The 113,457-nt window shown below is 37.8% G+C and overlaps 5 protein-coding genes across 7 annotated transcripts; 2 read left to right on the forward strand and 3 right to left on the reverse strand.

Annotated features, from left to right (window-relative positions):
* Positions 1 to 5,118: 5,118 nt before the first annotated feature.
* On the forward strand, positions 5,119 to 30,341 carry LOC145781338 (uncharacterized). Its single transcript, XM_082593115.1, has 3 exons — positions 5,119 to 5,198; positions 5,642 to 5,767; positions 28,405 to 30,341. Exons 1-3 carry the CDS (start codon positions 5,186 to 5,188, stop codon positions 28,587 to 28,589), a joined length of 324 nt encoding a protein of 107 aa, XP_082449241.1. The 5' UTR covers positions 5,119 to 5,185; the 3' UTR covers positions 28,590 to 30,341.
* Positions 30,342 to 37,042: 6,701 nt separating this feature from the next.
* On the forward strand, positions 37,043 to 71,083 carry LOC145781098 (uncharacterized). Of its 3 annotated transcripts, none has more exons than XM_082592851.1 (18): positions 37,043 to 37,265; positions 41,717 to 41,764; positions 44,952 to 45,098; positions 45,547 to 45,649; positions 55,060 to 55,187; positions 55,577 to 55,700; positions 57,843 to 57,996; positions 58,626 to 58,768; positions 60,834 to 60,988; positions 61,594 to 61,710; positions 61,918 to 62,071; positions 62,674 to 62,762; positions 63,127 to 63,225; positions 64,577 to 64,744; positions 66,062 to 67,252; positions 69,095 to 69,185; positions 70,009 to 70,097; positions 70,684 to 70,841. In XM_082592851.1, exons 1-18 carry the CDS (start codon positions 37,173 to 37,175, stop codon positions 70,738 to 70,740), a joined length of 3,150 nt encoding a protein of 1,049 aa, XP_082448977.1. In that variant the 5' UTR covers positions 37,043 to 37,172; the 3' UTR covers positions 70,741 to 70,841. The 3 variants fall into 3 exon arrangements, with proteins under 3 accessions (XP_082448977.1, XP_082448976.1, XP_082448978.1); XM_082592850.1 differs by lacking the exon at positions 70,684 to 70,841 and adding an exon at positions 70,891 to 71,083 and having other exon boundaries at positions 37,044 to 37,265; XM_082592852.1 differs by lacking the exons at positions 63,127 to 63,225; positions 70,684 to 70,841 and adding an exon at positions 70,891 to 71,083 and having other exon boundaries at positions 37,044 to 37,265.
* On the reverse strand, positions 46,597 to 48,444 carry LOC145781136 (general transcription factor II-I repeat domain-containing protein 2A-like). Its single transcript, XM_082592898.1, has 2 exons — positions 48,220 to 48,444; positions 46,597 to 48,117 (listed from the first exon to the last, which is right to left on the reverse strand). The coding sequence occupies exons 1-2, from the start codon at positions 48,427 to 48,429 to the stop codon at positions 46,642 to 46,644; spliced, it is 1,686 nt and encodes a 561-aa protein (XP_082449024.1). The 5' UTR covers positions 48,430 to 48,444; the 3' UTR covers positions 46,597 to 46,641.
* Positions 71,084 to 76,425: 5,342 nt separating the features above from the next.
* Positions 76,426 to 80,586, reverse strand: LOC145781337 (nucleolar protein 12-like). The gene is made up of 3 exons (XM_082593114.1): positions 80,315 to 80,586; positions 77,295 to 77,503; positions 76,426 to 76,845 (listed from the first exon to the last, which is right to left on the reverse strand). The coding sequence occupies exons 1-3, from the start codon at positions 80,522 to 80,524 to the stop codon at positions 76,677 to 76,679; spliced, it is 588 nt and encodes a 195-aa protein (XP_082449240.1). The 5' UTR covers positions 80,525 to 80,586; the 3' UTR covers positions 76,426 to 76,676.
* Positions 80,587 to 85,478: 4,892 nt separating this feature from the next.
* On the reverse strand, positions 85,479 to 103,171 carry LOC145781050 (uncharacterized). The gene is made up of 20 exons (XM_082592772.1): positions 102,972 to 103,171; positions 102,557 to 102,731; positions 100,946 to 101,018; positions 100,488 to 100,630; positions 99,888 to 99,993; positions 99,485 to 99,581; positions 98,747 to 98,872; positions 98,201 to 98,323; positions 97,518 to 97,640; positions 96,025 to 96,150; positions 94,740 to 94,865; positions 93,348 to 93,467; positions 92,021 to 92,211; positions 91,553 to 91,704; positions 90,704 to 90,836; positions 89,682 to 89,785; positions 89,510 to 89,543; positions 88,931 to 89,062; positions 87,596 to 87,722; positions 85,479 to 86,519 (listed from the first exon to the last, which is right to left on the reverse strand). The coding sequence occupies exons 1-20, from the start codon at positions 103,075 to 103,077 to the stop codon at positions 86,308 to 86,310; spliced, it is 2,529 nt and encodes an 842-aa protein (XP_082448898.1). The 5' UTR covers positions 103,078 to 103,171; the 3' UTR covers positions 85,479 to 86,307.
* Positions 103,172 to 113,457: the final 10,286 nt, after the last annotated feature.

Consider the following 113,457-nt stretch of genomic DNA (forward strand, 5'->3'; position numbering starts at 1 on the left):
ACAGCATTGAGACTGATTTATGCAATACAACTTACCACGATTCAAAAATAATGTGTTGTTATTTCAAAACAGTTAGTTATAGATAATTATTATCTTTACAGATGAATTGTACTTATGGAATAGGAAGAATATACATAAGTAATCTTTAAATCGCTAAGAATGAATGTGAAATTAAATTGTAGTTGTAGCAGGTAGAAAATATAAATCACTTAAAGTAATATGCTTCAGAAAACTAGGCTACTAGTATAAAATTTTATCATCTACAAAGTAAACCATGCGTGTGTTTAACAAAAATAACAGGGGTTGAAAATGTGAAAAAAAAATACTTGTGACCATAGTATAAACAAGACACTAATCCGTTTTATAAATGTAAGCGTGGGATCGATCACGGATCCAACAGCTCAACAATAAAACCTTCAGAACCGAATGGAGGTGAAACCCTAAGTAAACAGTGTTGTCATTTAAAAGTCTCATGAGACACATCCAAAGTGTTTTATGATTTTTAGATTAAGATTATAAAAACAATTTAAGAGTTTGCAAATCATAAGTGTGCTTTAAGTTGCTGGAAATACGCTTAAGGTTGCTGGGAGTAAGCTTATGGTTGCTGGAAATACTTCATCTTAAAAAGAAAAGAATAAATAAGCGGATGTATTATTCTTGAGAGAAATAAAAAAAAATTATTTCAACAAACTGTACACTAAAACTTTTTAAAACATTAACACAAAAAAAACAAAAAAAAAACAACAACACTATTTTAAGAAATTAAAAAATGTTAGTTCTGTAACTTACAAAACTGAAAAAAAATAATTTTAATAAATCATAAACTTTTCATTGCAAAAACCAACAACTAAAAAATACTTTTAACAAACTACAAACTTTTAAGTTCCATAATTTAAAACTGAAAACAAAATTATTTCAACAAACTGTAAACTAAAACTTTTTTTAAAACATTAGCACGAAAAAAAATAAGAAATTAAAAATGTTAGTTCTGCAACTTACAAAACTAAAAAAAAAATAATTTTAATAAATCATAAAGTTTTATTCTAATAAGATACACACGAAAAATTATTTTAAATAAAAAAATAGCTAAGTTTTGTTTTACAAACTAAAAAGTAGTTTTGACAAATCGTGAACTAAAAGTTTTATTCTAATAACATAAACACGAAAATTAATCACAAACTCAACTTTTATTAAACTGAAAAATAGTTTTAACAAATCACAAACTTTTAATTGCACAAACCAACAACCAAAAATATTTTTAACAAGCTACAAACTTTCAGTTTGTATGATTGATAAATTAAAAAAAAAACATTAACTAACGAGGTGCAAACTTTATGTTCCATAATTTACTACTAAAAATTAGTTTTAACAAACGTTTAAGTTCCATAATTTACAACTTAAAAAATATTTTTAACAAACTACAAACTTATAAGTTCCATAACTTACAAACTGAACATAAAAAAATAGTTTTAACAAATTATAATCTGAAAGTTTAACACATGAAAACATACACATGAAAAATTATGTTAAGTGACAAACTTAAGTTTTCCTTTACAAACTTAAAAAATATTTTCAACAAATTGCAATTTTATTTTTACAAGCTTAAAAAACTATTACAAAATATCACAAGTTTCTGTTGCATAATTTGTAACGTTAAAATCTGTGTTTGGAGATTTGTTTGTATGTTTTTATCAGCAGGTGTCATTACGTGTTGCAAAATTTGTAACGTTAAAATCTGTGTTTGGATATTTGTTTGTGTGTTTTTATCAGCAGGTGTCATATTCTGCTGGAGTTTGTATTTTTTTATGCTTGTCTTAAGGTAACAATTTGTGATGTAGATTGCGCTAGGTTTGTTGATTTTTTTTCCAGTCCTCAGATTGTAGAAGTATATGTTGCAACAATTTGTTCTATAGCTGTTCATTTGGGTGTTCTCGTTGTTTAAAAGAAATGTTGATTGTTTAGCTGGTATTAGCATCATCTAAAATAAAAATGTAAAATTTATTCCTGCATGATAAGCCTAAAGTTACGTTGTTTTGACCAAGCTATTACTGCAGGCTAGTTACATTTATCAAACCTTACCATAAAGTTTTAGCTGACGCCGCTGTTACAGCGAAACGAAGACCTGGTGAAATAAAGGTTTACTGAAACCAACATAAACCGAAAAGATGATAAAATGCAATATTTATTAGTGTTCAAGATGATTAAATGCAGTATTTATTAAGTTTTTTTGGTCAAGTCATGGGTTTTGCCTTAGAATGAACTAAAACCATTCCACTGATTAAAAGATTCATCAAAGTACAACGAAATGTTCAATCAACCTAAACATTCCAAACAACAGTGAAACCTCATATACCAATAAAATCACCAAAAGATCCCACCAATCAATGACAAGTTATGAAACTCGAAAGATCCACTCCCCATAAGAATGCAACACAGTATTCGGAAAGACCTGGAATCGAACCAATAGACCTATCCATCAGATTCAATAGTGAAAACTCCACTCCTGCAAGCAAACAGCTTCACGAAAAAACATGGCTGCAACCAAACCGATAAAAAATTAACAAAACATACAGACACATACAGAACATATACAAAACATATACATACAGACAGTTTGCTAACTTAAACGCGATCAGCTCCCACTACGTATGGTACGAGAAAAAAAAAACAAACATTTGTTTATGGCATTTAAATCGTGATGCTCTATATGCCTAGAACCAAAAGATCCCACCAATCAATGACAAGTTATGAAACTCGAAAGATCCACTCCCCATAAGAATGCAACACAGTATTCGGAAAGACCTGGAATCGAACCAATATACCTATCCATCAGATTCAATAGTGAAAACTCCACTCCTGCAAGCAAACAGCTTCACGAAAAAACATGGCTGCAACCAAACCTATAAAAAATTAACAAAACATACAGACACATACAGAACATATACAAAACATATAGGATACAGACAGTTTGCTAACTTAAACGCGATCAGCTCCCACTACGTATGGTACGAGAAAAAAAAACAAACATTTGTTTATGGCATTTAAATCGTGATGCTCTATATACCTAGAACCAAAAGATCCCACCAATCAATGACAAGTTATGAAACTCGAAAGATCCACTCCCCATAAGAATGCAACACAGTATTCGGAAAGACCTGGAATCGAACCAATAGACCTATCCATCAGATTTAATAGTGAAAACTCCACTCCTGCAAGCAAACAGCTTAGCGAAAAACATGGCTGCAACCAAACCGATAAAAAATTAACAAAACATACAGACACATACAGAACATATACAAAACAAATACATACAGACAGTTTGCTAACTTAAACGCGATCAGCTCCCACCTACGTATTGTACGAAAAGAAAAACAAACATTCGTTTATGGTATTTAAATCGTGTTGCTCTATATGCCTAGAACCAAAAGATCTGCAGTTTAAATCAGCAACACTACATTAGCTAATATTTTGTGAGGTTGATATTTTATGTTTGTTGAGCAAGAAATATAAATAACGTTAATAAACCTTTATGATCTTCAAGTATATGCTTTAGGTGTGTTTAGGACTTGTATTGGAATAATAATTATGACAGTACTTCGAAGCGAAGATGAAAAATAGTTAAAATTACATCATTTACAAGCTCTCACTCTCAATACTTTAGAAACCGTAAATAATTCTTCTGCCAGCCTTTGCTTACTGGACTTTAGACCTTACTGGGCTATTCTGAAGATATCATTATACAGGAAGCAGGTTGAGTTCGTGCATCCACAACAAAACTGCTTATGAGAGTTTTACGCCTAACCACCAACAGCTGTGAAGAACAAAACGGTTTCATTAATATCACTCTTAACAGATTCGAAAAATAAGAAAGGTACTCATTTCAAAAACAATTATTATTTATCATATTTAAAAAAAATACTTTCATAGAATGATGTCACGCGCCGAAATCAGATGGTGATACCCTGTCTGTGGTGATACCCGGGGATACCACTTCCGTCAATACCCTTGGGTCCACCTTTGGTGCTACTTCCGGTGATACCGATGGGGGGATGGAACCACATGATTAACTACTACTGTCAACAAGTGACACACGAATTCAATGCAGGATACACAAATTGGCGAGGGACAGATCACATGATATGCGCGCGCACTTCACAAAATAATAGTTTTATTGCAGCCTAATACTATTATTGTGCACTGATGTCCATTTCTGCAGTAAAATGTTGTGTGGTGTGCAATATGCCTTAGTAAACATCACGCGTTTTGCCCAAGACAAAGGGGGCCCGTAGTGAAAAGGAGGCCCGGAATGACTCTATGTACCCCCAATGAAAATTTCTCTCAGAGGCCCTGGATTCGAGGGCCCGATGGTTTTATTGGTACTGGGCCCAAGTTATCCTTTCCATGGCCCTGTGCATTGGTGGAGTGGTCAGTCCATTCAAATTTGTAATCGGTGCAAAAAATCCTGGTAAATATGCTATTATATTTTCAAGTCTTTACCAGATGAAATATTTATCAAAGATAATAATTCTCGAGATATGTTTATCCAATTAGATTCCGCATTATCACCACTTCTTTTGGCACTCGCATGTAAAAATTTTGCCAACCTCTGACTGATACCTTACTATCCCTTTGTTAGCTCATAGACACACAATGACAGCGCCTATATAGCTTAGTATTCTCCTTGCAGCCTACTTCGAACCATGTAAGACCATGTGTTCGATTTTTCCTGTTTGCATTTTTTGTTATCTTGTGCAAGTCAACATCAGAAGATCGACTTTCTAAACAACTTTTCACAAAGTTTTTCACAGTTGGTACAAAACTAAATAGGCTGCTCTGTAGAGTGTAATAGCCAGTAGCGCTGATAGGGACGTCCAAGGGGTACTTTTAGACCAGGGTTCGGTTTGATTTTAGGGGCCTGCAACCTCCCCAAGGGACCAGGAACTTGAAGTTGGGGCCCTAAGATCTCATTGGTACCGGCTCAAATTATCCTCTCAACGATCCTGGTAATAGTCTTATATTCCTCTTTACAATTAGTTGACTCTCAGTCCGAAAACAGTCTATGAAAATGACAACAACAATATTAAAAAAATATCCGATTCCTGTTTTATTCTTTAGCTGTTTCAGTAGAAAACGCTGAAAATTATATATAGTCCTGATCTGAACATTAGAACAAGAAAGAAACGAAATGCCAATTTATTGTAAGTAAACACATATTTTGGTTTACTTTTGATCATATTCAGTTAAAATATCACCAAGTTTTTAGCACTGCATTGGAAACGATTCTAATCTGCTTTGTGGAGACATATGAACTTCCGCATGAACATGTGAACTTCCACGTGAACTTCCGCATGTCCAGGGAATCGGACATCTATGCCTCAAACCCAGATACTGTAGTGACTGGCTTGATAGCATGAACAAACCCAGGCTACCTCAAAATATTTAACATAGACTACAAAAAAATTAAATGAGTTATAGCCTACAAACCTAATAATTTAAATTATATCATCATAATTCGGATGCATCTGACTTCCATGAAGATAGTTCTTTTGAACATCCCTTGAACATTTTCCACATTAGTGAGGAACATGGTCTTCGAATAATATTGCAATTATATAATTGCTACCACCGATATCTTTTGCAGTCGCCAAAAAAGGTGGTCCTCGTGTTTCCATTGACACAGCTTTTTACCAAATGAAAAAGTGTGCCATCCATACACAGGACTTGGCACAACGCTTGAGGGTGTATTGTACAAAGCTGGAGAACAACGGTAAGTAGAAGACACGTATATTTTCTTTGAATAGCTAAAGCCGGCACATTTGCAGCGCAACTAGATATTAAAAGTGCTCCGAACCATCCCCGATGTCCAATTAATAGCTCGCGTCTTGACAAGATATGAAATACAATTCCTAAAATTGGCTAAATGAGAGAATTAAATCTTTCGTCTTTTAGATCACAGTCTAATCATGTGCCACATACTATGCTCCTTCGTACGAACACGAATATTCGTCATTCGTAGGCTGCTTGTGTTTAAAGATTTTCTTCGGGAAGCCTTGTGCGACTATTTTAAAACACGAAGATTTTAATTTAACAAAATCTCTGACAAACAGTCAAAATTTCTCTCAAATAATTGCATTAATAAAAATATTGATTCAAGTGTTTTTGACATAAAAATTCTTCGTCTTCGTAAGTTTCGTTCTTGTAGCTGGAGCGCAATGGTTTGCTTAGGAATAAAAAACGTCATCTACGGTACTGTATTAACAAGTAACTATAACAATACACTTAAAAGAATAATTATTATTAGTACTCAATTGCTTACCCATGTAGGCTATGCTTTCCAGAGATGTACGTATACGCCGTAGACTTTTTGTTTACACTAACGCTTACGGCCACATTTTTTTGGGTAGTTGTCGCTTGAGGCTACGCCGTAAAGTTTTTGCGGTTTTTTAGCGTATAGCGTCAACGCATACTTTTTAATGTATTTTTTTCGCTACAACACGCCAATACCTTCCAACACTGCAGCTGAAACAATGTTTTCAATGGGCAAAGACATATTGCAACCATAACGCAGCAAAATGTCAGATGAACACTTTCAGATGCTTGTATTTCTTCGTGGAAATTCAAAATAAAACTTGTTTGTTTCGAGTGGTTTATACTGTGTGAATGTTTAGTAACTAGCAAACAAAATGAGTTTATGCTAGTGCATGCGGTAACGCTGACGCCACCAACTTTGACGCATACGGCGTATTGTTTTTCGAACGTTTGCGTTTACGCTGACGGCGTCAATATTTTTTGTATACGCGTACATCACTGATGCTTTCTAAAATCTTACTAAAACGCATTGCATAAATTTGCAGTTGTTTTGTAGCCAGCCTAGTAATCAAACAAGCTATAGTGGTCATATACCGAAAACGTCTTTCCGAAGAAATATATTTGTTGCAGGCTAGTAGCCTATTCTGGTTAGTGGTTAGTCTTACTCATAACTATGAGTTTCTAACTTCTGAATATTTCTCGAATTTTTACATCCACACGCAGGGAAAGCATTGGGCCATGCCCCCATCCATTAAAAATGTTGATTATTTTTTAGCGTTGTTATGATTGTATATTGTATAGTTATTGTTCAAGAATGGTCTTGGGTAGCAGCAGGGCCGTATTAACCGCTCCTTGGTATGTTTGGTTGGTATCTTTGTACCCCGGCAGCTGGGGGCACGGCTGTTTATGGGTTCAATCCATAGACTCCTTAAGTAAAGGACTGGAACCTCCCATGCTCGGGGTTTGTAACTTGAGTCTGAATGATTAACTTGAGTCCTGGCTAAAATGACTTCTAGAGAAGCTAAAAACACAATCTTGGATTCCATATTAGGGTTTTTGAGGATGGCGAGTTCAATAGTGTTACTTTCAACACCATCTGAGGTCATTTTCAAGGTCAAAATATTATATTTTAAAGTCAAATTACAGCATTTAGTCATATTTGCCCAATTTTGCGTCTAAATCGTAAGGCAAAACTGTTAAGAAGTCTGTGACAAAATATGCTATTACATAAACGTCATAACTTATGTATTTCTCAACATTATGGCTATTATCTAAAGGAGTCTATGATTACAATATAATACACAAATTGAAAATACATAACAAGATGACACCATAATAGACAGTATCTATCACTAGTTGGAAAGCTTTTCTTGCCTCCTGAGGCATCCCAAAGACTTTTCTTTGTCACTTACATTGAGGACAAAAGCTTTCAATAGAATGTTAGCTAAAGTAGTACAAGCAGCATTATTACGAGCTGAAGGTGCATCTACAAAGGATAACAACTCAGCAAAATGAAACCGGCAACGCATTTCAGTCTTGTCATGCAAACAGTGCTCTCATAAATGAAAACATGAAAGTCCCCAAAGCTATACGTCTAAAAATCCCTAGATTACATCAAAATTCCCTAAATCATTACATTCAGTTTCACGTTCTGAAACAAAAAACAAAAGTTAAGCGGTTTAAACAACAACACTAGCAAAAACCATTCTACATGACTTTGTTGTTAGTGGGCTAAGTCTCAAAGCAAAAAGCAGTATATATTTTAAATTTGCAGTGATGCTTAAAGGGATAGAATGAAGATTTGCCAATGCTTCCTTATCACAAGCTAAAAATGACATAAACTGTGTACAACTAACGACTTGTTCATCAGAGCCAATTTGACTAGCAAATTCGATTAGCTCATGTGCCTCAACATCTGTAACTGCCCAGTAAACATTGATTGTTGGGGCAACATTGGCAAAAAGTTGGCCACAACATTGGCAAGTTGCAGACGCCAACGTTGGCAAGATGTTTTATGCACCTGTTGGATGCATCTTGCCAGCGTTGGCGTCTGCATCTTGCCACCGTTGGCTTTTGCATCTTGCCAACATTGGATTATGCATCTTGCCAACGCTGGCTTCTGCATCTTGCCAACGTTGGCTTCTGCATCTTGCCAACGTTGGCAAAATGTTTTATGCACCATTTGGATGCATGTGGCCAGCGTTGGCGTCTGCATCTTGCCAACGTTGGCTTCTGCATCTTGCCAACGTTGGCTTCTGCATCTTGCCAACATTGGCTTCTGCATCTTGCCAACGTTGGCAAAATGTTTTATGCACCATTTGGATACATCTGGCCAGCGTTGGCGTCTGCATCTTGCCACCGATGGCGTCTGCATCTAGCCAACGTTGGCTTCTGTATCTTGCCAACGTTGGTAAAATGTTTTATGCACCATTTTGCTTCATCTGGCGCCTAAATTCTGGTTGACTTTTATGCACCATGACGCTGCTTCATCTGACCTATTGACTATTGTGATGCCCGCGCTTTGACCAAGGTTGGCCCTGCGAAGCAAGCTGGTGCATAAAACATCTGAACAGCATTGGCATCTACATTTGCCAAACGTCTCTGTACCTAAACCTCGCTCATCACCAAAAGTTTATTGTTGAACCTAGCTAATCCTTGGGCGAAAGAACAGCAGCAACACGGATTTATAAGCAACACTACTCCCTTTGTGACAAAGCAAAGTAACAGCCGAGCTTCGTATACTTTCACATTTATTAGAAACAAGCCACATCAAATCGTATTGATAGATGGAGATTCATTGCACATCAGCCGCTTTTTCTTGTGTATCTTTATCATTCTGAATTCCTGCGAATGAAACAAAAATATTTAATTGAAGAGGGCTGTTTGGCAACAGTGTAGGAGTTTGATCAGTTGTCGTCCAGGATAATACGAAGTTAATTGACAATCTGCAATATCAATGTAATATCCCTCTCTCGAACGTGCGTGACAAAAAACTTATCATTCGATTCTGCGCCACGCAGAGCGATAATCAAGTTCCAATACATTCTAATTGCGTGTACAGTAGTTATTCAACAACTAAAGCAACACATTCGCTGTTGTCTTTCAAACATATAACAAGCTCACCAAAAGTTAGTTTTTGCCGTTTTCGGCCACCTTGCCTGTCCTTCCAATTTCGAAATCACTCTGAAACTCTTCATCAATTTGCTGCACGGCAGCAGCTTTGTCGTGCGCCATCACCATGTCTAATCATGAAAGTAAAAAAAGAAGTGTTATCAGTATATAAATTCCGACATAGCCTACTAACCACCATGTTCGTTGTTCACATCAATGCGAGTACACCACTAAAACATTTTCATACATTACTCAATACTCTTCACAATTACATCATACATTAATAAAAAGAGCAAAATGGAATAATTATGACATAATCATTTAGTCGTAGTAGAAACATTTATCCGTACTCACCAAGAACAACCTTTTTCAGATTCTTTTTTAAACAATCAAACGAGTGCTTAGACTTCACGATGTTTTTTCTTTCTTTCTTTGTTCTCGACATGACTTGAACTGTGTTGTGTTCGATAATAATAGTTGGAATAAGTCCACTGATACAATCGCTTGCATTTTTGCCAACAACTTGACTTAAATTTTCCACCTGCAAAATGTAAATCGAATGTCATGACAGGGGTTTCATCCATCATATTAAAAAGCTTCAGCACTTGTTGCAGAAATTTTCGACTGTTACAAATGACAGCCAACGTTTAAAGTTTATTTTGGGATTCCAGTCGTCTGTTGTGTTGCGTATGTAGGTCGCATTGTAGGCTACTGCATGCTATGTTGTCGCAATGGGCGCAAAATAAAACATGTTATTATTATTATTATTCAGTTGACGGCAATGAAAGCTACATTTGTAAATACTCTACAACCATCACAGACGTATCCACACGACATAAAAATACAAACATATTCAAGCAGTCAGGCAAACACTGCCGGAGCAGCAAAATCAAAGATTGAGCAAAACCCTACACATGTTGTGGGACATCACAAGCTCTGCTACCTACTTTGCTGATATCTTCTTAGCACTCATCTAGGAGCACTGGCACTAAATTTGTCACGAGAATATTTCATATGAAAGTTTTCCATTGGTCATTGAGTTTTATAACTTTCTCTAAATTGAGTTTTATAACTTTCTTTAAATTGTGTAAACGTAGCTTAGTGACAAAAACGACTTTACACAATTATTTCAGGTTCAATGAATAAAAGACATTCACTTACCAGGTTTTCATAAACATTGTCGTAAGTCATTCCTATAGTTTCATTTTGATCATTTCTAAAACTTTTTTCGGCCGTAATATCTCAATTGAATTCGATTTTTTATATTTTCGATGCAAGAAGCGAAAAATCCTCTTAGCGCTGTTCACATAAGCATTGTGCTTTCGGCTCTCCACGTAATTGTGTATTGCGCAGAACCGCCATGCTGAACAGTCGAAGTGAATCGAGTGACGTCATAATCCCTTTAGCAAAGGATTAAGTCATGGCCTTTGTCTTCCTTCATCAAAAAAAACAAGTTCTTCTGCTAAATTGCATCTCCTCACGTTGATATAACACATCGCCGCATTCTAAAGCTTTGTTGCCTATTTCACTTCAACGCGTCATATTGCTCAGTCAAAGTTTAAGTAGTGACGTCATAATGGAGTTTTCACAGCAATTACTGTGCCTGCAGTAATTGTTCTATGCACCGCGGGAGGAGAAAAAACGATTCGCCGGATCGTTGAAAGTAAAAGTAGCGATCGTTTGGTGAAATCTCGCTTTAAGAAATTGAGGAGAGATTTCGACGCAACATGACTGCTCCTGAAGCTGGGAATTGCCCACCAGTAGCGGTGTCAGGGGAGTTCAGGGGGTACTTTTGAACTCGGGCCCTGGATAATTTTAGGTGCCCGTAACTTCTTCAAGGTGTCCGTAAAACCATAGGCATACGAAGCCGAGCAACGTTATCAAGTTTAACATATTGAAGATTATTTATTTACAAAAAACACAAAACTACGCAACAATTAAATATCGAACGTTTTCGACATCACAAGATGTCCTCTTCAGGAATAATATACATAACTTAACCATTGTATTTTATTCAGATGTAGTTAAGTTATGTATATTATTCCTGAAGAGGACATCTTGTGATGTCGAAAACGTTCGATATTTAATTGTTGCGTAGTTTTGTGTTTTTTGTAAATAAATAATCTTCAATATGTTAAACTTGATAACGTTGCTCGGCTTCGTATGCCTATGGTTCAACAAGACAAACTCTCTACCGAAGCTGTGTCCGTAAAAACAGACAAACTACCGCGTATATTTAGATGTAGTGCGTTATTCTTAAAACTGTTTAGAGGCTCAAAGATCTCATTGGTACCGGGCCCAACTTATCTTCTCACTGGCCTGGTCTGTAGCAAATGATGGTGTACATTTGCATAAATTGAAAGAAAACTTTAGAATAGTTATTCAATTGGCACAACGTTGGCAACATTTTAACCGATGTTTGCTCACACAAACATGTTTTTAAACAAAACGCATAAAAAAGGTTTGTAGGCTATTAGTGAGGTAGATAACCCTGAAAATACTTCATTTGGTGACACAATCATGAAAATTGGCACACATGTACTTTGGACCATGTAGATTTCAACAGTTTAATTAACCAAACGAAAATTCAAGATGGCGGCCTGTGACGTTAAAATTCAAAATGGCCGCCATGCAGGTCCTGGACTGGCTTAGGAAAGTTGCTTTATGAAAGGAATGTAGATGTGTCTCATTTCTTACTACCTTGAAAATGTTATTTTTAAGACAGTATGAATGATTTAAGATGGTATTCAACTAAAACAAGTGTGTAACGTACTATGGACAGAGAAAGGGTTTCACAAATTTGACAGTCAGGTGTGCAGAATAGTCTAAACTTTGATACTTCCACCCAAATTACTACTGAGTACGTAAATCATGTTCATGACAATGATTCACATGTAAATAATATCTATTCATGGTCACAAGGACAGGAACATAGTGAAGTGCATGGTAAATTTGCATTTTTACATTTACAGCTTTTGCATTCTTTTTTACAATTGCATCGTCTTAGTTCTTTACATGCTTCGGCTACGGGGTCTTTTCTTGTCCACATAATGTCCTATGTTCCCCCATCTCCAGATTTCCACCCCCAGTTACTTGAAGATGGCAATTCTGGACTCCTTTCAAGAGCTTGTCCCCAAATGTGTCCGGCCCGATATGCTGCCCGAAGTGCATGCAATTTCAGCGCATCTTCTGTTGATAGAATATTATTATATTGTTTATTTTTAAGTGTAAACAAAGTCATTTTTGCAGTGTCTACCTTATCATCAGTGCTACTTTTATCATCAAGATATACCGTGAATTTTTGAAGGATCGCAAAATCTTCTGCATTTATTTCCTCTGGACACTGACTGAGCTTCTGAAATGTTGGCGTCACATCTGGATACACTAACCACGTTGCAAAGAACGACTTCTTCCCCTTTCCTTTCATGCCTGAACAAGAGTCACAGCCACTAAAGGCATGAAAGAACAACAGCTGTTTGCATTTCTGTGGACCCAGGACAGAAAATATCTGATGAATAGGACTCCATCTTCTTTTGTTTCCTCTCCCGAAAGATATCCAAAGTTCGTGAAGTCCATCCTTGCTCAAGTTTTCAAACAAGCCAATTCCAATAACGACCACATCAATGTCATTAGCCAGGATGGCTGCTTTTTGTATAGTTTCATACTTGAGACCATGATGAAGATGAACAAACATTTTGGTATCGGCTTCGTCTTGGTTTGAGCTCAAATTGACTAAAGCGGGATTGTCATTATTAGTAACAGCTTTTTCATTCTTGGAAGCGTAAACGATATCATGCGGTGGCATGAATTTTTGGATGGAATTAGCTAAGAGCTAAGAATGGATAAAGTTCTTTTTTATTGTCTGTATTTTGCAAAAAGTTTGGCCAGTTCTTTGGGACTCTCCCATCTCGAGTAACTCTCCGCCTGCTACCATTACCCCTCTTTATACGAGCATGCGATTTGATGCTTCCGTCCTTGTAAGTGTCAAACACAACATCCGTTCGTTTGTGATTTCTGGCATATGGCTTAATTTTCTCCACAAAGTCCTTCTGAGCATATTCACCAAACGTATGATGTTTTGGTGTAGTAGAGTGTACTAAACATGCTCCATCTATCACCATCATGTCTACATCGTCCAGTAAAGCAGGTTGTGCAGGTACCACATTCTCTAGGCAACCCATTAAATCTGATTTCTGTGTTTAGTAAAGTTCACCTCCTGAACTTAAAGCTGTTGGGAATCGTTGGTTTTCATGGCTAAAAAATTCAGGCAGATCAACTTGTCGGATCTGGCATGAAATATAGAGCTTTGAAAAAAGGCTGCAGTCACCCTTCAATGTGCTGTGATTCCCTTTTCGTGTTGTCGTTTTTGAGTTAAACAGTGTGAATTTGTTCCGAGCAATTGGTGAGTAGAATTTGTCTAATTCTGATGTGAAGTTTTCCAACTGATTTTTACCTTTTGTATCATAGGCTTTTAGCATATCTGTTACCTTTTGCTCCATGACATTTTTCGTATTAAGAGTAAGCAGATCTGAAGTTGACTCCTCGAGCTAGGGGTTGTCCATCTCTTCAATGGTTCGGGTGAGAGAAATGACGTCTTTGAGAAATGCTTTCTGTGCTGATGGTATTGCTTCATGATGATTTAGGGATACTTTCTCTCGACTTTTAGAAACACATTCATATTCCTGTATAATTCTACAGACTTCAGGGCCTGCTACCGTCCATCGTAGCAAGGCTGATTCGTGTTCTGTGATTCCAATTATCCCTCCATCTCCTTTCATAATAGCATTATTCTGTTCATGGGCTTGGTCAATAGCAATCGCAGAATATTCTCTGTTGGTCTTCTGAATCACAAACTTGCTCTGTGCGCAGTCGACGTGTTGGCTTCTGGCTTGATTCGTGAAGCTCTTGTTCACGTTTCTCAATGTCTACTTTTTAGTTCAGCTGTGTTGTGAGGGTTGTGAAGAGTTTAAGTGGTTAATTTATGTTTAGCTATGTTTTATAAAGCCTTTGTTATGATAATCTTATTAAGTAAATAAAATATGTCAATTGTGCGTTGCTATTGGTCAAGGTTAACATTGTCGTTCCGGCAGCATCAGAAAGGAAATTTTGTGCGTTACTCTTGGCAGCTAACCAATAGTTACGCACAAAACTTCATTCCTGACGCCCGCGAAACATAATTATTTGTAATAATTGACAAACCAACAATCAGATTTTACTGCAAATACCATCGCTGTTTGCTCGAAAAATTTACTGTGGTGACTTTCGAGTTGGACCCCTACTTCTGTCTCTTTTTAAATTCACTGAATTTGAGGGTGAACAGTAACGAGGGATTTTGCTGAGGCTATCATTTTTTAAGTAACATATGACCACCCTTTTTTCGCTAAAAAGACTAAAAAACGTTTTTTCCCCCGTTTTTGTGAAGATTTTTAATGAAAGGTACAATCTGAAATCATAAACACTGGCTAAAAATGTCACAAAAAACATTTTCAAGATAGTAAGAGATGAAAAACACCTAAATTGCTCTCATAAAACAACTTTCCTACGTCAGTCCAGGACCGGATTGGCGGCCATTTTGAATTTTGACGTCACGGGCCGCCGCTTTGAATTTTCGTTTGGTTAATTAAACTTTTAAAATCTACATGGTCTAAGGTACATATGTGCCAATTTTCATGCTTGTGTCACCAAATGAAGTATTTTACGAGAAATCTAAAGTTATCTGCTTAACTATATTGATATTTTTAAAAATGGAAATAAGTGATACTGAAGTGAAGTGTTTGTCCTTTAAATTTAACGCTGGTCTTAAGTATCCATAGTAGGTTATATTTGTACTGTAGCGCTATCAGAAAATCAATAACAGCATTGAAAGCCTGTTGTTAAAGTTGCAGCAAATGATGGTAGGTCCTACCGGCCGCATTTGGATGATTTGAAAGAAAACAACGAAATTTTTGTGAATTGGCACAACGTTGGCAATGCTTCTGACCGACATTTGCCAATCACACAACTATGTTTTTTACTAAACCCATGACTAAACCACATAAAAAGAAGTTTGTGTTGGTATTTTTAAAAATGAAACAAATAAACATGAAATTAAATGTTTGATACCTTTTTGAACGCATAGTCAGAAATAATTATAATTGTTGGCATGCTGGCAATGTTGGATAAAATTGCCAACCATGTGCTAACACATCCAGCATATAGCCGACATTGCAATTGTTTATTTTGTGGAAACGTGTAGGCCAGTGGTTCCCAACCTTTTTTGGTGTCGGTGCCGAATTTCAAACTTCAGAGTACGTATGGAGCCGCATGAAAATACTCAAGTAATTATAACGAACATTTTAAAGCATGAAAGCATGTACCAACGAATAGCAACACTAACAAGAAAAATAACACAAATCAATTTAATGTCCAACTTGGCATTGGCTTTGAGCCAAGTTAGTCAAAGCGAGGCGCAATTGCAGAGGATGCAATATGCAGTAGCTGCTTGTGGTTGTCATCGGTCAATCGATTGCGATATTTATTTCTTATTCTGATCATTTTTTCTGAAAAGTGCTTCACATACGTAAGTTGATCCAAATACAGAGGCGTTTTTCTGGGCATTGGTTTTCAAGTTGGGATACTTTCCCTCTGGAACTCGACTCCAAAATTCAAGTAGGTCTTCACTTTGAAATAATTGTTTGAGCTCGATATCTGACTGCATGTCTATAGCAACTCTAATTAAAAATTATCAGGAGCAGTGGCCACATTAACTGCAATAGGATTTGCAAACATGTTGATCATTGACAAAAATAAATTCATTCCGTTAATGCGGTGGTTGAATTCATCAATCAAGTTACTGATAAGTCTGCTGTATGTTTTAAATGATCCATTGGTTCGATGGTCAGATATCGTTGGAAAATGTGTTATAACACCACCTACAAGCTGCGTTTTCCTTCAGATTTATTACTAACCTTGAACATATTTGTTTGCTTATTCCGTGCCGACTAAAGAGATTCCAACTTTCTTTTCCTTGATTCCCCTTGGTAGCAATTATATTTTGTAGAATGAGTTTTGTAGTGCCTCTCAATGTTAAAAGATTTTACACTACTTATCACCACAGGACATAGAAGGCAATGCGCTTTGTTGTTTGCCTCAATTTGAAAATACTTTTCTTCCCAAGCGCTTTGAAAGACCCGATTCTCCTGCTGAAGAGTCTTCTTCTTCAACAGATTGATCATGTTTGATCAGCTGTGATCTCCGTTATGAACTGCCTCCATTTTGTTCTGTCTTTTGTTTTTATTAGTGCTTCCGGCATGCTTTTTATTCCTGTAATTTGCTTGATATTGTCAAAATATTTCATTTTTTGTCGTCCTTTTGTTCGTTTGCCTTGCACCATCCCAGTCAACATTGAATTTTCCAACGAGTTGCTTCTTGCAATGTGTCCGAAATATTTCAATTTTCTAAGATTAATGTTGTTTATCAGACTCCATTTATCGTTTAATTGTTGGGAAACAAATTCATTCGTTTTTCTTTCCATCCAGCTGATACGTAATTGCCTTCTGAAGAGTCTTGCTGAAGAGTACTTGCTTTTTTTAAGGCTGATCTGACTTTTTAGCTGAAAATAACTAAAACTAAAGCGAATGGGTGATTATCCTATCACAGTTTTATAGCGGCAATAACTTACTGCTTTTCTCAGTCTGTTTTATAGGACCTACCAGAAATTTTACACGTTTTGAGGTGTGTTGAGCATCACACCATATCAACCTAATTATTTCACTTAATGGTTTATGATTCACAATAAGTAGACAATGGGCCATTCACAACAGTATAAAGTAGGCTACAAGGTGTAAGATGTAAAATGAAAAGTTCAATGACAGTGCAACCTCTACGACACAACGACTATGCAGTTTGTAAACAATTTTGACAAGTCAAAAAATAATCGCCCAAAATTATTACAAACAGATTTTTTATATTTTTGTGGGATTTTCAGGGGTCAATGAGAGCCGCAAGAAGGCTAGCTTGGAGCCGTGTGCGGCTCAAAGAGCCGCGGTTGGGAATCACTGGTATAGGCTAACGGAAACTTTAAACTGTTTCGGTATCAAGCACGTTATCGCGTTGGCGTTTTGTTGCTCCTACCATTTTCTAGATTTCTGCTCAGTTTGGCATAAACAAACTGAAATGAAATAACTTTGTTGGCAAACCGTTGGCTACCCTTCTGACCAACGCTGGTCTTAAATATTCATACTATATTTCTACGGTATCATAAAAACAATAGCAGCATTGATAGCCTATTATTAAAATGTAAAATTGTAGCAAAATGATGGTATACATTTGCATAACTTTAAAGAAAGCACCGAAATTGTTATGAATTGGCACAACGCTGGCAATGCTTCTGACCGAGATTGCCCAATCACACAGCTATGTTTTGAAGCAATTTCGGCTAACATAAAAAAAAGGTTTGTGTTAGTATTTTTAAAGAATAAATCAAATAAACCTGAAATAAAATCTTTGAGACCTTTTAGAACGCATATAATCAAAAGTATTGAAATTGTTGGCGTATTGTTGCCTTTGTTGGCAACATGTTGGACATAACTGCCAACATTGTGCCCTCACATCCAGCATATAGCCGACATTGCAATTGTTTATTTTGTGGAAACGTGTAGGCTAATGGAAACTTTAAACTGTTTCGGTATCAAGCACGTTATCGCGGTTGACGTTGTGTTGCTCCTACCTTTTTCTAGACCTCTGCTCAGTTTGGCATAAACAAACTGAAATGAAACTACTTTGTTGGCAAACTGTTGGCTACCCTTCTGACCAACGCTGGTATTAAGTATTCATAGTATACTTGTACGGTATCAGAAAATAATAACAGCATTGATAGCCTTCTATTAAAATGTAAAATTATAGCAAAATGATTTCATACATTTGCATAATTTAAAAGAAAACACAGAAATTGTTAAAAATTGGCACGACGTTGGCAATGCTTCTGACCGATGTTAGCCAATCACACAACTGTGTTTTGAAGCAATACCACATGAAAGAGGTTTGTGTTAGTATTTTTAAAGTTTAAAACAAATAAACCTGAAATAAAATGTTTGAGACCTTTTTGAACGCTTAGTAAGAAGTATTGAAATTGTTTGGCGTATTGTTGGCAAAATGTTGGACGAAATTGCCGACCTTATGCCAACATACCCAGCATATAGCCAACGCTGGTCCCAGCAATCAATGTTTGCTGGGTGAACTCTTCACAGTATTCTTCACAGCCCTTACCAACTTCTACAATTTAACTCGATCACTTAAACCCAATTTGTCAGCTGATAAGCCAGCTGACTTCATACCTTGTTGGGTGTGTAGCAGTGATGTACGCGCATACAAAAATATTGACGCCGTCAGCGTAAACGCAAACGTTTGAAAAACCATACGCCGTATGCATCAACGTAACTTGTAAAAAACGTTGGCGGCGTCTGCGCATACACTAGCGTAAACTCATTTTGTTTGCTAGGTGCCAAACATTCACACAGTATAAACCAATCGAAACAAACAAGTTTTATTTTGAATTTCCCCGAAGAAACACAAGCATCTGAAAGTGTTCATCTGACATTTTGCTGTGTTTTGGTTCCAAAATATCTTTGCCCATTGAAAACACTCTTTCAACTGCAGCGCTGGAAGGTATTTGCGTGTTGTAGCAAAAAAAATACATTAAAAAGTATGCGTTGACGCTATGCGCAAAAAAAACGCGAAAACTTTACGGCGTAGCCTCAAGCGCAAACTATCCAAAAAAATGTGGCCGTATGCGTTAGCGTAAACAAAAAGTCTACGCCGCAAGTATGCGTCGTAGAATTTGCGGCGTATACGTACATCTCTGGTGTGTAGCAAACCAACTAAACTTTCTCTCTTTAAACCGTTCCTGTGGTTAGTTTTAATGTCCTTCAAGCTGCTAAAAAGTCGTTCAACTGGGGCATTTGAACGGGCAACAAGACTTCAACAATCGGAAAAACTTCACTTTGTCAATCGCGGTGACCGGGCCTGCGTCAGTGATTCAAAGCCTCTACAATGCATTCTACAAGTATGCGAAACTGCCAGGATCAAGCTCTGCAAGAAACTTTTCCAGTCCGAGGATAAAGATTCAATCTATCAATCAATTTCGTGTTTCCTCTTTGCCAAATATGAACTCAAATATGGAAGAAAACTTCACAAAAGAGCTTCCATTTATTTTGTAAGCGAACAAGACAAAACTACTAAAATCCCCAAAAACCCCTTAAATCATCAAATTTCCTAAACTTATCCCTAAAAGTGGTCAAAAGTCCCGATTTAGGGACAAATTCCCATAAAATGAGACCACTGCATGCAAATTACAGCTGTATGATTTCAGTAAATTGTTACATCACAAAAGCTTGAAACCGCAATATTTTGCAAGGACATAATGAAATCACCAAAATATTTCCCAAAATAAATAAAAAAAACTTCAAAGAACTTAAGCTGTGTAGAGAAAATATCTTACACAATAGATGCAGTAGGTGCACAATATCGTATTTCGTCACAGACTTCTTTCAAACAGTTTTGCCTTACGATTTAGACACAAAAATGGGCAAAAATGACTAAATTCTGTAATTTGACTTTAAAACATAATATTTTGACCTTGAAAATGACCTCATATGGTGTTGAAAGTAACACTATTGAACTCGCCATCCTTAAAAACCCTAATATGGAATCCAAGATTGTGTTTCTAGCTTCTCTAGAAGTCATTTTAGCCAGGACTCAAGTTAATCATTCAGACTCAAGTTACAAACCCCGAGCATGGGAGGTTCCAGTCCTTTACTTAAGGAGTCCATGGTTCAAATATTTCAATTTGTTTAGTGTTTTTTTGGCCATTTAAAATGAAAAAAAAATTATAAATATTACTACAGAAGCACGATATTCAATAGCTTAAATCACGCAAGATCCTATTTACTGCTTCTAAAACGCCGATTAGTGAGCCCACATCTCTGTTTAGAGCCCCATGGGCTATTCATATTTAGTTGGTGCAGCGTTTTCGGCAATTTTAAATAAGCAATGTGACAGTACTGCTATAAAAACTCGACATTTTATGGTTTAGTTAGACTGTATCCATCGATTTTGTAATATTGATCCTCATTTGGAATGACTATTTTAAATCAGCGAAACTACGCTCTAGCTTTCTTGGAAAATGTCTTTCAACGGTGGATAGCATAAAAACTGGTCCAAACGTAAATGCTCATGAAACGATGAAGATGTTCAATAATGGCATCCAGAAGCGTTGACAGAGATTATCTAGCGTATACTTTTGCATTCGAGATGATTTTTTAATTCAAAAACTTTTTAGAATGGAGGTGATCTTGCATACGAAGGAAAGTCTATAATTACGTCGCCTATTTTTTGTAACTACCTTGTTAACCAGTTAAGTGCGTAATTAATTTTTCGAAACTCTTCTTACTGTGCGTATTTAATTTGATCACTCGCAGTATTTTTCGTCGCATTATTGCTTGCTAGGATATTGGGGAACCCCCATGACGCAGCACAATACGCTTTTGTTCAATTTCCTTTTGTGTCTATTGCTTTACCTTTTCATCGACTATTGCGGAGAAGTCTCGGCTGGACTATTGTTTTCTGATTTAATCGCATTACTCTCAAGTGATTATACCTTTCACCATTATGAAATTATTCAACTAGTTGTTTATTATGAAGAAAAATATACATCAGTTCACAGAACAGAATAATTTCTAAGCCTTTATAGGACACTAAACAAAGTAGCCTACACGTAAGTTTAGTTTGGAAATATTTAAACTGTATCATTTTCTGACGCTTGTTCTTACAGTAGCAGCAACACAAAACCATATTGTGTTGTTGACTATATGTTACAAAATATGTTTTCGAACACAACAAAATATTTCTGAAACTGCTTGCAACATTACATCACACTTACTTCTTCTTCGTTTGAACCTTCTTCGCCACTCCAAGGGTCGAGGGGCTCTGCCTTTTACCACCCTTGTGCAGTGGCGGCGACGCTGTCTAGATGTTTGGGCAGGTGTCGAGCAGCCATTCAATTGATTTGTCATCCAGTTCACGCGGTAGGCACTTTTACGTATTGCACTGCCCGAAGAGGTAACCGCAACCATGCGTATCGTATATGACATTACTGGTGTTTTAGTCACAACTTTTCTCATCAACTCCATTGTTTGCAGTCACTACGATTCTTCTTGCACTCAGTTCAGTTGAAGAAAAAATAGTATTAGCAGAGGGTGGGAATCGAACCCACGCAATCGAGATTACTACTCCTCTGCCCTAACCATTAGGCAACGTTGGTTGTGGCGATGGATTCAGTTAAATTTCTTTGTATCAAAATCTTTCGATAAAGACGACCAGTTAATCACGTGTTGAGTCATGTCACGCATGATAGCGCTACCAACATCAGCGATGTCGTATGTCACGCATGGTTGCGGTTACCTTTTCGGGCAGTGCAATACGTAAAAGTGCCTACCAGTTCACGCAGACCACGCACACCATTTGGCGCATGGTAGATGGCGCAATTACAAATGGTGTGGTCTACGGTTTGTTCCTCCTTGCCACACTCACAAATCGCGGATGGAGCCATCCCCCATTTGTGCATGTTGGAGCGGAATAGTCCGACGCCAGTACGCAGGCGGTTGAGCCGCACCCAGGCCTTCCTTGGCAAATGCATTCCGGTTGGGTGGTTGCTGGTGTCGGAGATGAAACTTTGGAGTCTTGAGGAGTTCTTCTTCCACTCCGAGCTCTATTGGTGGTCCGCCCAGGTAGCCGCACTGATGGATTGGTCTTCAGCGGTTTTCATCAGGAGTTGTGCGGCACGTACAAATGGGTGTCTCAATTTCAGTCGCTGAGGTTTCTCGTTCACAGACTCGTAGAGACTTGAGTAGAGCAAGTGGTTGGGGTTCGTAGCGCGACGAGAAAGAGACAGGATAGCTTCTTCGCGACGAAGCTCAGCTGGTTGGATGCCTGCAAGGACAGGGAGATTTTCCGATGGTGTAGGTCGCAGGCATCCTGTCACGATACGCAAGGCGTCGTTTATGGCAGTGTCGATTTGATGGCAGTGGGCACTATCTCTTCTCTGCATCCCTTTTAAAATCTTCGAACGTCTTATCTACACTAGAGTCGAACCAATTATAGACCCACTCTTGCCCCGGAACAAGCTGGTTTTCGACGTGGAAGATCTACTGTAGACCAAGTCACTCTCATGACTCAAGACATCGAAGACTGCTTTGAGGCAAAGAAGAAGGCTGGTGCTGTGTTCCTTGACCTCACAGCCGCATACGACACCGTATGGCACCAAGGCCTAACTTGCAAACTCCTCCGCCTGCTCCCGGACAGGCACATGGTCCGCATGATCATGGAGCTCGTTTACAACAGAAGCTTTACCCTCACCACCGGAAGTGGTAAACCAAGCAGGCTACGACGCCTTAAGAATGGCGTCCCTCAGGGATCTGTCCTGGCCCCCCTTCATACTTACTGAACGCGCATAATGTGGTTCGAATTTTATACATCGGAAGGAAGCCAGTTCAGAAAAAAAAAACACATTTAGGATGAAATCTTTTTATTCTTGCAATTGTGGTTATATTGTAGGTGAGTGCAGAAGCTACCTAATATTGTAATGGAGTGATTTAGGGATTAATGATTTCCGTCAGGCTGCAATCGGTTTTGTAGTGTAAACAATGCATCTATGTTTTTTCACACGTCATAATTGCGCCTTCCAGACAAAGCGAATAGAGGAAAGCGAAATTAAAAGTGCCATGAATAGCTGCCATCACAAAAACAACAATTGTCGTCTTACGCACAGCAAGAGCGACTGTCTCGGTCGACAATTGTCGTCTTACGCACTTAACAGGTTAAAGTGGGCTGTTTTGCATTCAACCCAGCGTCTTATTTTTTTTGTTTCATGACATACGCTGTGTCATTCTTTTCCCTAGATTTTGGTTTTTTGTATTTCAAGAATAAAGGAATTACATGTTTGAGAGACGGCTTTTTTCATTGCCAAATTATCCTCTGAAAACGGCCCTGTAGGCTATAGGCTAATCTTTTAGTTATTTTAGTTGAACTACATAACCCGTTACATTGTTATGTAGTCAAAATAGGAGTCCCAACAAATTGTAGATATTCTAAATTTAGGAACGAAGCTTTGTTTTGGAATTCTAAATTTAGTTTGATGTTTTTGATCCAAATTCACAACCGGTTTGAAAAACGTTTTAGGCACCCTTAGGCTACTAAAAAGTAGAGGCCCACAAGTAAATTTCGGATGAAGGGTAGGGGGCGAGATGGTGCTCACACGGCCTTGAAGAGTAGGCCTTTTTCGTTATATGTTTAGAGTGCGATAATTTTTGTTTAAAGTAACGTACGGTAATAAATTGCATTCGATATTTAAACTTTCTGAGAGAGGTTCAATTAATGCGTTAATTTGGGGACATTGCCTGTTAATCCAATTATTACAGTTTTTACTTATTCGTTTAAGCTTCCTATCATGCTTATCATAATTACATGTCTAATAATTCAATTTAAAAGCATAGTGACATAGGCTACGAAAAGAGCGTGAGAGTTTATATTTTATCATTAGATAGCCTCGGCTATTTTAAACCTTGGTCAGACTATAAAGTAGCACTAGGCTATCCTACTCCTGATAAAAAAAAATTAAATTACAGTAGCCTATATAAAATGCTACCCTTCCCCAGTAACAAAATTGTGCGTATGCCACTGAACGTACCCTCAACATGCCTAGTTTATTGGTTTGAGTTAGCCAACTACTACGTAAAACATTTTATGCGACTTCTAGAGTGTTATACCACTTTTTTTCAATACCAAGTCTATTCAAATGATTAAACTAGTTGCTGCACACTAACAAGTTATCGTCAATGCAAGCTGAGTATAGTAGGTCAATTTTACAAAGTATGACTAACTGGTAATTATTAGCAAATGAGTGTTATTTCAATTCGTTTTTGTTTCCATACGAAAAAAATTTTGAATGCCTTTCTTGGGAAAATCCTGCGTACGCCATTGTTTCCGTCGTAATATGTTTCACTAAAATAAACAGGGTATGAAATGCCATGGAAAATCTGCTAGCATATTTTTCTTGCTTGGACATCCAAAAGCTGTAATGAAAATAAGCATGTTTGGGTTTAACTTTTGCATGTAAAAATTTTTTGTGGAAATTACGGTTTGTCTTGACCGTTCCTGAAAATTCACGAAAAAAATGCCTTTTACAAAGATCTTTGAAAAATTATGACTTACAAAAAAGTCTTCGTACAAGCAAAACAATTTTTCACAAAAAACAAATTCTTACGAAGAAAAATATCTTACGAATATTCGCAAGGTTTGTTCGTTATGACGACCATAGTATATCAAATTGCCTAATCACGAATATTCGTATTCGTGCAAAGAGCGCAGTAATGCAGCCCCAGAATTTTCATTCAGCATTAGACCATAGGAACCGGCAGATTAAAATGTACTAAACGAGGTGTCAATTTCTACTCATGTGATATTTGATATGTGTTATTATCTGTAGCATATTCATAGTATAATTTGGCTAGAAAAATAACTTTTTTAAACCATTATTCATAGTCCTCCCCGATAGCTCAGTTGGTTAAATTCGTGACTTTGTGTACGAAGGAACCGCAAGACCAGGCGGCGCTGCTTCCACAATCTGGTTGTATGCTTGAGCAGTACACTCTCTATTATCGTCATATTGTGAAGGAAATAGAATCAGAAACTTCACTGTGTCGGCTGCATAGCCGAGTGGTGAGAGTACCCTGAGACGGCACTCGAAAGGGCGCCGGTTCGACACCGCTCAAGAGGTTGCAAATGTGTCTTTGGCAAGACAACTAATGTCATGCCTGAAGGTGGACACAAAGATTGGCTTCCTTGCCTTCCCATGCACATAATTTAAATCTTCAATCACCGGTGTAAGGTTAAGCCTGGATACAGATAATAACAACTCCGACAATCTCAGTGACTGGGTCTGCGTCAGTGGTACAAAACTTCTTCTTTAAAAACATGCAAGACTGTAAGGATGAAGCTTTCAAAGCAGTGTTTGCAGTCTAAAAATAAAAATTCTTAAAATTAACTTGAATTCTGCTGACCCGTTTATGCTTGTTGACTTGTTATGACGATGCAAAAATTTCTACAAACCGATAAATGGTCTAAATCAGTTGCAATTGTCAATGTTGCTACTTGTTACAGCAGTGGTTCTCAACCTTTCTGTCTTGGCGGACCCCTTTGTCGCCGTAGAAACGGCACCTTCAAAAAATGTATTTGAAATTTTGGTATATCGCGTCTTCTAATGCAGTGGTTCCCAACGCATGGGTCACGACCCAAAGTTGGGTCGCCTGATTATTTTTTTTGGGTCGCTTGTTTTTCAGGCATATTGTATCTTGGGCGAAAAAATAACAATAAAAAAAATTTAAAACATGAAGAGATCGATCACAAAACTGGAAAATATAAACACAAGTCATGAAGCGTTTCATGTCGAGACATCGGAAAGCTTTGTAACATGATCGTGGTGCAAGAAGTTTTAACAGTTTTCAAATTCAATATTGTTATTATTATTTTTATTAAATGTAAACCCCACAAAAATTTCAGTCTCAAACATAAATTAACTTGACAAAATTACGGTATATATATTGTAACGTGCACTATATGTCACGAACGCTATGTCGGACAAACCATGACAAAGTTTTCCACACGTTGGCACACACATAGTCTGGTGTGGTAAAACGCATCAAAGACAAAGCCCCAAGTGCTGTATGGACTTATTGCTTTCTCCACAGAGAGGCCTTTGCAGCAAATAAGCTGTCTCAAAAGCTGCACGAAGTGTTGAATGATGTGAAGTGTGTAAACTTCATCAAAACAAGTCCGCTAAATCGGCATTTGTTTTCGTCTTTGTGGATTCTGATTATTATCAAGCATTGCTGTTGCACACAGAAGTTCGATAGTTGTCACGAGGTCGTGTCCTGAAGCGAGTTTGTAATTTGCGAGAGGAGATTTCTATCTTTCTGAGGCAACAGAACTGTGTTTGCGTCCTTTAAAGACAAATAGGCTACCGCAAAGTTTCTGCAAACATCCACTTTTGGGCTTCTATGTACAAAGTGTATCCCATAGTTTCATAATTAGTGATTCAAAAACAGATTCCATTTGCAACAACTTGGCTTTGTGAAAGTGGATTTAGCGCCATGTGTCATGTGTGTATTGAAAACTGAACAGCGAAACCGGCTGGAAGTTAAAGCCGACATAAAGCTGGAAGTTAAAACTATGCCTAAGCAAAATAACGTCTCGATTTCAAAAACTCACTGACAGCAAGCCAGCACAACTATCTCATTAGTGATTTGATAAACATATTATTTTCGGAAAAAGTTACTGCTTTTGTAGTGCTGTTTGTTTGCAGCACAATCTTGTATGGCTTTTGAAATATTACGACAATTTGCTTGGGTCGCAAGATTTTACCGAACTGAATTTTTTTTTTATATGGGTCGCTTTAAAAACAAGTTGGGAACCACTGTTCTAATGAAATCAAATGTTTCATAAGTTCAAAATCAAAGCGACATCACTGAGAAAAATTTGCTGATCTCGTGACGAACTTATGACGACTGATGGCATTGACGAAGTTATTTTATCAGCTATATGTTGGCACACAGGATCAAAATCACTAATCTATACGCTAACTTCATGTTTTTCTATTAATTTTATAAAAAATTAATAAACTTTTTTGTGACCGTTAAAAAGAACTTCTCCCTTATTTCATTTGTAATCAATACCGGTATTTCGTTGTAGGCCTATTCACAGTCAGGATAAAACTGACTACTGATAGACTGCTGACTAACGTTTGTACTTCTAAGTTAAGGGGTTATCAACAATCCTCAGAAGAATTAAGTTGAACATAGCCAACATAGCCTCACAAGTAGATTCAACTTTATCAATTGAAATTTTTTGTCCTTTGAAATTTTCAAACTACCCATCAGTGCGTTGCGGCCTACAGTTTGAGAATCATTGTAATACACAACCAATTTAAACACAACCAATTTTTAAATTTAGTAATTTATCAATCATGCTGCATACTCGGAAACTTTTACGGACCCCTGAAATCGCTTCGCAAACCCCTTGGGGTTCGCTTACCCCGGTTGAGAATCGCTGTGTTACAGGAATATCTAAAGAAGGGGATACGAAGGCTCACAACGATTGCCTCATTCTCACCACACTAGAGGGCGGTAGGCTAGTAGCGGTTCTTCTGAAAATTGCAGAAAGTTTTATGGTGCACCTGGCACAGCCAGCTTCAGAAGACCGTTAGCAAATGTTATGTAGGCTAAAGCATATTTAAAGAATACTTCTTAGGAAGGACAGTTGAAAGGTTACTAGTAAGCTGTTTTGTTTTTTTTATTAATAAAGCCTTTGTAGTAGGCTAGGTGTGAAGCAAGTATACGGGTAGCTGAATTAACAAGTAATTATGAGCATTTAGTGAATCTCCATACCTGATGGTAATAGCGCAATGCAGGTTGTCAAAGCAAGGTTTATCAAATTACTATTGGTGCAATTGTCTTTTTTAGACAAACATATATTAATTACGATAAACAGAAGCCTTTCTACAGTATTGTTAAACGTGACAAAAGCCTTCGTATCTCCTCCCTGACTTAATTCTTATTGTCTATTGAAGCATTAATCTCAACTTCTCAAGTAGATTGAATTACTATTATCAGAGTAAGAGTAACCTTTACAGCCTCTTTCACCTTTTGCTGAATAGTCAAGTTAGGCCTACTCTACTCTCTGTGCAGATCTCTTACAATGTATAAGTTAAACATGTTTACTTCACAGTGTAGAATAGATTCAAACGATCTGTTATAGCCTGATGCTGTGGGTTCTTTTTGGCAATCAGCAATGCAGCATCAGGCTATAACAGAACGTTTGAATCTACACTGTGAAGTAAGCAATGATCATGCTGCTAAGCGAAACTCATTCAACTACTTAAACATGTTTGTTTAGAGTCAATTCCAGAGGATCCAAGAAAAAATCCAACCAGTGAGGCTTTCCAAAATCCGTTCTCCGACACTTCTGTCCTTTCGTTGCATTACAAAGTCGGAGGAGTAAATATGGGTCTGGTCAGGAAACATGTGGACGACATCAACAACCTCAATTCAAAGCAAGAAGTAGAGTTTTTCTTTTCTTAAACAAACTTTGACAGATCACGTTCTCCCGTAGACATTATAACATTTTTTAATCGTGTAATGTTTATTACAGTAGCTTGTACAGTAGAATTTGCCTATAACGGCTTCGTTTATAACGTCAATTCGCCTATTACGTCACATTTCGCTCGGTCCCGGCAGAATTCCTATCTTTTGCGTACATTGTAGTTCGGCTACAACAGCATCGCCTATAACGTCAATTCGCATATAACAGCACCCTTTATTGGTCCCCAGACGTCTTTTGTTCGTTTATAACGTCACTTTAAGACATCACCTTCACCACGAACGCTCAGTCGTAATCCAGTTAGCGCTGCTGCTGCTTGCAAAATGTCTTCCCTTTATTTTGCTACGTCGTTCGCAGCAGGGACTTTAATTAACTGAATTAACTTTTTTTTCCGCGTGAAAAACTATCACGTGTAAAAAGCAGCTCTACAGCAAAACAACTCAAAGCAACAGTCGTACGTGCAATGAACTTCTCTACGTGACAACTAACTTCTCTACTACTGAATGTAACCGAACTGTATTGCGCAAATTTCCTGTACCTTTCGCTGTAGGTTATTTTTTTTTAAACAATTCCTTTGTTTACTGTATTTTCTGCGTGACTTTTGTCAGTTTGGTGGTACACAGTAAACCTGACTGGATTATACACCTCTTTCTTTAATCAAGAGACAGTTTTGGAATAGTTTGCGGTAGTTCGTCTATAACGTCAATTCGGCTATAACGTCAGTTTTTTGCAATCCCCTAGAGGTGCCGTTATAGGCGAATTCTACTGTATAAAAGTGCATTTACGTAGTGTTTTTCAAATGCATACCTTTGTGTTTTTAGCTACAACTTTTTTTCTTTTTGCAAACAGAATACACCGAACACAATGGAGCTTACAAGTGTAATCAGAAAATTCATGATTTCATATTTGAACTGGGAATCAATGGGGGCACATTTGGGCTAGTTGTTTTTCTCAGGGGTGTTGCTTTGGGAGCGAAGTAACCTTGCAGTGCAATACTGCAGACAGACAAATTAACCACAAATTTCTGAAGGAGAATAACATTATTTTAACAATAAAAAAGGTTAATCTTCAATGTGCATATTAAATTCAAAATCCGTGCATAATCCGTGCATATTAAATTCAAACGTTTTTGACAAAACTTTAGCTCTCATCAGAACGACAATCCAATACAACTAATTTTAAACAAAAAACAAAAATTGCTGAAAATAATATTTTACACATTAATATTGTTTACAGTTTATCGTTGTTTTTGTTTGGATACAGGCTATTTTCGTTATGAAAACTTGCAGTTAAAACAAAAGGTTTGAATTTAAGTATGTGACCTACGTTGGTTTATTATATTGTTTGAATAATGTAATTCAATTTAATTAATTTGTTGTCAATCATGTCTGTGGCATTGTTTTCAGTATGTTCAAAATTCTCTGTTACGTTGGCTACAAACTAGCGGGTACTGGCTACGTCAGAGCAGCCTTGTCAATAAAGAAATGCGCTTGCGAAGGATTGGCAGTAAATTAGTAGCTGAATAGTACCCAGACTGCAAATAGGTGGACTTTTTTCCAACTTGTAAAAAAATACTTTGCAACTTGGAAATATTGGTTAGGTTTTAAAATGTTTAAAGATCAGACTGCTAATTCCTTTGCCTTCTAATGTTAGCATTACCTCTGTTGGTAAATTTCTGTGCCATATGCTCCTGTGTGTATTATTCAAATACTCATCTTCAATAAACGTACATTTGAAAATATATTATTGACTTTTTTTTCTTGAGGTATCGTCATCACAATCCACCAGTTAGTCTTTATCAAAACCCCGTTATCTCGGCGGTCAAATGCCGAACTCAAATCAAGGGGTGCTGGTTTGTCTCTCGGGGTGTGCTCTTTTGAACAACGTACTTCAGGACTGCTCTTTATTCAGTGGCACCTAGTGGATGGAATACTTCCTTGACAACAACACTTCAACAACTATCAGAAACTTCACTCTGTCAATCTCGGTAACCGGCGTCAAAATGTGCCAAAATCTCTACAAGTATGCGAAACTACCAGAAATAACCCATCAAGGTTTTGTCAATCCGAGGAAAAAGATTAAAAAAAACAAATTTTCTTCGGTGATGACAGTACTACGTCATTTCAACAGCGACACCTAGTGGATGGAATAACTTGCATACAACAGCATTTCAACAAACCAAAAAGTTCAAACTCTGTTTGCCTTGTTGATAGGGCTTGTGTCAGTGGTTTGAAGCTTTTCTACATGCATGCAAAGCTGTCGGGAGTATCAAGCTTGCAAAAAGGTTTTCTCAGTCCAAGCGTAACAATTTCCACGTGCTATCAAACCAAGCATGCACAAAAATGTCAGTCTAAACTGAAGGTATACCGTAGCTTAATATTCATAATATATTGAGGCAAGCGATTGAAACGCATAAAAGTAACTTTATTCATGGTGAAAATGAAGAAAAATATAGGTTTGATGGTCTGGGCCAGTAGGCTAGTAGCCTACTTATCAACCTTTAAAAACACGGTTTGCACTTTTTTGCTTTTCAAAAATTTTATTCGCACAAACCAACCAGAGTTAGTATACAGCAATTTGTTTTCCTTATTCGGAAGGGTTTGTTCATTAAAATTATGCGTCTTAGCCAATTTTAACGCCAATGGCAGATGTAACAAGTTGGTTTGAATTTAACTCTCATTTACTTCACTCCCTACTGCTCCAAGTAGGCCTAAGTAGCCTAGACCGAGGGCACTTTAACAAACGTTAGAGAGATTTTGTTAAATTAACAACAACGAAAATTGATGTGCATAAAAAGAATAACCAGTTTTTATTCAAGTAAGCCTATCGAAGCAGGCTAATATTAATGACTTGTTTTCTGCTAAATATTTCTGGAAATTTCAGACCAGTTGAGAAGGAGCGATCTTCCTGGCGTCAGCACTACCTCACTACTCACTATAGAACATCGAGCATTGTGTTTCGCTAACCATACCGGTGTAGCCTCTACACTAGCCATCAAGACTTTTCCAAAAACATGTGTTTCTCGGCAGTCGAGTGTAGCAGGAACTCAGCGATAGACACGTGTTTCGCCCATGAGAACTAGTGGTGCGGTAGGCTACTGATGAGCCCAGCCTCATAGGCGAAACACGTGTCTATCGCTGAGTTCCTGCTACACTCGACTGCCGAGAAACACAATTTCAGACCAGTTAGACACAACTTCTTGCTCCAAAGCTCCCGCCTTAGGTCATCAACAATGTCTTATGAAGAAGACAACTCCTTTTTCTCGTTTTGGTATCTAGCCTACTATTTAGCCTCCCAAGCAGTCCACTGAACCCATTCAGCCAACTAGGCTGAAATGCTTTATTGCCAATGCCAATTAGGCTTTAAAAATAGTTGGATTTTGCACAAAAAATTTATGTTCAGTATTTAAATCGCCAGATTTTCATTACATTAATCAACAGCTCTGACTCATGGTTCAACGTGTTTTTTAGTCTACGGTTAGAAAACGCTTGTTGACAAAATCACTTTTAACATAGGATCCAAAGGTTTCGTTGGGTACGGTACGTAGCCTACTGTTTGCAAACAGCGTTCAAAGTGCCCAGCTTTGATTCTCAAACCTATTCTGATGACTGATAAAATCAGCTTCAAAACTATCAAGCAGAATGTGCAATTGCTGGGAACTTTGTTCAGGTTTGATTTTTGAATCTTTATCCTCGGATTGACAAAGTCTTATTAATTAATAAGCTATTCCTGGTAGTTTCGCATAGACTAGAGACCTACTTGTAGAGATTTTTACGCAGGGCCAGTTGCCGAGATTGACAAAGTGAAGTTTCCCATTGTTGAAATGTTGTCAGGGAATTATTCCATTCTTTAGGTGCCGGTAAATAGAGAGTAGGCCTTAGAGATGCAGCGAACACAAAATTTTTATCCGCACACCGCACCGCAACTGAATCACCTATCCGCACACCGCAATTTATCTGGAACTTTGACACTGCACCGCACACCGCAAATTACAAAATTTTCAAAAAATGTTTTACGCGTTATTTTTTAGAAAGTCAATTGTGGCAAAAAGCACCCAGGGCATATAACTGGTACCGGTAACCTACCGGTACAGTTGTGCACTAACTAGGCTAACCAGATCATATTCTCTTACCAGCAATGCATCTAAGTTCTAAGACATCATGCTTTTTCAAATAGAATGTTCCTAGATCCAGTATCAGGACTTTTGAACAGTTTTTGTAAGCAATAATGCAATTTTAATGTCAGTGGCTGTATGAACTACACACAACACAGACAGACAAGATGTCAAGAGTAAAACTAATAACCTGAACTCACTAGGCTAACTGTTACAGTAACTAATGCGGTAGTTGCGCTAGGCCTATAGCCTGGTAACTGAGCTTATCAGCTAGGCTATTAACCAAACACACTCGTACAGCTTCCTCACAAGCCAGCCCCAAACACCCTGTCAACTGCAAGCCATTTGCACAGCTTTGAGCTTTCCAGCTTAGGGTTTCCCAAAAAACTGATTAGTGTTTCCAATTTAAATTTGAAGTTTCATAACTGATTTTCTTGAAAAGTTGAAAGTTTACGTTTACAAAAGTTTAATTTCTTGCAAGTTTACGCGGCAAGCGGCGCGGCTTTTTCATTTCAACTTTCCACGCGGCGCGGCACGCGGCGAAAAAGTCATAAGCGGCCGCGCACGCGGCGCGGCGCGGCTTGCATCACTAGTAGGCCTAGTGCTGAGTTGCGTTGCTCAAGCGCACACCCGGAGAGTCGAACCAGCGCCACGTGATCTTGAGTCCGGTGATTAACCATTTGGCTAACTGGGCAGACCGGCTGCCTTAATAGGCTCCTTCAGAGTCCATTCCATTTATGTAGGCTCGACATGACCTCTCAAAACTGTCTCAAAGTGGGTTAGCTTGTGACTTCGAAAATTATATAATATATTATATTATATATAATAAATTATATAATATACTATATAAAAAAAATATATTATATTATATAATAATATTACTATATAGTTATATATAAAGTAGGTTAGCTTGTGACTTCGAAAATTTTTCCAAGTTTGAAGTTTTTACTTCCACCGATGAAATTTTGATTATTTGCTTGAATTTATCAATTCCACATTTTTGTAGAGTGGTGTAGGCCAGGGCTTCTCAAACTTTTTTGTTATGCCACCCCATATTGAAAAATATAATTTTATGCGACCCCATTATGGGGACATCCACATTAATGACATTAAAACGGAGTTAGTTCTTTTGTCTCAATTTGTTTCGGTTCTTTTTGGCTTAGGGTACATTATAATTCTTCCGTTGTTACCACATGAATCTACGGAACCTAATCACTGATCCATAGTCAATTAATCTTGTAACTGCTTCAAACTTTAGTCTGGGTTCCTTCAAAAACTAGTTGCTAGGCTACTCTGAAATCATAATGCGAGCGGTAAGGTTACTTTTGGTCAGCACGTTACACTTGTGTAAACGTTACACTTGTTAAACGCCTTCTCCACAGTCACTCCCAAGGATATGGACCAGTCAGACCTCAACGCCTGTCATCAAGGCGCCCATTCCATCGATATGCTACACAGCTTGTGGATAAGGGCTTCAGATGCATGGAGACATGGGCCCAGGAATGGAACGAGCTGCCACACATCCCTCCCCAGTTCTCAGTTATACCAGCACTCTCCATCCCTTCTGGAGCAGACCTCTCAAGAAAGGCATAGGTCACATTGAACATGATCAGATGTGACGTTGGCTGCACTGGAGCTGGTCTGTTTGGGTGGGGGTTGCATAGTGCGCCGATCGGAATGGCCCGTTTCGGTGAGTCCGATTCGGTGAGTCCAATTCGGTGAGTCCGATTCCCTATTCGGTGATTTTTTGTTTTTTTAAAAAAATTATCGGGTACCTTAGCCTAATTGTCATTGCCGTTTTAGGGTTATGGGCCGGGAGTTAAGGTTAAGAGGTTAGGAACTCACCGAATCGGACTCACGGAATAGTAGCAGACCCTGCGCCGATGTGTGTCTGCGGAGCGGTAGAACAAACAATGCAACACATACTTCACGAATGCCCCATCTTACGACCCCCATGTGGAATCATTGGTATTCGACAACTGGACCCAACTACCGTATCATGGCTGCACGATGAGGCATTGCCAATCTAAGCTACTACAAGTCAAACGAGAGAGAGAGAGCACGTTACAGCAATGATGGGGTAACAACGAATCAATTGTTACGATTGGTTATATTTTATCGTTCGACATTTCACACCGACGGTTGCGGTCAATTTTGACATCATGGCAAGACTACAACCTACCGGCACTAGACTAAATTAAACTATTTCATTACGACCCCAAAATTTCAATACGCGACCCCATTTGGGGTCGCGACCCATAGTTTGAGAAGCCCTGGTGTAGGCTATTATTAAGCATTTCAAATAGCCTATGTCCAATGCTGCCACAGCAAATTCGGAAAAAGCACAAGATTTAAGAAAAAAAAGCACAAGATTTGGATACAAAAGCACAAGATTGCAAAATTGAACCTTTGTGACCCATTTTGTGCCAATTTGAAGAATAACATGACTTTGAAATCAACAGTTAAGAGAAGATACATGCTTATTAATCACTGCTCTCTTTTGATTCGTGATCTTTAACGTAATTTAAATATCACAAATCTCACAAAAGGCTACATATCGATCAGTTTTGTCTTCTTGTACCGATCTTTTTAAATCAGGATCATTCAACCATTGACGATTAAAAGGCTGTTTAGTGTTTATACCACTTTTTCGTTTTGGGAATTGGTGAATGATTGTCATTATTTGATGCTGATGTAGACTACTCTTTCCGCTGCTCTTGTTATCTAGTATCGAGCAACACAACCTCTGAGTCTGACGACGAGCACATACCGTACTCTTTTCAAATAAAGTTTTTAGCTAATATTGTCAGGCTTGATAACTCACTGAGTAAAATTGGTCAATATGTCTAAGTATGGTACCAGAAACCTAGTTACCAAAACCATTTAGTTCCAGTCTATAAGTTCTCTAACAAACTCAAACTATGGTAGTAACGATTAATTTAACTTTGATCAAAAAACACAAGATTTAGCCAAAAATCGATCGGAAAGCACGAGAACACAAGATCAAAGGTAAAAACACAAGATCTTGTGCTAAAACACAAGCCGTGGCACCATTGCCTATGCACAGTCTCTATAATACAGAAATATAGAGACTGTGGCCTATGTCAATAGCCTACCACCCGGATTTAGCGGATAATTTTGCCCACAAAAAACAGTTTGCGGCTAAAAGTAACGCTGGTTTGACCCTGGAGTTGTGCACATGAGTAGGCCAACAGGCGTTGAAGACGTAGGCTATGCCTAGATGCCTACGGCCATTGCTAACAATGCATTACCGGTACTAGGCTTGTTTGAATTATTGCACATGACAAAAAGTAAGTTATAAACCAGGTAGAATTCGTATCCGTCTCATTCGCACCACTTTTGTCATCCGCATAGCATTTTTTTATAGTGCGTAAGCTACCATATAGGGAAGCCCGCTGTTCCAGCAGCATTATAATGGTCAATTGCCAATTATTGACAATTTTTGTTATTCTTTGCTACCGTAGGCTACTGCGGTAGCTTACTTTTAACTAAAATCCTCAAATTACCGTACGGTACTTTAAAACCTACTTTTATATAACCCATAAAAAGTAACTTACATTATTTCGCAAATTAGAAACAACCGTAACCCTTCTAGTGTTGCAGATAAGCCAAAAGCAGATTTAGTAGGCTATCGCATCCGCCAATTATCTGCAATCAGGCTACCTGCAATCCTCAGAACGAATAACATAGCCTACAAAATAAAATTTACAAATTCAAATTCGTCTTAGCACATGACTAGGGAACTGTGTTCCGAAAACTAGTGCAATTCGATATTGCCACAACGAACTCGCAGCATCAGGCTAAAACAGATCGTTAGAATCTACACAGTGAAGTAAAATTTATAAAGTTCTAGGACACACTGCAGTGCGGTTGAAGGCAAGAAAAAATTAAACGCACATTATTTTAAAGATTGGCCAAACATTTGTAAGCGGTTACTTTTCATGTTAAATTACGTGAAAATTTCCAACCTTAAACATAAATTCAAAGCAGGGGAGACCAACAGAAATTCGAGACGAAATTTTTAATTGATTGGGAGATCGGTAACCAGTGGGACGCGTGACCAGCGGAAGGTGACTAAGTACTAGATAGCATTTAAAGCTACACAGCATCAGTTAACGCAGAAAAAGACCTGAATAACCGCAAAAATGACCTACATGAGCTAAAGTATGTTTAAAATTGCTAACAAGAGGTGAAGCATCTTTGGCAGGGTCGGTGAGGGATGAGAGGAGAAATGTTTTTGTTGTGGAAACTCTGTTACGGCGGTTGTTTTCGAAGTTTGTAAGGTTTTTTGAGTGTTGGCTGTTGGGTATGCCTGAGCAAGGCATCAAGTCTACAGTTTTTTTTGTGCGAGCTTTATTACAGTTGATTGCAAGACACTACCAGATTTTACTGTATTGCCACTTCAGCCTTGCTTTCAAGTAAGTTAAACATGTTTTATCGTGGCAATGTGCAAAAAAGAAAACTTCTCAAGACTCGTAATCACATAAAAAAGAAGGCAGCCATCAATCAACCAGAATGGGATGTAAGTTCAATTGAACACTATTTTATCTGCACTATATTACTTAGCGGCGGCTGAGTTTGGTGACTTTTTGGTCTTTTGCTGACATCCTTGTGTGAGTTATTTGTGTTTTGTGTATTTTTGTTCAAACGTCAACAAAACAAAGAGAACGTAAATAGAAAATAAGTTATTTTTTGTTTTTATATGTTACTTTAGTGCACTTTTTTACATTTTGTATTAATCAATCTTGAGTAAGGTAAACTAACATTATTTTTCATGGACTTTCAGTCTGGTTTGATAAAAGCTTTGATTTTTAATTTTGCTCAAAGAACATTTGTTCTTCACACTCCTATTTACTATTAAAACAATTAGAAATTGCAAGTGTATGATATAACAAAACAATCACACAGTTTTTTATATTAGATTTCAATACAAAACATCTCAAACACATCATTATAAAAAAGGCTGTGGCTATATTTACACTATATAGTGTAACAATAGCCTAAATAGTGTTGCCTGATAAGGAATTCTGCCCTAATTTGAGAAAAATTTAAAGCTGTTGAAAACAAAAACTTGTATTTTGGAATTTTTTTTTAGTCCTGAGAAGATCAAAACCCTTATCTTATTTCTAACTCTAACCCTTACCTTAACCCTTCCTAACTTTAATCCTAACTCTGGCAACACCTGATTGTGGAAAAATAGCCACTTCTTATAAAAAAAGGTTCCTGGTGTTTTCCTTAAAAAGTGTTTCTTCTAAACATCATAGCCACCTAGCCTCTCTCTCTCTGTAGGTATCATGGCTGATACAGCCCTCGATGTACAATGATCATAGTCGTACGAGACCAAACCATTTTGTGGGGGCAGAACGTAAATTTGCCCAAATTTGCACGCTTTTATAGAAATTGCCCAAATATAATGTATGCGGTGCATGATAACAGTGAAAAACTACAGCTACCGCAAAATGACTTGAGACCTCGATCATTTTCACACGTTTTTAATTGCAATAAGTATTAAACCATTGTGTATTGCATAAAAGGCAATTGTTTCACTCAAATCAATTATGATGTATAATACGTACACAATGGGCTATTAGCAAGACTATGTTACTGTAGAATTGCTTTGGGCATTTTATTAGAATAAAGTAGTGATGAGAATTCAGAGGAAGTTCAGCACCGCCTCCAAAAGGACTTGGATCTTCCGAGCCGTAAAGCTGTCAAAAAGCCTCTTATCAATGAGCGGATGAAAAAACAATGGCTAGCATTTGCCAAGAAATATGCCCATTGGACCACTGAGCAATGGAGAAAAGTAATGTTCTCTAATGAGAACAATTTCCAGGTCTTTAAGATGGGGTCTACTACGGTTCGGCGTCCAAGGTCATCTGATCGTTTTGATCCTCGATATACAGTTCCGACTGTTAACACCCACAGTCAGTCATGGTGTGGGGAAGTTTTTCTGGAGAGAAGGGAAGGGGAGGCCTGCACTTTCTTCCAAAAAACACAAAAATGAACGCTGATCTCTAGATGCAAGTTTTGGAGGAGCATATGCTCAATTTCTTCCACATTCATGGCTCCGAGGTGTTCATGCATGATAGTGCACCCTGCCACAAATCTAAAAAAGTAACAACTTCCTTGAACACCAACAAATAAATGTTCTTGAATGGAATGGCAACAGCCCGGATTTAAATCCAATCGAAAATTGCTGGCACAAAATGAAGAGAATGGCCGAAAAAAAAACTCCTAACCTGGATACTCTTAAAGAAGAGCTGAAAAAAGTGTGGTGTCTGGAAATGACACCGGATTATTTTAGAAATTTAAGCGACTCTATGCCCAAACGCTTGCAAATGGTTATCAAAAACAAGGGCAATATGACAAAATATTAACAAAAGTGACTATTTTTAATAAAAGCGTTATTACAAATAAACCTGTGTTTTTCTTTAAAAATAAGGTAGGTCTCAAGTCATTTTGCGGTAGCTGTAACATAACAAGATCACCAGCTAGCTAGAATTTCTTACCAGAGTAAACAAGATACAACAACTGAATTCATCTTTGAAGATACCTTGCTTGTGCATTGCTCGATGGCTTGGTAGATAGGAGTAACAAATATTGTTTTACACACCACAAAAAAACAACCCCACTTAAATATTCTGTATAAAAAGTATATAAGGCAGGCTACTGGTTAAAATTAGACCTATATAGATCAAGTGCACTGATTAATAGACCTTGAAGTTGGAACAATGGAGCCTGTCTGCAGTTATATGATTGCACAAATCATATCAGGAAAATCAGCAACAGGACATATATTTGTACTACTGTATTGTTGTTTGTATTTACTGCAGGAATACATACAAGAATCCTTTAATGAGAATTACAGGAGAAATTGAAAATTAAAAATAACTTATCTGTGTTAAAACACCTCATTGAGTATGCATTCAAGTGCTTTAATTAATTCTCCATTGTATAATAGGCTATCTATGGCAATGAGGTAGCTTAATATCAACATTAAGATAGGCATACACATCCAGATATAATGTTTTAGGTATGTTGCTCTCATAGTCCAATTTCTGCAGTATTGTAGGCGCTTGCTAACTGCTGACATCAGAACCAAGGGCTATAATACATCTGCAGTAAACTATAGTATGGTAGGCTACACATAACCAATGCATACCATCGTGCAGCAGTAACTGTTGAATGCTTGAGCTAAAAACTATAAAAATATGTTTTTTACATCATCACAAGAAACACTTTTTACGCATGCAGCTTGCCAATATTTTTTTGCAACCAGAAAAAGCGGGTCAAGTTAATGCAAACAACTGGGTCTGTCTCCACAGAACAGAAATCAAGATATTAATGAAAAAAAGTGGAGCTGCCATGTTTCACACAAGATCTTGCAAAGCAAACATTTTGCCAGCTTGCATGGCAGGTTTTGAGTTTGGAAAGCTTTGAAATAAATGAATATATATTATGATTGGTTTGAGATTGTAGATTTCAGCAGTAACATTTTAAATGTTGGTGAAATTAACATGACACAGTTGCGTAAACAAACTAAATATTGTTTTTTTTGGGACGCAACTGCATCATTTTTAATTTGGGTAGTTTTATAAAAGCAAGCTAACAAAGCTAAGCAACACCACAACATTAACATTACATTTAACAGGTATAACATTTTTTTGTTAAATGTTGTGGTGTTGCTTAGCTATGTCCGTTTAAGGTTGAAAAAGTACTGTAACCTCTCCACTCGAATTGTTTTATACAAGTATTCACCAGATTTATATAAATTCATATTTTGTAGTTGCCCAAATCAAGATGATGCATTTATGGATATTATGAAAAAAATTAAAGACTTTTTAAATTTTGATGCCGAGGCAACTGCATCATGCCAATTTGGGCAGTTTTATAAATAGACTATGATCAGATAATTTTGTATTTTTTTGTTGCCCAAATCTAAACGATACAGTTGACTTTGTTCATTTTGGGGAAACTGCCTCATGCTAATTTAGGCAGTTGCATAAACAGACTAATCAGTTGCATCAGATAATTTCATGTTTTCAGCTGCCCAAATCAACACGATGCATTGAGAAAATTAAAAAAATTAGCTACCTATATATATAGCAAATTTTGCGTTTTGATTTGGGCAGTTTCACAAAAGTAGACAAAAGTGGCAGATTTCTTGTCCAAATAAGAGGCTGATACTTAGTTTGATAGGTAAAATATATTAATTTATAGTTTTTCTTAATTCATGCAATTTAGTACCGTAGCTTTCAAATAGCAATTTTTGCCCTAATAATTGCAAGATTTTGCTCGAATTCGCGACGTTTTGAAACAACAGGAGGGGCGGCTGCCCCCCCTGGCTCGTACTGCTATGACAATGATGTTCCAGTTTGATCGATCTCGTGCTTCTTGCCAAATTTTAGTAGGGTTCTTGGTATGTGGTTGAAAATTGTGCAAAAATGTAAATCTTTGAGCTCCTCTTGACCGTTTTCCTAGTATTTTTCCACTTAAAGATAAATCTTCAAATTCGCCTTTCCTTATGATGTGACCCAAGAACTTCAGTTGCCGCATTTCTATAGATCTCATTATCTGCTGCTCCTGGCCCATCTGTTGGAGAACTGCTCTGTTGCTTCCAAAAGCTGTCCATGGAATTTTGAGAATTCTTCGGTAAAACCACATTTCTGCAGCTTCAAGCTTTTTTCGTGTTTTTGCCGTTAGCGTCCAGGTTTCACATGCGTACATCAAAATTGACCAAACAAAGCATTTTAACAAACGAATTTTTAAGGTTAGCGGCCTAGCAGTCACCAAAAAAATTATTCAAAACAACATCTACGGTATAATACCACATTGAAAAATCTTGGCAATAATTTTTCATAATAAGCAACATCACTTCACTACAAAATACTTTCTGATTTCTACAAAATACTTAGTCTTTTGTGGCTCACTTTCAGTTGTTTGATGCATGATTTTATTATATTTGCATTTCAGAGCACTGTTCAAGATTTAACTGTACATGCGGCTTCACCTGAGGAATTGGTAAGCACATTAATGTTTGTCAGTAAGTTCAGATGGAAATATTTACTCCCAAAGATAGATTTAAATATTCACTCATTGATTTCACATCAAAAAGGTTGATTGTTCAAGTTGTTCAGTTGCAGTTTACCTTTGATCAAGACCTATACCTGCTGTTCAGCTTGTATCCTTATTCGTCAGTATAGAATTTAGGATTTTCTTGTGATTGGCTAGCCGTTTATATCCTTTATAAAAAATATTTGAAATGAATGGTAGTAATAAAAAGCTTGAAGTTGCTTAGCCAAGTGGTGAGAGCCATGGTTCGACACTGCTCAAGTGCATGTGGCTGCGTCTTTCACGACAGTTATAGGCACGGGTCTGCTACTATTCGGCGAGTCCGATTCGGCGAGTCCGATTCGACTAATCCGATTCGGCGAGTTCCCTATTCGGCGAGAGCCTTTTTCGGCGAGTGCCCTATTCGGCGAGTTTTTGAAATTTTATTTTTAAAAGGGAATTATCGGGTACCGTAGCCTAATTAGTAATTATAATTGCCGTTTTTACATCGTTAAACGTTGAAATCGTGCAGAAAGGAATAAAAATAAAATGTTTGAACTATTAAATTAAAATTCGTTATGTCAGTTCAGTTGAGTTGTTTTTATTTCTGACCATCATATGAAAAACAATACACGTCAACATAGCAAAGGTAGATGCGACAAAACGCGAACGTTAAAACGTGCTTGAATTCGTCATGTCAGTTCAGTTGTTTTTATTTTTGATCATGATATCAAAAACAATTCACGTCAACATAGCAAAGGTGTAGAAAAAGGTAGAAGCGACAAAACGCGAACGTTAAAACGTGTTTGTGACCGAAGTAAGTTATTGAGTTGAAAGAAATTTGGCACGGTCGCAACACCTTCAGAAAAATTTAAGAAATAAAGGAAAAATAAAAAAAAGAAAATGTTACAAAAAAAAATCATGTTTAATGTCTATAAGTTAGTACTTTTGAATAGTTAAAATGATTAGCTTGGATCAACAAATGTGTGGCCTACAGCTTGGATTGAAAGGAAATTATCGGGTACCGTAGCCTAGTTATCCCAACCAGCAGAAATTGCCGTTTTTACATCGTTTTAACGTCGCTAAACGTTGAAATCGTGTAAAAGAGAGAACTCTGATGACTAGAATACGTTGAAACTGGGAAACATTCACAGAAGCCCTTCGATTTGTTCCAAGAAGCCATTTAGCATAACAGTTCATTTGTACATTGATTCAACGTCTGAATACATTATCTTAAAAATGCATAATCTTAAAAATGCAACGTATCGAAGGGCTTTTGTGAATGTTTTTCAGTTTCAACGCAGGCCTTAAAACTCGTGTTTTTTTCCGGCAGCCATCGTGGCCTACCGAGAGCTCCTTCTCGGCGGCCAAATCTGCGTGCTTGGAGGCCAAAATACAATAACGATAGCACAAGTAAATAGCATTAAACTTGCAACAATGTTAAAATGATCACTTAGCGTTGTTGAAGTCTGGGCGACGTCCTGCAATAGAATCGTTGTACCACGCATTAAATGCTTTATCGGGATTGTAATCCAGTATTGCGGGACCATCTAACGACACTAAATTGTTTTAACTGCTCGCAGCTCAGTAAATTGTTTCAACTGCATATACCGCCTTTCATAAAATCTGACCATTTATTCCGTTATAATGTCATCATTGAGGGTATGAAGTCACTAACCCACAGCGTTTTCAACTATGAAGATACGTGTTTTACCCACGGATGTCAACTAACCTAGTTCTCCTTTTTAACAACGATTCAATATCCGACAACATTGAATCGATATAAAAACGACAATATTGCCAGCCGATGTAAATTAGCACTTCGCATTAACACTTCGTTAAAGTAAACATCGGGAATTGCAAACAAGACTTACAGCGCTGGTGATCGCAGCTGGATATATTCAATACAACAGTGGTGACTATGATGCGCTGACCTATTTCTGCGTCACTCTTTGATACTACATATTTTCGACATTTAATCCACGATCATTCTATTGCGAAATTAAATAATTGGCTAGAAGAAACCGGCGGCCAAACTTGGCCGACGGAAGAGGTAGCACAGGCGGTCATTCAAGCACTACTTAGCGGCCATGGCCGCGATGGTCGCCGGCTGCTTTAAGGTTTGCAACGTATCCTAGTCATCAAAGTTCTCTTTTCTACACGATTTCAACGTTTAGCGACGTTAAAACGATAAGCCACACATTTGGTGAGTCTTTTCATTCTGTTACTACAATGTAAAAATGAACTGTTTGGCTAACTGGGTTCTTGGAACAAATTTTTGCTGGTAGGGATAACTAGGCTACGGTACCCGATAATTTCCTTTCAATCCAAGCTGTAGGCCACACATTTGTTGATCCAAACTAATCATTTTAACTATTCAAAAGTACTAACTTATAGATATAAACATGATTTTTTTTTGTAACATTTTATTTTTTTTATTTTCTTTTCACATCTTAAATTTTTCTGAAGGTGTTGCGACCGTGCCAAATTTCTTTCAACTCAATAACTTACTTCGGTCACAAGCACGTTTTAGCGTTCGCGTTTTGTCGCTTCTACCTTTGCTATGTTGACGTGTATTGTTTTTGATATGATGGTCTGAAATAAAAACAACTGAACTGACATAACGAATTTTAATTTAATAGTTCAAACATTTTATTTTTATTCCATTCTGCACGTTCAGCGACGTTAAAACGATGTGAAAACAGTTAGGCTGCGGTACCCGATAATTACCTTTCAAAAATAAAATTTCAAAAACTCGCCGAATAGGGCACTCGCCGAAAAAGGCTCTCGCCGAATAGGGAACTCGCCGAATCGGACTAGCCGAATCGGACTCGCCGAATCGGACTCGCCGAAACGGGCCATTCCGATAGGCACACCCTTGATTTCTTTCATGTATGAACAGTATGCTGCTCTAAAAAGAAATGCCAACGGCCCTTTTTGGGCTATGACCTGCTGAACCGAAAAAAAGACTACCAACATAAGTTATGTGGGCGAGTTGTTTGATACTTGATTCAGATTGTTCATCAAGTATTGTTAGTTTTGTTTGTCATATACAAATGCTTGAATTGATATTATGAGATGTTGTTATTCAGTGACATCCCAGACAGCAAATCAGTCGTTAATGATTGAATGTACAGAAAATGTACATCTGTTACAGCTTCGTAGAAGAATTCGACGAAAATCGAAAAATGTTGACATTGCTCGTCGTGAAATTATGGCCAAGAAAAGAGGAATCCCAGTTGACTTGATGCTTACCCCTGGGCAGGTCGAATTAGAAATGAAAAAACTAGCAGTGTTGAGAGAGGTAGGCTATTAAGTTTTGTTTATATATATATATATATTGCTTTTCTGAATTAAATGAGCAATTGTAAGAAAAAAAATTTTTTTTGCTCTTTTTCTATGTGAATAACACAGACGATCGACGATCGTCACAACCAAAACTTGACAACTAATGTTTTTATTTAATGTACAAATGTAGTTTTAACTTGTCTTAAAGAGGAGAGTTTTGAATTGTTAAAACAGTTGGGCTATGTAATTGTTTGTACGCTTAATGCTCGAGAGTATCTGCTAAAAACTGTCCCCAAGTGCAGCACATTGGCCCATGCCATACTCAATTTTTTATTCCTACTGAGTTTGTTTCTGTTAATAATTGCTGCATACAGTTGCATTGCATGAAACAATGTTTAACATTATGCCTCGTGAGTATGTTGAGTATATATCTATAATATAAATCGAAATATTGATATTGGAAGGTGTTGTATGACCACAACGACTTCAATGAGGTCTTAAAGAAAACCGATCAAACAATGTCCTCGGTTAAGAATATTTTTCATGATTCCACTGCAAGAAAATCTGGTACGCTTTATTAGATTTCATTTTTGTACGCTCTATCTACAAGTTAAGCATGAAATTTCATCTCAATCATCACTCATCAGTAACTTAGTCCTGAGGTTCGTCTGATGGTCATTTAATCAGCTTGTATATATTGTTTATATATTATACTTAGAAAGTGCGTGAGATTTTTCTTGAGTGCATCAATGACTTAGCTGTTTGAATGTTTGTCTCTGGGTTGTAAGACCTGGATTCGATGGATACCCTGTCTTGTCACACCACAAAATTTTTATATGTGTATATGTTGTATTGAATATTGTTTCTGCGTGACAATCAGCAAAGGAATAGATTCAAGAAGATAATGTAATCGGCTGAACTTCTCTACTATACTACTGTATTTTGCAAAGTGCTGAGAGAAATGCATAGGCTTACTGACCTACCTACTAGTACTTATGGATTGGATAAAGCACTATATATAAACATTAAACACATACATATATATTAGGGTGGCTCATTTTCCTTGATGTTCTTTAAAATTTTTGTCAGTTTGGAATAATGTTCCATTTTGCTCACTGATACTTGTAAACCAAAAATTTTTCTTGGGTTTTGACCTTTGACCCTGGTTCACCCAAGGAGAAATTCTGAATTTTTTGAAAAATTAGTACATTTTGAAGTGGTTTAGCAGTATCTGAAGAGAGGATTTCTCAAAATTTGACCACGTGATTTTAACGTCACTTCCTCTGTTAACTTCCACGTGGAACATCTTCACCCTACTCCAAGTCTGAGAGTCACTAATAGTGCATGCTTTTAGTGTCATTATAGTTGATTTTACAGCCTTTTTGCAGTCAAGTGAATCTATAACATAGACCAGGGGCGTGCAACTGTTTATCGCAATGGGCCACAACGTAGAATTATAGTGATGCTGAGGGCCAGTCTATCAAATAACACATGCATTTATATGAACAATTTATTTAATGGAAAAGTACACACAATCAAGTTACACATTGAGTGAGTGATTAATGAGATGTCTGATATCTTCTCTGTCCAGAGATCTTGCCAATGTCAGCTTTGACGGAAGAAGTGGCAACTCGAAGTTGACTTGACAAGTGCTCATCTGTAAGCTGATTCCTGCATTTTGTCTTGAACAGCTTCATTTTTGAAAAGAACTGCTCACAGCAGTATGTGCTTCCGAAAAGAGAGATCATTTTTCTCGCGTGATTTTCTAGATTTGTGTAATTTCCATACACGTAGCTTCTGTAAAAAGTAAGCAAATCATTTTCATTGTAGGCTCGTTTGAGATCGACGTTTGCTTGCAATTCTAGTATTTCTAATTGAAAGCTAGATGGAATATTCTCCACAACCAGGTCAAATGGATGAGCAAAAAGTTGAAAGTCGGCATTGTGTTGTCGAAAATCTTCAAAGCGAGTTTCAAATGCCGAAGTTAACTTTTCAACCATTCCAACATATTTTTCACAGTCTTGAATTTGAGCGCTTCTACTTTCCAGACAAGGAAAGTGAGTCAGGGATGCTTTGCTCAACTGAAATCGAAAGAGTTGTAGTTTTGCTTGAAATGAGGAAATATGTTCGACCATCTTGTTCGCTAACTGATGTTTTCCTTGCAGCTTCACATTCAGTTCTGAAAGGTGATGGGTGATGTCAGTTAAGAAAGCAAAATCGTTCAGCCATGTATCATCTTTGAGAAAGGAAGCATCTTGATTTTTACTTTCCATAAAAGTTTGAATGTTCTCCTTGAGATTCCAAAATCTCTTTAAAGTGGCAGCTCTGCTTAGCCATCTTACTGCACAAAAATAATTTACATCTGGGTAATCAGAGTTAAGCGCTTGCAGAAACGACTTAAACTGCCGATGATTTAATCCCCGCGCTCGAATGTAATTAACACACGAAACAACATTTTTCATGACTTCACCAAGATCCAATACTTTCGAGCACAAGTCTTCCTGATGGATGATACAATGGCTCACCAAAACACCTTCAGTTTGAATAGCATCCAAAAATCTTTTGACAAATCCATTGTATTTTCCCACCATTGATGGCGCTCCATCTGTAGTGATACCAACCAACTTAGAAGAATCTATTTCAAATTTTTTCATCAATTTTATTACATCCTCGCAAATATCTTGACCAGTTGTTGTTGATTTCATACTTGCCATATCCAAAAATTCTTCAATTACTTCAAAATCATCTGTCACTCCTCGTATGAAAACAACTAGCTGAGCAGTATCGCTCAAGTCTGTACTCTCGTCCAAAGCGATACTAAAAGCAGAGCACTTGCTTATCCTCTGCTTTAGAGATACTTCAATATTTTCCGAAAGATCATCTATTCGGCGAGCCACTGTAAAACGAGACAGACTTGTTTGCTCTAACAAATATTTCTTCTCGGGAGACACATTTTCGATAAATATCTCCAAACAATTCTTAATGAATTCACCATCACTGTACGGCTTTCCTTTTTCGGCAATTGCTTCAGATATCTTGAAGCTCAGTTTTGTAACAAGCTCAATGTCTTTCTTGTAACCGTGAAATACCTCTTGCTGTTTGCTCAAAGACTTTTTCAACTGCTGCATTTTGTCAACCCGTAATTGACCCACAATGCTATCATAATTAGCAGAGTGTTTTGCACAGTAGTGTCGCTTGATATTGTACTCTTTCATTACTGCTATAGTGTTTTGACAAATCAGGCAAACAACATCTTGATTGTGTTGAACAACGAAGTAATTTATACACCACTCATTGTTGAACTTCCGCCTTTCATAATCAACCTTCCTTTTCTTACTTGTAGACATTTTTACTATGCTAAGCTTTTTGTAGAATAAATATTAATATATTCACCACACTGCACCCATAAAGTAAGATTTATGTCACTGAATCATTGCCAGAAGAACAAGGCGGTTTTCTACAACGCTTACTAATGACGCAACAACAATGCTAATGATGTAATAATGCAAAAAGTCAATAATGCTAATGATACGTTCCAAATAACATCATCCTCCGATCTAACAGTGAAAAGTATTTAAAAATAATGGGCTACTTGATGAAGAATGTGCGGGCCACGTAAATGGGTACCGCGGGCCGTGCTCTGGCCCGCGGGCCGTATGTTGCACGCCTCTGACATAGACCAACAAAAAATTTTGGCACAAAAGATGAGAGTCATTCTAGAGTATTTCAGGGTCCCTGATTCCGAAAATGCACTTAGTTTTTTCGATATGGCTCTAGTTTTCGAGATATTCGACAATGAAGATATTTTTAAAATCGTTTTTCAAACGCTTTCAATTTGCAAATTACTTATTTTCAGCCCTGTTTACCATTATGATGTCATAATTGCACTTGTCTAGTTCAATTGGTTCATATTGCACGAAAGTTCAAAACGCAAACAAAGGTTGAAATGAACTGTGTTTAACGTAAGGGAGACATAAATACTCAATGAAAACAGTTGTGAATCAGTAGGCCTACATCACAAGAAAAATATCCCGAAAGTCATGTGTTCATGAATGCAACTTTATATTGAAAAGGTTGGCCTACTGAAATGGATACTTGTACAAATGAAGTTTTATTCTAAGGCTCTAAGCCTTTGCTAAGGCCAAGTCGTTGCTGCAAGAAGTTTTTTTCTGGTCTATAGGCTAAATAAATGGCATATAGGCTAATAATATATGCCTTTGACAAGTAGGATGCTGTACAATAGGGTGGAGTGAAAAATTTTTTTTTTTCCAAATCAAAAAACATGGGGTCTGTATACAGGCCAAATGACCCAAAACGGCTTTTAAAAACATTTTTTGGGGGTAGCTGTTAATATTGGCAGCGCTACCGCCACCTGGTGGCCACGACTGAGCAAAAATTCTCAAATACATCATAACTTTTGATACACACATGCTAAAGGATTGGTTTTGGTGTCTATAGATGCAGAATACATATGTTTATATCTGCTCTAAGAGACATGTATTCTTTAAAATTCTTATAAATTAAGTTATTTGCAAAAAACTGAGTTTTTGCATTAAAATTTAATGAAAAAGTATAACTTTTATTTTAACTGCCTCTGTAATAGCAACCGTCACTCTGAAAGACCATGATATTATAACAAATGAAGAAACCACGTTTGTTATAGACCAGGGCTACTCAACTAATGTTAGTAAAGGTCCATTTTGACAAGTGGAATATTTTTGCGGCCCGGTAAATATTTCACATGCAACCACAAAAATTAAACAACCAGTAGCCTACGAACACCGAAACACTTTTCAGGTAGTATGTAACACGACTTGGATTTTTGTCTGACACAAACAAAGAAATAAAAAAGGAAAAAATGTATTGTGTTTCTTTGTAGTGTAGCTGTGTGGATCGCTCATGAGAGAAGACGGCAAAGTGTTGGGGGGTTTGGGGGCAAAGCCCGAAGACCCTTGGATAATCACAAAAAATTGCTTTTCCCTAATGGAAATCTGTTTAAAGAGGCCCTAAAATGTGGCAATGAGGTTATTCTTCCAGAAGCCCGAATTCCACCTTCAACACCCAGAAGATCCGGATTCGGACCGCGATCCGCCAGTTGAGTAGCCCTGTTATGGACCGTTGCAAGTTGCGAAGAAAACGAGCTAAATATAGAGAAGAAATGAGTAAGAACGATGATGAGTTGTATTCAAAAGTCAATGAAATATATGTAGATGGAAGGAACGATTCAACTCAAAGTGTTACCCAAATTAACGGCAAATATTATCGCAATTCTGTGCTTGAAGAGCATTATGTAATAGTAGGGGAACCTGGTGAGTTCTACTTGTCTCACGTAATTCCTGAAGATAGAAAGGGCATCAGTATTGCAAAAGTGCTTCATGATGAATTGGAAGGAACTGTTTTCTTGGATCATCTTTGTGTGATAGGTAGCGATGGCACAGCATCCATGACCAGAGTCGGGAGCCCATCGAAGGGCAATTGACTGCTTGGAACAATTAATAGGTAGGCCATTTGTTTGCTCCTTTGCAATGAGCTTCCTTTGCCTCATGTTTTTATGGAAATTGATGGCACAACCAAGGGGCCTGATTCCTTTTCTGGAAATATTGGGAAATACTTATCTGGTTATGTTTCAGACTGGAATATAGTCCCAACCCATAGCAATCTCTAGTGTTAATTTTCCAGAATTACCAAATGCTATTGTGGATGATCTCAGTTCTGATCAGTATTATTCATACAGAATATGTTGGGCGGCACTTCTTGGCGATGTGGATGCAGATCTTGCATTATTAGAAGTCGGTGGGCTGTGTCACTCAAGATGGCTAACTTTGGCGTGTATGATCGTAAGGTTTTATGTTTCTGTATCAACGCCATCTCAAAAGCTTGTCATTATTGTAGAATTTTGCATAAAGGTTTATTTCCCCTTATGGTTTGTAATTAAACACAAACATTCGATATCTGACAATTGCCAAGAATTTCTACAACATGATTAGAAGAATAATGACCTTTCCAAACTCAAAAGTACAGAAGATTGCTCTGAAAACTCTGCAACGAAATGCTTTCTTTGCGAACCCTGGAAATAAATTAATTGGTATGCTTGGAGATGAAGATACCAAAAGAATAGCCGTCAATAAAATACATGCTTTGCATGGTAATACAACATCAGCCGTAATCTTTGATTCAGACAACTTTGATGGTGGGGCATTGGAGCAATCAGATAGTGAGGAGAATGAACAATCAGACACACCTGCTTCTACAGCTACTGTCAGGAAGTTCATGATTCCCAAGTTAAACGTTAGTGCAAAATGTTACTACAAACCAGTAAACATGAATGTGTTGGAGCTGACAGAACCACCCATTCTAAGAAGCTTATCTAATAGCGACATTGATGACGTTAGGAGAACACCCTTTTGTATGAATCATCCTTGTTATAACCAAGCCGTGGAAAGTCATATTCAAGTTGTTACTGAAGCAAGTGCATCTGTTTGGGGTTTTGGTCGACGTGATGAAATGATTTAAGGTCAAAAACTGAATCAAGAAAACTAATGAAAAGATATGACACGAAACAACAATTTTTCTGTTGACGAAAGTAATCAAAAATTTGATTTGATTATGAATGATAATACGAACATGAACAACAAAATTGATGTTAAATAATTAATAATTGATAGTAAATTGCTTTTTGTAACTTGGTAACCTAATGTTAAGAATATTGCTATCACAGTAAATTAGTAAACTATATTGTGAGAATCTAAAATGTCATTGATTTAAATAATTTGAATTTGATTGAAATTTAAAATGCCATTAATTGCCAATTGAATAGTAGGCTATTGGGTTTATGATTAAATATAATTTGACACTGATTACAAAAAGAATGTTGAATTGAAAAAGTTGTAATTCATTATATAAAACTCAACACTAGTCAACATGTATATATATTACATTTCCTACACATGCAACATTATACCAGCATACCAGGGCCTTACACTACAGTACATAGTAAATTACACTTACAAATGATCAGTAAAATTCGTCAAAATCATTTTTTTGCTGATAACTCAATTTACAAGTGTTTCAGAGAAAACATGTCTCTTAGAGTAGATATAAACATGTGTATTATGCATCTATAGACACCAAAACCAACCTTCTAGCATGTGTGTATCAAAAGTTATGGCATATTTGAGAATTTTTGCTCGCTCGTGGCCACCAGATGGCGGTAGCGCTGCCAATATTGACAGCTACCCCCAAAAAATGCTTTTAAAAGCCGTTTTGGGTCATTTGGCCTGTATACAGACCCCATGTTTTTTGATTTGAAAAAAAAAATTTTTTTCACTCCACCCTACTGTACAAACAACCCAGATATATTTTGCTGCATGAGGCAACGCAGAGGACCAACACATTTTGCGATAGATACAGCGCTATAAAAAACAAGCATTATTATTATTACTTTGACATGAAGCTGGGTGATCAAGATAAGTCCTGGGTTTCTCCTAAAGTATGCAAACATTGCACTCAAACCCGTTTCTGGGCTCAAGGCTAAGAAGTTCAGAGTGCCATGGCATAAAGAGAGCCGTGAAATCACCATGAAAATTGACACTTCTGCACGGTGAGGATGTTCGAAGGAAGTTGGAACATCATGTTTACATGGAGTGTGCAAGGCAGTCATTGCATGGACGTTGCTATTTCTGTTTTTTGTTTGCCCTCTCTAGTTTCAAGTGGTGATTTGCTTGAAACAATAGGAAAACGGGCATGACTGAGAGTAACCTCAATACCTTCAGTAATGTTTTGAAGCAAGGTCAAGTTTTTTTCTCAAAACCATTTCTACCACCTACTGTAGTAGTTAAAGATTTAGTTATCAAAATTGGTAGCTGCAATCTTGGCTCCTCATCTCGATCAACATGGCATTCTTGACTCCAAGGCCAAGATTACGTTCTTCCGCAGCAAGGATAAAATTCTAAGCAGCTACTTTACTGAAGAACATAACTTTGTATTCTGTAATTATATAAATGGCCTCGTACCTTGATGGGTGTTGCTCAGTAGGCCAATCATAATAAAGAGTTACGTTTGTTCATCGATAGCTTTGTTTTGCTTATTTGTCTAGTTTGTTAAGCAAAACAATGTATGCATTTTGTTTGTAGGGCAAAGTGGGGCGTGTTGTCACAGGGGCGTGTTGTCACAGCACAATTTCCATGTGATAACCCAAGCGTATAACCACGAGTTTTCAATGGAAGGCATAGTTTTCAGTTCTCTTTCGTACAAGCAGTGAAGGTTAATAAATTTGTCACCACAGCAGAAATTATGAGGAGTGCCATTGAATTTTGGGCAAAATCAGGTTTTTATAACTAAACTAAAAAATGGTCTGGCAAACTAAGGTTTGATCATAACTGATCAGGAAAGATACCATTCGTTAGCTTTACGCCTGCTTTTTTCATCATACCAAACAGATAAGACATGCAAGTAGAGATGTGCACATGGTTGTTGAAACCACGTGATTTCATACCACGGGGCGTGTTGTCACAGCTGTGACTACACGCCTCGTGGTGTGCATTTTTAATATTAAGAAACATAAAAAATTATTTGTGCTTATATAACGAGGTAATATGCGTATTTGTTAAAATACAACGCTTTTTTAGGAAATAAAAATTAATATTAGATAATGATACACACATTATTCGATAGTGACACATAATTCTCAAGTTGACATTTTTATTGTTTTTGATAATGGGCATAAAATTTTTACCAATATGTTGTAAATTAATTTTTTTTGCATTTTGCATATTTTTTTATTCGTTCAGCCTGTATTAAAACCATTTTTTGTTGGTTTCTGTCATATTTTAGTCATAAACCATGTGCAGAAATTTTGTGACAACACGCCCCATGCTCTGTGACAACACGCCCCGGGGTGGGGCGTGTTGTCACAGCCCATTTACTTGCATTAAACATGCATTTATGTAAAAACGAAATAATCCAGAAAAACTTTAGCTGTAGCTAAAAGAAGTCGAATGATACCTCTTTCAATTGCACTATCAAGCATCTTGATACCATTGGTACAGAACGAGATATATGCTGATTTGTAAAAATTGTGACAACACGCCCCACTTTGCCCTACTTAGTAGCTTACTTAGTAAGTCTGAGACTGTTGAAATCAACAAATATATTAATGCAAAACGCAAGTTATATATTCTACATCTTGTATCCTCATTCCTCAGGCTTACTTCACATCATATTTTGATTGTTACTAGGCCAGAAAATCTTAAATAGCTGTTTGTTTGGGTTGTAATCAACGTGATTGGTTCCAAATAGCGTTTATACAACTCAGAAATGTGCCCGGGATTACTTCCAGTTTTGTCTATGTAGTAAATGACACGACGTTAAATCTATAGGGGCTCAAAATTGCGAAAAAAATATTTTTGCTGTAACTCAAAAACTAAAGCCAATTCGAGAAAACTTAGTGCATTTTCAGAATCAGGGGCCTCGAAATACCTTGAAAAACATGTCTGAAATGTGGTAAAATTCGACATTTTGAGAGTAATACATGTGTCAGTGTTCATGGAGTTGCCAATTAAACCACTTTGCTTGCTACAAGTTTGTGTTACTGCCTCTTATTGTGTTTATTAAGATGTTAGAGTGCGTTAGAAGATAGCGGGTGAGCAGTTTCAGGGATAAGCGAAAATTCGATATTTTGAAAAAATTTAAACCAGGTGAACCAGGGTCAAACGTTAATATTTTTTTGTGAAATTTGGTGTAGGAGATACATTTACCAAAAGGAACAATATTCCAAACTGACGAAAAATTTAAAAGAAAAAATTTTTTTTTCGTGATTTTGCGCCAGCCTAATATATATATTAGTAGATGAACTTTTCTCATGAAGCTTTAAAGTTTTGTTCATGTAACAATTATTCACTAAAGGAGGCTATGTAATATGTATATATGTGCAAAACATTTCCAATAAATACAGAACCACCATGAAAACTTTTGTGTAGGTCGGCCAAATGTTACCTTGGCTCCTGGCAGCAAGCTTCCTCCCCCGGTCCATACTGAGCCTGAGCAACCATCACGTTTGGACGCCTTGTCAGATTCGGTTATGGACAGCCAAGCTCTCAATGACAATGTAAGTGGAGTGCACATAGTTTGTGAATACACTTGCCAACTTGGACTTTATATAGTCGCTTAAAGTTATTGCTTGAAATAGAAAAGCTAAAAAACAGAATGAGTTTGATCGTCGTTGTCAATGCTTGTTAAGGATACTGTATTTAAGACAGCGAGACTGTGTCTACAAAGACATGGCAATTGTCGGCATAATCAACAAACTAACCTAAAACCGAAAGAATTGGAGGTTGAAAGTTGCCACAAGCATCTCAAAAGGGATCTACTTGTCGAAAAGGAAGAGGTCTCCTGGTTTTGTATTTCTCCCACTGATCATTTCGATTAGGAGCAACACTTACATCCGAAACCACAGTAACTACAAAACGTAACAATTGTCTTATTGTAATTACTCAGCATTCATCAGCGGAAGAGAGCGAAAATGAAGATGACACTAAATTTGAATCGAAGGTGGACTATGAACGCTTTCTCTCGCTCCTTAAAGATTCCATGAACAACACAAGGAATCCAACAGGCTTGGGTAGGCTTTTGATGACTTCACAATCCTTGGTCTACTCGCCACAGAACGAGAGGCTATTGTTGTACCGTACTCTCCCGGAATGGCCCGTTTCGGCTAGTCCGATTCGGTGAGTTCCCTATTCGGCGAGAGCCTTTTTCGGCGAGTGCCCTATTCGGCGAATTTTTGAAAGGGAGTTATCGGGTACCGTAGCCTAACTGTTATCACATCGTTTTAACGTCGCTAAACGTTGAAAACGTGCAGAAAGGAATAAAAATAAAATGTTTGAACTATTAAATTAAAATTCGTCATGTCAGTTCAGTTGTTTTTATTTCTGACCATCACATCAAAAACAATACACGTCAACATAGCAAAGGTAGAAGCGACAAAACGCGAACGCTAAAACGTGCTTAAATTCGTCATGTCAGTTCAGTTATTTTTAAGGTAGAAGCAACAAAACGCGAACGTTAAAACGTGCTTGTGACCGAAGTAAGTTATTGAGTTGAAAGAAATTTGGCACGGTCGCAACACCTTCAGAAAAATTTAAGATATGAAGGGAAAATAAAAAAAAGAAAATGTTACAAAAAAAAATCATGTTTATATCTATAAGTTAGTACTTTTGAATAGTTAAAATGATTAGTTTGGATCATTAAATGTGTGGCCTACAGCTTGGATTGAAAGGGAATTATCGGGTACCGTAGCCTAGTTATTCCTACCAGCAAATATTTGTTCCAAGAACCCAGTTAGCCTAACAGTTGACTTTTACATTGTAGAAACATAATGAAAAGGCTAACCAAATGTGTGGCCTATCGTTTTAACGTCGCTAAACGTTGAAATCGTGCAGAAAAGAGAACTTTGCTGACTAGGATACGTTGAAACTGAGAAACATTCACAGAAGCCCTTCGATACGTTACATTTTTAAGATAATGTATTCAGACGTTGAATTAATGTACAAATGAACTGTTAGGCTAAATGGGTTCTTGGAACAAATCGAAAGGCTTTTGTGAATGTTTCCCAGTTTCAACGTATCCTAGTCAGCAAAGTTCTCTTTTCTACACGATTTCAACGTTTAGCGACGTTAAAACGATGTAAAAACGGCAATTTCTGCTGGTCGGGATAACTAGGCTACGCTACCTGATAATTTCCTTTCAATCCAAACTGTAGGCCACACATTTGGTTAGCTTTTTCATTCTGTTACTACAATGTAAAAATGAGCTGTTAGGCAAACTGGGTTCTTGGAACAAATCGAAAGGCTTCTGTGAATGTTTCTCAGTTTCAACGTATCCTAGTCAGCAAAGCTCCCTTTTCTACACGATTTCAACGTTTAGCGACGTTAAAACGATAGGCCACACATTTGGTTAGCCTTTTCATTATGTTTCTACAATGTAAAAGTCAACTGTTAGGCTAACTGGGTTCTTGGAACAAATATTTGCTGGTAGGAATAACTAGGCTACGGTACCCGATAATTCCCTTTCAATCCAAGCTGTAGGCCACTCATTTGTTGATCCAAACTAATCATTTTAACTATTCAAAAGTACTAACTTATAGACATAAACATGATTTTTTTTGTAACATTTTCTTTTTTTTATTTTCCCTTCATATCTTAAATTTTTCTGAAGGTGTTGCGACCGTGCCAAATTTCTTTCAACTCAATAACTTACTTCAGTCACAAGCACGTTTTAGCGTTCACGTTTTGTCGCTTCTACCTTTGCTATGTTGACGTGTAGTGTTTTTGATATCATGATCAGAAATAAAAACAACTCAACTGAACTGACATAACGAGTTTTAATTTAATAGTTCAAACATTTTATTTTTATTCCTTTCTGCACGATTTCAACGTTTAGCGATGTTAAAACGATGTAAAAACGGCAATTATAATTAGGCTACGGTACCCGATAATTTCCTTTCAAAAATTTTAAAAACTCGCCGAATAGGGCACTCGCCGAAAAAGGCTCTCGCCGAGTCGTCGAATAGGGAACTCGCCGAATAGTAGCAGACCCGTACTCTCCAGTCTCTCCACTCAACAAAAGAACACGAGCAGTTGTTCATAGGTTGTTTTTGGATGTTGACTTTCGTATGTTCCATTTTGACTTAGCAACGTTTTTCATTCAAATGATTAGATCAAATGTTTTTGTCTTGTAGTGCATTGCTTTGTATTTCCTCCAGACACAGTCACTATCACTCCTGAAAAAGATGAAGCTGCTCGCGAGAAAGCACAAGGTGCGCTGAATTGTACAGAGGAAGTAAAACGTACCTTGTCGAGAATTTCTTCTATAAAAGATGCTGAAGAAGAAGCAGTGGCCAAAAACAACCAATACAGGTATATTTGAATATTAGTGCTACCTCGATAGCATTGTTTGGCAAAATACGACTTCGACGGAACAACTCATGCTAAATATGTCCACATTGTCCAGTACAATAGCGAATAAAATAAGCCTGAGAACGGAGCTCCGATGAAAACCCACTTTGATTTCAAACCATTCTGATCTTCCATTGTAACAACCATCATGGCACATTTGTACATCTCCATGAAAGCCCGCATCTTCCTTTTCCCACACATATTTTTCATTGAGTGTCCAGCGGAAGCAGAGCTGTGTGGTCCGTCGACTAAGTTGCGGTTATTGTTAAATCGTGCGTTTCAAATATCCCGTAAAAAATAACAGTCCTGACTGAACGGACGATGTTTCATAATAGTTTGTCACTTTCGCAACTACTTAATGTATAATATAAATTAGCTTCATAACGATGATATAATTAATATAGCTTTAAAAGAGAAGTAATTTTGGAATACCACAGACAGATGATTACCCACAAACCTAAACACTTTTTTGGTGTGTTTTAACAGTGTTGTTCCTCCTGACATCAATTGTTGTTGTTTGAGCTTTGAGCAAGGTTAATGTACCAACCAACAGTCCAACACGTTATAAACGTTAGGTAATTTTATTATAGAAAAATCGACCAGGTTATTTCTGGTCTCACAAAAGACGCGTCAAAGCTGGAAAAAAAATTGAACAATTCTTTGATTCCTGCCATTTCAGCACGTCCAATGCCCAATCATGCTCCTTCCAATATGACGTATGACGATTTACAAGGTGGGGATTTCGTCAACAAATGCTTATTGTTTTATCACAATTTTCTAATTGATTCACCATGAGCGCCGAAGCTGAGACCGCAAGCTTTGCCTGCTTTTTATTAGGAGGCTAGGCGGAATCCAATGCGTTTTTTGACTGGATGGATTTTGGGTGCAAGTCTTTTAGGCGCAGACAGTCATGCGCCCGTCAAATAGGCGCGCACACTGTGGCGTCAGGATATTTAGGTGCAGAGCACTGTGGCGCCCGTTCATTTAGGTGCTATTCCTAGTAAAATCTGCAGATTGTATCATCTTGGCAGGTAGGGCAATGCTTTTCACACAAAATGTTATATTGAACAGAAAAATGTGTTGTTTTGTTAATGCGCGTGCATTTATTTGTTGTTAGTCATGGCTTCAGTGAGTGAAGCTGCTTTATCCGGCAATGTATCTAGAAAGCTTTATCAATAAATTATTCAAGTTTCTGAACATGACTGAGTTAACTTTTAGTTATATAAGTCAAATAATAACTACACTAAACATCAGAAAAAAATATAGCGTAGCCTATATTGAAGTGGGTGGTAGGCTTGAGTGAAGAGTAACTTAGTTTTCCGTCAAAACCCCGACTAGGTTTTGCCAAAGCTGAGCTGATACAATTTGCAGACTTTACTAGGAATAGCACCTAAATGGACGGATGCCACAGTGCTCCGCACCTACATATCCTGACGCCACAGTGTGCGCGCCTATTTGACGGGCGCCTAAAAGACGTAGACCCTGGATTTTTAACTAATGGTACCGTAAACCGGGGTGGCTTTGGCCCAATTTTACTATTATTTTTTATGTTTATGTGATATTCTGATTCCCTAATTACCTAGGGTTTATTTTATATTATTATATTGTAGACAGAGCTCTTTTGTTATCATAACCCAAAAATAATTTTTGAATTATGACTATTTGACGTGTATGTTTTTTTAACAAAACAATACTCCACTTAAAACTCATTATAACAGACTATGTGAACAATGCAATGAAAGAAACTAATAAAAGAAATTAAGACAAGCAACAAAGGAGGTTGACTGTTAACATGATCAGTTTGATCACCACTGGGACCTAACAGTTCTTATCATTGGTAACACTTGAAGTTGGGTGGTTTATTAGTCCCATTTGCTGATCATGCAATCACGCTTCTGACTTACAGAACTTAGTCAAAACTGCAGTAAACTAACTTATTCAGTAGCTATAATTCAACTCTTTCTTTTACAGTTTTTTGTTATGATAAATAAAAAATACATGAAAAAATGTGTGAAGCGATTGGAAATAGAAGTATAAAAAAACGAAAAAAAAACAAGTAAAACGAAAAAAAAAAAAAACGACGACGACTGAAAAACGTTTTTAAACATCCTTAGCATTACCGAGCCATTTTGCACACGTTTTTTTGTGGCGACAACAACTGTAAATAAACTTTATTCACACACTGTCAATCTCAGTGACCCAACCTGCGTCGAGTGGTTCAAAGTCGCTGCAGGTATATGCGACTCCCGTGGTTGAGGTTCAGACGAGGCTTTCTTATATATTGACTAGTATGACTAATCAATAATTAAATCATTGAAAAAATGAAAAAGAAAGCATGCACATTTTGAATACACAAGTATATATCCCTTTTCGCTTTAGCAGCTTCACCTTCTGTGGCACCAGCAGCACTGGATTTTTTTTGTATCTGAATAAAAGTTGCTGTTGTAATTTTAAGGCGAAATTATTTCCCCCCTATTTTTTATTCCTTTAATATCGTTAAAACAACACGTACTTCTCAAGCGTATTCACTTTCTGTTTTGTTTCTTTGTGATCATTACGTCATTATAATAGTTACGTCGTACAGCACATACATCATGCAGTAGATATTAAGACAAGAGCACACTGTATTTTTTAGAGCATTTTGGCCACCGGTGAAAAATGTTAAAATATAGATTAAATGTAGAAATTGCTGTAATTATTCAAAATTTTATTATTTTCAAATAATCATTCTATTGTTTCATAATAAAGCCATGATGTTCAATGCAAAGCTAATTTTATATTTTTTCTAAAATACGTAGGGGCTATGGAAAATGTAGGGAGAAAGCTTTCTGCTTTCGAGAAGCGCACCGGGCGAGTTAGAGATGGGAAAACATCTACGGCTCCTTGCGGTCTGGCTGGATTTACAGTTACACTAATCGATTCCGTCACTCGGCTCACTACTTACGTCAATGAGGTAGGTTGTATTGTATTTGATGGTATGGATTTGCGTATGTGCCAGACCACTGCTGTGTGTTGCAGTGCTGGTTATTTTTAGCCTTGCCATGGAATCAAATGATACTCATACGGTGCCTTGAAAAAGGAAATTCATTAGAAAATAAATGCCTTTTCAACTCTGCTGTTACAGAAGAATCTTAACAAGATCATGTAACGTACACATTAGGAACGGAATTGCAGTTCCAAACACATGGACAAATGATTTGGCAAAATACAAGATAATATTTACAGGGTCCATAATCTGAGAAAAACAGCTGCTCAACTGTATCAAATGATCGTTAAATATATAATGGATGGTAAAAGGGTGTGAGGAAAGACATGGAAGAATTTGGTAAGGAAGTGATAATGGATGACTGGGGTTGTATGGTCTGGGCTTGTCAAGTATTGGAGATGCCAAGAGAAGAGCGAAAGATCGAGATTGTGGAAACAATAGAAAGAATCCAAGATGGCACATGATGATAGAATAATTTCTGTTTTAAGTCGTATTACATGACAGTATTTCCAGTAAGAATTTGATAGTGTTATGGCAAATCAAATTGCAGTTAAATACGTTTTAATTTATAGGGAGAAATTCGCGGTCAAGAGCTTGAAGCGTCAGTGGAGTCTTTAAAATGTAAGCTGGAACATCAAGTCAAGGTTAATGAAGCTCTAGCTTTGGAATTGGTCAACACCCAAAAAGTGGTACGTTGGTGCTTCAAATAAAAAAAATTCCTAAGTCATCTAAGAAACAACGTTTTTTTTCGTGCCAAGAATGATGATATTTGAGAAGTGTTGACAAAGCTTAACATTAACATTTTTCGTAAATGACTCCATTAGTTTAGTTTGCACTTAACAAGATTTCTTTTTAATGTAGTGTCACTATTTTTTCATTCTCCTTCCAATAATTAGATCAAGCAAGATCAGGAAGAAACATCATCTTTCAAACAAGCTTTACAACAAGTGATGGAATCAAAAGAAACAACCTGGGCCGAAGAAAAAGAAATATTAGAAAGGAAAGTTTCAGATTTGGTGCATGTTGTCACAGATTTGGAAAACAAACTAAGTAAGTTTTAGGCTTTAAGCAAGCGTATGGGACTCCGAGTCGAAATTCCTGCCATTAGATCCGCTGTCCTGGTTTCCTCGAATTTGCGTTTTCGAGTGAGACACTTCCTCACAAAATTTTTGCTGACTCACAGCGCTGATGATTCCGTTCTGTAGGATGTATGGTAACCTACTGCGTTTGACACTCGTTACGACAAACGTATCCTTATGTTTTTAAGTAGAAAAAGTGAGCCTTCTATACAACAATCGTTTTTCCCCAAGTTAGAAGGCTGTGCAATTCTTTGTGATTTTAATGCTATGTCAATGATTTCTATTGTTGAATTGGCATGGAACATTTCATTCATTGGCTTGCCGCTTTACATCTAATTGTGGATTTCACAACCACTACTTACCACACTTCGTTTGGTGAAAGTAAGGCCCTATTTTGAAGTGCAATTTGGGTAGAGAGTTTACTTTTTTTAACCCCAGACAAGGGTGTTGCTCAGTCATGTCTGTCTATTTTGAAGTGTTCGAAAAGAGATATAATCGTCCACTTTCGCTTAATCATTTTGACATCATCATTTACGTTTTGAGTAGAATTCCAATCTTTTGTTACTTTTCTAGTTATTTCTGAGCACAGCTTGGTAGAGGAGAAGACAGACAGTTGGAACAATTTAAGCGATCTTCAGCTTGTGGACGCTAAATTTGACAAAGTAAGTGTTTTAACTTGTCTTTTAATTAACTTATTCATGAACCAGGGGACCTTGGTTCGGTTCCCTCCCTCATAAGTAAATTCATGTTCTTTGCAAATGTTTGTAATATGTTTTGTTTGTTTTGCTGTAATGGTGCTTTGGTAATATCTCCATCTTTGTGGGTTATTCTGAAAGTTAGTATTTTCACAGATGAAGTTAGCAGAAATTCACGATTTGCAACGTGTTGTGTTATGTTGAAAAGTCTTAATTTAATGGCTGTTGCCTTTGTGAACCGCAAGCTTTTCCAACTAATTGATAAAGCATATCAGATGCCCGAGTACTTGCGGCCTATTGCAAAAGTTAATTGTGAAACTTTTTATGTAAGAACATCCCAACAAGAGAGGAGGAAAAAGAGAAAGAAGAACAAGCTTTAAAGAACGACATGGTGCAGTTGCTCACTGCTCTCAAGACACAAAACAGCAAGGTGCTCCTCAATCTGTTTTGACGTTGATTCAATGATTAATGACGTTATGTTGTTGTCTTAAATGAAAAACCAATATTGTATTGCTCAAGAAGATTGAATGGTGAAAATTTTGAATATATCAAGATGTGCTGGAACTAATCTACTGAGTATTGAAATTGAATGGTTTTTGCATTCCATGGACCGCTATTGATTCCAGTGTTTTGGATTTGACTGTTTTTTACTTTGCGATCACTTTTTGAATTTTTGATAGATATAAGCAATGACGCAAATGTGATCAATTAAAATTAACAAATATACTGCTAAACCTGTCCAAATATTACACTGTTTGTTGTTAGAAAAGCTTCAGTGAAGATCTATTCATATTTTTGGATTTTCACTAAATTGACAGATTGATAAATGTGCGCAATATGTCCAAGTCTTGTTGTAGTTTAGTTGTGTTGTGTTATGTCATGTTCATGGATTACTAATTTATATGCTCGGCATCCTCCGCTGTTCATAATTGTCCTAACAGCAACCGTGGCAACCTAGAGATACGTCTTGATTTGATACATCAGGTTTTTACAGATTTTTTCTAGCTTTGGCAACAAATTGGGCTTTATCATCACCAGACTTTGAAAAACAAAAACAATTTTGTTCAGAAAATTTCAGTCAGACTGTTAGCCGCTTGTTAACAGTCTGGTTGAACGTTTTGTTTGTAATTATAACCTTTCTCATTTTACTGCTTTCCCAAGGCAACAGAAAAGTTTTATAGTATTACGAGTCAGCATCAAAGTAAAAAAAATAATAATAATTTAAGTCAGGCAGTAGCGGTAGTTGAAATGTGCAAGATGTGACATATCAGGCTGTACATCCGGGTAACCATGCAGCAACTTAGCCTGGTTATAGACTTTTTTACAATATTATCTCCTTGGTGTATGACTGTTAGCCGAGTGTTGCCTACAATAATTGACGTCACAAAGGTCTTTGTTATTATATGAAGTATTTTACTAGTGACTTTTCAATACTTCTGAGAATATCAGCTGCATGGCCTGATGGTGAGAGCACTGATACGGCGCTCAAAAGGGCGCCGGTTCGACACCGCTCAAGAGCATGCGGCTGTGTCTTTGGCAGGACACTTAAAGGCATGCCTGAAGGTGGACATGAAGATTGGCTTCCTTGCCTTCCCGTTCACTTTAAATATAAACTTTCAACCACTGCACAATGCACATAAGTCTGGAAACGACGACTTATGAGGATAGCCTAGTAATATTTTAGCCCTCATTGAAAAGCATCTTTGATAGTACGCGTGCTTTAGTCGGTACTTATTGTATAAATTTGTATTAATGATTATTCAAATAAACTTTGACTTCAGGTGGCAGCCTCGCAGAGGACTCTTCCGCCAACATATTCCACCGCGATGACAAATGCGACACCCGAATCGTCGAAGACGATTGCTGCCGTGGAGAGTCACCTTCGCCACCTCCAGCTACAGCACGCTGAAGCACAACAGAGGATGAATGAGTTGACACATCAAGCGCAGGTAGAAAGTCTGTGTGGCGCAATATGGCATTCCGTACACAATACGCATCAGTGGATAAGGCCTTGCCTTTCCGATTATGTGAACCTGGTTGGACTCCTGGCTCAAGCTGCTAAGGTCCCAGATGTGCTATTCATGCACTCAACCCATTCTCATATTCCACCGCGATGACAAATGCGACACCCGAATCGTCGAAGAAGTAACATAGTAATGCCTCGACGACCATAGAACACACCAGTGTAGTGTTGTTCAAGATAGCCAACCAAAACGTGTGAACACTGTACAAGTGAACATACCATTGATGAAACTTAATTGTCCACCTTTCTGTGTTCTGTGCAATATAAACAACGTCTCTATCTGGTGAAGGGTATTTTAGTTGAAGTACTTAACGTACTGTCGGCTGCATTGTCGAGTGGTGAGAGCCTTGGAACGACGTTCGAAAGGGCGCCTGTAACCGCTCAAGAGCACATGACCGTGTCTCTGGCAAGACACTTCTGTCTGTCTGAAGGTGGTCACGAAGATTGGCTTCCTTGCCTTCCCGTCCACTTATTTTAAATCTTCAATCACCGACCGTATACCTGGATAAGACAAACAAACAGTTGACGTATTTGTGAATTAAGCTTGTTTTAAGACTGTTCACCAGGCTATCAATTCAAGAAAATATAGGCTACGTTTTTCTGCTAGCTCTATGTGATAGATAAGGTTGGCGTAACTTGCTACATCAGTGAATTAATTCTGAGAAATTCTTTAAAATAATACACGCGTAAATTATGCTCAACTACGGTAAAAGTCTGTCACGAATGATACTGTACAGTGTACATAAAGCGCCGATTTTGCTGGTGTACCCAGTTTGAGAAGCTATGTGCCAGTCTTTTTTTTGGGTTGATGAACTTCAGTTCAGGCTGCGGACAGGTCAAATTGCTTCGTCCATATTGTATGGGACAACTACACCATGCATTTTGCTTCACACTTACAATAGTGTAATTTTACTTTAGTGGCAGTAGCCTCGTGCAGCTGATAAGGTGTTTTTTCATTATGTGATCTTGGTTCGACTCCCGGCGTAAGCGCTGGTTGCTGACAAGCACCGCTCACCTCTTTCCAAGTTATGATATATTGGGTGGCCTGGGCTTAGTTGGTGAAGGAAATACGGATACGGCGAAGAGAACTTTCTCACCCCAGCTGCTTAGAATTAAAATGTGGGAGGGACCACTTTTTCTTTTGGACAGTAGTTGAAACATTTGCTGAGTTGCCACATGCCTAGTGGTCTGATGACCTGTCATCATGTGCCGAGTTATAAAACGCTACACCCTTTTTCACTAGATGTATCCCATCCCAAGCGTGGACGATTGCTTCGCAACAGATTCAATGACGACTCATCCTCCAACGTCTTACCACAACTTTACGACCGACTCGATGATGTCTCATCCTCAACAATCTCATGCCACTTTTGCAACTGAATCGATGATGTCTCATCCTCAAAAATTTCATGGCACCCGAGAAACTCAATCGATGATGTATCCTCCCAACAAATTTCATGATACCCGAGAAACTCAATCAGTGATGTATCAGCCAAGAAAATCTCATGCCACCTTTGCAGCTGAATCCATGATGTCTCATCCTCAAAAATCTCACGGTGCACTAGCAACTGAATCCATGATGTCTCATCCTCAAAAATCACATGGTGCACTAGCAACTGAATCCATGATGTCTCATCCTCAAAAATCACATGGTGCACTAGCTGTTGAATCCATGATGTCTCATCCTCAAAACTCTCATGGTACCCGAGAAACTCAATCGATGATGCATCACCCCAACAATTTTCACGATACACGAGCAACTCAGTCAATGATGGTTCACCCTAAAAAATTTCATCCTCAAAAATCGCATGCCACATTTGCAAATGAACCCATGATGTCTCATCCTCAAAAATCTCACGGTGCACTAGCAGCTGAGTCCATGATGTCTCATCCTCAAAAATCCCACGGTGCTCTGGCAGCTGAATCCATGATGTCTCATCCTCAAAAATCCCATGGTGCTCTGGCAGCTGAATCGATAATGTCCCATCCTCAAAAATCTCACGGTGCACGAGCAACTCAATCGATGATGCATCACCCCAAAACAATTAATGATGCTCGTGCAACTCAATCGATGATGCCACAGCGACGAAAATCTCATGGTGTCTCAGCAATTGATCCTAAGAAGTTTGTGACATCACCCATCAGACGTATTCCTCAAAGAGCCATCGAATCGCAACCATCCAGCATTAATCCTTCACTTGGTGCTGCGTATTATTCCTCCCCTCCCACACAGGATGAAGAGGAACCAACCAAGGAATCATCCACCCAAGGCTTTTCGTTTGACTTGGAGAGTGATCCCGGAAGCTTCAAGATGCTGGAGGAAGATACTTCGGAGACGTCAGCCATGCAATCAACTTGCAGCAGCGGCGATGGGTCCGCGCCCGAAATGGCGGAACAACAAAAAGCTGTTTTGAACAGCATCCAGCAAACGCAAGTAAGTAAAGCTAATGTATTGAAATAAAAGTTTTTTTTCTCTGTCAATGGCAGTCTTGCAAAATTTGACATGTATAAACAGCATGTTTGGCTGGTTATAGGCACATATCTTGCACGGTGATAAAGTCGAAATCATCACAGCGATTTTGGACCAAAAACTATGTAATACCTTAATTGAATTCGATATTTTTCGTTATCAGAACCAGGGCTGTGGGGTCGGTCGGAAAATATACGACTCCGACCGACTCCTCAGTCTATAACTGGCCGACTCCGGACACGCCAAAATCCCCCCGACTCCAACTCCACATCCCTGATCAGAATTAAACCAAACTGGATAACGATCAAGTTATATAGCAAAATTAACGAGGCAAAATTAAAATTAACTTGCAAACCAACTGATTTCCTACCCGACGTCGATCCCCACCCTCCGGGAATGTCCCTCGCAAGACTTGCGTGGGTCCGGCTTAACCGCCTACGAACCGGCGTCGGTCGCTTTCGTTCAGACATGTGCAGATGGGGCCTGGCTCCCTCACCGGGATGCGAGTGTGGTGCCACAGACCAGACAGTAGACCATGTCGTCCATTACTGCCCAATTCATCAACCACCACATGGAACGCTTGGACTGAAGGCCCTGGATGATGAGACTGTCGAGTGGCGGATGACCTCATGCCCAAACATATAGTCCGGAAGAAGACAGCTCATACGACGAAGAAGAACGTGGTGCATATATCGCTGGGCTGGTGGTTATAATAAAGAAAGATCACTGTATAGTTGTACAGTACCATATATTTTAAAACTTTTTTTGATAACACACTTAAAAAATTAATTAACAATATTTAATTGTTTATCGTTATCCAGTTTCAAAATTTACAACGTTTTAAGATACGAATCTAAATAAAAAGTATATCAAATATAGTTACTATTCACTTAGAAAGACCTGTTACAACATATTTCCTCCTAAAAGGGGGATCATCCCCTGTTGATGACACCCTTTTTGGGGTGAAACAGGCTGTAGAGGTTTTTAGTGAATAGTAACTATATTTGATGTAATTCGCTCTGTAATTCGTTGCTTGGCATTGAGCACTTTTTGTAGTATTTATTGTATAAAAGGTATGTTTCGGATGTAATTCATGGCGTATACATTCAAAATTAGTTGATAACACTTGACAACAAATTTTGTGCAAACTTTTGTTTATCAACATTTTAGAGTGTTTTGAATGTTCTTTGGGTCTCTGATTTCAAAAGTGGCGTTAAAATTTTGTAATGTCAATGGTTCTGTCACAATGTATAATTTTATAAAATCATGAAGTCTTCAAGTTATGTGTTACAAATAGCCTTTTCATGACGTAAAAAGCATCATCTAGCGAGTGATGAAAAGGAATAACAAATGATTTAAGCAGGTTGTGTGATATCGAACAGAACTTTAAAGAAAATTATAATCTCAGTTAATGCACATTATTTTGACTAATTTTCAAATATCCGTAAGAACGTTCTTCGCAAATATTTTCCTAACCATTGACACTCGACAAAAACTAAACTCGGCATCAGTGGTCCCAAAAACATATAGAAACACTGAATACGATACGATAAACAAAAAAATGTTGTCTTATGTAATGTATCAGAACGTTAATGTGAGGTAATATCTAGACAGCAAATCAGTCGCTGTTTACTGATTTGCTGTCTGGGTAGGTTCTTTCGAGTGTGGCCTCTGTATTTGTGATATTCTGTGATGTGCTCAAATTACGTTTTTGTACATTGACACCATTAATGCAGAATGCAACCTTTTGGTTTACCTTAGCAAACATGTTCTATGACTGTGATACAGCTTAGACTGTTTTGGCAGCTTAGTCTTGAAGATCGCATCTCTGAGCTGAACAAACAACACAACCAAGCTCAAGAGAGACTGCAGAAGTTGGTGACAAGGAGAAAGCAAGGTAGGCTATGTAAATAACCTTACATTGCTAAACCAAGGAGTCGTGCTTTCTTAATAATAACGTGCTACCAGTAAGTTATTTGTTATCTTTCATTACTGCAGTGATATAGCTGGAGTGTTATTTTGAAATGAGTGCAATAAAGTTTGCCGGGAACGTTATGTGCTTTCTTATTAATGGTAACGTGTTTAATATTTATTTTCTTGCATTAAAACAGCGCATAGTATTAAAAAAATCGTTTTGAACAACTATAGGAACCGAACATGCTTTTTAATACAAATAATTTACTTCAGCCCTTAGCTCTGAAGGCTTGTTTGCTATGGATATGCCTTTTCTTTCAGTGAGCCATGTTAGCCAGCAAAAGTCACCGTTTTCACATCGTTTAGATAGTTCTTTCCTATCGGTTAGCATCAACAAATGTGCTGTGGTCAATTGGCAACTACTGTACCTCTACTAAATCTATTACAAGTATAATTTTAATGCGATTGTAAAAGATAGCTCCTTAAATTAATTGAGGACTTCTTGGTCAAAATAATGTCCCCTGAGAGCATGTTCTGTGTCTTGGTAAGAGGCTTAGACACGCTTGAACGTGGAAAGCTTTCTATGACTTTCTATGCTTTAACTGGCTCAACCATAGATCCCACATATTATAACGGATATCGGTGGGTAGTAGCACGCTACTTTTGATACGAGTAGCGGGAGCGCCACTGTTTTGGCACATTGTAGTGATAGTGCGCTACTTTCAAAGTAGCGGATGCCTACCTCTGATAACGGGAGCTACTTAAATCTCGGGCTTGTTATGATTCAAACGAAACTGTGATTGCAGAAAAAGCAAAGAAGAAAGTACAAATGAGCCTTCCATCTGTAGATATGCTGGGAACACCGCAAGAGAGCCACCCATTTCTTCCCATGCCGGTAAGTGCGTTATTATTTTTGTAAAATCCATTGCCGGTACGATGGTCTAAAAACTTTTGGAAATTGAAAAATGGTATTGGAATCCTGCGTCATAGAAAAACATGACAACAATGTGTGCGAAAGGGAAAATCAACAACCTAATGATCGCGTTGACCTTTCCGCGCATGTGGCAACAAACTGAATTATCATTTCTTGACATTTTAAGTTTTGCTTTGAGCTCACAATTTCCTCTGGCTTCACAGCTGGTTTGCAGCGTCATATAAAACTGGCATCCACTCTTTTTCTTTTCCTGAAATGATGGCGGGTAAAAGATCACGGCACAAAACCGCGAAATTGATACGATTACAAACTCACCTTTCTGCTGAGTGCCAAACATGAATGGACGCAGTCGTAGTATCACTTTTAAAAGATCGTTGGTATGACCCAACGGGGAATCGAACCCACGTTTGCCGACTTGAAGGCGGGCACTCGAACCACGAAGCTGTGCTTTCACTTTTCTAAAACAAGCAAGTTGCTGTTGCATTGTTTCAACCTACTGAAGAAGTCAGTCCCCTAGAAATAATACAATTCTTGTTTTCGTTCTCAGGAAGCTTCGACGGAGTGGTTTTCGCTTTCTAATAACCTTGACTCTTCAGGGCAATGAACTGTGGAACAATCTTTTAAACTGTACAAAACTTATAAATTGTTTAGTCGTACCATACCGTAATACATATAGGCTAAATCTATTTTTTGTCTCGTGTAAATTTTGGTTGAAGGCCACGGCTTTAAACTTGTCTTTTTGTTAATTTCTCAGAATGCCCCCTGTTGTTGCACGAAAACCGATTCTTCGCCGTCGCAATGCTGCGCAATATCAGCAGTGAGCTGTAGCCTGAACAAACTGAAAGATTCTATGAGAGCAAAGCAAATGTGAAACAGTGAGATCGTAAGATAAATTCTTTATGAACCGGTATTCTGAGAAATAAACAAAACTATGTTGAAATACCATCGATGGAGAAGTTGTCAGTCATAGAATGCTGTGCAAGCGAGGTCAGTTACGCAAGATTCAAAGGTTTCCGAGGCGATTTCTTGTAGGAATTTGTAGTGCAACTGCCCACTTGCGTTGTCACCGCCGTCGTGAAGAGCGACAACGTGTGATTTTGGAAGTTCGATGTCGTTAGTATAGATTAATAATAATAATCGTGTTTTTATTTGCGCCCATTGCAATAACATACAGTACACTGCGATACAACAGACAGACAGGAAGCAGCGAAGTGACATATAGTGTTCGAGTCAGCTGCTCCCCTTATTTTGGCTTGCCATTAAGTGTCTTTGCCGAGACACAGCCGCGTGCTCTGGAGCGGTGTCGAACCCACGTCCTTTCGAACGTCGCGCAGACGTTCTCACCACTCAGCCGACAGATTGAGAAATAGAAACGAGATTGAGAAAGCTTTTACATAGCTTACTTGTAGAGACTTAAACCCCGAACGCAAGCTACCAAGGTTGACAATTGCTTGTTGCTGTCAGAATTATTCTGCCCAGGAGGTGCTGCTGAATAGAGAGCTGTTGTTGGAGTGCGCATGCGCAAACCCGAGAGTCGTTCCGTGATATTTTTGTTCACGGAGTAGGGCGCTTGATGTGTTATCGCCGAGAATGAAGAACTGTGCATCATTCCCGCAAGCTGAATTTGTGCTACTGATAAATAGTGGCCCTTCAAGATCGACTAAAAATGTAGAGATTAACGGAACCACTGGAATGAAAAAAACAAAATCGCCACATGTAGTTTGGCGTAAGATTTAGTTTATAAGCAAAAAATTGAAATACCTCCATGCAGCGGCGGCTCATGCCATGGGGCTGCAGCCACACTTGAAAGAACGAGAAGAGGTAAAATATGCTTTCCTTTGTGTTTGTCCGACCCGAATACTTTTTTCACTTAAGAATTGCGTATCGAAAATTAAAATATTAAAGGTTTCGTTTGGCAACACCGCTATTGGGCAAACTGCTCGATCTGCAGCCCGGGATTCTGGATTTCAAGCGCTCTGATTGGCTAAAAATTATCCTTGAAGCTCCACCTCTTTGGTATTTTACAGCAATTTTTGAATCTGTTGGGGCTGCATGGAAAACAGCCCCACCAAACCGAATAAATTCACAGACGTTTTAAAGTTAGTTTTTATTTCACAGAGTTGCGATGAGCCATGAATGTAGAAGTGTTAGCTGTAGGCTATAGTTAGGGCATTCAACACGTTATAGGCTTAGGAAGTACTAGGGCATCTCAAAATCACTTGAACCTTGTAGCCTATGCAACGGCTAGGCTATAGTCAAGACTAAGCTCAATACTAGTAAAGTTTGTCTCCAAAGCAATAGCCTACTGCTAGTTTTTTTTAAATTATAGCTTAGGAATACATCCACTTTTTAACAAAGCTGGATGCATTTTTTCAAAATTTGGGCTAAAAACATGCTCAGAACGCTCCAAATTTAATGTAATTTTTCTGGGGAAGAGCCCACCGGACCCCCTGCGAAGTCGTTCGCCTTCGGCGAACTCAGTGACGGTAGGGCTACCATACGTCCTCTTTTAAGAGGATTTGTCCTCTTTTTTTAAGAAGAATGAATTGTCCTCCGAGCACACTAAAAAATGCTCAAATGTCCTCTTTTTTGACAGTTTCAGTTTTTATGCTTATATTTTCAACGAGATTATATTGCTTGATGACGTTTCAGCGACGTCTTGCGAGCTAATTGTTTTCTAAACATTTTGTATACCAATGTAGCATGCTGATTTATAAATTCTACAAGAATCTGGCGCATTTTATGGAACTGTTGTAGAACGTTCATTGTCTAGTTCACTGTAAGATATTAAACGACATTTTAAAGGCCGTGCTCACACTTTCACAAAAAATATTTTTTTACCTGCATACGTTTCATATTGATACAACGCTTGTAGCCTAGACGTCAAGGGCGCGGGAAGTAGGGGTGCTCAAGGGGCTGCAGCCCCCCCTAGAGAAAATTCAGCCCCCCCTGGAATTTTTAATAATTGCTTGAGCCCCCCCCTAGAAAATTCTGACAATTTAAGGTAGGCCTACATAACATAATTTCAGAAATTTTTTCGAACACTAATTGCTATGATGAATCGAGTTCCTGTTACGTGTCGCGCTCATCATTTGCTATAAAGAGTCGTCAATCACAGGGAGCTATACCTCTCAGTGGCGGTGCTAGCGACCTTCCCTACTAACACGGCGGTACATCGTTTATTGGACATCGTTCTGCAATATTTAGCCTACATTTCATGCGTAGGCTACTTCTGAACATTACAATAATACATGATATTGTTTTGTCAAGTCTGACCGACATGACAGAAGATACCGTAGTGAAATGAGAGGAGACGCACGTGCAAACATATTCGGCTTGGTAAAACAAGCACGCACGACGCGGCTTTATTTTGCGATTACCTGCAGCGGGGAAGTTTTTCAGCCTGCAGAAGCCGTCGCAAGACAGCTCCAAAACAAGATCTTTGCTTCTTCAGCTGTGGAATCAATCACCACTCTCCGCGAACGGATCAAAAATCTCAGAAAAGATGAATCCGTTTCCAAGCTCATGGAAGTAGCGAACGTCTTTGCGTCTGCCAATAACCTAAAGACGCCAAAGGATCCCCGAGTGAGAAAAACTCCAGCAAGATTTCGAAACACAGAGGAATCCGATGCTTTGTCGTCTGCCGGAGAAGGAGCGTAGCAACGGCAATAAGCATCGAAGCCCTTGATTTGGTTTAAGCTGAGCTTGATCGCAGATTCGACCAGGCGGATCTGCTTACAGCAGCCAACAGAGAGAAGGTCCTTTTGATCTGTGCAAACGGTGAGGAAAGATCTGATACTGAGATCAGCTTACCCAATGCCATCAGAAAATATCGCCTAAAAACGGAAGTTACTTTGCTCAGCGATGTTGTAAGTGGAAAAACCGCAAACTCCGTTCAAAAGGTTGCTGAGATACTACTGCAACTAAACCCTCAAACACTAAATCTTTTCAAAGAAACGCGAAAATTCGTGGAGCTCTGCTTTTGCCTCTCGGTTTCGGTTGCATCATCACAACGTTCTTTTTCTGCTCTAAGACGCCTGAAAACGTGGTTGAGAAGCTCAATGACACAAAAACGACTTACGGTAGGCCTACTCATCTTGCGTTGATGCTTGTCCACCAAAACATTTTGGACACTGTGGATGCCAAAGAACTTATGACACAGTTTATGGAGAAAACACCCGAGCAAAAATCAATCTTCGGAAGCGTGTGAGAGCTCATTTCTACAAACTGTCGTTTTCATATAACTTTCTAATTTGTTCGTTTTCATTTTAATTTTCTGAACAGCTGCTTTGCTGTTTGCCGTTCTTCATTTGTTACAATTTGCAATGTGTGTGTTTTAGCGTCGTTTTATTTACACAGGAGCCCCATAAACATTGGCTCGTAAAAACACGAGAAATATACGTGCATTACACGAGTTTCCTCGGAATTTCACGTGCTTTTCACGTGTTTTTCACGACCAATGTTTATAGGGAGGAGACCGAATGCCCAGTACCAGTTGTAATTGTACCCCCATGTAAGGGGGTCTGGGGGGCGAAGCCCCCCAGAAGCTGACAACACTACGACAGCTTCACCCCCCCCCCCTAGAAAAAAATAGTTCCCGCGCCACTGCTAGACGTTATTGATTACCAACTCAGTTTGGTTCGTTTGTTACTTGAAACAATGTGTGAAACACCTAACCTACAGCAAAAGAAATCGTGACATGGTTGGATAGGGTAGCCTACCAGCTTTGCAAGGAAAGAAACAGCTTTTTAGTTCACGCCGTTTTTAGCATCGTAACGGTTATAATTTATAATTATTTATTTGCAATCAGACTCAAAGTCCATAGAATTCAAATTTTTAACAGTCATCAAACAAAATATCAGACTAACACAACATCAAGCAGGCTACATCAAACAACGTACAAAATACTGTTGTAGTGAATATAAAATGTAGAATTAAAGTAGCAATCAGAAGACATAACATTGCGCAAAAGTGGATTAATTGGTCTTTTGCAACGTTCTACAAATGCATAGCAACTTTTTCTTAATAGAGCATCAAATGTTACCACGTCGTTCTGTACCTGATTCACTCTAGCACTGTCGCATCTCGACAAATTGTGGATAATTCTGTACGAGTCGTTGTAAGCAACTCGTATGCGATTTAAAGTAGAAGTTTTATAGTTACACCATAGTTGCGAACCATACATTGGCATACAATATGATTGGTACATTATATTTTTAACTTCGGTAGAGCAATTTCCAAACTTGGATCTAAGCTGATTGGCAGCGACATAAAGAGATCGCACTTGCCTGTGCAGCCTACTGTTTTAATCATATTTCTTGCAAATAATTTAACAATTTCGTTAAGGCTTACCATTCCTATCGTGCCTGATTTGTCACATTTTGCGATCATTGCTGTGACTGAAAATGTCTAAAAATTAGGTATTTATATCACTTTTTTGCTGACTCTTAATAATATAAAATCATTTGTTGTCTTAAGGAAGCACTAAAAATGAGAAAAAAAAAGTTATACGTTCAGTCAATCTATTTTCTTGTTTTTTTTTGGTAACTTTTGCTGCGTAGGCCTAGGCTAATACTGTAATGATCTAAAAAGATGTAAAGCCTATAAAATTTTTCAAGCGTAAAATTGTACTTGCTGGCAAAACGTGTCCTCTTTTTAGGCGATGAAAATATGGTAGGCTTAAGTGACGGGCTTCGCCCCCGGACTATTTATTGCAGCCCCACTGTTCACAAACACCACCAGCCGCCACTGCCTCCATGTACGCTCGATAGAGGCATTTCTTCCGCATGCGTTCTAATTAAACGCAGAAAGAAATTACCGAATTGAAATTTTAACTTCAACAAAAAAATTCATACTGCATTTTGAACTAAACCCAAGTGTTCAACTTACATCACTGTATTTAGTTTGTTGCACGGCAGCAGTTTTTCTAAATCTAACTTATGGAGGGTCCATTGCTCTCCATATCTTGTTTAAATTTTATCTGGAATGGTCATTAGGTGGCGTTTGATGTCTTTCGCTGCTTCCTGTGTGTTGTGGTATCTAGATTGCTATGGTGCTATTTTATTCGTATTGTTTTTAATTGTACGGTACTATTCTCGCTACAGACGAAATACAGTTTTCTCTCTCTCTCTCTGGTCACCAATGACAAAAATTCAATGTTAAGGAGAAAGAATGCACTAATCTCTCTGCCAACAATGAACGGTTTATTTATCTGCTCTAAGAGTTCTGTTACAATTTTTTTTCATTTTAAAAACCTAATTTCTGACCAACTTGAAAGCACAAACAGCGCCATGCTGTGAAATAAACTTCTTTTATTTGAAATACTAGACCCTGCCCGTACAGGAAAAACATCCCTGACAGCAAATTAGTCGTTTTTTACATTGGTTTGACGTCTGCAGACGGCTGATTTGCTGTCTGGGGTGTGATGATGAAGCCAATGGCTTGTGTCCACATCACTCGAAACCGTGACCAGCCCTTTATCTGGTGGCACCTGATACTCCCCACAAATGTTACAAGCGATGGATCGGAGAACATTTTCTTTCACTTCTTGTCTTTGCGTCGCTTCTTGTCTTTGCCCTTTTTTCTAAAAAACTTTTTCGTTGCTTTGTTTTGCGGTCCTTGCAGTCTGAGAGCTCGCCGTCTACTGTTGTTGCTGGTTGTCAACCGTTGCTTCGTTCTGGCCAGCTTATTGACGATCGCGGTGCTCCTTCTAAAATAACAAACAAGGGAAGTGTATACCACTAATAAAGATAAACGCAAGCTGCAATTTCCCCTAGCTCAAGTGGTGACAGACTTGCACAAGAAATCTACAGATGTGAGAAAAAATTCTCTCAGGGGTTGTAATATAAGCAATTCAATAACAGCCTTTCCTTGTTACAACCTCATGGCAAAGCGCCCATGCGATGACTCAACTGAAAGTAAATTTAATAAGCAGGAAACATAAACTGCATCATGACAAATTTTGCTCTGAAAATACTTGGTAGGTAAATTCATCTTTAAAGTTTTGGCAAGGGATTAACGAGGATAAAACGGCTGAGAATCTCTACATTAACGTGGTTCCTGCTAAGGAACATAAGTATTGTAGTTCTAAAAATTGTGAACATGAGGAAATGTAGAAAGTTATACAGTTACAACAGATTCTAACTTATATTTTCTCACTTCAAGTTAAAAGTCTTTGTCTTTCCTTCACTTTCAGTGTTCTCCACTTCTGCATCTTCATTTTCCTCTTCTTCTGCATCCTCATTGCTTCCCATGTACATATTAGTAACAGGATCAAACAGTTCCGACTCTACTACTGTGACATTGTGGTGAGGAAGCTCAATAGTACTGACATCCAAGTCGACACACGTTGTTTCAATGTCGTGTGCCTAAAAATGAACAACACAATCAACTTAGTCTATGACACTGAACATTTTTTGTGATGAGTGAAACACTGGTCCATTTGGCATGCCATAAAGTATCTTGTCAAGACACAGCTGAATGCCCTTGAGAAGGGTTGAACGAACATTCTGCAAATATGTCAAATTGTCAATCTTACAGACAATTATTAGTTAAAATACGTATAAAAATATTACTTGCAAAAATATGGTCAATGCATTTTCAATCAACATTAGTAAAATTAGAGAAAAAATAAATTGAAACAAGTTAGGGGTTTGGCATTATAAAAACAAAGTGTTTGTTTTACATCTTTGAGAACAAGTCCATGGCTATAGATTTTCAAGTTTACAATGTGTTAAAAAACTTCTTTGCCTTTCATTCCAACTCATTAATGAAACAAACTTTGTTTCATTTTTAGATGAAACCAAAACAAAAATTTTTACATTGGAACAAAACTTCCGAACAGTTGTCGCAAACAAAAAATGTTTACTGGGTATGAAACAAACAGTGTTTAATAGGGTGGCTCTTAAAATTGAGTTTTTGAATTTTGCTTGGGACACCCTTTCAAATGGTGAGGTTGTCAGAAAAAATAACTCTTGCAAATTTTTTTTTAATTTGAAGTTGATTTAGGGGTGGCCCTCCCCCCCTAAAGTTCTGTGCCCTCCCTCGAAATACCAAATCTGCGTATCTCGAAAACCACTTGAGCTAGAGATACGGTTTTTGTGTTAAAAGATGCAGAAAACATGGTTTTCTATCTGCTTTCTGAACATTGAATGCATCTATCTTGAGTAGAAAAGCAGTTATTTAGAAAAAAACGCATTTGACAAAATCTTGATTTTACAACCTTTTTTGTGACCACGAAACCGTCTATAAAATTTCGTTTTTTTCTTAATTTTTGCACCTTAGAGGGAACACTGGTAACGATGTTCATTTCAAAATGTAATTCTGGTCAGTACTGCAAGAAGCGATATTATCGACAATATTTTACATATTGCCTTGCGTATTGTGACAGGATGTCTGCGACCTACACCATCGGACAATTTCCCTGTCCTTGCAGGCAACCAACCAGCTGAGTTTTGTCGCGAAGAAGCCATCCTGTCTCTTTCTCTGCACTACGAACCCCAACCACTTGCTCCACTCAAGTCTCTACAAGTCTGTGAGCGAGCAATCGAGCATCCTCGGCAACTGAAATCGAGACACCCATTTGTATGTGACGCACAACTCCTGATGAAAACCACTGAAAACCAATCCATCAGCGCGGCTACCTGGGAGGACAACAAATGGAGCTCAGAGTAGAAGAAGAACTCCTCAAGGCTCTAAAGTTTTATCTCTGACACCAGCCCCCATCCAACCAGAATGCATAGTTTGCCAAGGAAGGCCTGGGTGTGGCACAACCGCCTGCGTACTAGGCTACTGGAGTGAGACTATTCCGTTCAAACATGCACAAATGGGGGATGGCTCCATCCACAATCTGTGAGTGCGGCATAGAGGAACAAACCACAGACCACACCATCTGTAACTGCGCCAAATGGTGTGCGTGGTCTGATTGAACTGGATGACGAATCAATGCAATTGCTGCTCGACACCTGCTCAAGCATCTAAACCGCATCGGCACTGCCCAAGGGTGGTAAAAGACAGAGCCCCTTGACCCCTGGAGTAACAAAGAAGGTTTAAACGAAGAAGAATCGACAATATTGTTCTTGTTGGAATTTGGATTCAACAGTTTCCTGTGCTCAGTAACAACTTGCAAAAGAAACTGAAGTTGGTACTCATCATCAGTTGGGAGTTTGTTAAAATCCGGGATTAGACTTAGAGCAACTCCTCTCTCTGCTCTGTCATTGACTACTGAAAGTCCCTTCGCCATGTGTAAAGCTTGAATAAATGCACCATCTTCAGTCCAATGAGCAGGATCCTTTGAAAGTATAATTATTGCTTCATCTTCAGTTCTTCACCCAACAGCTGAAGCCATTTTGAATTAGAGGTGCAATACTGTTCTAGACCCTTGTTGCTAAGAAACGCATCTACAGTACTTTGATGCTTCGTCTCCATGGTGGACGTTCTGCTGTTTCATTTAACATGGTTGCCACCATTAGCTTTTTACTTTCCACAGACAATCGAGAGTCAAACAAGGCTAGTTCAACCATTTCTTCGGACAGATACCATAAATGCAGACCAAGCTTTTTGCATAAATAGCCTTCGCCATGCAACAAGTGCGATGCATAGCACCTGAAGCTTGAAAGCGGATTCTACACTCAAGAATTTCTCCAAGGAATATGACAAAAAACGGGCATTTTAGCTATGCATGAATGCATAAAAGTTTAGAAATACTTATTTCGTTTGATGCTTTACCAGTTTTACAGGTTAGTTTATGAACTTTGTTTATTGAATAGCTTGGGCCACAATACTTGTTTAGCACTGTTTTGTGCTAGAATACCGAAAACAGGTTTTTTGTAATAACTGCTTTTCTACTCAAGATAGACGCAATCACTGTTCAGAAAGCAGATAGGAAATCATGCTTTCTGCATCTTTTGACACAAAAACCGTATCTCTAGCTCAAGCAGTTTTTGAGATATGCAGATTTGGTATTTGGGAGGAGGGCGCAAAACTTTAGGGGGGGAGGGCCACCTCTAAATCAATTTCAAATTCAAAAATTTTTTGCAAGAGTTATTTTTTCTGACAACCTCACCTTTTCAAAGGGTGTCCCACACAAAATTCAAATTTTTTTCATTTTTTGCCAAATAAGAGCCACCCTAGTGTTTAAACTGTGACATATCTCTAGCATTTTGTTGCAATCTACTGACCAGTTTTATGTTGGTGATCTGTTCCAGACGTGTGTTCATTTCATCTCGTTTGTTTTTTCGTATTCGAATTCGTTCTTCTTTTAACTGTTGATCAATTTCTGCTTGAGCTTGTACCCGCCTTGCTTCTTTTCGTTTGCAAAATCCAGTCAAGAAATCTTTTCGTTTTTCAGCATCAAAGCTCAGAGTTACCTTGTAACGATTTTTTCCCATGTTGACAAAACAACTAAGAAACAAATCTGTTTATGAAATTATTTATATACTGCAAATTGTAGTAGACCTGAAAATGTACAAAAATTTACTTACACTCTTTAGAAGTGCCAAAAATTATGACAAATTATATGAATGCCTTGCTACCATACTCAGGTAAGACTGAGTTGATGGATTTATTTCCTGACATTGCACCTTGTGATTCCTCCAGCAATCCAACCAGCTTATCTGTATGTAGGATCCAGAAGAGAGCTAACAGCCTAACAGGGTTTGAAACTGATAAGACATATCAGTAAATTTAGAAACCACAAGCTTTAGTTCCATTAACAAAGGTAGAAAAGCAACTGGTTGGCATCTGATGTAGAAAATAGTGAAGACAAAAATTTAATGTGCATTACCCCAACATCATTTTGAAGTCACACTGTATATTGTCCTAGCCTACAGAAACCAACCAACCTCAGATGCTAGAAGAATTATTCGGAATAGCATGAACATAAAATATTCCGCAATCAAAAATTTGCGCCAAAGTAAACTATTAAGCATAGGTTGACTCTCTTTTGGAAGGCAAAGGATTTGATACCTAGTAAAAGTTTATCACCACGAAAAAAACAAGATTTAATTAGCGTACTGGGTAACTAATTCAAAGTGTAAATTATGCCAGTTTGCTTCAACCAGGGTAAGGGAAACGTTTCTCCACCATACAAAAATAATGCGATATTTTTCAGTGTAGGCAAAACTCTCTAGCTCGCTTTTTTACATTGAGCCTACATTAACCCATGTGCATGTTCTGACTCTTGAGTTAGTAGCAGATTCAAGGCAACTAAGCAAGGAACTGAAGGAAGTACCGTAACATCATTTATTAGCCACCTGTCCTCCAAAAAAACTGATTACTGAACAACAGTGATGCCAGGTTGTTTTTTGAAAACAAGCAAGTAGGTCTAAAAAACAAGCCCAAAACAGGAAAATCAGCACAAAAACAAGCCCAATAATTTGCAACCAATACCAATTAGCATAAAACATGCAGTTTAGCAGTTCAAAATTTTCAATACAGTCTTTGCAGTGTATACATCACGTTTATTTTAAGAATGACATTTGTTTACGCCATTCCAAGCCATATAATTACCTTGAAAAGAAAGGATACAATGTTGACTACAATAAAAACCTTGCAATTTCAGTGTCAAAAACAAGTTAAAAAAGGTTTGACTGGCCAAAAAACAAGCCCAAAAACAATCAACCCGCAAACTCAAAAAAAATTACGCAAACTCGAAAAAAAACAAGCCCAAACTTGCGGGAAAACCACAAGGTTGGCAACACTGCTGAACAACCATTGTAAATAGTGTTGCCAGATATTATTGAATTAAACACAGGCAATGGTAAGACACAACAATACAAAAGGGTTGAGCATTATAACAAAATATTTTACAAATAGTTTAAACAGTAGAACATTTTCGGCTTAACTTAAGCCCTCATCAAAATTAAGCCACAATCTGAAAATATTTATAAAAATTCAACAAATTTCAACTTCTTGAAAGTAACTACTAGCTAACGGTGTATAAGCATCAAGAAATACGCAGTGATTGAAAAGCAGTATGGAAAACAGACAAACGGAAAAACAAATTATTGTGAAAAAAGCGACTACATCATCATCATCATAATCCATCGTCGGTTTGTTCCCCACTAGTGGGGGTGGCCGATTGTTTCCGCGCAGCAATTGTTTTAATCCCTTTTCTCCATTTCACCCTGTCCCTTGCATCTTCCTCCTTCAGTCCGACTTTTTTAAATTCATCCTTCACTTGTTGTTTCCACGTTCTTCTTGGACGACCGCGTCTCCTTTTCCCATCCACCTTTAGATCTAGTGCCTTTCTAAGAAAACTTCCTTCCTCCCTCTTTATCACATGTCCATACCATCTTACTCCATTTGCCCTTGCCATTTGGTCTATGGTCTCTCTCATCTCTAGCATATCCAACAATTCTTCAGTCCCTTTTCCCTTCTCGTTTTCACCCCACACATTGCTCTCACCATTGACCTTTCCGTTCTTCTCAGGATCGCCAGTTCACTCTCTCTCAATACCCATGTCTCGCTATCATATAGCATTGCAGGCCGCACACAGCTCCGATATACATTCCCTTTCATCCTTAGTAAAAATTTTCTGCCATACAACATTTCCCCACATTCCCTGAACTTTGCCCAGCCCAATCTTGCCCTTGTTGTCACCGCTGCTTCACATCCACCACTTCCATTTATGCGATCACCCAGATAACAGAAGTCTGTCACTGTTTCGATGCCATGGCAGAACTCATCATCATGGCCTTCCACTTCATTCCTTCCTTTACTGCATTTCCCACAAACAAAACACTTCGCCAATCTTGTTGCGGCTCTCTTGACATTAGCACATCTTGCATGTACCCACTTTCCACATTCCTTGCATTGCTTTGAATTTTTCATCACTGTCTTGCTACATATTCCACTACATAACTACAAATATACAAATGGATTTGCACCACAAGACTACAACTACAAATGGATTTGCACCACAAGGTAGGCCTACGTGATACATCTAGTAAAAGTTGAGGAAAATGGCACGCCTCCCACAAATAATAATTGTTTGTTTAAATTTGAGTTGTGGCGTTTGATTATTAGGCTATCACTGCTTCCTGAATTTTTGTGTCAAAAAAGGATTTGCCTTTGCGTATAATTTTAAATGGCTCAGTAAAAAAATTTTGATCTGTGCAAACTGAACATTTTATGATGTGGTGCTTGATTGCACTTTTCTTTGAGTCCTTAAAGTTCAGATGTTCTGATGGACATAGCCTACCCATATATAGGCTAGGCCAGGGCTACTCAACTGGCGGACCGCGGTCCGAATCCGGACCTTCTGGGTGTTGATGGTGGACCTTGATCTTTTGGAAGAATAACCTCTTTGCCACGTTTCAGAGCTTCTTTAAACAGATTTCTACAGGAAGAAGCAAGTTTTACAGTGATTATCCTAGTTGCTGGGAGGCTTCGACTTCCAGACTCCCCAACACTTTTTCAGAAATCCAATTCTAGTTAGGCCTACATTTTACCTAAAAAGTGGTTTGGTACAAATAGTTTAACTTTCGTGGTTGCGTGTGAAATAACTTATTCACTGGACCGCTAAAAATATTCAACTTGTCAAACTGGACCTTTTTAAAGATTAATTGAGTACCCCTGGGCTGGGCCTACACATCAATACCGAATCACACGGATATGTAAAACTATACGCTATAGCCTTGGGCCTATTGACTACAACATTTGAACAAAAAGGCGAAGACGTCTGGGACTTTAGTTAAAAACTCATTTTTTAAGTGCCATCATTTTAGAAAAAGCAAATTCATCAGTATTAAGGCGCCTTGCACAAGCTTAATTGGTAACCTATAGCCTAACTTAGAACGAACAATTTTAGCCTCATCAATGCCAACATTTTTCTCTGCCAGATAAGCTACTCACACACCACTGAACGTCATCCAATTCTTTGGTTTGGGACAGGAGCATCCAATCAAAACATTTAAATTCGGCAAATGAAGTGGTCTCATATTCTGAAATAGAGAGCATATAGGACTCATAGGTTACAATGAAAATTCATCTGAAGTGGGCATTGAGGCTAACACTGCTTTGGTTAGCCACAGAAATAAGAGCTCTTTCCGCTGTAGCCCTCTTCTATAGGTAGGCCTATCATACAGTAGCCTACCGTATGTTTTAATGGTAGCCTGGCAATAATCAACAATTAAAGAACTATAAACAAACGATTCGCTTTTGTTTTATAATGTTAAATGTAGTGTTGTTGCTGAGTTATGTTTGTTTATGGTTCAAAAGAGCTACCTCTCTACCCAAATTGAATTAAAGAACTGAACTCTCAATAGGCGTCAGCGGAAAAAAAGTGATTTGGCCAGCCCACCTTATGAGCTTCGCCAATAGCCCAACAGATCGACATGGTTGGGAAAGTGAGGCAGAGACGATGATTACCTATACCAATGACGGTTCGAGGGGAGGGGCATCGTGTCGTTAGGCTACCGAAACTATTTCGTCGGCGCGACGTTGGCGCATATTGTAAGTTATTTGGCCAGTGGGCCAACGTGAGCTGATCATCGATAAAAAAATAAACCTGTATTATGTATCCACAACATAAATTTGATGAAAAAAGTGGTTAGGCCTATAGCCTATCGCTAAATTACAAGTTTTACTTCTTTTTGAGGATTATTTGTTCATCTAAAGTATTAACATTAGTTGACAAAATTTTAGTTCTCAACGAAAGGCCCACGGGCCACGGCCTTTCGTGACCGACAATCAGCCGACGTTTCTTAATGCGCAGGTTGATTTGCCCCTGTAGTGTAGACTTTACAACCCCATACCATGGACGTTGAAAGGATAATTCAGGCACGGTATCAATAAAATTTTTGAGCCCCAAATCAAACCACTTCTTAGAAAAATATACAAGGTCTATATCTAAAGAATTCCAAACTACCGGCTCTTGGAAAACTACGGACCCCTAAAGTCTTCCCGGGCTCGGGTCCAAACGTTCCCACTAGACCCCCCCTTTTTGTCATCGCAATTGCACCATAGCCTACACCTTTTACTGCCTAAATTTATCAACAATAGCGTAGTGGGCCTAATTATTTTACTTGACAAAAAACGTACTAAATTGATATCCATGTTTTCGCGTCAAAAGAAGAAAGGACTGAAACGAAGAAGCTTCAAGATCAAGCAACGCTGGTTTGACTCTCGAGGTGTGCGCTTGAGCAACGCATTCTAAGGACTACTCTCCAGCGGCATCTCATGGATGGAGTAATTCCCTGGCAACAAGACTTCAACAATCGAAAACTTCACTCTGTCAATCTCGGTGACTGGACCTGCGCCAGTGATTCAAAGTCTCTACAAGTAGGCTACGGTAGTCTATGCGAAATTGCCACGATTAAGCTCTGCAAGAAGCTTATCCAGTCCGACAATAAAGATTTAATCAATCAATAAAACATAGACTTAACAGTTGGCACAGTTTTGTACGAGTTGAAATCTCACTAAAGTGGCAAATTAAAAATCACGATTTCACACTTGCTACCGAAGTTGAGGCAAAGCAACAAATACACGACAAAGTAGCAATAATGAATAGGCTACCAGAGGCACCTTTAAACTTACAAAAACTTTTTTTTAAATTAGCCTCTTTAGGTTGATAATTGTTCAAAACAAAAGTAGCCTGTTGTATTTCGAAGAGCTTTTGGTACAAACCTTCAGCAATTGTCTGCACCAGTTTCGAATTTAGCATACATAGGCCATGGCCACCTGGAGATGCGGCCTGATTTGTCACATTTTGCAGATTTTGATTACAGCTACTGCTAGTGCTTGACTGACATTTTTTGAGATGTTTTTACTTTTTGCGGTTTCCTAATGACACAAAACTTTTTGTTGCCTTGGGGAAGCAATAGCAAATGAGAAAAATTAAGTTGAAAAACGTTAAATCAGACTGTTATTGAAAAATTAACAGTCTGACTAAAATCTTTGAAATCAAATTTTCTTTGTTTTTCAACATGTGAGGATGTTAAAACCTATTGTGTCATCTGAGGAAAAGAGAAAAGAAAGCGTAAAAATCTAATTTTTAGAAAAATTTATTTAAACGTTCGCCCAAAGTTAGAAAAACCTGGAAATTTCTGCAAAATGTGACAAATCAGGCCGTATCTTTAGGTGGCCATGCATAAGCTTATTAAACCGGCACTGTGCACGCGTCAAAGGTATTTTTCAAACTCTTTCTTTCAATTTTGTATAAAAGGAATGTTTAGTTGTCTAATTCTCCAATATGCTCAAAGGCAATATATTCTCGACTTGGTCCAACAGATTCGCGTTGTCTTATGATAAGATAAGCAGCAAAAACTACTGAAATCAAGGCAATGAAGGCACAGGCGACCGACAAGCCAATCAACCCATCATTGGAAAGACCGGTTGCCGTGTCCACTTCAATGTTTTCTGCTTCTGCAGTTTTCAAATGATCTAAAAACAAACAAGAGAAAGTGTTATAGTTTTATTTCCAAATTTTATTTTAGGTGTAAAGTCATGTCTTTGTTCCAATTATTTTATATTTTGCACATTTTGCATTGCAAGACATTTGCACACAGCCTGCGTGATTTACCATGCTTTACATGTTAAAATAAAACCTAGCCTACATTGATTTATTATGGAGATATTTTTTTGCAACTAAAACAGTCTTCAATCCAAATCTTCAAGCCTCTGGACAAACCCGGTCACTAATAATCAAGATGTAAAACCCGCGCATGGTGTTGAGACATAATGTTGGTTGTAAACTAATCCATCCGGTAGGTGTCGCTACACGGAAAGTTGTCTCAATATTGACCTCATTCTTGTTGCTCAAATCATTGCTAGTTGCGGAAGATGAGGCGTAAAAAACTGGCTGCATAGCCAAGTGGTGGAGCCCTGGTTCGACGTTCGTTAGGGCGCCGGTTCGACACCGCTTCAGAGCATGTGGCCGTGTCTTCGGAAAGACAAAGGTATGCTGTCTACTGCGGAGTGGTGCTCCTTTGATTTCTCTAATAATTTTAAACAGCACGCTGCTCTAAAAAAAATGCCTGCGGTCCTTCTAAGGTCTACAGCCCGCTGAAAAAAAGGCGTAAAAAAGTCATTTTTTTTTTAAGCAACTTTGGCTGTTTCAGATCGTCACTGATTTTCATGGTCACTCGTAACTTTTTGTATTGTGCAACCTATTAAATTTTCACCAAGGTTCCAATGAAAAAATTAAAAAAACTGAAATAATTTCCACAGCAGTGAAATTTGATTTGTTTCTATTCTTTTTTTAAATTGTGCAACTCAACGATTTCTTGTTGGTTTCATGACTCTTCAAAAATGCAACCATGGACAACACCCTTCTAATCTAAGGTAGAGAAAAGTCTCTCTTAATTTTGAATATTAATATAAAAAAACAGTTTATCATTGCAAAAGTTGTTAGATAGCTTAAGCTTACACACCTAATCTTGTTAAAAAGTTAATACATCACAAAAGATAAACGATTTTAGCTTATGACAGGTCGAGATCAATGACATGCAATAGCCTACCTTTCTTCATGACAAAAGGGCCAACAGAAATCAACTTAGTCTTTAGAATGTGACCTATCAATATCTGCCTCTTGTTTCTTCGTCTGGTAATAGATTGCAAGGACCGCTTGCGTCTGGAGTTACAACTCTGAAACCAATTAATTTTTTAATCAAACTATTTTATATTTCTTCATTAACGTGTCTGCAACTGCAACGAAAAATATATTAAGTTACTATAAGTTACTAAGTTGCTTTCTCATCGACTTAATCTAACTTTTCAACCACAAAGCTAGATATCTAAGATTGCGTGATGTAGAAACATATATGAACTTTGTCTGTCAGCAGCGATATGACTGATTAATATTAATCAAAAACACAAAATTGAAAAATTACAATAAAATTTATAACAGTAAATGGTTCTTTAAATTTAGTCGCCATCTCCGCTTGCAGAAGATTGCTCATCAACATGAGTTATATGTTTTCATGAGTCACAGTTTTTAGCTACAGTGCCCAGTGTCTTTAAATTGAGTTCGGTCCATGCCCAGATGTTGTCATGCCTTGCAATGCAAATTGCTCATCAACATGAGTTATATGTTTTCATGAGTCACAGTTTTTAGCTACAGTGCCCAGTGTCGTTAAATTGAGTTCGGTCCATGCCCAGATGTTGTCATGCCTTGCAATGCAAATTGCTCATCAACATGAGTTATATGTTTTCATGAGTCACAGTTTTTAGCTACAGTGCCCAGTGTTGTTAAATTGAGTTCGGTCCATGCCCAGATGTTGTCATGCCATCGCCTTGGTGGTGTGCTTCTTTATCTCTTTCCGTTAACTTTACCTTCAATGCAGACTTTTTCTGACTCCGTATTTTGATTTTTCAGTGTGGCCGAAAAGTTTTAGAATATTTGATTCTATTGTTGCAGCAATTGGGTGTAGCTTTGTTATAGTCAATAAGACTTCTACATGTATTTTCGTGTAGTCAAGAAGCCTTTTGTTGGCCATGCTTCATTAGTCGATTGTTTTATAAATGTACCTAACTTCTATCATTGTTATTCCTGATGACACTATGATGTGCCGAAAGTGCTCCCTGTAAATCTATATCAACGCAATGTTTTCATGTGTGTTTAAAAATATTATGCTGATTCTCTTGATGTTATTTGGCTTTATATATTTGCGGGACAAGAAGAAATTTTTATCAAACGTCTAAATTAGATACCTTCATAATTTTTCAATAAAATCGACTTTGCAAAGTTCATAATCATAACGAGCATATTATGTCATTTGCTGTGGTTAGAAGGCCCAACATGAAACAAGTGGTAAGTTGCTTACAAAAGAATAAACAAACAAATCGAAACTTACTATTGCGCATGTGTTTTCAATCGATGTTAGACAGGCTTCCAACGAGCATTGCAAATAAACCGAATCAGAATTCACAAATCCAATAATTGGAGTTTGAAACCGTGCCCTCGTCTCCTCACCGTTCCTGAATACCTGCACATTGGACATATTTGTAGAGCACTCAAGCAACCCAGGCTAGAGGTTTGTTGATAAATATAATTAGTTATGAATATTTGTCTTTAGCGGCATGACTGGCTGATGATGATGGTCATTCATTTACCTTCAAACTTATATTCGAAACCGTAACCTTGGTAAGTTGACTTGGGCCAAGGTTAAATTTTCTACCAATAATCCAAAAAGAGATCTACAAGATTTTATGGATAATCTTAATAGGGAAAAAAAATTGTACAAGATGATAAAAGCAGTTGTGGCTTCTGAAGGAGAAAAACGTATGAAAACACTGCTTGGCTATACCAGACCTGCTTCTTTGTAATAGCCTTTCCATCAAAGACTCCTCTAATGTAGCTTTTGTACCCCGAAAGAGGCTGTTGAATTTTGAAAGTGAAACGTCAACACAATTAGGGTATTGTACAAACTTACTTTTATATTTTCGTTTGCACCAGCGACAGGACATCTGAAAGCAAAAATTTCAAAATGAGCGACACTCTACAGTATAGAATCTAGAATCTAGATGCAACTAAATAAAATCAAAACTTTGACAACGCAGCTTGATGACGTGAGATAACATATTTGTAACTTGATAAAAACGTACCCATCTTCGATAAATGTGTATCTGAGAGCGCCATTGGGGTCCGGCGTTGCCCAACAGCTGTTGATCTGCAAAGCCAAGTCTTCCACGGAACTATCCAAGGATATCTAAAGTGGCAAGTTTTAAGAATTGATATAATATAAAAAATAAAAAAAATTGGGCTTGTAAAGTCGTTGTGTTGAAAACCTTCTGCATTTTGGTGTTAAATTTTAAAATGTAAATTTAATTAATTAAATTTAATTAAAATGTGAATAAAATGTGTGAATAAAATTTGACAAAATTTAGTTTGACTTTGCAGTCTTGTTGAAACTCTCAAAGTAGCAGGTGTATGGAAAAAGAAACAAAACAAATGTAAGAGACATTTACATAAAAAATAAACATACAATAGCTATCTGAGATAACGTAAACAAAAAATTACAAAAAACTAACAGAGAGTACACAAATTCCTGACTGAATATTTACAGTTGAATGTAAAACGTTAAGATCTACCACAAACACATAAAATTAAACACAAGACACAACTTGATTGAGTGTTATATAATATTAATATTTTTTAATATTGCAAATGCTATTTAGCTGCGTGGTCGAGTGGTGAGAGGAACCGTAAGACACCCGAAAGAACGTCGCTTTGAACTGCTTCAGTGCGCGGGCTATGGATACTGGTAGAGATTTTGAACAACCGACGCAGGCCCGTTCACTAGTTGTTGAAGTGTTCTTTGCTGGGAAATTATTCCATTCATTAGGTGCAGCTGAATGGAGAGCATTCCTCATATGGCGTTGCTCAAGCACACACCTCGAGAGTCGAACCAGTGCCACGCTTGATCTTGGAGCTTCTTCGTTCACAAAGTCAAGCATTAACCACCTGAGCTATCGCGGCGAACAATTGCTTGCGGTTACACACGCATGAAGACGGACAAGAAGTTTGGCTATTTTGCCTTTTCATGCGCGTAGCCTAATTATGAATCAGCTAATGGGCATAAGTTTAAATATGAAAAAAAAAACAGATAAAGCAATAGCCTACTTACCTGCACAAAAATAATATCATTTGGTGAATATTCGGTTCTGGCGTCTTCAACTGTGTAGGCTGCGTCTGTGAAGAGTTCAAATTTGGCATCAAATTCGCCTAAACTGGTCGGAGGTTGTAGAGCGACAAGGTTACTGGTAAGAAAGAAAATATAAACAGTTATTGCGTTGATTCATTGTTTATGATAACAGAACATATAGATATTGAGGTGTTTAAAACGTGCATGACTAGTTTTTGTAATAAAATGCAGCATACATTTAGGCATGGACCGGTCTCAAAATTGCCAATCTTGGAAACAGATAACCCATGTTGATGAGCAATCTGTTGCAAGCGGAGATGACGAATGATGATGATATATCTCTGTAGAAAACATGTCCACCAAACAAAAAAAATCATCTTTTCAACAGTTCTAATCTTTCTATGGATGGACAGTCTTTATTGTTGGATGAAGAACATCGGACATGTCTTTGTGACAGTGCATGATTGATGAATGATAGTGACATGGATTGATTAGTTGGTGTGTGAATTCTTGATGTAGGTCGCTTTAGAATAATTGATGGATGAAGATTTTTTCTGCTTTATGAAAATGTTCATTGATTCAAAAAGAATAACCTACAAGGCCTTGGACCAGAAGCTTTTACAGGGGGTCCAGAAGGTACTTTTGGAATCAATAGGAAATTATTTTAGAGGCCGGGAATTTTTCCAGGTGGGACAAGAACAGCGTTTTTAAAGTGTTTTGAAGGACCGATATGGTCTCGGTCGCATTGTGGAACATTTCCTGTAATTAGCATGGTACTAGTAAGAACTCTATTACTCTACAACTAAGCTACTAGTCATAAAAACATCTTACTTTGAGTTACTGTGGTTCAAACGCTCTTCTTCCATATTCACCCTTGTGCTGTAGGCACACTTTATTGCAATGGTATGGGGAACCCCGAAAAATGCGCCACTTTCACGGATGTTACTAAGCGTGTTGCTGTACACCAAACTAGTTTCGGTGCTCTGCAATGCAAGCATATACCATATTACCATATTATCATGGAAAGTAATACAAACGTACTAAACAAAGAGATACAAAAGAAGAGGATGGCAGGCTATAGGAGCGAATCTAGTAAGTAACTTTAGGAGGGTGATTTCAACAGAAACAATTATGTGTAGGTTACATTAATCCGACCTTGTAAATAGACCGTGAGTACTTTTATTTGTTTTACCGGTGTCGGTTGCACCATTCACTCTCCCATCTGAATCAGCCACCGGCAGGCTATCATATAAATAGCCCTATTGCTGTTCTGCAACTTGTACCAGTTTTATAACTCACATTGACTTCTGTCAAACAATCGGATAAGCCTGTCTCGTAAACCCAAAAACTTGCAAGTTGTTCGTGCACAACTCCCGTACAAGACGTATTGCGGAAGTGCAAGTCTCTCAAAGCGATGCCCTGTTCGGTCAAATACTTGGCGACTATGGTCACTGTGATGGAACTGTCCAGGCAAGTAACATTGACGGTCACTGGGAAATACAGAATAGTTTTCAAATTAAAAGTATTTTTATTGCAGGCTTAAGTTTCAGAAAACTAAAATCAGGAAAATGTTCACAGGATAAGTTTCGTGGCAGCCTACGTGCAACGTTTCATACTGCCGGGTGTGATACGCGTATCCTGCTGGTTAGTCCGCGGGCCAAACTTGCATTTCTCATCGACTAACATGTTTTATTTCAAAGTAGACCTACTCGTGCAGCAAACCAGATAAAAGGCATGGACTTCTAAATAGTAGCATCTGGACTGGAAACTCAGTGGGCAACAGGAGGCCAAACAGTTGGTACAACAGTTGGCCAACAGTGGACCAACAGGGTTAGTTACTTGGCTGTTGGCCCATTGTTGGCCAACTGTTGTACCAACTGTTTGGCCTCCTGTTGCCCACTGAGTTTCCAGTCCAGATGCTACTATTTAGAAGTCCATGTAAAAGGCCTACCTCGGGTCAGATATTTTTGCTTTGTGAGAGGCATTTGGCCCGCGGGCCGCACGTTGCACACCTCTGCCCTACAACATGGGGATTTCAGATCATAAGGATGCGAAAGTACGTCGGCTTTTGACTTGTCCGCCGCACTACAGTATAAGGGCTACGTTTTATTTTTGATTCACAGAGTATTGTACCTTTTACGGTTATATAAAAGGAATGAAGTTGATTTTTACGTAATTTAAGGTTTTTGTTGAAAGCAAGCTTGTAGCAAGGCGTAAAAAAATTAATGTCCGCCCCGATAGCTCAGTTGGTTACCACGTGACTTCGTGAATGAAGAAGCTTCAAGATCAAGCGGCGCTGGTTCGACTCACGGGGTGTGCGCTTGAGCAACGCATTCTAAGGACTACTCTCCATTCAGCGGCACCTAATGGATGGAATAATTCCCCGACAACAACACTTCAACAATCGAAAACTTCACTCTGTCAATCTCGGTAACCGGCCTTGCGTCAAGACCCTCTACAAGTATGTGAAACTACCAGGAATAACCTATCAAGGCTAAACCAACTTAATATCAAATTAGCAATTGACCCTTTCCATGTTGCCAGAATAGCGAAACTGCGAGTCCCGTAATGCAATGTCCCTACTGAAACACAAGGTAAAGTGAGATGATCATAATGGGCTACTTACCTATACATTCCACACCGTCTCCAGTATATCCAGGATTGCACATGCACTTGAAAGAACCGGGCGTGTTCGAGCAAGTGGCATCGGAATGACAATTGTTTTCACCGTCACACTCATCGATATCTGCGTAAGTTGATGACGTTAAATTTCAGAAAGCTAATTTTTGCATCTTAGATCACATTTGTAACGCACGAGGTCTCTCACACAAATGATATTTGTCGTCCTTCAACAAACTATCCGCCCCGATGGCTCAGTTGGTTAGCGCTTGACTTCATACATACAGAAACTTTAAGATCAAGCGGAGATAGTTAGGTTAGGGAGGTGCTCTTGCGGTGTACGCTTGAGCAAAGCATTGGTAGCCTATATTCAGTTGATGGAATAATTTACAGGCAACAACACTTTGACATTTCAAAACTTTACTCTGTCAATTTCGGCAACCAACCCTGCGCCAATGGTTCAAATCCTCTACAAATATGAGAAACTACTTTCAATAAGCTCTCAAAGAAGCTTCAAGGATGAAGATTCAATCAATCAAACAGAACCAGTAGAATAGTATGATACCACATACTGGACAACGAGAGAACAATCTTACGCTTGACAAAAAAAGTGTCACGAGCATTTATCAACAGCCAGCCTAACTCAAACTCGAATATTTTGTCATGACCTATAGGTTTCATTGGATTATTACCAACCTGAAATTTCTGCATGTTGAAAAATACCAGGAACAACAAATGAAAAACATAAGAAAAGTGAAAACAATCAATTAATCTCACATCTCGCAATGCAAACAACTTTCTTCTAATAGAGTGGTCGTTTGACGTATAGTTACAACGTTAGCTCTTTGCGTTAGTACACTTATTTTTGTTTGTCGTATCCAGCAGGCTTACACCCGGTACTTGAAGATTTGGATTAAGTGGACGGGAAGGCAAGGAAGCCAATCTTCGTGTCCACCTTCAGGCATGGCTTTAAGTGTCCTGCCACAGACACAGCCGCATGCTCTTGAGCGGTGTTGAACCGGCGCCCTTTCGATTGCCGTTCCAGTGTTCTCACCACTCGGCTATGCAGCCGACGATGCAGTACACTGCTAAACTCATATTGGAATTTAACATAAGACGTAGACGGATAATGTAGGTAAAATATTGTAGCGAAAACAAAACTACCAAGTTTACTCGGGAAGACATGGATAGCTCACGTTCTTCACCAACTACATGGGATCGCAATTCACAAATAACTTTTGGTTTTAAATGAGACACTCAGAGGAAATGGCTTAAACCTCAATAAAAGTTATTGTTTTTTGTGTTTAAAAAACAACAATGCACCAGTTCTGACTAATGTTCTTTTATTTCATACAGATCTTTTACGTAGAATCAACTACTCGTAGGCTACAATTATTACCTGTGCAAGTAAGTCCGTCTCCAGTGAAGCCTGCATTGCAATTGCAACCGTGTGATCCACGAGTGTTGGTACACAGAGCATCAGCGTGGCAATTGTTTTGTTCAGGATTGGCACATTCGTCTATGTCTGTTAACAACAAGACGTGGAAAAAACTGAAACTCAAACTAAATTTGAAAAGTTATAATCACTGGCTGAGCTCGAACAGGGACTCAAATTCAAACTCGAATCCGAATTCGAATTCCAGTTAGAACTCGAATTTGTAAAATCAATTGTACATTTTACTAAATCGTTAACTTAGGAGTGAAAATGTTGCATTTGCTTTATCAAATTATTACACCCTACTCCCTACTTGTAATGGCAAGAGTGAGACCTAGGCTAAACAAAATTAAATATTTCAAATTTAAGTAATCATAAATTCCAAGGTCAATATTGGAAACGTAAGGGCTTCCTGAACACAATCAGTTGATGAAAGACCATTGCATTAAAGCTTTGATAGAGAGTTTGCTTTCTTGGACCATAGACAAACAAAACAAAGTAACTTTAGCGGGTTTAACATGTTTTGTAACACAAAGAAATATAACATATTTAAAAATAAACCTAAACGTTTTCGCCACGTACTTGTGTCGTCATCAAGATTTACTTCAGGTATATTACATCAGGTATATTGCAGAAAGTAATTCCTAAAGAGGACACACGTATGTGTCGAAAACGTTTGAGTTTATTTTTAAATATGTTATATTTTTTTGTGTAATAAAATATGTTAAACCAGCTGAAGTTACTTTTGTTTTGTCTGTCATAGGAGTAAAATCTCAGAAAGTTGAAAACTTAAATTTGGATCTGAACTTAAATAGCCTAATACATTTTTTGTTAAGTCGCACTTGAACACAAAAATATCTATAAGATGTTCAGTACTGAAATAAAGTTACTGTGTAATGTTATCAATTTGCTTTAGCCATATAGCCAATTTCTACAAATTAAAAGTAAATCAGCAAATTTTCATTGCTGCTTTTAATGTTCCAGTCAGGGATACCTGTTTTAATATCCTTGGTTTCGGTAAGCAAATGTTTTCATTGTGTAAAAAGGAGCGTTCCTCCTGGCAATCAGCATAAGGCTGAATAAGCTACTCACTAGAACAGGGAGCAGTTGCGATTCTCTAACTATAACGATGTAGCCTCCACGCTAGCCATTGCGACTATTGGATCAACTGCATGATCCTCGGCAGTCGATACTCTTGTAACAAGAATTGGCAGCGACAGCAAAATATTTTTCATTGTTAAAAACTCACCGTCACAACGAAACCCGTTTCCGGAAAATCCGTTTTTACATTCGCAAAAGTACGATCCTTTAGTATTCTCGCACAGTGCATCTGGACTGCAATCGATTGTACTTAAGTCTTCACACTCGTTGATGTCTGTAGGAAAAAAAGGTTTTGAAATATTTAACAATAAATACTTTTCAAAAGAATAATATTCTTGAAAACAATTTTATAACCCGATTGGCCAGAATCTGGTTTGCAGGTCTCCTTAATGTGGCCATTCTTCAGTAAAACCGACACTGATCAAGATAATAATAATAATGTTATGGTTTTATTTATTGTCGCTCTACAACAGCTAAGGTCTTTTAGCGACAGGGCTCATTTTTAATTTGTATCAGGTTTACGATGTTATCACATTATTACCCGATTCATTCTCACTGCGCCATGCAGGATAGAACACAATCGGTACCGTTTTTAAAGTCTTCGGTTTGACCCGACCTGGAATCGATCTCAGATCTACCAGCACCAGAGCCGAAGGCGAAACCACTCGGCCACTAAGCTGGTTACACTGATCAAGAGCATTTGGCAGTGTCTTTGGCAGAACACTTAAAGGCGTGCCTGAAGGTGTACACGAAGATTGACTCCCTTGCCTTCTCGTTCACTTAATCTTAATCTTCAACTTCACCTGGGACCTTAATTTTTTTATTGAGTGAGGCAAGAACTGGAAGAAAACGTAGCATATTGTTTTGAGTTTTATTGAGGTACAATGCCTTTGAATCCTTTCCAAACCTTTTTCAGAGAAAACTCATTATTTTTGTTAAAGAACTGCCCTTCCTTGAACGTTGTAGGCTAGAGACTTTTGTTTTAAATTGTTTAGAAGTTACCCGCTTGTGGAGCCCAAGCTCTTTATTGCTACCGCGGCCGAAATGTCCTCTCAACAGCTCTGCACTTATGCAGAGAGGGCAAGAAGATTGGGGATGGTGAACTCAGGAATGTCGCCTCACTTTTATTAAGCTAGATTTTTAAAGCACGAACTTTTTCTGGGAAGTTAGAATTTTGCACAATGTGGTTGATGGGTGTTCTTCTCAAAAAAATATATGCACTTCTCATACAAGACACTAGTCACCTGACTGACATGATAATCAACCAGTCCAGATTAAAAGTTTGCTATTCCAGGTGAGCTGATTATAGCCTCAGCTGGTTAATCCTTTGTCTTAAACAAGGACGAAGATCGCCAATGTTGTATTCTCACAGACATACGGTATATAATAAAATACAGAAAAGACAAAGATAAATATTCAACAATTTGCACCAGTAAATTCATCCAAAACGAGGTCAACCGCTACGCAATATATTGTGAAAGAAGGCAAAATAAAGCTCAGACAAACTGTACAAAGCGCTCATTTGATTCTAACGTCGCAAGAGCACGTCCAATCACACGTTTGTACTTTGTACACAAAATTCCTAATTTATCTGCTACTGCCAGTGAATGATTTATTGTATTTTAGTTGTTTCAAGCCTACCTCCGCATGCGACACCATCTCCCGAGAATCCAGAATCACATCGACAGAAGAAGGAACCTGCCACGTTCGTGCAAGTCGCGTTGTCGTCACAATCATTGTTGGCTACTTCGCATTCATTGTTGTCTGTATGAGAATGCTGATGTCAGTCTAATTGATTGTGTGGTAGATTTACTGTTAGCTTGAGAATAGCGGAGAAAAAAAGCAACTTTTGGCAGATGAAAATATCCTAGACAGACCAATGCATCATTTTTACATCGATTCAACGTCTGCATACGTTGAATCAATGTAAAAATGACGGATTTTGCTGTCTGGGATATTATTCTTGATTTATTGTACACTCGACGGCCCATTACAGATGTCAACGAGTTAAAAGTTAAACTAATAACAAATCTAAGCATTATAGGACTCAGTGGCTTGTCTTCAAATATAAAAAATGCTTCTGATTTTCACAACAATTGCAATGTTCTGGTGAAAAGGGGCGATCTTCCTGGCGTCAGCACTACCTAACTACTCACTATAGAACAGCGAGCATTGTGTTTCGCTAATCATACCGGTGTAGCCTCCACACTAGCCATCAAGACTTTTTCAAAAACATGTGTTTCTCGGCAGTCGAGTGTAGCAGGAACTCAGCGACAGACGCTAGAGCCAAGAAGTAGTCTAGACAGGCAATATCTGGCAGCAACCTGTACATATGAAGCCTGTTCCATTGAACCCCACTTTGCACTGGCAAGTATGAGATCCAATCAAGTTCATACAAGTAGCATTCGGATGGCAATTGTCCGTATTTTCTTCACACTCGTCGATGTCTGAAACACAAACAATCGACATTATTTAGTTTTCAAACAATAGCATAGAAATGTGATGAGTTTTTCATGTCGAATGGCAGACATAAAAAAATATAATGTACCGGTATCGTGTTGTAGGCTATACAATACATTGTTCTAAAATAGTATTCTAAAAGATTCCGTCTAAGATTATACTACTGTACAATTCAAGTAAAGAGGTGATTTTCTTGAATCATAAACAGATAAAAACCTAGCAACGACACGGCATTTAACATAATTATCACATATTAAGTCAACTGAAAATAATCTATAAACTGTAAGCGTTTTAGACCAAACACATGTTATAGGTTTGGTGAATGTACAAATTAAAGATAGTGGTAACACTGTTTTATCGATGTATACTTTAAATTTTAGGTTTTCTGTGTTGTTTTGTACTAAACTTACCGTTACACGTTTCATTTCCCCTAAAACCGTCATTGCATTGACAAATATATGATCCCACAGTGTTGAAGCAGGTGGCGTTTGATGGGCAGGAACTGCGAACCGTGCTATTGTCACATTCATTCACGTCTTTTAAAAAAAGAAAAGAAACTTATAAACTGTGAACACAAACATACGAAAGAAGAATTTATAAACAAAATCATCAATTTATTACTAGCTAAAAATATACCGTAGCCAACTGGAAGTTGAAATAAATGCAAACAAATTGTTAGGTTACGTTTCTCCTTCAACAAACCAATAGCAGAAATTGCATCTAAACTCACCAGGATGCTGCAGCACATCTGTTACTGAGTAGGCTACCCTAATTGTACTAACAAAATTTTATACTAATAAAGTAGACTTTAGGCCAGAACTTTTTGGTTGGTTTTAAGTTTTATCCTCGTGCTTAGAAAGCCATTGATTCCTACCAGTTTGGCATAATTGTGGAGGCTTTGAGCCGCTGATGCTGGCTAGGTTACCGAGATTTGCGGAGTAAAGTTTCCGATTGTCAAAGTGTTGTTTTTTGTGAAGTACTTAATGCACTAAGTACTGCTGAATCGAGAGTAGGCCTCGCTATGCTTCCTTGTTCAAGCGCACACCCCAAGAGTCGAACCAGCGCTGGTTGGTCTTGAGTTTTGTCGAGAGCAAATTCGAGGACTGAACCAACTGAGCTATTTGGGAGGATTTTTTTAGTTTTCTTACCTATGGCTTCTCTTACATCCTGAACTATGTTGTCCAGGTCTGAAAACCCATTCACACTGTAAACACCCTCGTCTGTGTCAGTTCCTGTGGCAATGATCTGAAAAATAACGTCATTTATTTTCCTATATACACCACCTATAAGCCTTAGATATGATCTTACAAGGTAAAACAAAAACTATCTAATCTACTATGCTGTAAACTTTACTTTTGCGAATTGCCAATGTACTGATAGGCCTATAAGCTGCATAAGCTAATATTTTTATTGCCACAATGACCTTGTATATAGCCTAACGCTTAATTCTTTCTACACAAATGTTACTACATTGTAATTAATGATAATTTGGGCATAGCTAGGAAACATTAATTGCACTTTTTATGTTTATAAAAGTTTTAAACACTTTACCCTCAGCTCTTCTTTGTTGGTTAGACCAACTCCAACAGCAATAACTTTAACTCCTAATGATCTGACATATGCTGCTGTAGCCGGAAGGTATTGGCCGTCGTTAGCACTGAAAAAAATAAAAGTTAGGCTAGGTGGCTTAGATTACGCACGAAACGGCGTCGGATAGATAATACGTGGCTATACGTTTTTGGCAATGGAAAGATTTTGACTTTACTTGAACCAAGTGAGTTTTAACCAGTATATTACTTGCAGTTGCAGTTCAATTCCAACTGCAACAATGTTTGATTTTGCAAACAAAGAAACGAGAAGATCAAAAAACGCTGGTTCAATTTTCAGGTGTGAGCTTGAACACTGAACAGCTTATTTCAAGAATAGCTCTCCATTTAATGGCACCTGGCGAATGGAATAATTCGAGGGAACACCACTTCAATAACTTTATTCTGTCAATCTCGGTGATCGGGTTCGCGTCAGTAATTTAAAGCATCTACAAGTATAAAAACTGCCAGGATTAGTCTAAGATTTCAAAGACGATTTGTTAGTCTTCGGACAAAAATTCTAAAAATCAATCAATCAAGCACGTCTTCTTGTTGCATGACCTACTTTCCATCTGTGAAGAGGACAACCACTTGGGCTGTCGAGGGGTCCGAATAACGGCGCGAAGCTTGGAAATCAAGAACAGTCTTGTTCAAGGCGAATGAAGTATAAGTGCTCAACCCTAACAGCTTAACATCATTCAAGGAATTCTGAAAAAAATAGCGCACAATTATTTATCGTTTCAACAGCTCACAATCCGTTGATCTAACAACAAGTTCTTCATATTTTTTTTACTTTAAAAAATACATTCTGCACTAAATTGAAATAGTTTATATCTCTTGGCAATATAGCAGAGGATACCATACTAAATGGATAAAATTAAATTTATTGCAAAGCTTTCGCCGTACAAGTGTGATTTCATCATTACAATGTAGGCTACTTATTCAAATAATCATTTTACTGTTGATATTAGACAATGATTTGATCAACAAGACAGTAATAAAATTTGTGTTTTTAACCGTTACCTCAAACACATCTGGATCAGTGACCTCTCCCAACGCGATCTCAGTGGTCAAGTGCATCTGATTGTCCAAAGAACTGCAAGACAACGCAATCGTTTACATAACAATGGCATCACAATGATATCAAACAAAGACCTTAAGACGCCGTAAGCGTGAAGTAATAAACCAAATATGTTTATGCTTCAATCACGTGATCTTTACGTCATGCCATAACACTGCCAAGAAATTCAATTCAAAATAAAACGAAACTGAACCTAAAGAGCTTGGATGAACATGAGACGAATTTCATTTCGTTTACTTTTTAAAATACTTGTACTTCCATCGGTTTTTGCCAAAATAACATCGGATGTTCTTCAAGACTAATCCCTTTGTCTTAGCGTTGCCAAACGTTTACGTTTTGCTTCGTTTTTTTAAACTGTTATTATTTTAGTTATTATTATGAGTAGTGTTACGTCGTATTTGTCCGCCTCCTTTTCTATGTGTAACAACTAAATTCGGATTCCCTAAGTAGCACCTGGCAACCCCTGCTGTCTCACCTCGAGGTGTGATGGTTACGTCATAATTGCATTTGCGACTTTGCGTTCGTTACTACGTTTCTTTGTTCTTTGAGTTTTGTCAAGTGGCACAGGCAGTACATGTAAATATCAGCTTAACGTTTACAGCAACTAGTTAGCGACTGACAGTTATTCGAGCTATTAACGGTGCTGCTGTTTTTTAGTTGAATCAAAACAAGTGTTACAGCATACTGTATTGTTGAAGCCTGTGCAGCAATTTCATCTGTCGTTGCCGTTAGCCTATGTGGCCAAATCAGTGATTATCACAGTTCACGGTAAGCTTAACATCCTACTGCAACCTTTGTGATAGAATAGGCCAATGTGAATTTTAGTGTCAATGGTTAAGTGTAATAAGTACCTCGTCTTATTTCCCGATGTTTAAATCAAGTACGGGACTCACCTATGATGTGAATTTTATAGCATAATATTTTACTGTTTATATGTTCAGTTTCGATCTACAACGGTAGAATTTTCAATTGTTGGGTTTCTCCCTGTGCTGTTCCGTGCGCCACAAATTAGTCGGTAAGAATTCATTAGGCCTATAATTCGTCATCTGTAATTCCGCATGAGGCCTAATTCGTAAGTTTTGTTTGCTAATCGTTGTTTTGCTGTGTTGTCACAGAAACCTTCTTCTTCACTTCACCGTCGCTTGTTCGTTGTCGTAGCTGTCGTTGTCGTCGACAGCTGAATACAATAACCGTCACTCTGTGTGCGTGTTCGTACGTTACAAGTAGTTTAATGAAGATATTGCTATCATTTTATCCATTTATTATATTTCGTATTATGATTTCATTTTGTGTCCGTTGTAAACCTATATCATCGCCTATGGTATTACATTGACAATTATAGTTGCAACACAACAGACAAATGGAATTATTATCGAAAGACTGCGCTGTCATCGAATCGGCAGCTTTCGTATATTTGACATTCCATTAAATCCTTGCCCACGCATAATCACTGATGAATGAAAAATTTAAATGATATTAAAACCTTGAAAAGATTATAGAAAGGTCACTCGACCAATGTAACACTTGAAAAAAGAGGAACATAATTCACATACTTGTTTCTGTTATAGAAGGAGTATTGAATTACACCAATTTGTGTCGACCCATCAGAAATGTTAAACTCAGCAGCAATTTGCTTGACAAAGGCTTTCACTTTTTCGAAGTTTAAATTTCCCACAGAGGTGGAGCCGTCAAGGAGAAATATCAGATCCAAGGAAAAGAATCTATTCTCTGTTCAAAGTTTATTGTTGTTAGTAAAAACGCAATCGAAGTAGTTTATTTTGCAGGTTGCCAAAACAATAATTTGAAACACCAATGTGGAATTATATCTAGAAAAAAACAAATTCTATTGGAATATTTTAAAGCTTCAAAAACAAACCGCAAAATAATAAGTCTATCTGGATAAGCGATTATGATCTTACTTTTCTTTGTCTTTGAGTAACAATGCCACATTCATAAAAACATTGTTACCTGTTTGTGGAGCCTGCATCTCTGCGGGTGTTGGTTGACCTTGTAATTTAGGCACAGACAGCACGAACAGAAGAACAAGGTACTTTGGTTGTTTTAGGGGCTGCATGTTTTCTGATTCCTTTTATGTCACTAATAGTAATCCAACTAATACCACGTAGCTAGGAATACTTTGCGGCAATGACGTTTGATTCTATCAACTACTTAGCAACTATAATACAATGAATGACGTTATAATAGTAATAATAATATTGAAAACACAAATGTTTGATTTTGATGCAAATTTTTCTTACAGGCGTTGAATTTTCTGGAGACGTTTAATCAACGCAAAAAGAAGGAGTTTTGCTGCTTGGGATGCCTATAAATTATCCTCAATCCTCATTTAACTGTGAACCTCACCTAACGTTTTACTCAAACCATAAATCTAACCTTTACGTAAAACAATTAAGAATTGTACAAGCAACAATGCTTCACATGATGGACAATGGTGAGACAATTCACTGAATACAACAACAATCACCGATTGCATTGTAGAGTTGTAAGAGACCTAATACCACAATTGAAAGGACGCCCGTTCGATATCGCTCAAGAGCATGTGGCTGTGTTTTCGGCAGGACACTTAACTGCACGTCTGAAGGTGGCACATAGATTGGGTTTCTTCGACGGTACAAAAAATTAACCCCAGGCGCAGTTTGTGCTGACAAACAACAACAATTAGACTTAGAGGCTAATTTCACTTGAATGGTTGCTTTTTAACCCTTCTTTACAATTGCTTCGTTCCCTTGCCGCCATGCTAAGAATTACCGTACGAAGAAAGCATAATTATTAACCTTCTTCGTCGTATGCTCTTGTTTGACAAGCTTTGTTTTGCATACGTTTCGTATTTTACTGACGGGGGGGACCACGTGAAGGTGATTATTTACCTGATAGATAAAACACTTAGTTGAAGGTTTGAGTTAGATGGACGGTTTGAAATTTTATCTCCCCAATGTCTAATCAAGGCACAGCCGAGCGTCGAACCAACGCCCTTCGATATAAATCAAATCATTTTAAGTATTCATGTTCTTGCAGATAGCACTGAAGATGAAAACAGTCTAGTTTTCGAAACGTTTGCTGAACATGAGTTTAGTATCTACAATCTACATGTTGGAAACTATATAATAGCAGGTTGGAAAAAAGCATGTTGGAAAAGTATGTTGGAAACTATATATTTTGACCAAATTATCCTGGTGTTTTAACATTTTTGCTCCTAAATTCCGTTTCTTCTCATAAAATAGCAGCTTTTGTTTTATTTCGTCCGCCTTGGTTGAATTAAGTTTCTTGATATCGGTGCCGTACAATAAGTTTCCTTTTCTGATGGAGAGGCAGTAAACTTAATATCAAACAACAACCTTCCGTTTGCTTTGCAACTAAACTCTTTCACTAATTGATGGTTTTCAGTGTCGTTGTTGTCCAGAGTGAGCAAGAAGTGTATTCTCACTAACTTGTTGTGCACAGGGCCGGTGCAAGGCTACATTGTGCCCCAGGCAAGGTTCAATTTCTGCGCCCCCATTGGCTCAACAATTCACTCTATTAAGTGAACGATAACAGTTAAGAATTTTTTCGGGTACTGGAACTCAAATTGTTGTTGAGTAAATTACTTTACAGTACTAAGTAGCAGGTCAAATTAAATGATAGTCAAAATTGACACAATGCTGGTACACTAATACAGCTTGGGCTACGTCAAAATATAACTTTTCATGACTACGTTTTCATTTGCAAGTTTTGTTTTCTAATTTGTCATGTTGCGCGCAAAGACATAGCCACGCTCGATGTATATCGTAGCCACTAGCTTTGACATGAATGGTCCAGTGAGTACTTTTGGGCCAGGGCCCGGGGTCATTCAATTCAAGGAACCCAGAAACTTGTTGAAAAGCTCAAGGTATTTTTATAAATGTTCTCGTTTTTGCACTTATAAAACAATCACCTAACTATCCCTTGGAAAAAAAACTTTTCAGAAGCATTATCTTTTTCAGTGAAAGTCCGGAATCACGCTTAGTATCGGTCCTGACCTGCTTTCCCAGCGACCCTCACCGTATAGCTACTGCACTCCATCATCCAGACAGCAAATCAGTTCTCTTTTACGTTGAGTCGTCAACTTCTGTAGGTTTATGTCAAAAAAAACTGATTTGCTGACTAGGCAAGCCTATCCTGAACCACCGTAGATGGTATTTTTTATGATACATGCTCTTTGCTTTTATAGTTTTGCTTTAAATATGGACAACCTTGACTAACGCAAACAAACAGAAATTTAGAAGTATCGGCTCCTATTCTAATTCCATGAACAAACTCGAAGCCAAATTCGGAAGCAGTAGAAAATATTGTACAGTTACTCACACAGATGGTTGATTCGAAAATGAAATTTCAGAAATCTCACTTAAAAATTTCCAAGCACTGAAACTATGCGGAATCGTTGATTAAAAATGATAAAAGAATGACACCCACGCGATGAAAGGGCATAGCGCAGCGATACATATACACCGCGTCAATGACACATGTAATACGATCTGAACAGGACTACAGTACTTAATATGATGTCATAATATATGGGCTTCGCTTTGATTTCATTAAAAGTTTTGTTTATTCTTTACAAATTTTTGATGCTTTTTAACATATGAATACCTGTGACTTGTAAGTGAGAAAATTGTATTGCCGACAGTAGCTGTGGCAGTTGCCCATAGTAATTAAATATTATACAAAACAAGTACATATGATATTAGAAGTGTGTAAAGAATTATCTTTGATTAACAGGTCTATGATGTCACAATAAAGAGTAGCCTACTGATTTTCATTAAATCAGTTTTAAAGACTTTTTTTAACTAGACCAGCGGTTCTCAATCTTTTTGTTCTTGGCGGAGCCCTTGGGTGTCTTCAAAACGGACCCTTAAAAATTTTTATCTGAAATTTTGTTATATCGCCTCTCCTATGGAATCAAATGTTTATAAGTTTCGAATTAACACACTTAGAAGAATTTGCTGAACTCGCGACGCACTTATGACGATTGATGACATTGACAAAGTTATGTTATGAGTAGGGCAAGTAAAGTCAATGAAGTCAAGTTTTTTTAGTAACTTATTGCGATGTGATTTTAAATAAGAGTTCTGGGATTTCTGGACACAAAGAGTAGGTTTCAAAATCTTAGTTTGATAGATCAATAAAAAGTCAATTTTATATCGCTTGGTCAATTTTATTTCAATAAAGTCAATTTTATGTAATTGACACGTCCAGTCTAAATGTTTGAGAAAAAAACTGATACTTTAACAGCTTCTTGTTCAAAGTTTGTCAATCTCAATTGTGCTTTGTTTAGGATCTTAACATTAAAAACACTGCAAAACAATGACGACATTTCTAGAATAATGAACATTGAAAGACCAGAAAGTTATTTAAGCGCCGGTTCGACACCGCTCAAGAGCATGTGGCTGTGTGTTTGGCAAGGTCCTGAAGAATGTGCCCTGGATTGAGCAGTGGTGCTCCTTCGAAAATAGGTCTTGACTTCTTTCGTGATTATGAACAGTAAGCTGCTCTAGGGAGAAATGTCTACGCCCTTCTTAGGGCTACGGCCTACTGACCTTAACATTACGTCACATTTCGACTCATGTTCTTGATGAACGAGATGCTCGTTGTGGAGTTAGTTGTCTGTTTAGGTCTATAAGCTATAGGTATTGAACGTATGTATCAAAAAAGTTACTGGTCACTTAAAAACTTTGTTCTGCTTGGCATTGAGCACTTTTTTGTAGTGTTGATAGTATTTATCGTTATTATGTATTCGTACATTCGTCTATATTTACGCCGTTGTTAGGGATGCATCTGACTAAAGAAAAGTATCAACCCCCCTGGCAAGAAAATGCTAAAATTGAACTTATTTTTGTTTCTATTTTGCAACAAAATGTGACCAGACATTTTCTTCAGTCTGCCACAAACGATGTTGCATAACTGACTATTGACCTAGAATCCGTGTTGTACGTTGACGCCGTCAACTTTTTGTTGACACCGAGGCTAGCGCCGTGAGTTTATTTTTTAGTGGCCGGAAATAATAGCGCCGTCAACTATTTTGCCGATTTTAAGCGTCAAGCGTTATGCGTCATTTTTTGTTTTCATGCAAAATCTCGTTTCACAATCAAAGTTAAATTTTGTTTGACGTTTTGACTGATATTATGCAGCCTTCAAATGAGCCTAATATATTCTGTTGAATGTTTCAATGCTTTTTTGTTGATTTGAATATCTTTTTTCGTTGATGCAGCGTTATTTTCACTATAAAATACAAGAAACAGCGGCTCATTCAGTCACTTTATCGTTAGGTCAATTTTTTGAATTTTAAAGTCACTTTTTTGGATTTTTTGTTTCATAAAAACTGCTTTAGTTATGAGCTATATGTTGGCACACAGAAACAAAAATTCAGTAAAAATTAATAGAACTTTTACCACCGTTACAGAAGTTTCTCCGTTTTTTCATTTGTAATCAATATTTCGTTGTAATCACAGTCATTGCAAAACTGTGGGTGCTAATAGACTGCTGACTAACGTTTGCATTTATAAGTTAAGGATTGACCAACAATCCGCTGTCTCCAAAAATTGAACATAGCCTTATTAAAAAATTTAACTCATTTATATATATGATTTTTTTAGCTAGGAAACCAAACCTTGGTGCAATGTTCTTTGAAGTTTCGAACCACATACCAGTGCGTTGCGACGTGCAGTTTGAGAATCACTGTACATGTAATACACAAATGAAGCGCAAACAATTTTTTAATTTAGTAATTTATCACTCATGCTGCAAGCTCGGAAACTTTCACGGACCCCTTGACATCGCTTCACTACCCCCGGTTGAGAACCACTAAACTAGACAATTTGCCGTTTTTACTTTTATACAAAGAAAACTTCGCGCTAAATGCAAAAACGCTAGCTTTTCATATTGCATAAGATAACGTTTCTGTTAGCAAAATCTTTACATTGATGATAATATCAATGATATGAGTTACAATACTTGCGCTTTTTGTCTGCTTGACTCTCAGCAATCAACAACAAGTGCTAACAGCGTGTATTGAAGTAGTGATGTATACAAATATATAAAAAATAACAAATACAAACAGCAAATGCATGATTTATACAATTCTAGATTCATGAAACGACTATGCTAAGCGTGTGAGTGATAAGTCAATAGTACACACAGTTATCGTCACTGTTCAGTCGATTTCGCCTCTCGATCAGTCCATAGATCTTCTTTCTTTACAGCTCTCGACTCCTCACAACCTCCTTCATCTCTTCCATGCCCAATGCCCATCCTGCTGTCATTTGTCACTGTGTCGAGCCATCTCGCTTTGGGACGGCCCTTTCCTCTTCCCCCGCTGACCACACTAGGCATGACGTCTTTTCCATTGATTTACTTTTCATGATGTGGCCAAACTATGATAGTTGCTGCTTCACTATTCTATAGCTTCTAGGGATATGTGACACACACAGTAGATTCAAAGTACAGTGGAATTAAAAATTCAATTCAAAATATTCTGAAACCTTTCGCACCAAGTAATTATTTTTTTAATGCGCATTGTTGGCTTAATATTGAGTGACAATTGCGTAAGAGCACATTCAATGCTTACCCAGCTAGAAAATCTTTCTTTTTGACATTGATTCAACGTCTGCTGACCTTAAATTACGTAATTTTGCTAGCTGGGTACTTTGTATCATCTCGACAATCAATAAAGGGAAACGTGCCATTTCGCAACTCACCAACAAAATCTGTTACGCATGTGGGTACTGCAGAATAGCTAGATAAAGCTCCTAACACGAGTAGAGCTATGTGTACTAGTGACAAATCACTGTATGGTGGGTACCAAGTCCTGCTGCAATAATTACGAACTACTCACAGCCACAGGGCGGCACGACGTAATCAAGCGCACTGACTCGGTGCGGTGCACAAACATACGGCAATAACCGTAACACAAAACTAACGTTACTGAACTTTATCAGTATGTTTACAAACATATTTTAAACACTGGATATTATAGTAAATGCATATAAACGCTTTTCAGAGTAAATAAAAAAAGCGTATGATGATATATACATAAAAATAACAGTGATGAGCAATGACGTAATGACACAGCGTCTTTGAGTTACACCAATCCGCAAATGTTGTGTTGTGTTTCTATGAGCAAACGAGTGATAACATCGAAATTGCTCCTGTGTTGTCAACCAAGAGACAAAGCGGCCTATTCTTGACCAAGCTTGATGGGTTGGATTGGCTTGACTCCTCCAAGAATAGAAGGATTGTGCAATGGCAGTTCCGGAAGAACGGAGAGATTGTACAAGTACCATTGAGAGTGATTATGGTTTTGTTTGGTGTTGCAATGAGGATGGTTGCAATATTTCTGCTGTTATTTCATTTCTTCGGAAAGACATTCATCTGTCAAAAGGAACTTGAAACCAAAAGCATCACGTATGTGAAACCGGAACAGCAGGCTGGCCAAAACTAAACTTGGGTAAAGATGATAGATGTGTAAAATTGCTATCAAAGTCGGAATGTTTTTCAGTTTTGAGTTCATCTTTATCCATTGCATTTGAAACCGGAACAGCAGGCTGGCCAAAACTAAACTTGGGTAAAGATGATAGATGTGTAAAATTGCTATCAAAGTCGGAATTTTTTTCGGTTTTGAGTTCATCTTTATCCATTGCATTTGAAACCGGAACAGCAGGCTGGCCAAAACTAAACTTTGGTAAAGATGATAGATGTGTAAATTTACTATCAAAGTCGGAATTTTTTTCAGTTTTGAGTTCATCTTTGTCCATTGCATTTGAAACCGGAACAGCAGGCTGGCCAAAACTAAACTTGGGTAAAGATGATAGATGTGTAAAATTGCTATCAAAGTCGGAATTTTTTTCAGTTTTGAGTTCATCTTTATCCATTGCATTTGAAACCGGAACAGCAGGCTGGCCAAAACTAAACTTTGTTAAAGATGATAGATGTGTAAAATTGCTATCAAAGTCGGAATTTTTTTCAGTTTTGAGTTCATCTTTATCCATTGCATTTGAAACCGGAACAGCAGGCTGGCCAAAACTAAACTTTGTTAAAGATGATAGATGTGTAAAATTGCTATCAAAGTCGGAATTTTTTTCAGTTTTGAGTTCATCTTTATCCATTGCATTTGAAACCGGAACAGCAGGCTGGCCAAAACTAAACTTGGGTAAAGATGATAGATGTGTAAAATTACTATCAAAGTCGGAATTTTTTTCAGTTTTGAGTTCATCTTTGTCCATTGCATTTGAAACCGGAACAGCAGGCTGGCCAAAACTAAACTTTGGTAAAGATGATAGATGTGTAAAATTGCTATCAAAGTCGGAATGTTTTTCAGTTTTGAGTTCATCTTTATCCATTGCATTTGAAACCGGAACAGCAGGCTGGCCAAAACTAAACTTTGGTAAAGATGATAGATGTGTAAAATTGCTATCAAAGTCGGAATTTTTTTCAGTTTTGAGTTCATCTTTATCCATTGCATTTGAAACCGGAACAGCAGGCTGGCCAAAACTAAACTTTGTTAAAGATGATAGATGTGTAAAATTGCTATCAAAGTCGGAATTTTTTTCAGTTTTGAGTTCATCTTTATCGATTGCATTTGAAACCGGAACAGCAGGCTGGCCAAAACTAAACTTTGGTAAAGATGATAGATGTGTAAAATTGCTATCAAAGTCGGAATTTTTTTCAGTTTTGAGTTCATCTTTATCCATTGCATTTGAAACCGGAACAGCAGGCTGGCCAAAACTAAACTTTGGTAAAGATGATAGATGTGTAAAATTGCTATCAAAGTCGGAATTTTTTTCAGTTTTGAGTTCATCTTTATCCATTGCATTTGAAACCGGAACAGCAGGCTGGCCAAAACTAAACTTTGTTAAAGATGATAGATGTGTAAAATTGCTATCAAAGTCGGAATTTTTTTCAGTTTTGAGTTCATCTTTATCCATTGCATTTGAAACCGTAACAGCAGGCTGGCCAAAACTAAACTTTGGTAAAGATGATAGATGTGTAAAATTGCTATCAAAGTCGGAATTTTTTTCAGTTTTGAGTTCATCTTTATCCATTGCATTTGAAACCGGAACAGCAGGCTGGCCAAAACTAAACTTTGCTAAAGATGATAGATGTGTAAAATTGCTATCAAAGTCGGAATTTTTTTCAGTTTTGAGTTCATCTTTATCCATTGCATTTGAAACCGGAACAGCAGGCTGGCCAAAACTAAACTTTGGTAAAGATGATAGATGTGTAAAATTACTATCAAAGTCGGAATTTTTTTCAGTTTTGAGTTCATCTTTGTCCATTGCATTTGAAACCGGAGCAGCAGGCTGGCCAAAACTAAACTTGGGTAAAGATGATAGATGTGTAAAATTACTATCAAAGTCGGAATTTTTTTCAGTTTTGAGTTCATCTTTATCCATTGCATTTGAAACCGGAACAGCAGGCTGGCCAAAACTAAACTTTGGTAAAGATGATAGATGTGTAAAATTGCTATCAAAGTCGGAATTTTTTTCAGTTTTGAGTTCATCTTTATCCATTGCATTTGAAACCGGAACAGCAGGCTGGCCAAAACTAAACTTGGGTAAAGATGATAGATGTGTAAAATTACTATCAAAGTCGGAATTTTTTTCAGTTTTGAGTTCATCTTTGTCCATTGCATTTGAAACCGGAACAGCAGGCTGGCCAAAACTAAACTTGGGTAAAGATGATAGATGTGTAAAATTGCTATCAAAGTCGGAATTTTTTTCAGTTTTGAGTTCATCTTTATCCATTGCATTTGAAACCGGAACAGCAGGCTGGCCAAAACTAAACTTTGGTAAAGATGATAGATGTGTAAAATTGCTATCAAAGTCGGAATTTTTTTCAGTTTTGAGTTCATCTTTATCCATTGCATTTGAAACCGGAACAGCAGGCTGGCCAAAACTAAACTTTGTTAAAGATGATAGATGTGTAAAATTGCTATCAAAGTCGGAATTTTTTTCAGTTTTGAGTTCATCTTTATCCATTGCATTTGAAACCGGAACAGCAGGCTGGCCAAAACTAAACTTTGGTAAAGATGATAGATGTGTAAAATTGCTATAAAACTCGGAATTTTTTTCAGTTTTGAGTTCATCTTTATCCATTGCATTTGAATCATGAGCTACAGTGTTTCGAGAAATACACATATTACCTTCTTGACGTTCCACACAAGACGGCTTTTTCAATTTCTTTCTACTATTAAAAACATCCATTTGTATACTAGCAGGGTTTCCTTTATAAACAACAGGCGATGAAAAAGGCTCAATTGCTAAACTTGGATTTGTCAATGGGATATCTGGCGTTTGAGTTTCCCGACTTGATTTTTCTATGTCTCTTAATGGTGAGCTTTCAAGAGGAGTTATATCAATAAGGGTTTCGACTTGAGGTTTTCCGGAATTTGATTGTGGATAGGAAAGATTTGTTTGGGAAAGATCCAGACTGCTTTGAGTTTTTACATTTTTCTTTGTTTTTTGTTTGATTGAAAGTGGGGAGCTGAATTTATATTTTTTAGACAATTTTTGATCGATGAGCATGTGTTGCTTCAATGATGGTGCAACCGCAGGAGATGAAAAAGTATAAACCGGATCAGAAAAAACAATAGATTTTGTTGCAAAGTTGGGAGCTTTAGAAGCATTTGACTTGGGTAGTGCTGGAGTTGATGTACTTCTAGGTCCATCAAACTCAGGCAAGGATGATACAGCAGTAGGAATGCTATTAAGGTCAGGCATTTCTTGCTCTTCAACTTCTTCATTATCTATCACATTTGAATAGTGAGCTGCAGTTTTTCGAGAAATACGCATTTTACTTCCTGTACGTTTCATACCAGAAGACGTTTTCAATTTCATTTCAAAGGATCGTTTACTACTAAGAGAAGAAATATTTTTTCTATCTCGCAATGGTACCACAGAAATCTTCTCCAATGCTAGAAATATCCTTCTTGCGGTTGAACTGAGCCCTCCACTCACTCCGTCGATAAGAACTTTGCTGCTTTGATTTTCACCATTTCTTTTTCTTCGTGTTTTTGTGATGCTAGGCACAACATAAGGTGCTGACAGATAATTATTACGAGATGCAGACATGGCACCGCCATAACGAACTCTGCCAGGATAAAACAAACTCGAGGAGTCAGTATTAGAAACAGATTCACCTAAGGAGCTTCCAAAGCTTGAGACCTTAAATGAAGGAGATCTACTTTCGGAAATAGTTGGTTGCTGACGACTGACTGACTCTGAGGACCACTGTTTCCGGGAGAATCCACCATTCAATCCATCAGTACGGAAACAGACTCCATCATTGTTTTGTATTCGAATCATTCTTTGATATAGCAAAATACAACTTAAAGTAACAAATTTTTCCAAGGTTTTTAACACGTCAACGAAGGTTTAGGTTATCTTACTTTCTTTCAATCTAAGACCTAAGTTAATATAAAATC

The sequence above is a fragment of the Aplidium turbinatum genome, chromosome 12 (assembly GCF_918807975.1).
Source record: "Aplidium turbinatum chromosome 12, kaAplTurb1.1, whole genome shotgun sequence".
Lineage (NCBI taxonomy): Eukaryota > Metazoa > Chordata > Ascidiacea > Aplousobranchia > Polyclinidae > Aplidium > Aplidium turbinatum.

Coding starts and splice junctions, on each gene's coding strand:
- LOC145781136 (XM_082592898.1), bottom strand. CDS start 48,429: ATGTCTACAAGTAAGAAAAGGAAGGTTGATTATGAAAGGCGGAAGTTC. Junction 48,118..48,219: donor GCATTGTGGGTCAATTACGG/GTTGACAAAATG, acceptor CTGAGCTTCAAG/ATATCTGAAGCAATTGCCGA.
- LOC145781098 (XM_082592850.1), top strand. CDS start 37,173: ATGTTTTATCGTGGCAATGTGCAAAAAAGAAAACTTCTCAAGACTCGT. Junction 62,763..63,126: donor TGGACGCTAAATTTGACAAA/GTAAGTGTTTTA, acceptor TTTTTATGTAAG/AACATCCCAACAAGAGAGGA. Junction 64,745..66,061: donor AGTTGACACATCAAGCGCAG/GTAGAAAGTCTG, acceptor CTTTTTCACTAG/ATGTATCCCATCCCAAGCGT.
- LOC145781338 (XM_082593115.1), top strand. Junction 5,768..28,404: donor TACAAAGCTGGAGAACAACG/GTAAGTAGAAGA, acceptor ATGTTTGTTTAG/AGTCAATTCCAGAGGATCCA.
- LOC145781337 (XM_082593114.1), bottom strand. CDS start 80,524: ATGGGAAAAAATCGTTACAAGGTAACTCTGAGCTTTGATGCTGAAAAA. Junction 77,504..80,314: donor AGATCACCAACATAAAACTG/GTCAGTAGATTG, acceptor GTTCATTTTTAG/GCACACGACATTGAAACAAC. Junction 76,846..77,294: donor ACAAAGACTTTTAACTTGAA/GTGAGAAAATAT, acceptor TTGTTATTTTAG/AAGGAGCACCGCGATCGTCA.
- LOC145781050 (XM_082592772.1), bottom strand. CDS start 103,077: ATGCAGCCCCTAAAACAACCAAAGTACCTTGTTCTTCTGTTCGTGCTG. Junction 98,873..99,484: donor GGATGTAAGAGAAGCCATAG/GTAAGAAAACTA, acceptor TTTTTTTAAAAG/ACGTGAATGAATGTGACAAT. Junction 89,063..89,509: donor GTGCAAACGAAAATATAAAA/GTAAGTTTGTAC, acceptor TCCAATGTGCAG/GTATTCAGGAACGGTGAGGA.